The 144,179-nt window shown below is 31.6% G+C and overlaps 2 protein-coding genes across 2 annotated transcripts; one reads left to right on the top strand and one right to left on the bottom strand.

The window, feature by feature from the left end:
* Positions 1-35,490: 35,490 nt before the first annotated feature.
* LOC134718007 (uncharacterized) lies at positions 35,491-62,946 on the bottom strand. Its single transcript, XM_063580506.1, has 12 exons — positions 62,926-62,946; positions 62,689-62,709; positions 55,186-55,284; positions 53,790-53,888; positions 52,280-52,348; positions 50,641-50,691; positions 49,217-49,276; positions 47,975-48,043; positions 47,017-47,085; positions 36,718-37,196; positions 35,955-36,011; positions 35,491-35,554 (listed from the first exon to the last, which is right to left on the bottom strand). The coding sequence occupies exons 1-12, from the start codon at positions 62,944-62,946 to the stop codon at positions 35,491-35,493; spliced, it is 1,158 nt and encodes a 385-aa protein (XP_063436576.1).
* Positions 62,947-78,789: 15,843 nt separating this feature from the next.
* LOC134718006 (microfibril-associated glycoprotein 4-like) lies at positions 78,790-99,817 on the top strand. The gene is made up of 5 exons (XM_063580505.1): positions 78,790-78,904; positions 84,239-84,360; positions 85,707-85,803; positions 98,629-98,793; positions 99,564-99,817. The coding sequence occupies exons 1-5, from the start codon at positions 78,790-78,792 to the stop codon at positions 99,815-99,817; spliced, it is 753 nt and encodes a 250-aa protein (XP_063436575.1).
* The last annotated feature ends 44,362 nt before the right edge of the window (positions 99,818-144,179 follow it).

Genomic DNA, 144,179 nt, shown 5'->3' with positions numbered 1-144,179 from the left:
CTATGCTGTGTCAACTATTTAATCACAATCCAAATTTAGAGCTGAATTCAGCTTGAATGTTGTGTCCATACTTGCCCCAACCGTTCAGGGTTCAACCTCTGCGGTCGTATAAAGCTACGCCCTGCGGAACATCTGGTTCACAGATGAAAAGTATCACAAAATATATATCAAGTTCATACAACTTAATGAAACACTGACATTTATTACAGTTCGACTAAGACTGTGCTCCTCTAAATATTCCTTTGCATGATTTGCAAAGCATCTTGAGCACCTGGCAACTCCTGTTTTAATTGTGACTCCTAAGAAGGACTTCTTGCAAATAATATTGACTAGGGTGATGCCCAATCCTTTTACAAATTTCTCGTGATGTTTTTCATGATACACTGTAACAGATATGGAGCCACTTCCATCAGCTATAATGGCATAACACCTGCCTTTACCATTTATTCCTTGCCTTTCAATTTTGCTCACATCAACAATTGTCCCTTTAACAGTTGGGCACACTGGAATATCGTCAAGAGATTTTACCTCTTCAATTGAGAGTATCATCTACAAATAACCAAATTTCTACATTAAATCTATATTGATATATATACATAAACTATATACCAGTAAGGTATTTACACAAATTTAGTGGCAAATCGCATATTCCATACAACATATATACATGATATAGTACATGTGAATTAGTTAAATGTTCATTAATTTATATATATATATATACAGATATATATATTTTTTACAAATACTTGATAAAACTCACAAATTTTTATCCTTTTAACATGTTGACTATACACATGAAATAAACATGTCCCGATTGTATTACAAATTTCCAAAGCATTATATTATACATTATTTCAACATTTCACTGGAATGTCAATTTATCGTTTTTGAATATATATAATAATATTATTGAGGACTTCATTTACAAGATGTAAAATTAACAGAAAATCAATTTCTCATAAATAACTCAATATATTGAAAAGTATACATGCAAAAAAGATTTGTTGAAAACTGCTTTGAAAGCTGGATTGAATTGAACACAGTAAATACAATACAAGTAATATCATTAACTTCATGCCAAATATCAAATCATCTTTTAAATAGCCATTAAACTAAAAAGGTCATGTTAAAAATGACAAAATATATCAAACTTTTGACAAACAGGAAGTGGTTGCAGCACACATATTTAGACTTGTATTTGTTTCTTATGTATGTTTATTCGAGAATGATGAATAAATACATTTAGAGTTATGACAACCCTGTTTAGCTGTTTGGCCCAAAATATACACTACAGAACCTTTTGGTGCAGTTTAAACATTTGTATTCCATGCACTTGGGAATTATGACAAATACATACATAATACAAAATTAATATTCACCTTGTATGCTTTTTTCAAGCATGTTTTGCACTCTGTGAAATTTTCCAGCTACTGAAGTATCTTATTACCCTAAATAAAAGAAATTAAAGTCATAATTTATATTTTGGCTTCCTTCTAGTAAGAGATTATAAAGAAAGTGCTATCATGTTGTAGTCTCACTCAGCTAATTGTTGTGCACATAGTGAAATCATTTACCTGGTAACTTATACCTTGGCTAGTTTAAATTCCATTCTGTCGAAAAAATGTGTTTGAAATATCTGCTTATCATAATGCTCTTGGTCTTAGTTTCCACCTCAATTAATCAATACTGCAATAAATTTAAGACAAAGGATATAAAAACTTACCTTTCCCTCAAGTATCTTGTTGGACTCCTTGCATGAGCAGCTACAGCTGTCTGGCTCTATAATTTGTAAAGATGATTCCAAGTTAAGACTTTCTTAGTCCTTTTTAATAAGTCTTTTTCTCTTGTTTTCTTCAGCCTTAACTGTCTTTCCCTGTAGAGGAAAATTGCAGCTTGTACACAGACATTCAAATTCAGACATACAAATATTACCTAAAATCAAACCATAATTATATCTTGGTTGAGAAATTTTGATGTTTTGTAGTCATGCAATTACAAGACTATCCTATTTATTGTGAGGCTCAGATTCGCAAAGTTGTTTATATTTAAGAACAGAGCAGCACACACCAGTTTAATTCAGACAATGAACATAAAATGAATATCAGATAATTTTAAATCTATTTGTTTGTGTCATTTGTTGTAATCAAAATTAACAAGTGAAAGTGTGAGATACTGCTTACTGATAATACCCCAACTCAAATTTATCATTAAACAGGAAGCAGTTGAGTGATCAATCCGAAAATACATTTCACAGTATAACTGATAAAATTAAAAAAAAATATTAAACGGAAAACGTGGTACAGATACAATATAGTTAATCGTTTTAAATATAACACTTTTCAACCCGTCCCCTCCCCCCTAAACCATTGTATTCATATGTCACAATACTTCCCCTTACCGCAGTATCTTTTAAGAAGTGGCAAGCGATATTTCACAGTAGCTTTCGTTACTGCCATGGGTTATTTTCTGAACATGAATAGGCTGACGGAGTCCTTTCATATTAACGGCAGATGTATATAGCCCCTTTTGTTCATCGATGACCACTGTGTAATGATGCTTTGTTTTTGACTTTTCTCCCTCTTCTCGTGAATTTCCATGTGACTCATTATCCATCCTCTTGAGAAGAGTTTATTGCACACTACACCTTATAGTTGCTTCTGTGTGTATTGTTTTAGTCCTTTGACAGAGGAGAAGAGATCATATGGTCACCTAGGGCACTTAATTTTCTTATTCTGTGTGTGATGGCTGTCTGTATTTTGTCTACAAGAAGATGAGTCTACTGGATGAGGTTCGCTAACGTTTTAACTTGATCTTCCATTGCATTTGGCTACATGATGAATCAAATTGTCTTTTCTTGACTTGAACACTTTTAGACATACTGAACAGTGATAATGTCGGCAACTATCTTTAGATCCATGGGTTAAATGACAAGCCACCGAAAAAAGACCTAGAATATAAAAGAAATCATATACATATATATATATATATATATAAAACTCGTCTATACACCAGTCCTACAATATTAGATCTGTAAATTTGCTTTCGCACATTTTTTGTGCTTCCCTCGCCGGGATTCGAACCCATGCTACTGAGATATCGTGATATATAATATAGATAATTTAGCGGATCTGTAAAAATAATATCTTCATGCCTTATATATCATGTACTGTAGTACGACGCTAGATTAAAACTGACGTGGAAAGGTGACACACGGTCATCGAAAGCTTCATCTTTATGAATCCCAGGTGGTCGTGTGGTCTAGAAGGACGGCTACAGTGCGATTTGATGTCACGAATTATCGACTCAGATTTTAATACCTTTCATAAATAATTTCCTGTTCATTATAATGGTAAAGATATGATAAAAATCATAAAGAATAAGAATGGTAGTAATCATTATGTTCATACCAGATTGGAACGTTATGCGGACTGCACGTGATATATACTTCTAACGGTATATAAAGTAAACTATTGTCCAACCGCTGACCACTGGTCGACTCATTCATTGTATGCACACAGAAATAATGCAGGGTGGAGTTAAATATCGTAGCGGCTACGTAGTGCTATGTAGATTTGTATTTCAGAAGGAAATATATTCATAAAAAAGATGGATTAGCAATTTTATAATAAAATAAATTGGATTACCTAAACAAAAAGGGGGTGGGCTAGATTGGTAGTTGTACGCATTGGATGATTGACAAACTAAAGATAAATTGCATGTACCCATCTTAAAAACTTTAAAGTTTGAAGCTATAATTAGTCAATTTGTAGATTTTTGCCATTTCAGTGGCATTAACACCCCAAAAATACTACGCATATGTTTTCGACAAAATTCACAAGATATATTTTTTTCAGGCTGCACTCTCTTGCCTCCTGTCCTGCTGGTCGTTCTTCTTTTGTTCCCCACGGAATTTCTCGTTAGGCATCTTCTTTTTGGATAGTTTAACAAATTTTCGTAACACCTGCTTTCTTGTCGACAGCAAATAAACATGTGCCCGATACGGGAATTCCAAAATTCTATTCAAGCTGATTCGGGAAGTCCACAATTCTGACTCATGCTGCGAGCGCTGCTATGGCCATGCCAAATATGGCATTGAGCTACAGGCTGCAACCACACTATTACTTGATTGAATTAAACCAGATTATTGAAAATATAAAAATTTTATAATCTCAATTAATGTATAAATCCAAACACCAACTGACATCAACATATTTTTCCAATCTTATTGTGCCTACAAGTAGTAAACAATCGTACAATACTCGACTTTCATCATCGGATAATTTTATTGTCTCTTGTTGATGATATCTTTCACCATTGAATAAATAGTATCCTCCTAGTCTCCATATCTTCTATACCTTTTGGCAATTAATGCTATGCCAATTAGGTATTTAATGTCTTTTATTTAAAAAAAAATATAGTAAATGTAGCCCACTACTGATGTCTGTGTGTATCAGCGTATGATAGGTTGCTACTAATTCTTTCGCAAAACTGCTATTGTCACGTAAAACATTGTTCACGTGTGCCCTTTCAACACAGTATTTGCATGGCATTTGTCTTTGATCAAACATTGTTTATGCTGGTCATTTTGCTGATTTGATAGTTGATTTTTTTTTATTAAAAATCAATCTCCGTTATCTTTTCCTCAAAATCAGAAACGGTAGCACCCCAATTTTTTTTTCAAATGTGTTGTTTAAATGGCTTTAGTTTAGAATTTCCCAAACTAAGAACGTTATCTAATGATATGCTTGTTTGATTGCTGCGTAATTCGAGCTTTAGTTTTTGTCTAAGTGATGTCTTGGATTCGCTTATATGCTCTTTATCAACATGATCAACTGTGATGGACGTTTGCTCAATAACAGGAGTCGATGATGACAAAACTCTACGGTTAAAACTTTTGCGGTTTGTAGATTTTTCTTTTTGCTTTGGAGTTTGCATTCTTAGAATGGAGCCTTGGTTCACACTGAACAGCAAGGGCTCCACAATTACTATTGTAAAACAATTAAAAACGGGAAATAAACAGTATTATCTATATAAAATAAAAAAAAACACTTATGGACCACTTAAACATTCGACAACCACTGAACATCAGATTCTTTAAAAAGTACCAAACTTTCTCCTTTTTCTGACAAAATAGTATAACATCACAACATAAAACATATACGCGGGTAGGTTAATGCGGTTTCAAATCATTTTTTACGATTTTTGGTGATTGCATCGACATCTCATCTATTACGTCATTTTCGAAATTATGCGAATTTTGATTGGCTAAATCGGACGTTGTGAGAATTTGCTATGGAGTGGTGATTTTTTGGCTACACCGAGATCAAAGATTTATCAACTTGTTGTTTTTCGACAACATCATTGCGACATTAACAATATCTTCAAACATGACCGTTGTTCCCTTGAACACTTACAGTTTTGAGTAAGAAAATCGCCAAAAACTAAGATTCATCAACGTCCATGTTTAGCTTGTCACGTCACACTCATTATCATCAGCTGTTGAGCACCTTGTCAAAGAAGTCGGTACAAGGAAATCACAATGGGAAGGAGGATTTTGCATACATTTTGAGGTAAATACGTTGTAAATTGTAACTCTTTATCATCGGTACCCATTTCTTCTTATTGAATTTGTTGAAATGAATCAAAACATTCATAATTCGTCATTTATTTCGATAACAGACGACGAAAACCGTTGAGGTATGAATCAATCAATGAAGCAATAAAGTTAGCTAAATGGAAAAAATGCTCGGAGAAAGATTGTTTTAATATTAGTTATAGTATACTTGATTTTTCCCGATTTTTCCGATGCCAACTGTTACATAATAATTACCTCCCCCCTTTAATTCCCTCTTGGTTCAGTGTATGTCATAAATTAGAACTATTCATTCTTGTATACATAGCTCCTTAACTTTGGTAGTAAGGGGTGCACCCCCTATATTATCATATATACCCAGTTTTATATATACATATTTCGTTATAAATAATGGTTGCTAGTTCAAAGTCGGGTATCTGTATCATTCCGGAATCGGAAAGGGTTATTCCGTATCCGGACTGATATTAACTCTCTCTTTTTCTTGTTACTGCGGGTGGCAGACGTAATTTTATATTTAGAGTGAAATATAACAGCTAAATCCATTTCATACGTATTTGTTTGTGTCCTTTATATACAAATCCCCCAAGGATACAGAATGGTGGAGGTCCCTTAAAATAATGTAAAATTGAGACATTTACAGGGCTGTGATCGGTACAAATAATTTTACACGTGGTTGTGAAAATTGAAACTGAGACAAACATTTCAAGGTCGCCATTTTTTACATCGTTACCAAATAATATATTTGCCTGTTGAAAGTTGGTATGCCTCTAAGAAGATAAAGGGGTCAGATCGATTATCCTACAAACGCCTTGTACACTGAATTATTACATTTTTTTTTTTTGCGAGACTTAATATTGCTGTTGAGAATTTGGCGACGAGTGATGACCGACTGTGCATAATAAACAGTTTTTTGTTTATATATACTATGTGTTATTAATAAAACTGTAAATAAAGAGAATTTGAATGTATGGGTGTAGATTTTATATGCTTGGTGCGAACAGTCTTGCAATGTTCATCAAAATGTTTTTTTCGGTGAGAACTGTCTTGCCAAATTCTGACATTATAACTCGCTTTCCTACTATGAGTAAAGATACTAACTCGTCTTTATTTACAGCAGAATCAATTGAAAACGGACCAGACTCGACACAAAATGAATCGGTGTCACAACTTTTTTTAAACGACTCATTTTTGAAGGCACATGCTTTAACTAAACTGTTTTCTTTACAAACTCCATCACATGATTCATTACATGCGCCAATAACTCATTCAACAGCAGTTAGACCAACAGTTAAACTTCGGTGTTCTGAACCTTATTCTATTCAAGAAAAACTGCCCTCTACACAAATAGCATTTCAACCAGAACCTAGCGTCGGCGTGTCGCTTCCACACACATTTACTAATAAAATGGAAAATCTGGGTACGTGCTCTAAGTTTCACGGATATCCGCAAGATAATGGACATACGTTTTTGACTGAATTTGAATCTTCCCCACATTGCATGGTTTATCTGAATTTAACCTGACTGACAAGCGCATGCTAGCTGCTTTTCATTTACACCTCAAAGGTCCTGCTTTAACATGGTACAACTTATTAAGCGATGAAAGCAAATCCGACTGGAAAAGTGTCCGAATTCTTTTTAAGGAGAAATATGTAAATTTCTGTGGCCATGGGGCTAACGCACTTATGCATAGTGCAATTTTCCAGAACTTGTCTTTGTCGTCCGGTCAAAGCGTGGAGGATTTCTATTGTCTAATTCATGAAAAGGGTAAATAACTCGCCAAGCCGGAACACGAAATGCTCTCAAAATTCATCAGTGGCTTACCGGAGCAAATGTCATTTTTTGTCCGCGCAGGGATGCCTCAAGTCATGCAAAACGCCCTCGCTTCCGCAAAAATGGCAGAAGCCTATGGTTATAGGAAACATATACAGGAGTCTGTTAATGCCGTGGGATTGTTCAAAAACAAATCTAATGATTATAGAAGAACCACCGCTGGTCAAAATACTGAAGTGCGCGATTTGAAACAACAAATTCAGGAGTTAAGCGAGCTTGTAAAAACCCAAAAGGAAATGAAATCCGACAAAAATTTTCAGGAGGCTTCGACAGCGGCTTCATCTGAAATATCCGAAATGAAGGCTCAGATACAGACATTAACGTCTATGTTATCAAGCATGAATGTGCAGAATAAACCACAAGATACAAATAACCGACAAAATACACCTTACCGCAATTATAATTATTCAGCGAATGACCGTCAAGTCAACAATGACCGCAATAATTTTGCCGGACCATGTTTCAAATGTCAAGGTAGATAGAGGTCACCGACAGCGTGAATGTAATTGGAACGGTATGGGTCAAAGTTCATCGACTGCAAAATGTCAGTTATGCCAGCAGGAGGGGCATACAACGAATTTCTGTGCACAGTTTGATTCGGGAAACCGACAGAACCCGGGAGACAGGCACGATCGTCCGGGATAGATTATGAAAGTGCCTTCATAGACTTCAGTTCACAAAAGAAGCATAAATTTTTGTACATAAATGTTTTTTTCGATCAGTTGAAAGTGGCTGCATTAGTTGACTCTGGCAGTTCCATAAATATCATGTCAAAATCTTTATTTGATTCTGTTTCCGACAAGCAAAAATTATCATTTGAACAGTTGGATTGTTCCGAAATTAGGTTAGCCAATAATGCCACAATTAAAGTAACAGGAACGGCCAAAATTAAAGTGTACATAGAAACAAGAGGGGAAATTGATATTGATGTGTATATTCTCCCAGTAACTTCACATCCGTTTATTCTAGGGACGGATTATTTGATGAAAAACAATGTTGTGTTAGATTTGAGCAAAATGTCATGTCAGTTGAATACCGCAAATGTTCAAACTCATAAGCGACTTAACCTTGAACCAAATACAGAAACTATTGTTTGGGCTAGGGTTCCGAATAACATTACATTGGGACTACAAGGTGTGTGCTCAAAAAGCAAGTTTTCGTGTGGTAAAGGTTTACTTGTAGCTAAATATGTTGTTACCGTACCGTACAATAGGAAAGTTCCGGTTAAAATTTTAAATCCAACAAGTGAGAATGTCGTTATTCCAAAAGGCCGTACAATAGCAAAATTTAAATTTAGTGTACTAAATAACGAATATGAATGTGCATCATTTTAAGATACTATACCGGAAGTACAGCATGTAGACGTTTCCGAAACTATTGAATCACCTCATTCAGAATTGACTTGTTCGAAACCCGACTATTCAAAAGTGAAGTCCCTTTTTACTTTACCAGAAAATTTGCAAGACATTGGATCAGATAAACTAGCGTGTTTGTTGCATGACAATTTAGATCTTTTCGTTACGGAAGATAACCCGAATTTAGGCTTCAAGCGTGTGGTGGAACATAAGATTTTACTGAAACCGCACGCGCTTGGCAAACACCAAAAGCCATATCGCCTACCCCCTTATACGAGGGAAATTTTGAGAGAACATCTTGACAATTTATTAAAGCAAGGTATTATTGCTCCTGTGAGTGAAACAGAAGATTTGTTAATTACTAGCCCAATTGTACTTGTCACTAAGAGATCAAAGAACTCTGGTAAACCTTGCGCTCAAGACTTTCGATTTTGTTGCGATTTCCGTTTTTTAAATATACAAACTAGGGAATTCAAATATTCAATACCAGACTTACAAGAATTGACCGAATCGTTAAGCGAAGTAATACCGAATTTTATATCGTCAATAGATCTTTCTTCAGGATTTTTCCAAATGGGACTTTCAAACGACTCTCGCCAGTATACAGCTTTCAACACATGCTTTGGTACTTATAAATTCAGTCGCTTACCGATGGGTTTAAAAACTGCTCCAAATAAATTTCAAATGCTTATGGATAAAGTCTTACACGGATTGAAATTTAAATCTTGCCTTTGCTATTTGAACGACGTTTTGATTTTTTTCCGACACGTTAATTTCGAAAAACATTTATCCGAATTAAAGGAAGTATTTCAACGATTTCGTGCTGCAGGATTAAAATTAGGACCAAAAAAGTGTTCATTTGCAGCATCATCTTGTATTTTTCTTGGACATCTTATCTCGAAAGACGGAATCCGCCCGCCCCCTTACCGTGTAAAGGCGATTTCAGATTATCCCCAACCAAAGAATATCAAGGAATTACGACGATTATTGGGTTTATTTAACTGGTTCAGAAAATTCATACCGAACTATAGTGCACTTGTTTATCCGTTAACTCGACTTTTGAAAAAAGAACAGATATTCACATTGCGGAGTGAACAGAAAACCGCATTTAAAGATTTGAAACATAAATTGGTGAATTCCGACATACTTAGTTTTCCGAGGTTTGATCTAACTTTTCGTTTGAGTGTAGATACATCAGCACGAGGTATTGGATATATGTTATATCAGCTTGACCCAGATGACGAAACACAAAAACGACGTATTATTAGGTTTGGCTCTAAATCTTTGAGTCCGTGGCAACAATCTTATTGTCCAACAAAGTTAGAACTTCTAGGAATGGTCGTGAGCATACTTGATTGTGCGGATTATTTGCGTGGGAATTCTGTTATAGCCGAATGTGACCACCAAGCATTGAAACCTTTGTACCATAAACAAGTTAAAGGGGCAATTTACGAACGTTGGATGTCAATACTACAGCAATTTTCGTTTGAAATCATATACAAAAAGGCAGACGACATGCAAGTTCCCGATGCCTTATCTAGGTGCGAAAATAGCAAAGCGGAAGTTGTTGAGAGCCCTGTTGATGATGACCCGTTTTTTCCGTTTGTCGAAGACGTTTGCGGTAAAGTAAAATTACCAAACGGTCAAAACTTTTCCGATCTGATTGCTTCAAAAGTTGCCGATGTATAAGCAGTCCATTTAACTAACAATGTATATGACGCAGACCAATGTTTAATGACCCGTATGATGCCGATACAGATGAAAGTGTTAATAATGTTAGAAAAAAATCGGTGAGAAAAATTTCGAAACATCGTCGAACAATGAACAAGTCAGATACCGAAATCGTTGACAAAACTTTAACAAAATCTGTTTTTGAAAATTTATCACTTTCTACCGAAAAAATAAAACAATTGCAACGTCAGGATATCACTTTGACAAAAATTATAGACTATCTCGAAAATGACACTTTACCCGAATCTCAAAAGGAGGCTAGGCGAGTTCTTTTAAAATCATCTGACTACACATTGATTGACAAAGTCCTATTTCATTCTCGAGTTGCTAAGGCTAAAAGAAACAAAATGATGGATCATTATCAGATTGTTATACCCGAGGCGTTAATTAATACTGTGCTTAAAGTTGTACATGATTCACCCCTTGGCGGACATTGCGGGATTAACAATACTTTGGACAGGGCAAAAGAACACTTTTTCTTTCCCAGAATGGGAAAAATCATTCCAGACTATGTACAGTCATGTCACCTTTGCCAAATTCGCAAGGTCTCAAATAAGAAAACAAAGCAGGAAATAGTGTCTTTTCCAACGCCAGCCGAACCATTTCAAGTGTGGCAGATGGACCTCTGCGGCCCTTATCCAGTTTCTGCTAATGGAAATATATATGTGTTTACAGCGGTTGATATGTTCACCAAACTATTATTTGCGTACCCGTTGCGAAATAAAGATGCCATAACCGTATGTGAGGCAATTTACAGGATGTTTACAACTTATGGAGTGTGCCAAACTTTAATATCGGATCGCGGTAGTGAATTTACGGATAAGTGTACAGCCGAATTATGTAAATTGCTTGAAGTAACACAAGAGTTCACGCCAGCATTTGCCCATCATTGCTTAGGAGCGTGTGAACGCCAACATCGAACGTTAGCAGAACGTTTAACAACTCATGTTATAAAAGGAAAACGAACTTCATTCCGTTACATTTTCAATGAACTCGTCTGTAAACAACAGCATTGATTTTTCTCCATTTGAAATACTCTATGGGAAACGCCAAAATTTTCCGCTCATTCAATATAATAGCGAATCTTTCAAAGACATACCCGTAGATATGCGTACGTATTTTCAGGAACTCACTTGTAAATTAAATACAATACATGAAATAGTATCCAACAATGCTATCGCATCCGGCTTACAAATGGAGAAAAAGGAGGATTTGAAAACTAATAGCTTAAAATTATCAATTGGTGACTATGTTTATTTACAACGTGAACCTACTGGTATAGGACGAAAATTTCAACCTATTTTTGATGGTCCGTATGTAGTTATAAACATTCCGAGTTCACATCTTATCAAACTCCGCGACCCAACAAGGAAAAGAAAGCTGTCCGACCCCGTACATATAAACAGACTGAAAATAGCACCCGACCCTGGGCATTGTTTAGCGCCTGCACATATTGAGAATAACGAGTCCGATGAAAATGAAACTCTCAGTTCTGACAAGAATGACGATATTAAAAACCAACCGTCCGATAGTACCGACAGTGTTCAGCCTCCTGTTAGGAGGTCTACAAGAATAGTTAACAAACCATTGCGTTTCAGAGACGACAATTTCGTAAGTTCTAATGACATTGAAAGTTCAACAGATGCCAAATCCGAAAAGGTTAAACGAATTTTGGCAAAGAAAAAGAACGGAAAGCAATCATTCCTATATTTAGTGCAATTAGTCGGTGAACCATCACAAAATCCGCAATGGAGGACGTTATCTCAATAATCCAATGACCCCCAAGGGTGACTGGGGTATAGAAGTATGGTCACTTGGTCTGTCCCTATCCAATATACCCTCATTTTCCAGTGGCAGTTCAAATTTCCCCGACCATCATCCCAGATGGCCTCTATTATATCAACCTACCTATTGTATTTATTGTGAACTTGTTCTCGTCCTGAATATGCATGAAATATTTGCCACTGGACGTTAAGCAACCAACAATCAATTATCCAAAAAAGCGCAAGATTTGTTAATTTCACGGCCGCCGCCGCTAGTGAAATAATTTATTGTATCTACATTATGTATTATCTTGGTGATAACTGTATCGCCAATTACCTTAAATATTCCAAATTTTAAGTTGCAACAGTGTCGTTAGCGTTCAATGATAAGTGTGTATATATAGTCAATGTGCGTGGTATTTCTTTTGAATGGTTATGTTTCTTCAATTTGGATTTAAAGGGTTTGGTGATAACTGTATCGCTAATAACCAGTGATTTTTTTTTAAATGCGTATTCGAATTAGAATTAAAGTTCAACAAATTGCGATATATATTATCATACTAGAATGGCCCATGTGTGGTATTCTGCAAAGTTTGAAATGAAGTCAATGGTGTTTTATAAAACGGATTTGGTGAAAACTGTTTCGCCAAAGTGAATTACAGAATAGTGTTCTTGTGATTAGGATGGTACATTTACAGTTTTTGAGTTGAATAACATTTAATGAACATTTGTTTTTATACGTTGTGTACCTAATGATAAAGTTTTATGATTGTGTGTTTATACGATTGTGCGTCTGCTACCCATTTCATTTATGTACTTTTTATAAGTACAGGCAGTTGTGTATATTTATCTCTATGAGTAAGAACGAGTCAGAAAGTGGTGTAGGAGATGTAATGATTTGCTTAGAACGAAAACCTTTCATTTTTAATGCTATCGTATGTGTTTAGACAAGCGAACGAGGAGTTTATGGTCTCCACTGAGAAATCGTAAAATTTATTATTCAATCGATGGAATATTTAAATACTGTATCTCTTTTACACTATACTTTATATTTGGTGCATTATTTGCAATATTTTGAATGGACTCTATACGATAGTTACACATGAATGTTTGGGTGCAGTGGCGAATGTTTGAGAAGGTTTTAGGTTTGAATTGTTTAATTATTTGTTTTGATATTGTATAATTATATGAATATATATATGTTGAATATTACAATATTGTATTCCGTCTGTGAAACTAGCAACCATTTAGAAATTTCAAAAAATTTCTTTATTTCGGGGCGGGGATGTTATATATATACATATTTCGTTATAATTAATGGTTGCTAGTTCACAGTCTGGTATCTGTATCATTCCGGAATCGGAAAGGGTTATTCCGTATCCGGACTGATATTAACTCTCTCTTTTTCTTGTTATTGCGGGTGGCAGACGTAATTTTATATTGAGAGTGAAATATAACAGCTAAATCTATTTCATACGTATTTGTTTGTGTCCTTTATATACAAAAGTCCCCCAAGGATACAGAACCAGTCTACCTCTCCTTAATAGGCTTAGTCAAATTTTTTTATACTTTTATACACCACCCACACAAAGTCCACAAATGAACAGTGTTGGTGTTTTTACATGTTAAACAGAGAATGACATTGTTTCAATTCAGAATTATTTTTTTAATTGTGATCTTACTGAAGCATGAATGTATATAAATATAAAACTTGGATTTGTTTCACAAACAGTTTTTATATATTCATTGTCATTTCTAAGTTTATGAGAAAATACAAGGAATTTAAAAATGCATGTACAAACAAATAAAAGGTACTATTAAGTCATATTTCAGTTAACAGGCTACTGAGATTTTACAAAATGAGAGAATTGGCTCATCTCAGTTAATATATTATCTAATTTAATTTTTAATTAAAGATATGAAAATTTTAAAATGATCACCACTTTCAATCAATTGACATTTTAAAGACTATTTATTACTTGTAGGATTTGATTGATAACTATTAAAATGTTATAATCCAAATAAGTGACTTTAAAAGTTGTCAATCTACATTGATGTAAATATTTCAATATCATACAGATTAAATACCTAACAGGTTTTTTTTTGTTTTTTTTAAATATTTGCCACTGGACGTTAAGCAACCAACAATCAATCTTTTTTTTTAAATATCTCCTTTATTGCCTATTTCCTACATGTTTAAAAAAAATCTTTTGGTGTGTTTATTGCTGTTAAAGTTTTGGTTATGCAATTTTATATTTGTCTTTTGCAGAATTTGTATTAACTGGGTTTTTTTTACTGCTTCCAAGTGACTTGGTATGTAGGAAGTCTGCATTATCATGTAAGAATGCAGATGTTATATTATTGTTACTGACACTTATTTTATAGTCACATGAAGTGATATGAAAGCTGTTTAAAGATTAATTGCTTATGCGTTTAGATTAATCTGTCTATTATATTTATGTGTTAAGAAAGTAAACAAACATGGCAATTATTTAATTACAAACATGTAAGTTTACTATTGGTTTTACCAACCACTGCTGATACTAAGGGCTAAGGCTATTTAGCTTAATAAAATTTGATTGATAGCTAAGTTCTCTTTTTGTATCAGAATAAGAATAAGATAATTTTTATGTTCAAAATATTATTAACAGGGCACATTAAGAGCATATATAAATCAAGAACAATGATTGAAGTAATATATATTATGCATCTATATATAGTAATGGGGCTTATAAATTAATTATATTGTGTATAATAATTTCTTTTTTTGCAGGATTTCAAGAAGAATGAGAAACAATGGCTACTTCAAAAACTTGTCATTCTAAGGAAGATCAGCAAATGAAACCCAAACAAGGATATTATTTTCATATTAGATACCTGTACATGAGATATAAAGAGAAAATTAATTTTACTGAAAAGACAACACTTTACTTGTACATATGTGTGACAAAATGAATGGAATCAAGACTGTTTTAACTGTGATAAAAGGAATACAAATTAGAGGTTAATTGACTGTATTAAAAAAAAGTGAGAAAAAAAATGTACTGTAAGAAAAAGCAGGTTCAACAAAAGGAAATATGTATGTTGAAATAAATGAATAACTAACTGCAATGATTCTGGAACATGTGTTAGTTCATGATCAAACAAAGGAAAAATTTATAAGAAAGTGGAATACATATAGTATGTGACATTGTGTCCTAATTATGATCACTGAGTAGAGGATGTTTCACAGAACTTTTACTTCATAAATGTGTCACTGTGTATAAATTGTGATTTCATTCGACGGATAAAGTATATTTAGCTGTGCTCTATGGAATATTAAAATCAAAATTATTAATATTGTTTATTAATAATAATGTGAAACAAACGCAAAAGAGTTAGGAATGATGAAATGTTTTCACATACATATTAGCAAATAGATTCATCAATAGGATCACCCATTCCCTAATTTCAATGATTGTGAATCATGTTTTATAATAAAAACAATTTTTTTTATGTTATTTGGTTATGATGGTAAGTTGTGAAACATTGAAAAACATACCACATGAAGTAAAATAAGTTATGTTGGCTCCTTTTAATACACAATTTTAAATCTATCAATCAGTGAATTTGTATTTTAAATTACTTGGGTTAAATGATACAACTTTGAGATTGCCCTGTAGTGTTTTCTGTCAGACACTGATCATATATTCCCTTACAAAAACATTCACCCCCCCCCCCCCCCCCCCCCCCCCCCTTTTCATAAAGTATCAAATAATGCTTTAATTATTGAAGAGCAATTATCAATATTAATTCAATTATCTAATTACATAAAGCTTAAAAAGATGATAAATATTATAACTGTAACTTTTCAACATGGTTTAAACTGATTTCTGCTAGTTTTATGCTGTTTATCCTTAATAATAGCCACCTCATTGATGGTTAGCATTGCAATTATAAAAGATAATATATTATATTGATATAAATAAAATATAGAGAATTAAAACAGTTGTTCAAGTTCATAATTTTTTTAATTTATACAGATGTAGGCCACAGATACATAAATGGGGATCTGAACTGGGGGGGGGGGGGGGGGGGGTATCTTTTATTTTTATTCAAATAGCATCTTATCTTAACCCTGCAAAATTATTATTACTTATTCTTTAAAAAAAAACCTTTACACCCTATTTATACATATATTTCTGTTTCCTGTAACTAAAAACAGGGCGCAGATTACAGCTAATTTCCTAATGCATGTAGAGCAAGACTTTGGTTACCTTGCTTGCTTTGTTTGTATATTGTACAATAATTATTTAAATAACATCCAATTGAATTTAACTATAATATTTACACGTTTAAGTTTGCCTATATTTATTGTTTGAAGATGACAATTTTAAGTGCTTTAAGCTTGGGTAAATGTTTATACAAACAAAACAAGCAAGCCAATCAAAGGTTTACTCTACAAGCGTTAGGATATTAGCTGTAAAAGAAAATATTCTGCAGTTTTAGAAAATTTTATTCTCATAAACTAAATGCAAATTTAAGTTACAGAGATAATAGTACATATAAACATACATAGAATAAATACATATTCTTGAGTTTTGAGTATGCTTGAATGAGACACAGAATGTTCATTGAATGTGTATATGGTGTAAGGGTATGTGTGAAAAAAATGTAGCATGATTTGAAATATAATTATATTTCAATTATCTCTTGGACTATCATATTTGGTATATATTGATTTAATAGTCCCATACTTACCGACCATCATAAGTTAGTTTTTTTTTTATGAAATCAACATCTATTTTTTTTAAACTATGTTTTCTATCAGTATGTGGTAATTAAATTTATTGAGAGAGAAAATAAGCAGGAGATTGAATATATATTTCAAGCTGTTATAATATATTATTATATATATGGTGTGATTGCCACTGTGACCAACAACTGAATGATGTACAGTGTATGGGGCTGTATGATTTATGAAGAATGAGCAAGATTTTAGATTTTATTGTACACTCTGACAGTTAACACTGTTAGCCTACAAGAGGCAAAACCTAAACATGAGTCACTTCATCTGACAAAATAGAAAACACAATTCAAAGAACTATCTGATTGATTGAATGGTGTTTAACAACACTTCCCACACTGTTGTGCGAATACACGGAGGTCGTGTTTTATTGGTAGATAAAGCTACAGTGTCCGTAGATAAATTCAATACATATTTTTTTTGCCCAAAATACCAAACAGAAAGAAAAGGGGCTTCATACCTCAAGCCGACCCATTCTTATCTATTCTCCGAGTAAAATATATCTTTAAATAGTCTGTTTCTTTTATTAAATAAGTTGGTTATGGAGAAGCTGCAACAAAAGTACATTTAAATAAAGATCAGCGCTCAAATATTTCCCGATGACTGAAATTTTTATTACTTATTACAGAATTACTTCCCTTTGAAAGTCACTTGTGCGTTTGTATGCAATGACGGACCCGAAAACTTGTGAACCACGTTAATTTTGACTCGAAAGTGCTAGCGTGTAGAAATGATGAATTTTCGATTCTAGTTAACGTACAGAAAGCTGAAATTTAATATTTTACGAAAACTGCTACTCGGTTCATGTTGTTTATACCGTGAAAGTGTTAGACGTTGTAATATCTGAAGGTCATAGTATTTTTGGCGCAATTTAGTCGAAAATCTCCGTTTATTTAATAAATCTTTTTATTCAAAGAGGCGAGTAGCACTTTTCTAATACTTTGGTATATGAGCTATCCACAGATAACAATACTTAGAAAAACAAGAGAGTCTACACGCTAGCACTTTTGAGTTTACTGTTTTCACGTCTATAAATAGATTTTGAGTGTCACGTGATAACCACGTGATAATTTGAGAATGTAATTTTTGAAAACGAAAATTTATTTTGTCAACATACTAGCAAAAAATATGACAAATTACACTATAAATGAGTCAAAAAGTCTTTCTATTAAAAGTTGGAATGAAAGTAACATTTTTTCATTTTTTCGAAAATACAGCATTAACATACCCGCGTAGGAGGACACACTATAAAAAATCGGAAAGCTAAACTCAATCAAAAAGGTCACATTCTGATAATTCGTTTTAAACTTTAAAGAAATGCTTTATAAATTATTTACATTCTTTTCAAAAAGTAAAAACACAAAAATACCGAACTTCGAGGAAAATTCAAAAAGGAAAATCCAAAATCAAAAGGCAAAATCAAAAGTCCAAACACATCAAACGAATGGATAACAACTGTCATATTCCTGACTTGGTACAGGCATTTTCTAATGTAGAAAATGGTGGATTGAACCTGGTTTTATAGCTAGCTAAACCTCTCACTTGTATGACAGTCGCATCAATTCCATTACATTGTCAACGATGTATGAACAAAACAAACATACTCAAAGAGTAAAAATGTCAAAAATAGGGGTACAGCAGTCAATATTGTGTTATCATCTTAATATCACTATAAAAACAACAAATGTAACGAAGAATCACAAAAAGGCATACATCAAATTTAACATACTCATTTTGCTTTTCTTGTACCACTTAATTTATTAATTTAGTTCAACATTGTTTTTACATTTACTTTATTACAAGAGACTATAAATTTGGACTTCGACAATTTATGAACTAGTATATATTTGTTTAGGGGCAAGCTAAAGGACGCCTCCGGGTGCGGGAATTTCTCACTACATTGAAGACCTGTTTGTGACCTTCTGCTGTTGTGTTTTTTATTTATTTGGTCGGGTTGTTGTCTCTTTGACACATTCCCCATTTCCATTCTCAATTTCATATACTTAAAGGCTGATGGATCGTGTTGCTATTCAATAATTTTCAAATTAACTAATCTGTATAAGTTATAACCAGTTTGATTAGCTATCAAAAAGATCATCCTTGTGTTTAAAGTTCAATGATAAAGTTGAATGAGTAGAGATAAAAATCCAGATACATTTAACTAGTTAAGAGCCATTCTCTGTAATCGCCAAAATTATTTCTGCACGCACTAAAAATATTTGTTTAAAACTTTATTAGTTCAGTAGAACCACATGAGCTTAACAAAAATATAATTATACTTAGCCCCATATGTTGACTGTTTCCTTGGTTACATGACTTAAAGTGGCAAAAAGAGGGAAAATGCCGTGTTGATTGATTGATGGATTGCTTGTTGGTTGCTTAACGCCGCATTAGCACAAAAAGGCTATATCACGGCGAGAGCCAATTCGAATAATTTTTACAATTTAAAGCATATTTTAAAAATAAGACAAAAAGTCCTTCAATTTACTAAAATTGTTGAGTAAAGCAAATTGTTTATATACAAATAAAAATCAACAGTGAAATAACGTGATAAAAATTTAAATCGATTTAAATATAAAAACATTCTTATATTCTATGATAAATTCCAATTTCTTTTAAAAAAGCAACAATATTTGTAAATGGAACATTATTGAATAAATCATACATATTATTGACATTGAAATGCTTCTTACGAATATCAGCAACGTCAATACAATTAATTAAAACATGTTTAATAGTATACATGCAGTTGCATGGTACACATTGTGGTTCATCTTTATTTTTTAAGAGATATTCGTGTGTTATTCTAGTATGACCAATACGACATCTAGTAATAACACACTGATCTTTTCTGCAAATAATATTATTAAAAGGTTTGCCTAAATTAGGTTTAATTTCATGCAATTTATTATCATCTTTTTTACTCCATTTATTTTTCAATATATTAAAAACATATTCTCTAATATTAGATTTAAAATCAATATGTCGTATATCACAGTTAGATAGAGGGTCACCCAGGGCATTCTTTGCCTCAAGGTCTACAGCTGTGTTTCCAAGGATTCCAACATGACTCGGAACCCATAGAAATATTATTTCTTTCAGAAGAATTTTTAAATTCCTCATTACGTATAAAATTTTGAGAATTGTTTGTTTTTTTATTTTAGTATTTCGTATAGCTTGTAAGCATGAAAGTGAATCTGAACATATAATAAATTTGGATTCATCTGCAGAAGCAATAAATTTCAAAGCCAAAATTATTGCTTCTGCTTCAGCAGTAAAGATGGATGCATTAGGTGGCAAACGGAGGGTTGCAGCTCTGTCCCAGAAGACAGCAGCAGATGCAACTCTGTCACCATCTTTTGATCCATCAGTATAGACAGTCGAAAAATCTAGATAATCGGCTTTAATTTCAGCATAGTGTTGCTGAATTAAAGAGGAGTTGTTTTATTTTTATTATTTTTATTGTGTTCACGGAGATCAAATATCATTTTTGGTTTTGGAAGTTCCCATGGAGGGCATTTGCAAGTTTTAACATGAGCAACAGATTTTAAAAAAAGCTAAATGTGGTTTTAAACGTATACCTAACGGAGGAATTTTATTTTCATGTTTTGCAAAAATATCTTCATAAATAGGATTAAAAACACAGCTGTAAGCAGGATTATCTGAATGGGCTTTTAGTTTAACAGCATATTGAAGTCCAAGCTTCAAACGTCTGTCAGAGAGTGAGTGCTCATCAGCCTCTACATACAGACTCTCAACTGGTGAGGTTTTAAATGCCCCTAAACAGAGACGCAAACCTTTGTGATGCACAGCATCGAGAATCTGTATGTAGGACTTCCTTTCAGAGCCATACAGTATAGAGCCAAAATCTAGTTTAGATCTAACTAGAGATCTATATAAATTAAGTAAAATGTTGCGATCAGCACCCCAGTCAGTGCTGCCGACAATTTTTAAAATATCTAAAGCTTTTAAACATCTCGATTTTAACATTTGAATATGGTGTAGAAAGGTTAACTTTTTATCGAAAATTAAACCAAGAAATTTGGTTTCATCAACAATTTTAATTGGGTTGCCGTACAAAGTGAGTTCTGGATCAAGATGCAATTTCCTTTTGTTACAAAAATGCATCCCGACCTTTTGACGTGGAAAATTAAAAACCATTTTCCGAGGCCCATTTTTCAATTCTTCCAAGACATAATTGTAATTGTCTTTCTATGTTATTCATATTTTTGCCTCTGTAACATATTAAAAAATCATCAACGTACAATGAAACTTCAATATTTCTTTTTAAAACTTCAACAAGGCTGTTGATTTTAAGACTAAATAATGTAACAGATAAAATACTGCCCTGAGGGACACCCATCTCTTGATCATACAGATCAGACATGGTCGAATTAACTCTAACATTAAATGGTCTGTTTAGAGAGAAAACTAGAAATAAAATTAGGCATATTGCCTTTCAACCCCATATCAAATATATCTTTCAACATACCATATTTCCATGCAGTATCATAGGCTTTCTCAAAACCATTACGGACAAATGATTCGAATCGAACAAGATGATCAAGATTACTGCGGCCCTGTCGGAATCCACACTGGATATTGGCTAATAGCCCATTGGATTCCAGGAACCAAACAAGGCGATCATTGGCCATCCGTTCGAGTGATTTACAGACACAACTGGAAAGAGCAATTGGTCGATAATTAATAAGATCCGTATGATCTTTACTTGGTTTTGGAATAGGCACGACGGTTGCAAGCGTCAAGATTGATGGTAAATCACCAGATTCCCAGATGTTATTCATGAGCTGCCATAGAGCTTCTAGTGAGGAATCTGGCAAGTGTTTAAAGAGTTGGTAGTGAATATTATCAGGCCCACATATCATGGGCTTTTTACAGAGATGTTTTAAGTTCTTCAAGAGAAAATAGTTTATTATAATTTTCACCATTTTATGATTTAAAGTTTAATTTAATTTTTCTTTTTGTTTTTTAACTTTTTTAAAGTCTTCTCTGTAGTTGTTACAAGAAGATTTCGCAAAAGTTTCACCAAGCTTGTTGGCAATATCCTTTTCAGATGTTAATAAATTATTGGCGTCTTTCAAATGTTTTATAGTAAATGCCGTGTTGACACATTTTAATAAACAGAAAATAATTTTAATACGATTTTCATTTCAAGAAAGCTTGTGACTTCAAAATCAAAACAAAGAATTCTGTGCAGTTAAAAATACTCAATAATTGGGCAGAGATGTCTTTTAATGACCTCATTACTGTACTGAAGGTAATATTAAAATTATTTCATTTACCAGCTGTCATATACATGTACAAAGCTTTAGCACACTTATAAGACAATGATTATTATTATGATCTAAACTCGGTTACATGTAGTAAATATAAATTTTACTGATTTTTTAATGAAACAATTTTTATTTTATGTATCCTCTTTTTAGGAACAGAACAGGCTTCAAAACAACAGAAGCAGATATTCATTTGTTATATAGCTGCATTCCAGAGTTCAAGAAACATATCACTCTTGATCAACACCTCTTTTAAGGCAGTTGTAAATTTGAGCTAGAGAAAAACCCATTAAGAGATTATGCAAAAGTTATATATGCCAAAAAAACTGTCAAATAATGTACATCGTTGTCCTGGTATGGAAGCAGTCTTACTAGAACATTTATCTTCTTCAGACTTAGAGAGCGACAAAAATGGGATAAGCATTGAAAGTAAAAGAGACACAGATTTTCTTTAGTCTCAATCAGAAAGAATTCACAACAGATTTATTTTATGTATCTTGAAAGGATGAAAGAAGCAGCCATATTGAATTCAGCGACATTATATTTTCCAAAAAGTCGAAATAGAAAAAAACTTCTACCTTAGACTACTTTTTAATAGCGTATATCCAAGATTTGAAGTGTGAACAAAGCTCTAAAACATACTAGTATGTAAAAGTTTTACACTGGAAGTATATGACGTCATGATGTTGCTATGACGTTTTTGTGTCAAAGAAGTAAACAACACTTTGTGGAATTTTTATTTAATAAACTATTTGTCCAAATAAAAACAGAAACAATATCTGTATTGACTATTGCATGATAATGTATATAACTGTATTTTATTGTGAGGTTTGTGGACGTAAATCTAGATTTTACTGTTTACCTAGCTCTGCCACAGGTCGCTAGTTTTACTCGATATGCGACAGTAATATATACGTTTTATGTCCGAAAAGGTTAAAATACAATATGTATCTCCTAAATTTACTACACATGATTGCACTAATAGGAGTTTAATATAATGAAAATTTGCGTGTATTTAGAAGGTGTTTTACTTGATTTTAATATTAAAGTCGGACCAGCATTTTACCCACATGCACATCGCTTTATAAATAGCCAACTTTGTTGATCTGTATCAGTTAAACACTAATATTCACAATAAGTGCTTTCTTCCCTCTGTATTCAATTACAAAATTAAATATTTAAAAATATAAAGATACAAACTTATTTTGAGAAAGAAAAAAATGGGATTTTTTTTTAAATAAGGTTACCATAGCAACCATTTTTGGGATACGATTGCTGTCAAGCAATCTGTAGACTTTTACCGTTGACCCTATGATACACTCCCTCACGTCATTCGTTTTATTCTAAACATTCAGCAACATCTCAGATTCTTATGATTGTCTTGCTTTAAAAGGTAAAAACAAGCAAAACAATTGAACATAAACAACTTTCCTGTAATGTTTTACTCATAATCTTCATGTGTGATATTTTCCTTGACTTATATGCGTGTTTTTAACAATACGGAAAATCAGAATTAAACAGTATTTATATTTAGTGTTTTTATAAATTAAGAAACACGTCAGAGGGAATTCCCAAATTTTGATCACTTGCGAGAGTTCTCTGAAAGCCGATCGATAATTCTATTTCTGTCACAAGAACTGAAGTGGAGTATTTCTATATTTTACCGTTATGAAACTGATATTTGATACTGTACTCTCATAAAGAAATGGAGAACCATTCATCATATCATTTAATAAACGTTCTTGTTCCAAATCGCAAGTCGCGGTTTGTTTATGTATTAATGCCCATGCGAGGTCTCACTAATTAGAGACAAAAGGAATTGTAGAGACAAAAAGCGTCAAGAAGCGAAAAGAAGAATAATATAAGCAACAAGAAAACTATTTAGCGACAAGAAAACATTTTTTTATTTATATTACTTATTCGAAATAAATATTAAAAAAATATGCAAAAGAAAACAATTTCAACGACAGGAAAGTTAATTTTGATAGGGAAAAAAATGAAACTTGTAAATATAATTCAGTTGCTACATTTATTTACATGATATTTTTTAGATTTATGAGTTTGACTGTCCCTTTGGTATCTTTCGTCCCTCTTTTATAAGGTATCACAAGAAGTATTACCTTTACCCAGTCGTTTTATGGTATTACTTTTACTTGTGTTTTAGAACAATAATATATTTTGTCTTTTTATTTGTTTTTAAAACTATTTTTGTACAATATATAATTAACTTGCAAAATGCATTATTTGTGCATAATTGTCCAGAAAATACATACACAAATAGTGAAATACAAATTAAGAACTGAAATCAAACAAGAGGAAACATAATTATAATGTGAATATTTTTCATCATTTTATTTAGTGTATTGTCTCATTTAACGATATTTATCATGTTTATGCATATAGCTTGAAGATTAAAGGAAACTGATGACAATCTTGAGTTTTCAACAGGTGTTCACTATTCGGTACAATAATTGTATATTCTGGTGTGTGTAATTGATGAAGGTGTTAATTGTGTATTACCTTAGAGTGAAGCCACAGCTAATGTTGGTCCTATCAGGAAAAAATAATTGTTCAGTTATGAAGGAAATAATATTTCATGTTTTTGTTTTATTAAATCCTTCAAAGGGAAGGTGACAAATCTTTGTTTTTATTTTCATTTTATAGCGTTTACATTTCCTTTGCTCTTACACATGTTTAATTTCTTCATCTGTTAATATGATAATAAAAAGTACACAATCTCTTCCTCGATTTTTTTTTATTTCTTCATCTTTCAATATAATCCAAAAAAAATATTTTGATGTATGTGATAACAAAATGTATTCTTGTCGCTAAATAGCTTCTTGTTGCTTTTTGTCACTTATTATTTTTCTTCTTGTCGCTTCTTGACGCTTTTTGTCGCTAATTAGTGAGACCCCACATGCGTGTAGTTTTCCTGATTTCAAAGGGTATCATATTGAGTGATTCCCCGCTTCATTGATTAATTTGAAACTCATGCGACTCTTTCTATGTCTGTCTGCATATGGAGGGCTATTGTTGTTGCATAATTTTAAATCATATGCATAATTTAAATTAAAATAAATGTTTCATCGTAAAAATTACCTATAACACCCCTTCAGCAGAAATGGAATCTTCCATATTATCGTTTTGAGTTGTCTCCCTTTTCTAAGTATTCGTCAAGAAGAATTAACTCGTTAATGCCGATAAACGTCGTATTATATTAAGAACGATCTCAATGTCAACAGAGGAGTGTGTACGGAAAGGATTCATGCCCTCTGACCCAAAGGAACTTCAATAATTAAAGAGTAAGAAATGGGGTTCCTCCTAAACTGGTCCGCCGTTCTATATATAGCTTCGCACCGAAGGTCAGTGTAGCGATAAGTGAACACAACAGGCTTCCAGTTTAAGGTTCCTCCTAGAATTACGGTGATAAGATACGGAAGCAGGTTAACTCGTACCACGGCATTGGAACCAAAAAAGTTAACTTGTACTACTGGGAAGTCGTACCATTCAGAAAAATATATTAAAAAATATGATGTTTTATGGGTTTCTGTTTGTAAACTTAATAGAAATAAAGTTGAATTACTTGAATTTTACACAGGAGTTAAATGAAAACTTAGACAAAAATAAAGACTGTTTTAAAGCATTAATGTTTAACTGATCTTTCAAACTAGAACATAGGCGGATCCAGGCCCCCCCCCCCCCTTTTTCGTGGAAAAAATTTGGTTGATTATAAAGGGAATCATTGAAGCATGACTGGAGCGGGCCCCCTCTTAGGTCAGTCAGCGGGCTCCCCCTTAGGAAAAGTTCTGGATCCGCCACTAGAACTTAATCCAGAGGAAAGTTAAAACATTGCTTTAACTGTACCTTATTAAAATTGAACATGTTGAATATATATATATCCAATTTAAGTTAATTAAAGCTGTAATCCATGATCACAAATTGAATGCTATGTTTACAATTGTTAAAAGCCATGTGCTTTTTTTGCGGGGAAAATGCGGACCCCCTTAACAGGAATCAGTTACATTTCATCGTTACATTTATTTATAGACAGTAAAAATAATTTTGGCAATCATTTTGACTAACTGCTAAGATTTAATTATTCATGAAAAATTTTCTTCGGGTGAAACTGTTTATATACTTTAATTATCTACATCTGCCACAGTATTTTCTATCCAATATACAAGGAACATTAGCTACAAATTGGTCATTGTACTTTCAAATTATATACATTTTACAGACTTAAGAGGTATTGGGTGAAAGTAATGTATATCATGTATATTCATCATTTAACACCATTTGAATGCATTTAAATGAGTTGGTACGGGTTAGCAATGGTACGAGTTTGCATTGGTACAAGTTTTTTTTAGTGGTACGAGTTTACAATGGTACAGGATAACTATAATTCGATAAAACACAATAAGTGCATGGCTCATACACTTGTAACGGGGATTGGCTATTCTTTAAGTTGAGTGACTATTCAGATTGTTACATTTTGCATGTGCAGTTGAATTAGTTTAGAGAATAATACTATCCAGCTGTACCAGGGTTACCGGCCAAAAATGCTTGAGACTCACACATGTTCATGCTTTTTTGCGGCAGTATTCTTGGATCTATTTTTTTCCTCTTTGATCTTTTCAATTTTCGTCAAATCTCATGCATTTGTTTAATGAAAATTTGGCAGAACTGCTATACATGTGTCAATGAAAACTATGGAAATCGTATCCCTCAGAGCATTCTGCTCTTTGATTATTAAATTTCATTAAAACAAACCTATTTTTCTGGAGCGAAATAGAGCTTAAACATCTTGTTAATGTCTAGTACACTGACCAATTAAGAAACAATACCAAAACGTACTTTAGTATGGCGTTCATTATCACTGTACTAGTATATATTTGTTTAGGGGCCAGCTGAAGGACGCCTCCGGGTGCGGGAATTTCTCGCTACATTGAAGACCTGTTGGTGACCTTCTGCTGTTGTTTTTTTTTATTTGGTCGGGTTGTTGTCTCTTTGACACATTCCCCATTTCCATTCTCAATTTTAATTTAATTTAGGTTATCGAAGAATAAGTTGATGCACTTTTGTAAAATAACGGTGAACAAATGACCTCTTGAGATTTTATCTTATCTTTGTATAAGGTTTATAAACATCATGGTGAATAGGTCGACTGTGTGCTGTCTAGTTCTTTTAACCATTTTTGCTGGCGTTCATGGTATTTATTTTAATTTATTTTGATGTTTTATAATGTTTTACTCACGATTACCATGTTTTTTGAAGATATCAGATTTTCTTTTATATAAGACAATCATGGATTCTGCAAAAGTCGTCCTTGACCAGTCTTATTGATATTGTCATAAACGTGGTCGTCATAAATATGAAATCTGATGAAAAATGGTATTTCTTATTATAGAAAAACTGTTAAATATGAAGTTCTGAAACAAATTAAAGAAAACAGCAAAACTCTTATTTGTCTCGGAATATAATGTGTATTTCTACAAAGTTTAAAATGATGCCAATGATAGTGTATTTCGAGCATTTCTATTCTGTTTCGAGCCACGCACAAATATATGTTCAAATCATACTGGGAGATGATTCTATTCTATTGCTATTTCTGCCTATACAACTTTTTTAAATTGAAATTGTTTTATTTTAAACTACTATCAAACTGAATTTCGAGGTGGACGACGTAAAAATCTGTTAACCTGTGTTCTACTGATCTTACGAAGTAATATTACGGAAACACATTATTAACGTTATACATTGTAAGAAGGCGATATATGTCATTGACATTTGATTTCAACTTGTAATTTTAATCAATGTCCTTGAAATGCCTTTATATGTTCAAATGACTTTATATCTCACCCTCATTAATTACTGGGAACATATTTGAGAATTATTGATATTTTTTCGACAAAAAGTACCGGTAGGTTATTGTTATCTTGTTTAATTCACTGTTTCAAAATTTAAGCAACCTAGGACATATATTCAAAACGTACACCAATACGTTGTGATTGGTTTAAAACGTTCTCAACAATGAAAATTTAACAAATGACGTAATGTTCTTTTCATTTTGGTGTACCAACAGTAAGATAAGTCATAGTCCGCTTGATTCTGCAAAGGCGATTTATCGACAAATACTTTAGTTTTCAATTCATAGCTGAAATTGCCCGAGAACAGAGATTCTTGGATGCTTTTAAAGATGGTGTTGATGACTAAATAATCTTACATATTTTGAACTCCTTCGAGCTGAATAGTTGTTGTGTCACTATGGTGTCATACCATCATTGCAATTCACAGATTAAACATACAAGTTATACTTGGATTATGATAAAATTAAATATCATCCAAGGTCATACCGGTATCGAAGACACCTGATAAAAAAATATGTATTTTCAAATGTTTTAAACGAAGTTTCGAACATTTGTGAACGTTTTAGATGTGTAGAAGTTGTGATCAATATAAAAGTAAAACACAATCTGTAAAACAGTCAAAATTAATTCATAATGTGTTTTATGATGCAAAAATACCAATAAACTCAGATTGATTGGTTGCATAATTTAACAATTTGACTTCTTGTAGGGAAATGTCATGCTGGATGGGTGGTATGGAGGAATACTTGTTTTATGTTCTCTGACATAAAAGAAGATTGGACACAGGCAGAGGTGATTTTCCTCTTAATGTACTGTTGTTTTTTGCATTTTAAAAGTGTGAATAGGTATACAAAGATGTGTAAGAGTGCCATAGAGACCACTCTCATTCCACGTCACAATTTGTAGAAGAACGCAATTTTAAGTCAAATTACACAGAGCCTCAGCTCACACCGAACAGCAAATATTAAAGTGCAACATAAATTACTGGTGTAAAACCATTAAAAACCTTTTAAACACTTGTTATACTTCTGCTAGTTTGTTAGAACTTATATATAATATACGTAAAAGGGATTTATTAAGATCCTATACATCGGGTATTTAAAATGAGTAGTGACTATATGTCGTTACTCTCTAAATGTTGATTCGTGCATTCATATACGTTATACTAACTAAAGGCAACAGCAGTATACCGCTGTCCATTGTTTAGCCTTTTCCGAAGTTCCTGTCTGATTGTCCTTTGCGTTCTAAATAGTAACTTTCATCTTACACTGGCCGACATTTTTGTATCACATGTGATGCAGTGGTATAATCATAATATGCCCATGTTGTACAATTCGGCCCCCATTAAGTAAACAAGTTGTTGTAAAAATTATTTTACGTGATTTCCTAAAAATGTCCAGATATTAGTTGTTACTAACAAAGGTGTTCGATGCAAATGCTAGGAGCAACTATAAGGGTGCTTTGATCATTACATTTCCAATTGATCGATTGCAGAAATTACTATATTCGACCTGCAAACTATTAGTTATCCCCAAATAAAATCAAGTTAAGGTAAGCATCGCTTTGATTAACATGATACATTACGAAAGACCATTTCTTAAGTTTGATGAACACATTGAACCATTTCTAACATAAACAGTATACAAAATATTATATGAATAAAAATAAAATGGCAGATTATGTTAAAATATTGTTTATACAACTAAAAACTCCTTCCAATGTCATAACCCACTTAAAATAATATTATCTTCATTTATAACGTATTCTTCAGATCTTTATTTCTTTTTGTTACAACAAATAAAAAATACCAAACTAAAAACGGAAAGTTCATAATTAAATGGCAAAATCAGACACCAAAGCACAATAAATGAATTGATAACAATTGCCGTTTATTTGGTACAGTCATTCACTTTGATGTACAAAATAGATGATTACACCTGATTTTGTAGCTAGCTGAAATCTCATTCGTATGACAGTCGTATATAATTCCCAATTTGACATCAATGAGTGGACAAAACATACATCCGTGATAGGTTAAAACGTCAAAATTAGGACACAAGTTACAGGTAACATGTGCTCAATTTTGTATTATTAAATTTATAGTTACGATGCAGAGCTTTTCATGGAAGCCTGTTGGAAATACTGGACTCTGAAACAAACAGATTTGTAAAAGATCATTTAGTGTCACTTGGTTCAATTGGTAAGTAAGCTTATTCTTCTCCTTGGTCTATATTTACGTTATCGTTGTAATTGAGTAATGTTTACCCTAAGGTGTGGTTACGATTTCAAAATTCCCTCAAATAGTAAACACACCATTGTTTTTTTTAGAAAATACAGAATAAAAGTGTAAATTGTTACAAAAGGTACGAGGTTATAGTTTAATACACCAGACGCGCGTTTCGTCTAAATAAGACCTATCAGTGACGCTCAGATTAGAAATGTTAAAATATCGCACCACCTTTGAATAGAAAAGTACTCGTTTTAGACATATTTATGTTTTACCTACTTATTTATGGGATACTTTAGAGCGATAAAATTTGGCTAGATAACTCGGCAAAGTCTAATTTTATCATTTACCTTGCACCCATTTATGTTTGTTTGATATTCTCAATATAAACCTAAATCACACGCATGTGCGTTTTTTTTTCTTTGCAAAGCTGCGTGTTTACTTTGTCGGAGCCTCTGATGTTGCAAAAGAAGGAACATGGGAATGGAATACGAGCAGGGACAGATTTGACTTTACTGACTGGGGCACTAATCAACCGGGAGGCACTCATACAGAAAATTGTTTAGCTTTAGAAGGGAACGACGGATTTCTATGGAATGATTACCCTTGTCATGAACAGCATGAGTTCATATGTACTACTGAGAATACATAACACGTGTTGAATTAAAATACAATTGATGCTAAATTATATCTGATTTGAACCCCTTTCTGAATAAAAGAGATCTCATTACGATGTGGTTTTCAAATAAGTTGGAAAAAATCATAAGCAGGTGTACATTGAATTAACTTTACGTGGTTTTAACAAAACAATTCAGAAGTTTTCTTTTTTTCCGTTCGAATATGCGTTTGTAATAACAGAGCAAAAATTGAAAAATAACAAAGCAATAATTTATGTTCCATAAGTAGTGATTTCAATTTAATATTGACTGTAATTTGATGCTTGTTAATCCATGTTGTTGTTCTAGTTTGACTCAAGCGACATATATCTTTATGGTACCGTCCAGAATTTGCTATAGTTTAGTTTGGCTAGTCACAAAACCAGGATCACCCACCATTTGTTCATCAAATGTTCTGTACCATGTCAGAATGGTAGTTGTTATGTAATAGTTTGTTTCTATGTGCATTGCATTGTCGTTTGCTATTTGTTCACGTTCGTTTTTCTGTTGTTTTATGGTTGATATATTCCCCTCGGTTTCAGTTTGTATCCGGATCTCTTAGCTGTCAATCAATTGATGGCTTTACAACAGAGGTATACTACAACTGACTTTATTTAATCTTCAAAATGAAACACACACATGGGAAATGAAGGAAACAGTAGAATATCGCTGTTCAAGTATCAGAAATCAATAAAGAGAAAACAAGTCTTGGTAATAAACTAAAACCGAGGGAAATACATCAACTCAATGAGAAAGACTGAGACACAAATCGAAAAAGACTGGCAGATATGCATGATCCATGGAATGATTACCAAAACAAGTAGTGAAGTTGAATTATGGGTCAAATAAGATGTGATAATGCTCGAGTGGCGCTAAAAGCATATTGATTTTGCTGTTAGGTGTGATCATTGTTCTGTGCAAATGGCCCTATTGTGAACTTGACACGAACGTTTTTTGTTTTTTTTTTCAAATGAGAGATTTTTGTTTCAAGTATCAGTACACCATAACGGTGTTATTGGAATTTGATATATTTATAAACAATACCGGTCTATCAGTGCAATGTGTAGCGGAAGAGAGGATTTCAACTATTATATACAGATGGTTTTTTTTTCCATCTTTTAATAGCACCTGCGTATCTACGCTTCTTCTCAAAGTTGACATACTTTTTACTGCTGTATCCCATGATTGATTAGTTGATATATGACTTTAAATTAGAAAATGTCAAGGATATAGCTTTCACTTGAAAAAAGATGTAAAAAAATATGAACAATTATCATGTTATATTGACTCATACTGAAGGACAATATATCAAACACCTCAAATAACTATTTTAAATCAATTCAAAAAGAAAACCAACGGTTGGATGTATGTTAATAACGTTCATAATCCCTTATTGCGGCCGAAGTTAATTACACTGGTAAAAATTAGGAACAAAATGATAAAAACAAATTCAGCACATAATATAATATAATGACTTTGTTATTAATATTTAGAAGCGCTCAAAAGAAAAAAAACCCAAATGTAATCTTATAAGTATTGCAACAATCCGATAGCACAATTTGTAGTATGGTTGCCTTATAGAAAACCCATTCAAAGCATTATCCTATATAATGATTTTAAGCCTGTGGGGAAACTCGTGTATAGTTCTCCCTAGCATGTCAGTATTAAATTCAATATGCCACTGGATGATTATTTTTCGTATCACTACGGAGTCAGTATGATGATTAGTACATCTACAGATATATACAGAAATACTGTATAATTTGCAATCTACAACAAGAAGGAAAACTAATACAGCGTAGAGTTAAGGTATCCAATTTTGTACAAAACAATTAGCAACAATATATGATGATAATGAGAAGGAGGATAAGTGGAATTGCTCATTTGAATAACATCAGTGTTCTGAGTTCTGAGTTTTACAGTTGTTAATCTTGCATGTATCCTTCTAATAAATCACTTTATATTCTTATTCAAGGATTAGGATACTATTACAGTTTAGTCAACGGAAGCTTTTGTAACCCTTGATTATTATGTATTGCTTTTTTTCGTACAGGGAATGGAATGTCTACTGTTTTGGTTTTATTGTTGATTTGGTTTTGAAATAGCATGAGCAACACGACGGTTGCATGTGGAGCAGGGTTTGCTTACCCTTCAGGAACACCTGAGATTACTCCCAGTTTGTGGTGGGGTTCGTGTTGCTTATTCTCTAGTTTTCTATACTGTGTCATATGTACTTTTATTTGTCTGTTTGTCTTTTTCAATTTTAAGCAATGGCGTTGTCAATATAAAAAAGAAGATATGGTATGATTTCCAATGAGACAACTTTCCACAAGAGATCAAAATGACACAGACATTAACAACTATGAGTCACCGTACGGCCTTCAACAATGAGCAAAGCTCATATTGCATAGTAAGCTATAAAAGGCCCAGATATGACAAGGTAAAACAATTCAAACGAGAAAACCAACGGCCTTATTTATATAAAAAAAAATGAACGATAAACAAATATGTAACACATAAACAAACGACAACCACTGAATTTCAGGCTCCTGACTTGGAACAGGCTCATACATAAATAATGTGACGGGGTTAAACATGTTAGCGGGATCCAAACCCTTCCCTAACCTTGGACAGTGGTATACCAGTACAACATAAGAACGAACAATACAAATCAGTTTAAAAAGGCTGAACTCATCAGGTGGACAAAAATACAAGTGGACGTGGCCGGGTACTTGTACATCCAGACAAAAAGACACAAGGATTAGATCTGAGAGTGCTCAGGTTTCTTTTTCAATTTATGAGTTCGAATGTCCCTCTGGTATCTTAATCGCCTTTTTTAAATAACAAGCTGGGCATTATCTGAACTGTGTGTCAGTACCATTTACATTTATAATAGAGTTTAATTAGACATTTGAAAAAAGATAGAAATATCACGCAGTGTAACCTGAATAAGAAATAAGAAGGTCTCGAAATAAAATAAAACATTGCTTTGTTAACAATTAATTATATAAATATCAAATATAACTTTTAATTTTATTTATTGTCATTTAATATGTCCAATGTATTTGGAAATACAAGTACAATCAAATACGTTTTTCGTTATAATTTCCAGCTGACGTTACAATTCCAATTGTGACGTAGATTAGTCCATGTTTTATTGGCCTTATACAATGGGTTTGTTTCCAAAACGGAGGACGAACATCATTTTATAAATGCAATGGCTTTCAATCGTTTACCGCTTTTGTATTTAATGTGCAGCTCCAATCTAAATCGCCCACTAATTTATTCCTTTTGTGAAATCTTTATTCGATGTGATTTTGTATTTGAATGACATAAACATTTGCTTCTTTTCTGTTTCAAAATTGAAATGAAGCAACCACCACTGGAAATGTAGGTTAAGGTTGTGCTTATGGACATACAGTTATTTTGCCTAGCTACTCGTCACCATAGAAAATTACTTTCAAAAAACCTATAATTGATCATAAAGATCAATATATTGACTTTGTTAAAAAAAATCAACAGCCTATATAGAAGAGGAAAAAAAATATAAACGAAACACCAAATATCTGACATAAAAGAAGAAAGCATAATAACATAATGCCTTATACAGGTCAATAATGGTGAACAGACACCGGCAATTATAAAACATATTTGGCATTAATAATTGTGTTAAAACAATTCACCTTTTTCAAAACGTTACATGAAAAAGATTATTACATTAACAAATCAAAAGCTACAAAAAAATCATCGGAGATTTATTTAAATACACCAGGTAGTGCCTTTTTAAAGTTGTGTGAAGGAGATAGACAAAAGAATAGTGTTTTAATAGACTAAGTTTTGTTATACGGCAGTATACATCGATATTAAAATAGATCAAAGTATTAATAAAAAAACACACGAAGGTGTCTAATGATAATTCGCTAGGTCTGTTTGGTTCCATTTTATAGATTGATGAATATCGTCGTTTTATCTATAAAAGAATAACACTTTCTGTGGAAAGATAGTTCTAGAAGTTAGTTTCTACTGGTATGTCTGTTAATTAATTTTTCAATGTTTACATCCTTTTACTTTTAATAAATAAAGCTTGCATTTCTCATATCATCGCATGATAACAATGAAGTTACATGCATATGAATCAAAACATCATCGACGGATTTTTGCTATTCTGACGAAATTCAATCAGACCACATGTAGCACAGCATTGTTTTTATATTCATCTTTAACAATGTTTCAACTAAAACAATCATATGTTCATGCTTTGTCTTATTCGTAGCTGATTGTCTCCAACAATCTAGTATTTAGTCTTTAATATGCTCGTTAATACTAAAAAAAAAAGTACTCAAAATCATAGGATCGGTTACGTACACACAACAATGGCGAATATGTTACATTACTACACAAGATCTTTCTTTTGGTTTCATGGTTTCTAATACTTTACCGCCGAGACTGCTAGAAAATAAACAAAAAATAAAAAAAATAATAGGCAACAATTTAATAAACTAGAAAAATACATTAGGAATGTAAAAATTATCCCCCAAAAAATGCGACATGAGCTGACAGTGTACCTATTATCTCTGTTTTTGTGTTGTTCGAACATTATTGTCAATATAATTGACTAAATTAGAATATACCTGTACACAGTAAATATTATTACAGTTGTGATCCATTCATTCGAAATATTTGATTCTTGAATTTGCCATTAAATTTATGACTTTCCGTTTCGGATTTTCCTCGGAGTTCGATATTTTTGTTATTCTACCTATTTATTTGTGTTTTCTGTTGATTTTATTTGATGAAAGATATTGTAAATGATAAATATGAAATATCCTTTTCTGTAACTCATACTTACTGTTTCTGTGTGTTGTTGGAATACTTTTCTATTTGTATATCAATATACGTTCCAAGTCTGCAATAACGAACAAAAATAAATTTGAAATATATCCTTAAAAAAGAAATACATATTTGTGGTGTCCTGCTTATTTATATATTTTATGACCAAATTATGTTTATCAGAAGAATGAGTGTGTATTCATTGGTATTAATTTAATTGTCGTAAATAGTTTTGTTCTCTACACAAAGATGTTAAACTTAAACATAGACAAGTAGGCTGCTTCCTCGATTATCAGATTTGATAAATCTGTTCTGTATACAACAATGATTTCTTGTATACTAAAGATGATTATCAACCCTTGTAGTATATTGCACATGGTTTTGAAAAGAAAGACAAAGCAAAATGTCTTTTCCTTCAACCATTCCCAGCAATGCCAAAGAAATGTATTATATAAAATAAATTCACGGTCAATGTATGCATGCTATGTCAGAATGTCAAAAGAAGTACTTTTTATTACAGCGATTGCTCTTCAACTTTGTCACTTGTTTGGCTTTATAAATATTATGATATGAGCGTCACTGATGAGACTTATGAAGACGAAACGCGCATTTGGCGTACTGAATTATAATGCTGGTACCTTTGATAATTATGTACATCTATGATAAATTGAATAAATGTCAGTCGAAATCATCTTCATAATTAATTCAAAATCAAAATCAAATATAGCGTTATATGAAGTACTGGTACACTATAAGATAGAGTGTAATTATCAACAGCTTACGTTTTATTAAGTGATTCTGTTGCCTCAAGATTCTCATTTTCAGTCTGTCCACTGCATGCCAGTCCAGTTGCACAGTAACATGCAAAATGTTCACAATTAAATTTCGTCAAGTTATACTCTACACCAGACTTGTCAAAAATTAGGACCATCTTTTTAGCCCTCTTCTTAACAAGTTTTCTCGAAAAAGAATTTTTTTTGTAGTCATAGTAGTAAAGGTTATCATGAAATTTGAGTGTTTTTCTTTGAACACTAGGCCGACTATTTCTGCATAACACTGCTAAACATGTATTAAAAGCAGACTCGGTAGCTCTTAATTCAACAATTTCAAATCTATTGCAGGTTTCGCTAATTTTGATCACAATACCATGGTGCTTATAAATATAGCTCCCATCTGCAAATTTCATTCGTCCAAATGCAATTTCCATTCCAATCTGTAAATCATCAGCAACGAGTAGTTTTCTTCCTATTCTGTTATTGATCTACGATAAAATAAAAAAATGAACCAAAAAAAGTGTTAGGTTTGAATGCATTGCATTTTAGACCATTTGATGAAACAAAACATTTACCTAACATAATCGTAACTAGATAACTTGATTATGACTGCAAATAAACATCTGCAAAAAGATATTTATTTATTACATGTACTTGTTTCTAGAAAAAAAATAGCAAAACCAAAACACACATTCAATGTATGTATTATTTCTATCCAATTGGGCAATTCAAAGCACCAATTCATTTTGGAGAAATCATTTTGAAAATATTAGGCTCAATTTTTTATCGTTTTCATTATTACCTACTGACACTAATGTAACTAAGATTATATTTATATATTATACAGTCAGAAGCATGACACCAAATTCTGATTAAACTATGAATAAAATTAATATTTTCAATTGGTATATAGACCAGTAACCACACCTTACAGTTACCTTTTGTAACGAGGCTGAACGATCCTTAATGCTGTCCAACATTTTCTGTTTAAGGTTCATTAAATGGGGCAGGATCTGCTTACATGTTCGCAGCACTGGAGATCAAACCGGATTGCAAGTGTAGTTACGGTTGTTCCGTCTTTAGTGTTCTAAGTCATGTAGTGTATACTGTCGTTTTTTCTGGGTTTTTTTTGGTAATGACAGTGTTTTTGACCTATGACTTTGAATATGATTTCAGTATAATTTGCATATGTCTTATAAAAGGAAAACTATAAAACACGTACAGAAAAAAAACACATATACCTTTCTTTTGTTATTAGTAGGACACCAGATTTAGTTATTTTGATCTGAATAGAATATATAGTCGTGCTTTAAGTGCTTGAAACTTATCTAATGCAGTAAATGTAGTGCTGGTCAGAAAATTTGCTTGCAATCGACTGAGACCTTTTTAGTAAATGGTGAAATCGTTCTGTATTTGTACTTGTACATTCAATCAAACATCACATTTCATCATCCTGAAGCTATTAAACAATGCTGGAGTTTCTTAAATTCAACCTTCTGAACGGAACTAATTTGAAAGAAAACAACTAACTTAACCAATAGTTTAACTCTTCACACGATGTTTCTTGTTCAGACATTTCAGAAGTTGTTAAAGACAGATTGAGGATACCAAATGGAATTTCGAATTAGGAAACCTGATGAAACCTGACAATGGCAAAGCAAAACATTGTTATGAGGGCAGGTTTAAAGACATATGTCTTTGATGATGTTACTTATTGCATTTTATAACTATGGTGCCCAGTAATCATTTCATGAGTAAATAATCCGCGTTAAGTATTTGCCACTCAACAACAGAGAAACTATCAATCAATGCAATAATTAATATGAAATATTAAGTAGGCATCTCTTGACAATAAAAACCTTACAATCAATTAATCATTCTATCAAACACATCAATACAATCTACTAGTATCATGTAATGCATATATAATATGACAGAATGCAAATAGTAATCAATCTATAAACTTACCTGTACGGAATATTAAGTTACAGGAAACAAGTGATGATAGGGATGCATTCTATGTTTTCCCATTAATGTACTGTGGGGAAATTGTGGTAAATTTCTTATTCAAAAACTTACCCGAGCAAGTCTGTCAGCCCAGGTCATTTCAAATGTCAACTTATGAGGAGGTTGGGCTTGAAGGTGTACTTTTAAAATTTGATGTATAACTCATTATTTCCCTTGGCTTTAGAGGATCGACAATAAATCTTTCAAACACAATTCGGGTTTTCGCAAGTGATCGATTTATCGGTATAGACATTTTTTTTTAATTCTATTAATCTCTTTTTTTCATTTCTGTAGTTTTTTGGGGGGGTTATTTTCTAGTTTCTAGGCTGTGAGCAGTTGGCCGAACATCTTTTTAATAATATTACTAACCAATTTGAAAACGAAAACTTAAAGATTATAAGAAATATTTAAAAGATCAAGTAGTGCATAGTCGATTTGTTTATTGTTTTACTTAACATCAAGTTACTCACAATACAATGTAAGTTTAATGTTGATATGGTACTCACTAAATCATCCATTTCTGAAAATCAAAATTATAAAGAAATGACATTTCCCGAATGATTTTTTTGGCAATTTTTTCAAAATACAAATAGTTGAGACGAATATTTCATAGTGTTACAAAAGAGGGGCAAAAGACACAGAAGCGCTGTTCAAACTCAATGACCGAAAACAAACTGTAATCTTCTCGTTTGAATTGTTTTACATTGTCATTTCGGGACTTTTTATAGCTGACTATGCGATATGGGATTTGCTCAATGTTGAAGGCCGTAAGGTGACCTATAGTTGTTAATTTTGGTGTCATTTTGGTCTCTTGTGAAGAGTTGTTTCATTGGGATTTTAAACCAACAATGCATATAGGACACAATTTATAAACCTAAATTATAATAATGAAATATGGTTTAATTGCCCATGAGAAACCGTTCTTCAGCATTCTAATGGTGCATCAAATGTAGGCAACCGGAAATCCTCAAATATACCATGTAGTAGGACGTCTTCGAAGACTGTATGTACATGGTTTGTCTACACAGTCTAGAGAATGATATGGTATCCCCTGTCTGCCGTCTGACATATCATATTATTATCACTGTTTTTTTCCACTAGTTCAGTGTTCATTACTTATAGAGACCTTGGAATCTGGTCTACTATACAGCCTAAGCATACAATGGACTTTTTAATATTTCTCTTTTTAGGGCGTATGAGATTGTATTGCTAGGTTTGTATTTCTTTTTATTTAGGCTTGATTAAAACTAATACGATATCGGAAACGAATCAGATGATTTCTATTGAATAATTGGTTGTTCGTTGGTTGAAGTTTAATTGCAAATATTCCATGCTTGTTTAACGCGATAATAAATAATCAATAAGTACAATAGATCTATCTTTTGATAAAAGAAATCCGGGATATTGATCGTTGGACTGCTTCTCAAAAATGAGGGTATATTGTGTTGGGTGGAAAGGAATTAATATAAGTCGCGAACTTGTTTCCCAATCCACTGTGAATAAATATGTTTAAATAAAACTAAATTGTGTAGGGAAATATACTTGGCATAGTAACAGAGTTGTTGCGCGTGTTCTTAACGTGTTAAGAGAGTGGCTTTTATCACGAGATATTATATATAAAGTCCTCGTTGTGACCGGATTTGGTAGCTCACGTCTTTCATAGCCAAACCGGCGTCCCAATTAGTCGAGGGATGTACGGCCGTCGGAAGATGAAAATATTGGCCAACAGTCACCCTAGGGGTATAAATTATTGTGTTTTCTTTGGTTTAAGAATAACAATACTTTTCAAGTATTTCTAAGTATCGTACTTACTTGGCTTTTTTCCCGCAATACTCTCTTTAATATCTTGCAAATCTGAAAATACAATATATCTTCGGAATAGTACTTTAATAGATATAGAAAGATGTGGTGTGATAGTATAAGCCTACCATTTAACAAATATTTAATGAAAATGCTGATTGCATCTGTATATGAAAAATAGTATGTCGGGCAATTTTTCATAAGACATTGCATAGTGTAATAGTGTCAAAATAGACATGATTGCATAGTGAAATATTGTCATGGACAGAAATCCATAATGAGATACTGTTCAAGACAATCTCCATTATGAAAAAAGTGTCCTTGTTCATAAAAGTTGGCTACCTCCTTGGCTCAATATTTTACTATGCATTTCTGTCCATGACACTATTTCACTGTGAAATTCGTCCATGACAATATCTCACTATGTAGTACTGTCCATGAAATTATTAAGTAATCAGGTTATTACAAAATCAGAAATAATACAAAAGATATAGCATGCACATTTTTAGATTTATATATGAAATTACTTTACGAATTCAAATACGAAAGTTTTATTTCTTCGATTCACTTATTACATTTCAAACATAAACTAATATTTAATTTAACACAAACTTGTTTCAAACTTGCATGGATACTTTATAAATGATTAATCACCAATCAATATTGTCTAACTTATGTACTAGTGTACCTATATTTTAGGTGTAATACCACCACATCATGGTACGTCACATCCGGTTACATACGAAAATAGTAAGAAACAAATATTCCCTAGAATTTGACAGTTGTAGAAAGTTAATCCTACATTTTGATGCGGTAACATATTTCTTGGTCATCAACATATATCTAGGATATTTCAAAGCACCTTTTTGTTTTAATGTGGGTTTCTACAGAATATTTTGGAAACTTGAGGTTACATGGTTGTTGAAACTTGTACTTTTAAAACTTCCAGTGATGGTTATTTTCTTATATGCAATGAAATGTTTTTCTCTATAACATTGACAGGATAAAACTTTACTCATGCCAAGTATTTCTTGATCTGAAGCAAAGATAAATTCTTAACATTTTTTTAAAAATTGCAAATTTAACAAAGATAGGGGGAAAATCGATGGATGCTTTACATTTTTTCTGTATAACTATAAGATATATACTGACAATAACTTATTAATGTTTAAAATTGAATGTTCTAATAGTAAGTGTAATCACTATATTGACAAATATTTTTGCAAAGGTTTTTTTTTTAGGTACAAGAGTATTTTGTAACTGCACATCAATGAGTGTGGATGTTCCGGACCATATGAGTATTTGGACCATGCGCGTATGGTAATGACCAAATGCGTATACTTATATGGTTCGACCATACGCGTATGGTCCGACCGTCTGCGTTTATACTCGTTTGATTATTTTTAAATTTAGTTGATATTGTTATTATTATAATATAATAAAATAAAATATAATAAAATGACCTTTGATAGCGTATTTTGAAGGCTGTGACAACTAGAATCGAAATACATAATGAAGAACTGAGTAAAAGTAAACGTGTAATTACCACAACCATACGTGTACGGTCGGTCGGACCATTTGAGTATATACTCATATGGTCATGACCATACGCGTATGGTACACATACTAATATTGTCCGGAACATGTATTTGTTATAAGCAGTCAATTAACAAATACCAATGTCCTACATTGATATTTGCTGAAAAACTCCTCTTCATGAGAAAAAAAATTCACGACAATATGTCTATGAAATATTGTCTCTATACAAAAAAAGATTAAAGAAAATAACAGGACAAAATGCATAGCATTCATCGGAGAACTATTGTCTTTTACAGACAGCTTTTCCAAATGCATTTGTCATTTCAATCACTTTCTGTATGCTGACATCTTGATAATATGACTATACTTGTTAATATTGTTTGATTAAATTTATCTATGCTTTAGGATTTTTTTCTCCCTTTTAACAGTGTAAACAACTGAGTGTATGCAGTCTGATATATTTCCCGTTTCTTGGATGATCTGTATCAAACAATGCAGAATATTAACGTCGACAACACAAACCAACTGTAGAAACCTTTTGTACCTCGATAGATCAAATAAAAGCACAGGATAAAGTCAATTGTCATTAAAAAAAACAAGAATGCCGCAAAACCTGTCCAATTTAGTGGTAAAAATCAAAACGTCCTGTAATCCATGTTCGACTGTTTCAGAATGTCATGCATCTGGTTAAGTATATTTTAAACCTTAGAATGTTTAAATGATTAAAACTTAAACACGAAATACTGGAATATTTTTTATAAAACTTGGAAAGTAAAACTAGCAACAACGTTTTACAATGACATAAGTTATATTTCAAACTTTCCAACTATTATTAGATTTTAAGTGTTCCAGAATAAATAAATAAATAAATATAAGGCTTACTTACCCTCCATTTTTTTGTCATCACTTGTCATACTGCTTAATGTATCTTTTAAACCTAGAAACAAAATATCTCTTTGCAGATTACCTTTTGACTACAGTTTCTATTTGAGGAACTACTAATTTGACATTACTATATGACATTATGCATGCTAACAAAGAATTATTTTATTTGTTTTAAAAGTTTATCTTTACATTTTATATCGTTGTGGAGTATGCATTTAATAATCTTTACATGCACTGGACAGTATTTCTCGTGTGACCATTATCGTAAATTATATAGATTATGCGATCTTGAACACCAATCGGGTTTTGACTTTCAAACGTAACTTGAAAATTATCAATCTCATTTTTCATAAAGCATCTAAGAACAATAACTATAAAGAATCGTTCATGCACAGAACGGAGTGATATCAGGACGTTAAAAGAGTAAGCACTTAGTAAACAAATGTCCTATGTTTAGATCAATCGCTCTTGTTATATTCAAATTTTATTCTTCTTTTAATAAGTTGCATGCGGTTTATTTCTTGAAAACTGTTATGAGAATGAACCAAAACATCCAAGTTCATCAAAATTGAGGTAACATTTGCTACAGTTTGAACGATACAAATAACTATGGAGTTAGCTGTCTTTCTTTCTGCTAGACAAGTATGCAATTGGTGATAGTCTCAGACAAACATATCATGTCAGAGCTACGCAATAGCCTATCAGTACATGTTTTTTAGAATCACAACTGTATTGTGGCTGCTTACTAAACACCGTATACAAATATCGATAGAAATAGTTCAAACATTTATATTTATCTAATACGAGTAGCAGTTTGCAAAACTATTCGAACACTAGTGATTTTCTTACTCAGAAATATATGTTGTCAAAAAAATTAGACATTTGGGGTCCTCAATGCACTGCAACTTATCCTTTTTTTTAGCCATTTAAAGACATTTTATATCGACCGTCGAGTGTTTACATAACGCAAGTCTGAACTACGCATCCCTTATCCTATGATGATTGTATTGACCAACCAACACCTAATCGATTCCACTGCTGTTTGAGGTTTATTCCTACTTTTGGTGACCAATGTTAAAAAAATGAAGGCGATAATTACACAATTCGCCTCAATGTTAAAAATAGTTATTCTCCTTTCGCGTTTATCGTTAAAGTTATATATTAAAACATTTTTGAATTAAAGTAAATGATTTAATAAGATGTTTTGTAGTTTATTTTGTCACATAGTAAATATCACGTCTTACATACTGTTTGTGTTAATCAATAGATATATTTATATGTCAACAAGTTATATAGGTATCTCAATTTTTGAATAATTTTAAGCATTAAACACCTTTTTAAACATGTTAATGGAATATATTGATGTTTGAACTGGACCAATTAACGCACAAACATATCAATAAAGTCCCTCGATGTGAATGATTTGGACGAGTTTATAGACCAATACATTCCTTGAAACAGGCATTTATGGTGTACTCATGTATAAAACACAATATACTTACTAGGTGTGTTCCTATGCTCATTTATCTGAAATTGAATACAGTTAAAACGTACAAATAGTTAGTGGTTTCTATGTTAAGTAACAATATCTTAATATGCGATATGATGCTACTTTTCAAAGTATTATTGTCTATTGTGTGAAGAAATGTTGGTGTTTTTTGTATTCAATGTTTTAGATATTTGTGTTTCTTAAAATAAAATATATAGAATAAAACAAATGCTGATTTGATATCTTAAAAAATACTGCGGTAGTCTCAGTATTACGTTATATGTAAGCACATCTAATGAAGCAAATTAAATTAGTTGAATACTAAAAAAGCTGACTGTGTAATTGTATTAGATGGAATCCTCAAAAATATCAAATTGATCATTTGTTATGTCTGCATAAGAGTCATCAGGGGCCTTCAAATAAAACAAGTTTTAGAGGCTAGTCAATCAAAACAGAAGTTGAAGAGAATAAACAAGTAATCCGGAAGTTTTAGAAGAGGAACGAAAGATACCAAAGGGACAGTCACACTCATAAATCGAAAATAAACTGACAACGCCATGGCTAAAAATTCAAAGTCAAACAGACAAACAATAGTACACATGACACAACATAAAAAACTAAAGAATAAACAACACGAATACCACCAAAACCTAGGGTTACTCTCAGGTGTTCCGGAAGGGTAAGCAGATCCTGCTCCACATATGGCAACCGTCGTGTTGCTTATGTGAACGAATCCGGTAAATAGTCTAATTCGGTAGGTCACATTCATGAAAGGATTGGGAATTATAGTTACGACGTAAGGAACATATCCGCTCTCATTTATGAAACGGTTATTCCATAATGGTCAACCAACTCGTGATGGCGTCCGTAAAATTTACGAAAGGATGAGACTATGCATCACGGTCAAAATAAAAGGTGAACAAAGAAGACATTTTCAAATTTATAATGTCATTTTCAAATATATGATATAATTATGGTTTTGCAACACTTAAATACTCAAAACTCTTAAGTGACAACCAAATACAAGATTTAAAAGATCCAAGTATTTGCATTGAACACTATATGCCTTTGATACAAGCTATTCCTTAGTACAACACAACTGAATCAGCAGATGTTCCATATGTTCAGATAGTCTCATAACATATTTCTAGCTTACCGATGATGTTAGTGTCGAAATTCCAGAATCATCATGTAAGGAGTCTGCGAACTACAAAATATTAAGATAATGTAGATAAACGGGTGGTGTGTGTTTGTTTTTTATACATTGGCTAGAAGTATAGGGGGAGGGTTTAGATTTCAAATAACATTCTTTATCCCGCCGCATTTTTGTACCTGTCCAAAGCAAGAAGCCTCTGGCCTTTGTTGGTCTTGAATGATTTTAAATTTTAGTTTCTTACATATATTTCAGAGTTTAGTATGACGTCCATTGTCACTGTGCTAGTACACATTGTTTAAGGGGTTAGCGGAAACACGCCTCCGATTGCGCGATTGTCTTGCTGTTTTGAAGATTATTGGTGTCCATCGGCTGTTTCCCGCTTTGTGGTCGGGTTGTTGTCTCTTTGATATATTCCCCATCTCATTCTCAATTTTATTCGGAGGATGCATGCACGATTCCCGCACAGATGTTTGTAAATAGGTAAATGTAAGCAACGTATTAGGCGAACGTGCATTTTACACTATATTTCCTTATTTTCAGATATTAAATGAGCGTTCTATTCGCAATTTGTTTAACTGTTCAAAGATAGCTTTCATTTTGAAAAGAAAGTCGTTTTACAGGATAAAATACAAATACGTGTAATCGTGACAATTTAATACATGTGCCCTTTACGTTTGTTTGTACCTTTTGTAAACATGTCGAAAAGCTGTCACAGGAGCAGTAATTTACTGTTTACAAACGTTATTAGAACTAAAAAGATGTTATCATGTTTAATGTGTAGTTTGATGAAGTACATGTGCTATATAGAATTGCACAGAATATACCAATTTTGAAATAATTGGCATAATAAAATAATAAATATTTACAAACAGGCGAAAGTGTAACATATCGTACGGTACAAGGTGGTTGTTTGTTATTGTTAACACCATGATAAAACGAACACCACATATTATCGAGTGCACCTACCCTCACCAACATTCAAACAAATATGAACGACTTGTTATGATTTATAATAACCGTTTAGTCAATAAAATGAATATGGTAAATTTCAATACATACATGATATATGCTATCACCTTTTCCTTATCTTCAAAACCCGTTTGGAACTAATTTTTTTCAAAGATGAGTCTGGACTGCGTTTGTGTTGCTCAGTCTTAAGAGTTCTGTGTTATAGTGTGTGTACTGTTGCCTATATGTTGGTATTTTTCTTTTTATTAAAACACGGTGTGTTCAGTGAATGATCGAATATGAGTATACATTACCTTATGTGTCTTTCGCCTCAGATTCGTTGATTTTGTATATTTACTATACATACATTACGACAATGCTCTTACTTGAAAACCTGATTGTTCCAATTATCTTAGGAAATGTCGATATGACTTTTGTCACAAAGAAGTTACACATGAATATGTGATATCCGTGTTTGTCTTACCTCGGAGGTAACACCATGTCTGTGGAAATATCGCCTATGATCAAAATGTGCGGAAAACGGTCTCCAATCCTGTTATATAAACAATGAGCTATACTATTATGATATGTTCATGTCTGCTTGAGCAAATGTTTGAACTAACGGTTAGATCAAATACACAAATCAAATGAATTCCGTTACTATTGTGTACTTGTGTTAATATGTCTTTTGATTGAGTTAAGCCATTTCAATTGATATTTTATTGTGTGTCTTTTTATATTGTGATGTGTCACTATTGCTTAGGGTAAATGCGAAGGTTTGTACATATTTAAAAAAATGTTTAAACACGATCATTTCGTTTGCACCTGTCCAAAGTCATGAACTTGATGTTCAGTAGTTGACGTGGTTTAAAAAAGTGTTTTTCGTTTTGTCTGTTCAACTATTCAGAGGGGAAAACTATTACATTACACTCGATACCGAAGTGAACACAATCTGTTAGAATAGTTTTACTATGTAGGTATTCGATATCAATTTAAAAATATCAGAAGGCAAAAACTCCCTTCTGTTAATATAGTCAAATATAATTGAAGTTGTATTCACGTAATTGTTTTCAAAATAAAATAGAGTCAGATAACTTATAAGATAAGCACTTGATAAATGTTGTATCCCCGAAACATTTTGTTTGGGAGAATCCGTAGCCAGGAACACTTGACCAAACACATTAAAAACTTCAATTTTTTTGTAACGATTCATTAAATTAGAAAGTTTATAATACCGACTGCAACAGGATAATTGTTCTTACTTTATAACCAAACTGTTCAGCTATTTTCAGAAAATGTGAATATGTAGACTGTTTGTCAACTATCTGAAGGGATTGAGATTTTGAAAAACGTGTGTTATGAGCGATGTTCTGACTTTTGAACCAAATCAGTTACATTTAAGGTGATTTTACATGAACATGTATTTTCAATGTTTGCCTTACTTCTAAGTAAACTTTTTTTCTATGATTATGTGGTCTAGAATCGACAGCTACTTCAAATAGGCTCATGTCCTGAAAAAATAAACAAATAATAAAAAAATACATAGTATATTATTGTCCAATTGAAAACATGCTTAAAATAACGCTTACAACAGGATCGTTGATGTTTAATCAGAGACCTAATGGTCAATTGTCACCAACACAATGGTTAAATATTTATCTACTTATAAATATATTACCCGAAAGGTGACTGGTAAAACGAAATATGGTCACTTAGACTTCTACCGATCGGAAGTAAAACGCTTAACAAAGTGGCCGTCCATTTGGTTGTGCGGAATGTTTCAAATTTGCACACACGTCCGGTCAGAATGGGGACGTTAAATCCAATACCTCATTGCTCTTTGCACGTGAAAATCCTTGCAACAACTCTTTTAGGGATCCGTAAGTTGCCTGTTGCAACATTTTTATCCTATCCAATATACCCTCATTTTCCTGTGTCAGTCCAAATTTTTCCGACCATCATACCGGATGGCCTCTATAATTGTATTTATTGTTATCTAGTTCTCGTCCTGAACATGCATGAAATATTTGCCACTGGACGTTAAGCAACCAACAATCCATCAATATACTTTTATTACTTACATCTATTCGACTGACGATCTAAATCCTATTATGAAAGTTCTGAATGAAGTTCACGTGTTATCTATGTTAATATTTGTGTACAGAGAAACAGGTATAATGTACTATTACTTTAGCATGTTTAGGAAGTAACTGACGTTAGTGTGCATACATTTCTTTCTATCTTCCTCATCGAAGGAGATGGGTACCATTCTGGAGCATAAGAGTTCACCCAATTTTTTGGTAGGGTTCGTGTTTCGCAGTCTTTAGAGTTCTATGTTGTATTGTGTTTACTGTTGCTTATCTGTTGGTATTGTTCTTACTTTTTAAAACATGATGTGATCAGTGTATTTTCGACTTATGAGGTTGAATGACCTATTGTATTTTATACCTCATTTTTTGTTCAGATTCATTAAATGGTTTTAGTTTATTATACCAACTACATAATGTCAATTGTTCATACTTCAAAACCTATTTTCTTTCTATTTGTTTTAGGAAATGTGAATATACAGACTTTTTGTGTACTTAATCAACGTTTTTTTTTATGAGATTTGTGTGTCTAATGATTAGTTAACTTTTGCAACAAAACAGTTGAACATGCATATGGGATTTTCGTGTTTGCCTTACCTCGGAGTTAACACTAATTCTGTGCATATGATCACCAGTTGTGGCAAATGGTCTCCAATCCTGTTATATAAATAAGATTGATAATGGAAATCGGGAATGTGTCAAAAAGACAACAACCCTACCATAGAGGAGACAACGGCCGAAGGCCAGTAATGGTAACTGACCATTTTGGTCATGCTGACTTATTTGTAGATCTTACTTTGCTAAACATTACTGCTGTTTACTGCTTATCTCTATCTAAAATAGTATTCAAGATGATAACCAAAAATGGCAAAATTTTAAAAACAATTACCAGTTGTCAAATTCTGCTGAAAATTTCTGGGCAGATAGATATTAACTTGATAAACAATTTAACTGCTTGTCAGATTTGCTTTAAATGCTGTGGTTTCAAAGTTATAAGCCAAAATCTACATTTTACCCCTATGTTCTATTTTTAGCCATGGCGGTGGTTGGTTGTCAATGATAAGTATGTGGTACTTAAGGTTCTGCTTGACATCTTTGATGAGTTTGTTGACCATTTTCTGAATGCTTAACGTTTGTGTCTATACATACGTCTTAGCACTTCGGTGTTGACATGAATATCAATTATATGGTCATTTTTATAAATTTTCTGTTTACAAAACTTTGATTTTTCAAAAACTAAGGGTTTTCTTACGCCCAGGAGTAGATTACCTTAGCCGTATTTGGCACAACTTTTTGGAATTTTGGGTCTTCAATGCTCTTCAACTTTGTATTTGTTTGGCTTTTTAACTGTTTTGATCTGAGCGTCACTGATGAGTCTTATGTAGACGAAACGCGCGTCTGGCGTATTAAATTATAATCCTGGTACCTTTGATAACTGTTTACACCACTGGGTCGATGCCACTGCTGGTGGACGTTTCGTCCCCGAGGGTATCACCAGCCCAGTAGTCAGCACTTCGGTGTTGACATGAATATCAATTATATGGTCATTTTTATAAATTTTCTGTTTACAAAACTTTGATTTTTCAAAAACTAAGGGTTTTCTTACGCCCAGGAGTAGTTTACCTTAGCCGTTTTTGGCACAACTTTTTGGAATTTTGGGTCTTCAATGCTCTTCAACTTTGTATTTGTTTGGCTTTTTAACTGTTTTGATCTGAGCGTCACTGATGAGTCTTATGTAGACGAAACGCGCGTCTGGCGTATTAAATTATAATCCTGGTACCTTTGATAACTGGTTAGAGAAGTGAACTATAATAACTATTCATATTTATGATCAAATTTGTCCTCGTTTATTGCAACAGACAATTTTAAAATAGTTTGTGTTAAACCCAACAATGATGTTTCAATAACGGCTACGTTACTAATAAAGATATATCATCTTTACAAAAACTGTTGAATAATAACGATACAACAACTAAATCACGGATGTGCTAAAGTCTCCTACCATTACATGTTTTTCTCACCGTAACTGGCGATGTCAAAGTTCTAAAAATATCATCTAAGGAATCTATGCACTGAAAAATATTTTAAAATAATGGAAATTAAAGTGTTTTTTGTTATAAATTCACTGTAACAAAATTTAGAATTTTTCGAAAAACTAAGGATTTTCTGATCCCAGGAATAGATTACCTTAACCGTATTTGGCCCAACTTTTTTGAATTTTAGGTCCTCGATGCTCTTCAACTTTGTACTTGTATACTGACGAGTCTTATGTAGACGAAACGCGCGTCTTGTGTATCAAATTATAATCCTGGTCTAGAAATATTTGGATGATTTTAAAAAAGGCGACCATGGGTGGTGCCTTTACATAAAAAGTAGAGATTGGTGGTTTGTTAAATACTCCTTTATTAGTTATATCTTATTATTTGTAGGCATTCCTTATCTGAATATATAGCGGTTAATCATATAAATAGTTTTAAGAAGATGTGGTGTGTGTTTCAATGAGACAATGATTCATTGCAGCAAAGTTTTCCCGATCAAATAAGATAATGACAATTTTAGATTCTCTCATAAATGGTAATTTTCTTTGCAAACAATTTGGTCTACTTACTATTTAAATTCGACAGAACGCCTGCCTGAAGACTCCTTTTTTTCTTATTATCCGATTTACTCTTATAGATTATTCTTATTCAATCATATTGCGGTATGTTTACTCTCAAGTATTAGTTGGTTTACTATGAAATCATGAGGTCAACGTTTTCGATTTCCTTTAAGCGTTACCTATTGATTGTGAACTCACGAAAAAAGGCGGCCATTACATAAAATGTACAATTATCATATACTTGCAAAATACGGTTTAAGTTTGAATTCATATTGTCTAATTTTCTATAAAGAAACAAACAATTTAATGTCTTAAGTAAAAAAAAAATCACACTCGATACCGAGGTGAAAAAAATTCTGTCTAAATAGTTTTTGTATGTACAGTTATTCGTTATCAATTTCAAAATATCATTAGGCAACAACTTTTTACTGTTTATCAAGTCAAATAATCAAACCACTTGCATGACTTGCTATCACTTTAATTATTTGAAAGTATCTGTACCTTAGTTCATTTCATCTTTCTATTTCCTCAGTCTAGTAGTTATTATGTTCGTTGTTACCTTACGTGGGTTAATTCCTAGCAAACATATATTTATTTAAATTGAAATTGTAACTACCCTATCGATAATTTTAGTATTTTGGCTGTCTGCGTATTTATAGATTCAGAATTCATGTTCTATTAAAGTAATTTGTTTTACTACATTTGTATATTATACTAAAACATCATAACATCAGTTTAATGTCTTCAATACTTTCGTTGCAGATATAGTTAACCGTTGTATCAGCCTATTTTTTTTTCAAAATCAAATAAAGTAAGATAGTTTATTAAATGAACACTTGATATTTTTTTTCACATATGTTTGTAATGATTCATTAAATTTTGTGACTTTATAGTATCAACTTCAATATGAAATTATTTTTAAATCGAAACCTTATTCAACTTTTTTTCCGGAAATGTGAATATACAGACCGTTGGTGATCATGAAATTCATTTCGAACCAAATCAGTTTCACATTTTAAAAGAAGATTGTACATGAATATCTATTGTCCGTTTTGTCTAACCTCGAAGTTAACTCTTTTTCTATGATTCTGTGGTCTACCAATAACAGCTACTTCAAATGGTCTCCTACCCTGAAATATTAACAAAAAATAAAAAAATATATATTCCTCTTTTATTGAACACATGCTTAAAATAACGCTTACAAAAGAGCGTTCAACATTTCATCAGTTACCTGATGATCAATTTTCACCAAAAAACATGATAAAATGTATATATCTGATTTTAAATGTATGACTATCACTTATATTTATTCGACTGGCGATCTAAATCCTATCATCAAAATTATGAATGAGCAATATATGTTTATCACTTATATTCATTCGACTGGCTATCTAAATCCCATTACTAAAGTACTGAATGAAGTTGTTATTTATGTGAATACTTGTGTACAGAGAACTAGGTATTCTGTTCTATTACTTTAGGAAGTATTGGACAGTATTGGGCATATATATTTTTTTATCTTCCTCATCCCTCTAAATTATTATTTGTTTGCTTCTTGTCACATTGAAAACATTCAAGAGTGTTTATAAATTGTTAGCCCATTTTCAGTTGTTATCCTTAATAGAATCCATAACTTTTTTATTTCATATTTCCAATGCATGTGTTTGTGTTATTTGAACTGAGGACAATGTGATTTCAACTTTTGTAAATATTCAGGTAGATTCCCAGTAAACTTAATTCGAAATAGATTACATACATTTACACATATATATGTATATATACATATATTTATATAATAACATGACAAGAGGAACTGTAAATGGCCAAATGGAACACTCACGTGTCAGTAGCTATGTTAATCACACTTTCAAACATGTGATAGTGTCAGTATCGAAAAAAAGTTTTTTATCAGATTGTTTCCCGAACCAAATCAAATATATGTTTTAAGTGCTTCATTTTTTTACGAAGCAGCTTTGTTGTTATTTTTCATTCTGTTTAAGGATAACAAATTACGTTATGTAAAAGCTTCCTATCTATTGATTTACATGTATCAATATGTGATAACCAATTCCTCTGGATAAGTAGCTACACATTAGCTGGTATGCCATGTTTTGATACGTAGAAAATTAAGTTTGTAAAGCATTGTAAGACAAGAAAGCAAACATACTTTTTTCAATCTATCATCCTGGAAACAACCGTGACTTAAAACGTCTAAATAAAACGTTAACACATTAGATTGTGTTTGTAACATTCATTTATACCGAAGCTACGTCAGAAAACAAGATTCAAAAAATAAATCACTCGTTAAACTTCTTAATTTTCGAAATTTTTCGAATGAATGAACTATCAAATTACAATTGAGGTATACATGTTGTGATACAGTACAGATGGTGATAAATACAAGTAAAACATTAACTGCGTGAATGGGTTGTCAGACAAAAAATGTAACATGTGTAACTGAATATGGAATATTAAATTAGAAATGCACGAAAGAGAAAGATGTTTACTACAACGCATAAAAAATCTTTGAAAGTGTTCATGACCAAATAGAATAGCTCTTATAATTATTACCTCAATATTTTGCGATTGAAGACTTGATCCATGCTGAATCAAAAGTTCAGCTGCAGGTATATTATCATGAAAAAATGCTACATGCAGTGCTGTTTCGTCCTTAAAAAAATACCAATACAAGCCAATGAATATCATGTTGAAAATCTACTTTGTTTTGTTTTGTTTTATTTGGCAACAAATAGAATCGAAAAGAAAGTTGAGAATGACAATATCTACACTTTCTTTAAGTACTGGTTAAAAATGTATGAAATACATTTGCAAAATGATTTTTTTTCCTTTCACATGTTTTATCTATAGAGAGGTTCTATATTTGATCTGCTCACATGCGTAAAACGAAACGAATCAGGCAGTTCACAATGTAAACCGATTAAAATTTGAGTTTGTTCGGGCCCTCAGTTTGATTATGATAATTTCAAATGAGGGCTAATCATGAACCGGTTCCGGCGTATGAAATTGATATAAAGTGTTGTTTTGTATTTTTTTTCCAAAACATGTGCACCTACATATGACATATTTATAGAAACTATTCTGTTAAAACGACAATGCAATGTATTTTTTAATTGAACATATCAAATAGTAGCTTACAATGTTAATAGGACTCTACTGTTATACTGTAAAGATTATGCATAAAGATTGTGCATAAAGATTGTGGAGATGATCTTTCGGATTTGTAAGAATCCACATTTATTTAACACTCTTCAGCAAATGTTGGTATGATATTTATTATTTTTTATCCGCATACATATCGGTCTAAATAAGGGTTTCATGAAGTTTTGGTATCTTACCTACAGTTAAAAATATGGAAATCTTTGTTTTTTATAATACTAAAGGAAAGAACGAATGATTTTGTGATTGTTTAAAGTTCACTGTTTCGTGAATGTAATGGCGTTGTAGGGGTATTTTTCTGCCTTTATTGAGATCTTTTCAATATATTTAGAGGGGTTGGGTTGTTACAATAATGTTGTGAAAAACTTTGTCTACGAAGGACTAAACAGTGACGCTATAATCAACACATTTAAAAGTCAGAATCTTTGATATTATCAGGATAATTGTCCGCGCATAGTTTTGCCAATTGAATTGAAGTCCCAATTTTATGTTGATTTCAGATAATCAATAGACCATGTCATTTTTTGATAACCTAATTCCTAATGTGTTAGTTTCCTTTTGCTTAAGAAATTGTCAAACTAAGTTTACACTCAATTTCAGCATATTATTAAGTCTGTATTAATCTAAGAAATTTAATAGATGCCTTTTAAATATACCATTGTGCAGTATTACAGTGCAAAGATGTGAAAGAAAAAAGAGTATACACTCCTTACATTGGTAAAATGTCACTTTGTAAATATTAAATGAAATGCAATCTAATTAATTTCAAAACATTACAAATTATACTTACATTTTTATCAACAACATTCACATCTGCATTTCCTTTTATAAGTAATTGCATGACATCGGGGCGATTCAATAATGCTGCATAATGCAGTGGACTCCAGTTCTAGAAAGAAAAACAATCTGGTCACACACAGGTATATAACACCTGTCATATTTTTGGCAGCAAAATGCAAGCATTTGTTTTGCGTTTTTCTACATGTACATTGTAATAAAAACTGTTCTGAAAAATAACTGATAATTTTGAATTTATAAATCAAGACGCGGTCTGTAATTATAGCTGATTAAAAGTGTCCCCTAATGACAGGAAAAGTATTTAGATTTGCATATCACAATAAAATATCGTGATGTAAGTTACGAATTGATAACATTGTGTGTCTTAATTGTTTGTTTATTGACTCAGAAAAAGAGGACGGCTGTAATCGGCTTAACAAACATTACTAAAACCCCGCAAAACTCATATCATTTTTAAAAATATAATTAATATTAGTCTGAACTATGCAATATAGTTTGTATCTTTGTGTTTTAAACGAAGAAGACTCAATAGACCTATAGATTGCGTGCTTGTATGTTTAAATACCGTTTAAGTGTTTCGTCAGTTCAAAATTTTAAGATATCTTCCTTTTAATATCCATTATGGTTTAGTCTTTATTCTTGTTTTCTTTTACGTTTTGTTAATGTATCAATATGTTCAGAAGAGCGACTTTCAACAACAACAAATTCTAGGATAGACAATGTGTGTTGAATATTTTTAGATACGAAACATGAATTATAGGGACACAACAATATCACACAGAAGTAAATGAGACATCATCTTGTAAGATTATAAAAAACATACGTTTGAAAACAATTGATTACATAAGAAAGTTGATGATACACTTGACCATTCCCTCAGGTTTGTTTTTGTTCGTACTTCTTTCTTGTTTTCTTCTATATAGTGTTTTAAAAATCTTGCATCAAATTTGGTTAGTATGCATAATGCAACTCAAATTAAGGAGCACAACAATTGTGATTCAACAAAAGCTCTCTGTGTAGTGATATTGTAGATGTTCTATTGTTTACAAATGGCTAAGATCAACCTTTTATGCTAATTTGAAAAGCTGACAATCATAATTGTATAATTCTATAAAAAGTACGTGAAGTATGCAGTTATCTATCAGTTATTATGCAAACAACTGAGTTTGAAAAGAACGTGCTGTGTGAAAAGAGCAAACGTGGTTGTAGTGCTTGACATTTTGAAAAAATATCGAAGTACCATTAACTTACGTCAGGATATGATGTTGTGTTTACAGAGGCGCCTCTTTCTACTAACGTTTGAACTTCCGAGACATCTCCTTTTATAATTGCACAATGAAGGCTCTGAAACACAAATATAAACTAAAACTTGTTAAGGGACGACATCAAAAGTTCAATGAAGGATAAAAAACTTAATTCACATAGTTTTTTCACTGACCCCCTACCCCCCTCTTAACTTAATTTGGGAAAATTTGATCGACCCATATGGATATATGTAAAAATCAATTTCGGATACCAAAATCTTGCAGCATTTCAACCCCAATCCCCAAACTATTTCAATTAAGTTTTTTTTTATCTTACATTGATCTTTTGATGTCGTCCCTAACTCGTTGTAACAGCACAACAAAATAACATACGAATTTAAAATACTTATAGTTTAAACAAGTGTAACAAAGCAGAAAACAACTCACATAAAGGCGCGATCTAATAAAACTTATCGGAATCTTTCTATAGAATGTATCAATCGGTAAACTACTGTTGCCTTAATTCAAAAATCTAGTATAAATCATGCTGCATCGGAATAAAGTAGCAATCATTGTTTTTGCGAGGCTTTTAGCTTTCATTTCTGTTAACATTTTGCTTCGTACAGAACCATAGTTGTTATCCTCGGCATTTGGTCCCTGGTGAATAGCTTGTGTTATTGGAAATCATACATACAGTTGGGTGCAGACCAAGCATTACATGTAGACGGGCCGAAAAAGTTAACGCGGCGTTTACTCGCGTGCACTTCATGTAAACGCCGCGTTAACTGTGCGTTAACTCCGAAATTGCAGTGGACATTAAAAGTAAACGGGCGTTTACTTTCACGTTTACCTCCGCGTTAACGCAAAAACGGCGCGTCTTCTAATTTTGTAAAGAGTAAACGGGCGTTTACTTTCCCGTTTACCTCCGCGTTAACGTGGGAAAATGCGCGTCTTCTATTTTCGTAATAAGTCAACGCGCGTTTACTGTTTGTAGTAAACGCCCGTTAACGCAGTTTGTCATCGTAACCTGGATACACTGACCTAAAATATGAAATGATAAGGAACATCAAAATCAATTGACCAACTGTTCATTTCTGCTTGATATATTGACGATTAAAGTTATTTAAAAAATGTCACACATTTGTATTCAATTGAACAATATTTATAGTTAATTTCTTGTTCTTCGCAAATAATAGTGTAAGTATGTTTATTCAAATACATGTAATTTAATCCTCACCAAAAATAAACAGTTTTCTCATCTTAGACAGACTGACTCGTAAAACAAAATTATTTGATATCATTAACCAAACTGACAATATTTACCTCTTAACAAGTTATCTTATTCTATATAGAAGTAATTCAGTTATATTTTTATGCCATAATTGACCATATAATACCATTGACAGCAATTTTTGTACCAGCCTGACGGCCATGACCTCTTTTTATTTAAAATATTGAATAGTAAACAAAATTCAGTAGTTTTCATACATCAGACTAACTCGTAATATATAATTAATATATAATTATTTGTTCGAAACAACCAAAACTGACCATATAAGCAATTTATTAAGTAAATCTATATAGCCCGCATACAAAATGAGTTATATTTTGATATAAAGATTGATTGTATAATAAAAAAGGAAGCAATATTTGAATATTATGACATAAAAATTTTGTTTGCATCAATTTAGATTGACAGCATGTCCTTTTTTATTCAAAATATTGCATCGCAAACAAAATTCAATAGTTTTTTACCTTGGACCGACTCATATAATAAAATTATTTGTCCGCAACTCAAAACTGACCATTTTATAAGCATTTCATTATGTAAATCTATATAGCCGCATAGTAAATGAGTTATATTTTCATGTAAGAATTGATTATAAATGAAAAAGATAGCAGTATTTGAATATTATGATTAAAAAAATTTACTCGTATCGATTTAGAGTGTTAGCATGTCTTTTTTTTATTCAATATATTGAATCGTAAACAAATTTCAGTAGTTTTCATACCTCAGACTGACTCGTATTATAAAATTATTTGTCCGCAACACTCAAAACTGACCTTATAAGCATTTTATTATGTAAATCTATATAGCTGCATAGTAAATGAGTTATATTTTCATGTGAGGATTGATTGTATAATAAAATAGGTAGCAATATCTGAAAAGTATGACTAAAAAATTTTGTTTGTATCAATTTAGAGTGCCAGCATGTCCTTTTTGTATTCAAAATATTGATTCGTAAACAAAATTCAATAGTTTTTTTACCTTAGACTGACTCATATAATAAATTTGTTTGTCCGCAACACTCAAAACTGACCATATAAGCATTTCATTATGTAAATCTATATAGCCACATAGTAAATGAGTATATTTTCATGCCAGAATTTATTGTATAATGAAAAAGATAGCAGTATTTGAATATTATGACTAAAATTTTTTACTCGCATCCATTTAGAGTGTTAGCATGTGTTTTTTTTATTCAATATATTGAATCGTAAACAAATTTCAGTAGTTTTCATACCTCAGACTGACTCGTATAATAAAATTATTTGTCCGCAACACTCAAAACTGACCATACAAGCATTTTATTATGTAAATCTATATAGCTGCATAGTAAATGAGTTATATTTTCTTGTAAGGATTGATTGTATAATAATAAAGGTACTAATATTTGAATGGTATGACTAAAAAATTTTGTTTGCATCAATTTAGAGTGCCAGCATGTACTTTTTGTATTCAAAATATTGAATCGTAAACAAAATTCAATAGTTTTCATATCTCAGACTGACTCATATAAAAAAATTATTTGTCCGCAACAAACAAAACTGACCATATAAACATTCTATTATGTAAATCTATATAGCGACATAGTAAATGAGTTATATTTTCATGTAAGGATTGATTGTATAATAGAATAGGTAGCAATATTTGAATATTATGACTAAAAAATTTTACTCGCATCAATTTACAGTGCCAGCATGTCCTTTTTTTATTCAATATATTGAATCGTAAACAAATTTCAGTAGTTTTCATACCTCAGACTGACTGGTTTTATAAAATTATTTGTACGCAACAACCAAAACTGACAATATAAACATTCTATTATGTAAATCTATATAGCAGCATAGTAAATGAGTTATATATTCATGTAAGGATTGATTGTATACTAAAATAGTTAGCCATATTTGAATATTATGACTAAAAAATTTTGTTCGCATCAATTTAGAGTGCCAGCATGTGTTTTTTTTATTCAAAATATTGAATCGTAAACAAAATTCAGTAGTTTTCATACCTCAGACTGACTCATATAATAAAATTATTTGTCCGCAACAACCAAAACTGACCATATAAGCATTTTAGTAGTATGTAAATCTATATAGCGGCATAGTAAATGAGTTATATTTTCATATAAGGAGTGATTGTATAATAAAATATGTAGCAATATTTAAATATCATGACTAAAAAATTTTGTTCACATCAATTTAGAGTGACAGCATGTCCTTTTTTTATTCAAAATATTGAATTGTCAACAAAATTCAGTAGTTTTCATACCTCAGACTGACTCATATAATAAAATTATTTGTCCGCAACAACCAAAACTGACCATATAAGCATTTTAGTATGTAAATCTATATAGCGGCATAGTAAATGAGTTATATTTTCATATAAGGAGTGATTGTATAATAAAATATGTAGCAATATTTAAATATCATGACTAAAAAATTTTGTTCACATCAATTTAGAGTGACAGCATGTCGTTTTTTTATTCAAAATATTGAATCGTTAACAAAATTCAGTAGTTTTCATACCTCAGACTGACTCATATAATAAAATTATTTGTCTGCAACCACCAAAACTGATTATATTGGCATTTTATTATGTAAATATATATAGTCACATAGTAAATGAGTTATATTTTCATGTTAGAATTGATTGTACAATATAAAAGTTAGCAATATTTGAATATTATGACGAAAACAAATGGTTCACATTAATTTAGAGTGCCAGCATGTACTTTTTTATACCAATTATTGAATCCTTAACCAATTAAAGTAGTTTTCATACCTCAGACTTACTCGTATTATGAAATTATTTGTTTCGCAACAACCAAAACTGACCATATTAGCATTTTATCATGTAAATCTATATAGTCACATAGTAAATGAGTTATATTTTCATGTAAGAATTGATTGTATAATATAAAAGGTAGCAATATTTGAATATTATTACCAAAAAATTTTGTTCCCATCAATTTAGAGTGCCAGCATGTCCTTTTTTTTCTTCAAAATGTTGAATCGTAAACAAAATTCAGTAGTTTTCATACCTCAGACTGACTTGTATTATAAAATTATTTGTTTCGCAACAACCAAAACTGACCATATTAGCATTTTATTATGTAAATCTATATAGTCACAAAGTAAATGAGTTATATTTTCATGCAAGAATTGATTGTATAATATAAAAGGTAGCAATATTGGAACAGTATGAATAAAAAAATTGGTTCGCATCAATTAAGAGTGCCACAATGTCCTTTTTTTATTAAAAATATTGAATCGTAAACAAAATTCAGCAGTTTTCATACCTCAGACTGACTCATATAATAAAATTATTTGTCTGCAACAACCATAACTGACCATATTAGCACTTTTTTTTATGTAAATCTATATAGCTGCATAGTAAATGAGTTATATTTTCATTTAATGATTGATTGTATTATATAAAACTGGAAGGTAGCAATATTTGAATATTATGACTAAAAAAATGTGTTCCCATCAATCATGTCAATTTGGAGTTCCACCATGTTCTTTTGTATTCAAAAAAAAAATTGAAACAAGTTTCAATAGTTTTCATACGACTGACTCGTATTATAAAAATATTTGTCCAACAACCAACACAGACCATATTGGCACTCTTTATAGCTGAATAGTAAATGAGTTATATACCCATGTAAAGGATAGCAATATTTGAACATTTAAATTGACGGAAATGTACAAATGACGTACATACTTATGTTACACTTTATAAATATCCCCGTACAAATGACGTTTGATAATTTGTCAAAACAAAAGCTGAAATCCTGTTAATCCAAGACAAACGAAGGGAATTTCGCCTAAAAATTATATATTAAATGCACCGAGTTATAGACTTCAAAGAGACAATAAAATGGGGAAAGAAACAACGTAAACCTTGTTTATATCCCATCATATAAAAATATTTTCCCGATGTCTCGGATAACCTTTCTTTCCGTATAGATATTTGTACATGAAATTTTTTAAAAGAAAATATAGAAAATCTGCTAATCAGTAAAATAATGGACTTAATGGAACTGATTGTGTGTAATTGAATACAATTAATATTCGAATTAAAAGAGTTTATGAATTGTTCTGGTTTAAAACACATATACGTAAAATACAAAGATTAAAGGTCGTTTTTATAAAATAAATGTACAAATGAACTTGAAGTGTATTTATAAATTAATCCAATCAGTTAACGCGAAAAGTAAACGCGCGTTTACTTTCAAGTGCACGTAAAAATACACTTTTAAAATCTGTAGTAAACGCCCGTTTACTTTTAAGTGCACGTAAAAATAAAGTTAACGAATTTTGAAGTAAACGCCCGTTTACTACTGACTAAACGGAAACAAAGTAAACGCCCGTTTACTCGGGTAGACATTAGAAATTTCCATTTCGACCGCGTTAACGTAATTTTAGTAAACGGGCGTTTACTTGTAAACGGGAAATTTGAAGTTAACTAACGAAATATGTGCACGCGGCGTTAACTTGCGTTTACTTTATGTAATGCTTGGTCTGCACCCAACTGTAATGTTCTATATGTGTATGTATGCGTAATCATCAAAATTTAAAAGAAAGAATTTTGTTTCAAACTTCACGCTTTTAGTGTAAAACTGTACCAATAAACAGACATTTTCTCACATAAAATGTCGTGCTAATGCGGCGTAAAGCAAACAACAATCAATTAATCAATCTCACATATTCGTTGTTGTCATTAACAATTAAACATTAAAATATGACCAGAAGAGACATGTGTTATATAATGTATTTAATAAAAAAAAATGCATGTAATGTTTTCTGTATTTTGTTATAGTTCATTTCCATGAGTCTTTGGTAGTTTCGTTGGGTCTGCTTTTTGTGTTTGTGTTCGCTAAACGATATATAATTGTCCCTTTGATATCATTGGATATACAAACATCGAAACACAAGTGTCCCAACTAATGGTATGTACTCACCTGATTAAGATCCATGAAATCCTAAAATTAATAACAAATTAAATTTTAATCAATACCTAAAGATTTATTTTGAATAATGTATTTTTAAATTTAAAACTGCTTGTAGATGAATGCATTGTTCGAATATTTTTTTTCAATATTTTCTAGTTAAAGGTTCCTTGCCCTATGCAATTATATTTCTAAATTTGAACTGTTCTGTATCATCCTCCCTTAAACCAAGAGGGTTATAAAACCTACTTGCGCAACTGATTTAAACATAATATAACATGTACTATTTTCTTAGGCATACAACTTGTCAATGTATATTTGTTCAGCCTGACAGACATTCACCCGGAAACTATTTTAACAATTGTTGTGAACAAATATTTCGTAACCTTTATTCTGTTAGGAACAAATACTGTAACATTTGTTCCAGCTGAATTAATATTACAGAATGTTTATCTCGTTTCAAACTATAGTTATGACGAGACTTTTATATAGTGAACTCAATGTACCGTTATTTTGTTTTAATATGTATTCGCTATGTAATCAAGATTAATATCTAATTTATACAATATGACTGTAATCATTATTTATCGGTAATTCGTATATTTTTCCTTTGATTTTACTGCCTAATATTTCTGAGTATCAGCGTACTGGCTGTATCACTGAAAATATTAGGCAATACATTGTGTGACGTCATAATTAACGATAAACAGAATAATACGTAGTTTCGTTTTAGATACTCACTATATCATGTAGAATAGTTTAACTCATCCGTACGGGCTCGTCTAGATATTCCACATGATATAGTTAGTATCAAAAACGAAACTACCTATTATTCTTTAAGTATACGGTCGCTTTTTTTTTTTTAAATATTTGTATGTCAATAATTATAACTTTATAGTTTGTACAACACAATCTTGAATCTACAAAGTTAAACTTAGAAGACATGCATTGTTTTCAAGTTTACACCCTGATCTGCGAATAGACTATTCTACAAATAAATATGAATGACTTCAAAAACATAGAAACTGACAAAAACATACTTGCTATTAATGAAAGTACTAAACAATAGCCACGAATTGTACTGCCATGCATCAAGAAGAAGCGAACCAGCAATAGAATTATTGACGTGTAAACAGTTTTAAGTATTTATATTGGTAGCCTATTGAATCGTGACGAAGTTAATATTTTATCTTTAAAGAAATGTTTAAATATCTATTCGACTTAATTGTTACTGACATATTTACCTATCGGTTTATTTCAAAAATAAACTGAAAAATTAAAATTGATTTCACTACTGAATTGTGAAAACAAGTTTTTACTTAATATAATTTTCGATCGCCTTTTATTATTCAAAGTGATAATGTGCTGGAAATTACAGTATGCATACTGTAAAATTGAAAAGTATCATCGCAGATCTGAGATACAAATGTTCTTTCTTTATCGTCTGTTGTAATATTAAAATGTTTCGATTAATGATAAAAACGTTGTAGATGTAAGTGCCTGCTAAACTTTGCAGCAATGAAATAAATCACTTTTACAAATGACTAGACTAAGTGTAAACATAATTTTATTGTTCTTTTCTCAAAAATAATTTTGATTTAAATATATTTCTTGGTTTGCATGGATATCATTGCAGATGAACACTTAACACTACATAAAGGTTATTATTCATTACACCAAACGAGCGTTAAATTTACTGAGCTGTCAAAAATGGCGGTCATATAAAAGCTGTTAGAAGTTCAAACAAACCAAATATTGAAGTGCAAAAGCCAAAACATATTGCCATATATTCCATAAGTCCATCCTTTATTTTAAGGTATATTAATTTTTGGTGTTTCTAAAAATCCAAAAAAAAATATGAACAATACTATCAACGGTAAAGGATACAGTTACAGGGGAGGTAATACATGTAACGTTGCGTACGCTGATTTTAATTTATGCGACATCAAAATGTGACATATTTGCAAACTATGCATTTTCTACTTTTTTTAATTTTTCAACTTCGAAACGAGTACATCAACATTCTTTTTTTAAATGGCATTTGGTTTTATTGCGTATAGCAATTATTTTCAACAATTTCTATAGACCCTTGTATGTTTCGTAAATCCATTTACCAATCATTCACTGATTTCTAATAGCCTTTTAAATTGCGACATTGTGTTACACGTTACCTGTCTTAATACTACATCACGTGAATGTATTTTTATGATCACTTACCTGAAGTGAAATATTACACGTTGAACTTTAAATTCTTGTATAAAAAGGTTATGTATGCAATGTATATGTGTTGTTGAGAAACTATAGATAGTCTCAATCGGTAAATATTCTCGTTTAATATCAACATAATGTCTTAGGCACACATTCACGGATCACCTCGCCGAATCCACTACGGATTGAATCTCAAGATGATCCCAGAAATACATAATCCGTAGTCTTCTATGGATCTGATACGATCGTTCAACGATTTTAATACGGGTTTTGATGTAACTACCACTGATAATAAATTTATAGGGTCACTTGTCGGCATGAAAGACACGGGCTCTTACTGTGGGATATAGCTGGATATGGAACTGGCATGGTTAAGTTCGCAACGACACATGCCGGGTGTATGTGCAGCGGTTTGCTACGTCTGAAATGTAATAGTACGAACCGCCAAATTTTCTTAGATCTGTTAATCATTTCTATAATTGAGGTTCTGGTTTATCATTTTGTTATGGTAGTGAAGTATAGATTTATATTATGTTTTATTAGATAAATGATTCATCTGTTTCTCTGTAACGTGTTTTGTTTTTCGTAATCTTTGGACCATTTCTTGATTGATTGGAACTATTGTTAAAAAGTTCTTTAACGTAATCGTATGTTCCGCATCAACAAATAATTATGGGGGCCTCATACTGGCCATAGATATGTAGTAAGTCCCTAGTTCACAATCTACTCTGCCTCCATGCACCTCTACATCTGTAATCAAATAGTTCTACGCCTGCCCTGGCACTTTGTGCCATATCAATAACCTATTCCAGCCATCATTCATGTTTTATAATGTTATGTATACCTCTAAGGCATAAAACATAATACGCTGGAGCCTATAAGTATGTAGTATTTATACAGAATCCTTATGTTTGTTGTTTTGAGCAGTAATAACCCGTAGTTTCCTTGAGCAGGTATATTCTGAAAACGTTGTTCTCCGGAAATTACCGTACAAATCAGTCAGGTTTACGAATACGTATGGGTTAAGACGGTTGTGATATGTATTAAAACGGATGTGCACGTTCTTATACTATTTAGTAAGGTTTACTACGGTTGTGTAATCCGTGGTCAAATTATGATCATGTCCAAAAATTGTCAAGGATATGCAAGTACTACTACGTATAACTACTGCTACAATATGGAAATCTACGGACTAATTCAAATTATTTATTATTAATCTCGCTGAATATTTACTTACAATGTAAACTCAAAATGCTAACTGCATTAACAAAACACATTCATATTCTCTGCGCTCTTTCATTTCTGTATTATTTCTTAAAAGGTAGTGCAATTGATACTGAGTTACAGGTGAATAAAATACGTATTTTGACTAATAAAACATGATTTCCATTATATAAAAAATCTTTTTGTTCACTATCAACATGATCAATTAATACATATAAACTTTATCGATCGTCATGTAATTAGATATTATGAAAAACATCTACAGAATTTATCATAGTTAACTCCATATGAGAGGTTTTGTCACAAATAAACTATTGACGTACTAATTTTACTAATGGTTCTTTGTCTTAAATTAAATGTGCATGCAAATGATATAAGGATCATTAAAATCAATGCACCTACACACATTGCGTTGTTGGAAATTTCTGTTGAACACTAGGGTTTAAGATCAACCTTAATAAAACAAAAAGTCATAAAAAATATCGATTCATATTTAATAATAAATAATTTTCGTAGTTTACATTAGTTATGATTTCAAACAAGTGCGATAACTTGTTGTTTTGTAAATAAGCAATCTCAATTATCAAATTATTTCATCCATAAAATATAAAAAAAGAAGATGTGGTATGATTGCCAATAAGACAACTGTCCACTAGAGACCAAAATGACACAGATAAATGATTATTTAAAACGTTTATTCATTTTACTATCTTTGAATAATTGATTTAAATTTATCCCTTTTTAATGAAACACTTTTTTATGAAACAATATAGCAAGGTAAGTGCAATTACCGGCCGGTAGTGTTGCATATGTGCTTTCTTATTTGCTGATAACATTGTGTACATTACAAATCTTTTTACAAACTTATGGTTGTATATTCTTGAATCACATCACAAACGTAGTATAAAACTAAGGATTTTCTTACCCCAGGAGTAGATTACCTTAGCCGTATTTGGCACAACTTTTTGGAATTTTGGGTCCTCAATGCTCTTCAACTTTGTATTTGTTTGGCTTTTTAACTATTTTGATCTGAGCGTCACTGATGAGTCTTATGTAGACGAAACGCGCGTCTGGCGTATAAAATTATAATCCTGGTACTTTTGATAACTATATGCAGATAATTTCTATCGTATGATATGTTTCCGTTCTTGCTGTTTAACAAAGTACGAGTACAAAATTTAAAAAAAAGCGTTCTGTAACTTTGTTCTGACGTCTCCATCACTTCATATATGACGCACGTTTTTCGCCTAAAGTGTTAATTTCAGATTAATTTGTGCGGCAACAAGGTACAGTCCCTGAGTGGTGAAACTTCCCAGTAACACCATACACCTTTTCGAACTAGAGATAAAGGATACTACAGATACAGTTAGGTCGGCTTCATATCTTGAATTACATCTATAAATTGACAATGAGGGTTGGTTGAAAACAAAACTTTACGACAAAAGAAATGATTTCAGCTTTCCAATTGTGAACTTTCCATTTCTAAGGAGCAACATTGCAGCAGCACCTACATACGGGGTATATATCTCCAAATTGATACGATATTCCCGTGCTTGCATTTCCTACCATGATTTTCTTGATAGACGGTTGCTGCTTACAAGGAAGCTATTAAACCAAGAGTTCTAAATGGTGAAGTTGAAATCACCCCTTCGTAAATTTTACGGACGCCATCACAAGTTGGTTGACCGGTATGGAATAACCGTTTCACAAATGATATCGGATATGTTCCTTACGTCGAAACTACAATCCCCTTCCCTTTCATGATTGTGACCTACCGAATTAGACTATTTACCGGATTTGTAATCACATAAGCAACACAACGGGTGCCACATGTGGAGCAGGATCTGCTTACCCTTCCGGAGCACCTGAGAACACCCCTAGTTTTTGGTGGGGTTTGTGTTGTTTATTCTTAAGTTTTCTATGTTGTGTCATGTGTACTATTGTTTTTCTGTTTGTCTTTTTCATTTTTAGCCATGGTGTTGTCAGTTTGTTTTAAATTTATGAGTTTGACTGTCCCTTTGGTATCTTTCGTCCCTCTTTCGTCCCTCTTTTACACCAGATACCATTACACCATACAAAAAAGTTAATGTGTTATTGCGAATGAGACAACTCCTCATAAGAATCAAAATGACACAGAAATTAACAGCTTTGATCACCAAAGGCCTTCTACAACGAGCCGAGCATATACATACATAATGTGCCGTGGTTAAACATGTTAGACCTGGGATAGTCGGTACAATACGGATGTCTATTCGAAGACATTGTTAGTTATATTTCGTATTATTCAATTTCCAAAATTTAATCATACCCCAATATTTCCATTTATTTAGAAAAATCCATCTACAAAACATTCCAAGTAACTATCATCTGAAAGAATTGTCAAATCATATTGGAAATTATCCACTGCAGCTGGGAATATAACTAGGATTAAGCTTCACTGATGTACAGCAGAGTTTGGTCAAGTTTCTGAAAGATTTGCCTGGTTTGTTGAAAAACATTTTGTGGAAGTGGAAGGAACAATCTAAAATCTGATGATTGAACTAGATGGGTTTTTTTAATTTGTATAGTATTGTAAATTGGTCAAAGTAAATACTTTGTCAACATTTAATGAAAATAAAACAAGCGAAACTAATCTAGTGAAAGTGCTGGGTACCACCTTAACTCAAATACATATAAAGTTAGGAGATGAAGTATTCTTTCCAATGGGAAAAAATGCCGACTTTTAGCTGCAGAATCTTTTTTCTGTATCTGAAATTCTAACATGATTTTGTAATATCACTGTTCAGACTAAATGTGTTTTATTCTATTATTCCTTTAACAAGCCTATTCCAATTCAGAAGACATATAAATGCCTGTACAAATAAATAAATAAATCAGACATATAGTTGTAGTGTTGTTCAATTATTATATTGAGCTTAAAGCAAAACATTTATACGTCGAACATAAAAAAAATCATACATAGTTTATCAAAGGTACCAGGATTATATTTTAATACGCGAGACGTGCGTTTCGTCTACATCAGACTCACAAGTGAGGCTCATTTCAAAATAATTTAAAAAAAAACAACAGGTACCAGTCTATGATTAACTAGAAGAGAAACTTTTTTAAGCGACACAAGAAGTATAATAAAAGATAACAACACTGCTTATCAAAATATAAGTTATACAATTAGAATCAATTTCCAAATATGTCTAATTTCTCTCTGGTTGGCGAAAAGTCACCGATAAAATCATCGTATGATGTCTGTATTCTCCAACATACATGATCATTAAAGCCCGTGTATCCAGACAACAAAATCGACAAATAAAGGCAACAGTAGTATACCAGTTTTCAGAAGTCTTAAAGTGATTGAGAGAAACAAACAAATCCGTGTTACAAACCAAAACTATATGACAGTTTGAAATGTCACAGCTTTTGCAAAAATGCACCAAAAGAAAACTGCAAAATGTCCTTCAAACTACCAATTCAGGGGCAGCAACCCAACAACGGGTTGTCCGATTCATCTGAAAATTTCAGGGCAGATAGGTCTAAACGCTTTGTTTTTTTAGTTATAAGCCAAAAACTGCATTTTACCCCTATGTTCTATTTTAAGACGTGGCTGCCATCTTGGTTGGTTGACCGGGTCATCGGACACATTTTTCAAACTAGATACCCCAATGATGATTGTGGCCAAGTTTGGCTAAATTTGGCCCAGTAGTTTCAGAGGAGAAGATGTTCGTAAAAGTTAACGACGACGGACGACGACGGACGACGACGGACGCAAAGTGATGACAAAAGCTCATTTGACCTTTTAGGCCATGTGAGCTAAAAATCAATTATCATGAAACCTAGAGACACATTTTTCTAAGTTGAAACTGAATATCATGAACCATAATCTCCTGAATATTTCATATCCAATTTCTGCTCATTTCTTCAGTTTCTTTCATGGTCAGTCATGGCTACTGAAAAACAAGATTCTTCACGAAAACGTCCACCCAATTTAAGAGTAGAAATTTCTGGTGACGAAACTGTCAAAAGTAGAATTTTGGAAAAACTTCAAAAAGTAAAGTTCTTTTTTACTTCAACTTTGAATAAGCCAGTTAACAGTTTATTTATAAAGGAACTTTTAGACTTTTGGATTAAACAACAACTTGGTAGTGACAATTCGAAAGAACTTCATCCTTTCCATCCACCTATTCCCAAACAAGATGCCAGGATGTAGACCAAGGACTATTTGTTACTGCAGAAAATCTTTGAACACATATGGAGAACTCTTTGAGGCACAATCCAGTATTTGTAATGGGAAGCTAAAAGTATTGAAAAGAACTACGAAAAAACATGTAGCATCTGTAAGACTGATTTGTACAAAGGAGAAATCACATTCCTATTTATGGTCATCATCTTACCTTCCGAATGATGAGTTCTTGGTCAATCACAGGATTTGTCATGCATTTTATAGCAGTGGAATTTTGCCAGTACATTACACTAGATTTGTTAATGGGACCGGAATTGGCTGCATCACTAAAGAGAGAAGATCGAAATTCTTTAGAAAATATAAAGAACATGCTGAAAATTAAAGCGTTCAATCAGTTGACAATGCCATAAATGATGAAATTTCTTCATATGACGACCAAGATGGCATCAACATCATGACAGATGCTAGGCACGGTTGGAGGACAAATGTAAAGGATACTACAGTTGTATCATTAGGAGAAAAAACTCACAAAGTTATGGACTGTCAGCATATTACAAAGTCACAGGATAAAGTTGCCCAACGACATGAAAGACTTTGAACACAAATAATAAATGAAAATTTGGAGAGCAAAAATGTGTTAATAAAAATGCTTGCACATGATAGAAATTTGGTTGTAAATAAATTTGTGAGAGACACTCAATTTACCGTTAATCAGAATGACTTTTGGCATGCTGTCAAGGCTGTAAAAAAGCAGTCACCAAGATTTCCAAAGGTACCAAACGTTCAGAGGGTATAAGTTGAAGTGAACATCTAGGAGATAAAGTTGAACCCATAGCAACACACATTAACGGGGCTGTCCGTAACTGTGAGCAAAATTCCATAAAACTGAAAGAAAGTTTGGATAACATTGTTAAACATTAGTGTGATAAGCATGAACATTGTTATCATTCACCAAGGTGCAGATTTGATTCAAACTATGAGCCATCTAGGACTGTACTTACAAATTTAAAAGTCAGAAAAATGTTAGAGATTGCTATAAAAAGTTCAACTATTTATAAATATCCTCAAGATTATATTCTTGCTAAAGACACATTTTATGTTGAAAGTTTCAATAATGTTGAGAACATATTTCAAGACAAAAGAATTTGCTTTGGTGATGATCAATGTAAATTGAGATCAAATTTGGCAGTATGCCATTGGAATTGGAATGTGGACAGGGGGTTTACATCAGTGTGGAAATCACGGAATCCTAATGCACCAACTTCACAGAAAGGAAAGAAAATTTACAAAAAAACAAACATATAATTACAGGATAAACATTTGGAACCGCTTCATTTATAGTTTCTATTAAAAACAGAACAATTACACTAATGCATTGAATTTACAAGTGTTAACTATTATCATGCAAATTTGTTTATCATCAAAATCTTGTTATTTGTTAGTCATTAGTTTTAGTCTGGATAATAAATTGTTACACAAAGGTAAATTCCACATGTGTTTGTTTTCTTTTACCATGCTGACTTCTATAAATAATTGATAAGATAGTTAGGCCCCTCTCATTTCCTTATTGGCTTAATTGCTCTCCAACCGGATTTCTATCTAGGTAAGCCCTGGCTTCACGGTCATAAAACTTTCGAGCATGATTTTTGTACTCAGACTCGAAAATCAACCAATCAAATTGCTGGATTTCATGTTTCGAGCATGATTTTTGTGCTCAGAGCACTGAGCAAAGTTTTATGCCTTCAAGGCCAGGCCTTTAACTTTCCTCTGTGTATGTCATATCCTTTAAGGTGGTACCTAACACTACAGTGAGATAACTCTGTAAAGTCAGCTTAATGTTTTAATTACGTTGTGTTGTCAAGGGAATATTAAGCTCCTAAATGAATAAAATTGAGGAGAGGAGAAAATATGTAAATACACACCAGGAATGAAATTTTAAAATTAATGCACTTCAAAAATCAAAAAGCTGAATCGTGAAAAATTTACAGAAATTTGCCTCTAAATTACAAAAGGAACAAATATATGACCCAGTGGATACCCTTTTCCCTATAGAAGGAAGGGGTACAGTTATCGAAACCTATGGCTATTGAGATGTGATGAAACGTTTCTCTGAAGGCCTCCCAATCGCAGATGAACCACCTTACAGCCATACGAGGAAGCTGCCCACAATGCATGAGGTTACACCAGAACAGGCAGTCATTTGCTGACACCAGAGAAGGATACGTTCAACTTTGCGGCATAAATTTGACAATAGAGCACAAGGCAATGCTTGCGCAAATGCAGATATATTTTACACCACCAGATGTGAATGTGTAAGTAGTAATAATCCACATTGAACGTTATCAATATAAATATTATAAGGATGGAAACTGGTAATGTGTCAAAGAGATACCCTCCGTTCTAAACAACAAAAAGCCATCACAGTATGATTGTTCCTTTACACAATTTCCATTTCAAGGTTACATGAAATGAATGCTTCACATTAACATCTACTCAAAGTCAAAGTATGTTCGAAGGTAACGTTTCCAAACCATCGACAAATTGCTAGACAAAATCAATGCGTTGAACCATAACTGATATATGTGAAAATTGAGAGCGGAGACATAAAAACTATATTTGTATAAGACCTACTGCTACAAATATGAAAAAATAATCACTCTCTTTAATGGTGAACCAAAAACAATTTCGAAGATAAGTGTGAAGAATAGAGACAAAGAAGACATGAACCAGGAGTTATGACAAACGTGTATGACAAATAAATTTGGAAAAGGCTTAGGGAAGACAAAAGAAAACGCCTTTGGGAAGCCGAGAGGAATTATGGTATGATATTAAATCTTAATTCCTGTTAAACCAGTCGAGCATGTTTAATATTCTGTTAGTATCGTATTCTGTTGTGTTGAATCTGTGACGAAAAGAACGATTCAAACTGAAAAATGTGTTTCTAGTTGGCCTTATTCCCGACATGTCTGGCGAACCATCAGTTCAAACATTTATTAACCCATTTGTTAAAGAAATGAAAAGTGTTTGTAGTACCGGGTTTTCAATGCGATCACACAACAATCCAAAGAACGATGTAACTTCTAAATTAGCATGCCTTTAATTTGATGTGATATACCTGCTACGAGAAAGTTATGTGGTAAATTTGGCACGATGCAATACTTGGGTGCTCCAAATGCACAACGAGTTCCCTGTAGAAGTCGGGAAAATAATTATTGAGGCATAGGTTTTTCAAATTGACATCGTGCTCTTTACCTCATCATATTCATAACATTGAGATAATTAAAGAAGCTACACGAAAAATAGACTACTTGATTACTTTGATCCAATTTGTATGTCTGTCAGTGATCCAATGCTCAATTTATACCAAATAATCGCAAAAAATGATTAAACTTTGGTCAGTAATTAGAAAGTGACGCATTGTGATCGGAATTACCCAAAATAATTAACGTTTAAGCGGCTCGGGAAACATAGAAAGTTTCGATTTGAAAAAGGGTGTACCTTTTGATATCCCTTTCCCGAGCTTTGAACATTCGAATGCTTAATCCGACCAGTTGAGAAATCGGTCCGATCCAAATGTTCCGAACACTAGAAATGATGAGTCTGATCTGGGGATATGAACTGTTGCATTACCAATCATCACTCAAACTAGTTACAATCCTCATAAGCACTTATACAAGGCAAGGATGCAATATAACCAGATATAACTTTAATACAAGCACACCAGACGCAAAGTGTTAAATCCATTTGACCACCGATGCTATTAAAAAAATAACTCAGTTTTGAACAATAGAGATAAGTGATTTACGGGAGTTAATACAAGAGTTACAGATAGAAGATCCTTTGTAAGCAGACACCAACATAGAAGGAAGGTGACTGTTGACATTAGAGGACCTATAGAGGTTTGTCTATTTGAGGAAAATTTACAAGACGACTCAAGACGATTTTCTGCGTCATTGAATGTGTAGGATTACATCATATAGAGTTATATCACCTGATGTAGAAGAGAATTATTATGCCATTCCTAGACATATTGGACAACATTACAAATATTATGATGGCGATAAAACTGTTAATTCTAGTAATAACAGTTTGGATAAAGAAAGTATTTCGACCATTGGTCCTGTAACTTTAAATCTAATTGTGTCCTTTCTGGTTGATATAAAGATAATTGGCTCATGGCAAAATGTGCTCTTTGATGATATGGGAACTTTTAAACAACAGGTGTGGCAAATAATGTCTATAAATGGGACGGAAATGATAACCTTTTATCAAGTTTTACCAGTAGACAACCAAAAATCCGTCTTTTTGAGATTTTTCATTATAATTTCTTTCTTATATGATTGTTTATATATAGGATCACTGAATACTATGTATGTATTGTGTGCTCGTATGCATACTTTGTAAAATGCAACTAACAAAAGATATAGATATAATGTATATTTTGCTAATCAAATCCCCTGGTTTTATTAGCAATTAACAACACAGGGAGGAACCTTAGCGTCATTGTTGTAGCGCTAAGGGACATTGTTCACAACCAGGAATGAAATAAAATATTTAAAGTTGAAAAAAAAACATGATCAACTGTGATGGACGTTTGCTCAATAACAGAAGTCGATGATGACAAAACTCCACGGTTAAAACTTTTGCGGTTTGTAGATTTTACTTTTTGCTTTGAAGTTTGCACTCTTAGAATGGATTTTTCATGGTCGATGTCAGTGTAAGATTTTAGAAAGCCAAACAAGTACAAAGTTGAAGAGCATTGAGGATCCAAAATTCAAAAAAAGTTGTGCCAAATACGGCTTAGGTATTCTATGCCTGGAATAGGAAAATCCTTATTTTTTCGAAAAATTCAAAGTTTTGTAATAGGAAATTTATTAAAATGACCACATTATTGATATTCATGTCAACACCGAAATGTTGACTACTAGGCTTGTGATACCCTCGGGGACGAAACGTCCACCAGCAGTGGCATCGACCCAGTGGTGTAAATAGTAGTTAAAGGTACCAGGATTATAATTTAGTACGCCAGACGAGCGTCTCTGAATGGGACATCAGTATACCAAAATTCTGCCACAAAATCCATTCTACAATAAATATGTTTTGTCCTAAAACGATAACGCTTTATGTATATCTTTATTACCAAAGTCTATATATATTTAAAATACACATCTGAATTACATCAACATCAAAAACACATCCGATACATGCATACACACATAGAGTTGTCTCATCAAGTTGTTGTTGTAAAACATAAACATTATTGTTTGATTTGATGTATCCAATCTACATAAAAAGTTGATGGTGTACAATGAAAGATTTCAATACTATACGTAATGACATCTAAATTAAAGTTTTTCGTCCTTGTAGTTTTGGGGGAAGTTGAAGTTCAATCAACTTGAAACTTAGTACACATGTTTCCTATTATATGATCGTCCCTATTGTACTGTCAAATTAAAGATTCAACCCATATTTCACCGTCTACTTAGCATATAAATTGAAAGTGCGAAAGGAGCATCCATGTGACATGTCCACAGTTTTGTTTGTAGTATGTCATTGAGTTTGTGTACATGTATGCACAATATACAAATAAACCTTGCACAAAATTACATTGTTCTTACTACTTCGATCGTCAATGATCAAATATAGTAGCTCAGTTGATGGCATTAATTTTAATTTCGTTTAGCCATTAACTCCTATAAGAAGTGTTTGACAAATGGGGTTGATGTCTTTGTTCACTAGCTCACACTTAAAGGTACTTCGTTATATAACTAATTGTTCATATGATACAGGTTTACAATAATAAGTGTTCTCGTCCTGAACATGCATGAACTAATTGCCACTGAACGTTAAGCAATCAAAAATCAATCAATCTGTATATAACTAAAATAACTGACCCTCTTGCTTTCACCTAAAATTCTTATGATATTTCAACGACACGTAAGTTATCACAATAAAAAAATATACGGTTCAATGCCAATTATGCCCCCTAAGTACACAAGCCATAACGATTGAATATAGTGCGAAAAATGCAATAAATATACGTACTATTTGGATATATTATAATTTAAAATTATATACTTTAGAAATACGTAAACACATACCAAGAATTACTCCTTGTTAATACGTACTAACCAAACTTTTATAAACTGCTTTTGGTTAAAAAGGCCGGGATACGTACAGTATTTTACTTACAAATGTCATAATTATTATTGAAAAATAATACTTATAAACAATTATAATATTTAAACGACAAAACATTCGATATTGATTTACTGCTTAATCCATTCATATCTACTACTAATCTGACTTTTTTCTTTTGTGTTTCCACATCTTCAGATCAAACGACCTCCGAAAACAATTGAAAATGTCATAATTTTATATTCACTCCGTTACACTTACCTGATAGGTTTACATAATTGGATATTCTCTCCGGTATTTCGTCTCATATCGCTCAAGCGCTTGGCTGATCTTTTAAAAATCATCTACATCTATATCAGTTAAGCGCTTAGGACCTCAGTCTTCTTTCCGGCGAAAATCCAGCCGGTCGTGTTTTCGCTCTGAGAAAATACATTGAAGTAATTAGTTTATGAGTTAAGAATGTAAACTTTGTTGTACGAACTTTTAGAACGCACCTACGCATGTGAGATTTCCGCGGGTTTTTGGTGAATGTAAACAGAAAGATACTACTTATACAAGTACTTATACTTATACTACCAATAGTTTCTAGCTTTGTTAACCATGCATTAAGTTTAATGTAAACAGTAGTAAATGTATATTTCTTTCTTGTTATTTGCACTGGATTTTTTGACAAATTAAATCTTTAGGTGTCATCACAATATTCTTATATATAATTGCCTTAATATAACCAGACTTAGTAAAGAATTTCTTGTAGTTACATTCAAATGGAGATTTTATTAAAGAGATCCTGCATCATTAAATCATTGTGCTTCTAAAGGTTATCGAAATGATAGTTTTAAACATATTCTCAAATTTAAATACGTCGGATATCTTTTTAAAGATAGTTCTTGTTTTATATAAGAAACTTTAAGCTATTTTAACTGACCTATCAAAAAAGTGAAGAAAAAAAATACCCTTGAAATTGCAGTAATATATTTAACTTGAAAAGCATCTAACATGCATTACCAACATTTATCACTGATAAATAAAATGTATACTGTTACCAGGAACATATATATAGTTAGATAAACTGTTCCAAGCTGTCACGCTGTAATGGATTTTGACAGTAAAGTTGATGTACAAAATATTTTCTGCTTTTTCTTTCTTTAACATTTATCTTTTGGTTTTCAATTCTTGTGTTAACATTTATTTACCAGGCATAGATTTATTTTTTCACCTGTCTGGATTTTTTAGATGATATCCAAAACCCGGGATTACCCTTATCCGCTTCCGGAATCGGATCCGATATTGTAATTGTCTTCTCGCGGCCGTCATTTTGTTTTCAGTGTTGTTTTTTGACAGATAGTGAAATACGATTTTACTCGGATTTACACATTATTTGTCGGAGATTTTCTGTATAAAGCTAGCGGTTGAACAAATTGATCATCGCTGTCATGAATAGTAATGATGAAAATAAATTTGAGATCGTTCATTAGGAAACTTTGGTAAACTTGTTAGCAAAGTTATTTTTTTCAAGAGCCTGTGTCGCTCACCTTAGTCTATGTGCATATTAAACACTGGACACAGATAAATTCATAACACAATTGTGTGTTGATGATGGTGATGTGTTTGTAGATCTTACTTTACTGAACATTCATGTTGCTACAATTATCTCTATATATAATGAACTTGGCCCAGTAATTACAGTGGAAAATATTTTCTAAAAATTTACAACAAAATATAAAAATGTAAAAAATTACTGTAAAGGGCAATAACTCCTTAGGGGTCAATTGACAATTTTGGTCATGTTGACTTACTTGCAGATCTTTTTTTGCCGAACATTATTGCTGTTTACAGTATATCTCTATCTATAATAATATTCAAGATAATAACCAAAAACAGCAAAATTTCCTTAGAATTACCAATTCAGGGGCGGCAACCCAACAACGGGTTGTCCTACTCATCTGAAAATATCAGGGCAGATAGATCAACTGAACAACTTTCCCATATTAGATTTGCTCTAAATGCTTTGTTTTTTTAGGTATAAGCCAAAAACTGCATTTTACCGCTATGTTCTATTTTTAGACTTGTCGACCATCTTGGTTGGTTGACCGGATCATCGGACACAATTTTTAAACTAGATACCCCAATTATGATTGTGGCCAAGTTTGGTTAAATTTGGCCCAGTAGTTTCAGGGGAGAAGATGTTCGTAAAAGACGTCGGACGCAAAGTGATGACAAAAGCTCATTTGACCAGGTGAGCTAAAAATCAATTATCATGAAACCATGAGACACATTTTCAAGTTGAAACTGAATATCATGAACCATACTCTCCTGAATATTTCATATCCAAATTCTGCTCATTTCTTCAGTTTCTTTCATGGTCAGTCATGGCTACTGAGAAACAAGATTCTTCACGAAAACGTCCACCCAATTTTAGAATAGAAATTCCTGGTGCCGAAACTGTCAAGAGTAGAATTTTGGAAAAACTTCAAAAAGTAAAAGGTTATTTGACTTTAACTTTGAATAAGCCAGTTAACAAGTTTAATTATAAGGGAACTTTTAGACTTTTGGATTAAACAACGATCGATAATCCTTGATTGAGAGGCGGACGATACCAAATGGATATTCAAACGAATTAACATTCTTCTATAGAGAGGCTGAAGATACCAGATGAATATTCAAACGATTACAAATGACTATTCAAACGATTTCAAATGAATATTCAAACGGTATCAAAAAAATATTCTAACGCTATCAAATGAATTTTCAAACGCTATCAAATGAATTTTCAAACGATATAAAAAAAATTTCAAACGATGTTAAATGAATGTTCAACGATATCGAATGAAAATTCAAACAATATCAAGAAAATATTCCAACTCATTAGGCGATATATACAAACGTCCGATAATCTTTAATAGAGAGGCTTAAGATACCAAATTGATATTTAAACATTGAATAATCAAACAATTCTAAATAATATTCGAGACTACCAAATGAATATTCATATTCAAACGATACCATATAATATTCGATAATTCAAAATGAATATTCAAACGATATCAAATGAATACTCAAACGCTATCAAAAAAATATTCAAACGCTATCACATTAATTTTCAAACGTTTTCAAAAAAATATTCAAACGATGTCAAATTAATATTCAAACGATATCGAATGAATATTTAAACGATATCAAATGAATATTAAGACTCATTAATCAATATATACAAACGATAGACAATCTTCTATAGAGAGGCTGAGGATACCAAATGATTATTAAAATAATTAAAAATGAACATTGAAACGGTTACAAATGAATATTCAAACGATATCTTATGAATTCTCGATTAATACCAAATGAATATTCGAACGATATCGAATGAATATTCAAAGGATATCAAATAAATACTCAAACGATATCGTTGAATATTAAAATGATATCAAATGAATATTTAAACAATATCAAATGAGAATATTTAAACATTATCAAATGAGAATATTTAAACAATATCAAATGAATATTGGAACGATTACAAATGAAAATTCAAGCGAAATCAATTAATATTCGAACAATAACAAATGAATATTCAAACAATATCAAATGAATACTCAAACGATATCTAATGAATATTCAAACTCATTAGTCGATATATACAAACCATTGATAATGCTCTAAAGAGAGGCAGACGATACCAAATGGATTTTCAAACTCATAAGTCGATTTATACAAACGATCGATAATCCTTGATAGAGAGGCGGACAATACCACATTGATATTCAAACGAAAAAAATATTCAAAGGCTATCAAATGTATTTTCAAACGATATCTAAAAAAATTCAAACGGAGTAAAATTAATATTCAAATGATATTAAATGAATACTCAAACGATATAAAAAAAAATATCCAACGCTATCAAATGAATTTTCAAACGATATCAAAAATATATTCAAACGCTATCAAATGAAACTTCAAACGATATAACAAAATATTCAAACGATGTCAAATGAATGTTAAAACAATATCGAATGAACATTCAAACCATATCAAATGAATATTCAAACTCATAAATCGATATATACATACTTTCGACAATCTTCTACAGAGAGGCTGGAGATACCAAATGATTATTCAAACAGTTACAAATGAATATTCAAACGATATCAAATGAATATTCAAGCGATATCAAATGAATATTCAAGAAATATCAAATGAATATTCGAACAATAATAAATGAGTATTTAAACGGTATCGAATGAATTATTAAACGATATCAAATGAATATTTAAACTCATTAGTCGATATATACAAACGATCGATAATCATTGATAGAGAGGCGGACGATATCAAATGGACATTCAAACACATTAGTCAATATATACAAACGATCGATATTCTTCTATTTAGAGGCTGAAGATACCAGATAAATATACAAACGATATCAAATGAATAGTTATACAATATAAACAATATCAAATCCTGGCCGTATTTTCTTTTTCTTGGACTGATGACCTCAAATCAAAAGACACTATGTATCTATCACATCTGGTTTACCAGTTCTACATGCATATTTTTTAATCAAATACAATCGGTGAGATAACTTTTTCAAAATAAAGTGTTTGGTTAAACAGGGTCAGTTACAAAATCGCAATAACAGTTTGATATAATATTAAGCCACATCTTTTGAAAAGTAAGTGACAATGAGAAAACCGGAAGTAGCCAGTTTGGCATTTTTTTTTAATGACAAAGTAATTGGAATCCATATATGAGGTAATTAAAATACATTAACTTATAGCTTTTCAACTTCGTACTTTATTTTGCCTTTTTAACTTTTTTGGATTCGAGTCTTTTGTAGACGAATCGCGCGTCTGACGAATATACAAAATTAAGTCCTGGTATTTATGATGAGTTCATTTGTCACTATCTACTAGAAGTGACTTTCGACAAATCTCCGAACAATTGGTTTTTTTATTATTAGGAATTTCAACTTTTCCGTGGAGAGACCCTATAGCTTTTGTCTCACCATGTTCTACTTTTGAAAATGCCCGTACCAAGTCAAAAATATGACAGTTGTTGTCCATTCGTTTGATGTGTTTTGGCATTTGATTAGGGACTTTCCGTTTTGAATTTTTCTTGGAGTTCAGTATTTTTGTGATTTTATTTTTTACAAGGCGGATGTTTAGCTTGATATAACACCAGATTTAACTAACCAAGTACAAACTATTCTTCATTCGTTCCGTTGCTATATAGTCAAAGATTTTGTGAATTGTTTTATATTTACTTCTTTTTTAATTTACCTTCGAATTTAGTATTTTTGTAAATACTTCGGTTTTTTTATGAAAAGGAGAAAAATAAATCAGTGTGTCATTACAAGATACATAATTGCTACAGAAGAACGAACGGATATATCATGGGAAATACATTGATCAATTTTATCTACTTTTATTATTAATATTCTAAATTAACAGTGATCACAGAGATTTGTCTCGCCTTTTTGTAATTTTGATGATGCACATGTTAAAATTAAAAAGCAATACTGTAACATCTTACATAAGTTATTCAAATATTCAAAGCAAATGAACCATGACTGAGGTACATGGCTAAAACATCTCCATGTAAATGAGCTGTGCTAATGCTAATACAACTGTATGGCAAATAACATAAACTTATCTGATATTACAATACGCTAAGTTGTTTGGTAGTTTGGTTTACTGCTGTCAAGTTTAAATTTAATTATTGGGTATTTTGACTGAATCATGATAGTCAATCTCAGTTGTATATTGATCTTACTGAATCACATCTTGTTTTGTTGTTAGATTTATTGCTGTCAAATTTAAGAATAAAATTCATCAAGGTAACAAAAGCTTTAATTTTCAGTTCGGACTAAACTCAGATAGCCATATTTAAAAAAAAATTATAAGTATTTCAAAGCATCTAGAATTTTCATTAAAATATACAGATATCTGCATTTTAGCTTACAAAATATCAGGTTATTTGTTGATTTGGTTTATTGCTGTCAAATTTAAATATTTAAAGTATAGGTATCTGTCTGAGTTCCACTTGAACTGACCTTATCATTAATACATGTTTATAACTTAGCAAACTGTTCAATGTTAATAGACCATGACTTAAGGGCGGAGCCAAATAGTCTCCAGGGACATGAGATATGCCAATGATTATACAACTGCATACCAAATATCATTGACCTACCACTAGTGGTTCATCATAAGCTTTACCGAATCATAACTAATACATTGTTGACGACGCTGGTGCCGACACCTGCATACATATGTCAGGTTTACTCCTGTAAAAAAATAGTATGTTAATAATAATAAGATATTTTTTTTGTAAAACGTTTTTCCTGACCATAAAGTTGTCTCTTTTTAAGGAAATTGGTAGTATTCTTAAATATGGATTCTTACTCTTGACGTGATATCAATCGATATTATATTTATTTTAAGAACATTACCGTCTTTAATTTTCGTTTCAAGTTTTTTTTTTAATTCTAATTAATTTTTTTAATTAAACGCACCTCCTGGCCATCAAATTGTCCCCTTTTTTTTTTTATTGAAAATGATATTGTTCTTAAATATGAAATCTAACTATTAATGTATTATCAATTGATTTACATTTTTCAAACATTTGTATCTTAAATATCACTCATATGTAAGTGAATTGGTTTTAAAGGATAGTTTAATATTGATAAAAATCCTATTGTTTTTACAGAATAAGTTTCGATCTTATAAATACATATCAGTTTGTTTAAGCGATATACAAATGTAGCGAATCGCGTCAAATCGATGTAAAACAAAAAAAACTTCAAAGGACAAACTTATCTGATGCCCCTTCAACACACCACTAAAAGATAAGTAAACAATTACATGGATGTGATCAAGCGTCCCTGTAAATAAATTGAATTTGAAAATACATTACCACTTAATATTAATGGAATTAGTTACTATGTATAAGGGGTTGATATTTGTTAACAAACAGTTGAAACAAGTAGTTTTAATTGCAAAACATATACAATTAAATAAACAGTGTCTAAACAAACGGTGGGGTTATCAACAGTTTATCAACGATTTGTGAGCTGTAAAATACAAAAAAGATGTCCCTGCTTACCAAGACTTTCGGTTTACTTATCACTTTAGTTCTTTGTGCTTTTGTGTTGACAACTGATACTTTTAGAGAGTATTTTGGGATGATAATTAAGGAAAACGTACATGTAAAACTGTTCACGGGTGTGTCGGATGTTCAGTGCGCGTATTCATGCTTCGCCAACGAAGGCTGTTGTGCTTCGGGTTATAACAAAGTTTTGATGGAGTGCAAAATGGACCTTTCTTATAACTGTTGTCCTCCAAATGAAACACACATATACTGGAATACTCTGTACAGAGATAATTTTCGTATGTATATATGCAAATGAATTAATCATACATAGTGTTTTTCGTTTCTTTTTGTTCATAAAGATTATACCGGTTTTTTTTCTTTTCAAATTGTTTACACTAGTCTTGTTATTTTGAGGACCTTTAATACATTGGGAATAATAAATCGGATGCGTCATGTAGCGAAAGTACTATAGTCTCTTGACATGAGGACACTTCAAATAACAATGAACATATACCCTGTATACATAATATTTCAGTGGCATTCAAGTTTTTTTAACCTTTATCACAGTCGATGTGTTACAGGACCTACCTCTTGTATTACTTTTTTTATTCGTTCTAGTACAAAAATTGCCACTGTATTTTAAGCAAGCAACAATCAATCACCTATTGTGGATAATTTTCTCATTGCAACCGTACCCCTATCTCCTTATCTTAATATATGTTTCAGCTCCACCAAAAGATTGCGGTGATATAAAAGGCTTAAGTGGAGTGTACACCATCAACCCTAATAGAGATAGTTGTGGTTTTAGTGTCTACTGTGACATGACTACATATGGCGGAGGTTGGACAGTAAGTACATTGACCCTTTCAGAATGTGAAAAATCATGGGTTATTTCATTTGAAATCAAAATAACGTCACGTCATTGGTAACATTTCAATTGTTTATGACATTTTTAACTGATCAAGACGTTTCGGTTTACACTTTTGAAAATATTACCCAAAATGCATTATATTTTAAAACGTCTAATTTGTACATAATCGTACATATTTTCTACCGACCGTCAGTAAAATTATTACTGAAGTGATAGCTTCCATTTGGCTTTGCAGTCAAATCCGATGACATCTGAAGAGAGCATCGTGCTATGTTTGTTTGGAAACCTTATCTACACCACATCAAGAATATGACAGTTGTTTTCTTTTTGATTGCCATGTTTCAGCTGTTGATTTTTTCATTTGATTTTGTTGTTTGTTTTTGGAGCTTTCCGTAATGAATTTTCCTTAGATTGCATTTGATGGAAACAGTTCATATATTACGTATTAGGAACAATTTATATGGTTGTAGTCATATTGGCATTTTTACAAATATTGCAAAACAGATCGGATGATCTTTTAATATTTAGTTTTCTATAGTTATTTATAGTATTTTATATCATAGTTAATAATCATCTATATAGGACAACAAAACATTTGACAATCTGTAACGTTTCTTTCAATAATAATAAGTTCATTCAATTGAAAAACCGAATATGACTTCAGAATTTATTGTTGAGTCTGTCTTCCGCTGTTCCGATAAAGATAAATTACTTGATTTATTAATTGCTGGTTGCGAAAAGTTCCAAATATTTATTGCATGTTCAGAACTAAATCAAATGAATAAACATAATAGGTATGTCCTGTAATGTAAGCTGTTTGGGATGATGGCAGAGTATGGAGTAAGTCTTGGAAGAGCAGATTTTTGCCTAAAATTTTCAGGTTCATCTGATTAAAGATTTTCAACACTTTTTAAATCTTCTTCAAAGTGTCTACTTTAGTCGATTCAATTAGTATGTGTGAAAGATTAGAACTGATAATAAAGACGCTCAAATGTAAGCTTGAATGTGAAAAATCCACCAAAAATGCCATAATATGTAACTTTCAGATGGTCTTCGTCAAAATGAAAGAAACTAACATTTAAATATTTAGACTGAAAACAAATCCGTCCACTTACATTTAAAACAAAATGTGTTTAACTCAAATGCTAAAATTGTGAAGATTTCAGAACTTTAGCATGACTTAATGAGGATTGTACCCGATATATGTTCATTATATTATTAAAATAACAGCCCATATTAATGTATCCTGTGGAATGGTAAATTATTCCATATTCAGTCACTCAACCAGACCCTCATTTGCATGTATCCTTGTTGTCACTTCAGGTATTCCAGAATAGAATAAATGGTAACGTAGACTTTTATAGAAATTGGGAGGAGTTTGAATTAGGATTTGGTGACATTGAGACTGAATTCTGGCTAGGTAAATGTTTTACAATTATCTGAAAAATGATCTACACACTTTGTCGTACAAATAAATTTTCATTTTGTAATTAAAGACATGATATAACATGAAAATATAACGATCAATAATCAACTGAAAAGAGAGGCAGAAGCTTACAAATGAATATCTGCAGTCAGAAAATTGCAAACATATTAAAACAAAACAACAGGGATATTGCCATAGATAAAATCAACAGTAAAAAAATGTAATAAATTCAATAGACAAATACATGAATACCATAACACGTTATAAAGATATGTATAGGATAGACAACATCAGTACCTATCATTTGTTATCTCCCGTTGAATTGTTTCAGAAAACGTAATAGGTTCTTTGAATACCCTCGATTTATCAACTGCATACTCAAACACTGGTACATGTAACGCTTTGCAAATTCTGAGCAGCAGTGTCTAGCCATGGATACCGAATTAGTGTGGAAATATGTTTACGAAATGCAGAAACTAATATACTGCTACCAAGGTGGAGGAAATTGAAAATGTTAAGATTGTCGCGTTTGTCATATATACTGGTACTGACATGACCGCTTATGTCAAATTTGATGTAACTGTACGTTTACGCGTTCAATAAAGTTGGTGACATTTAATAAAAGATATTCTAGAAAATCGAACATATTTTTGACTGAACATGCCATAAATTGCCCTAAATAATATTTACGTCCAGAATAAAAGTGTGTCCCTATGCTCGAGTTTGCCATGAATGAAGTTGTAAATAAATCCAACAGATTGAGAAAACGATGCATCGTCCATTCGGTCGTAAAATGATTATCTAAATAATTTCTAAGTTGAACGTCTGGTATATACAAACGATCGATAATCCTCTATAGAGAGGCGGACGATAATAAATGGATATTCAAACGCATTAGTCTAAATATACAAACGATCGAAAATTTTCTATAGAGAGACTTAAGTTACCAAATAAATAGTCAAACGATTACAAATGAATAGTCAAACAATATCAAATAGAATACTTAAACGATCTCAAATAAATATGCAAACGATGTCAAAAGAATATTTAAACAATATCAAATGAATATTCAACATATCAAATATTGGAACGGTATCAACTGAATATTCAAACAATATCAACTGAATACTCAAAAGATACGAAACGAATACTCAAACGATATTAAATAAATATTCAAACGAAATTAAAAGAAAATTCAAACGATATCAAAGGAATATTGAAACTCATAAGTCGATTTACACAAACGATATCAAATCAATACTCAAAGGATGGCATATGAATAATCATATGGTATCAAATGAATACTCAATCGATATATAATGAATATTTAAATGATATCCAATGAATTTTCAAAAGAAATCAAATGAATATTCAAACGATATCAAATTTATATCCAAACGCATTAGTCGATATATATATATAAACGATCGATATTTTTTTATGGAGAGGCGGACAATAACAAATGGATATTCAGATTAGTTAGTATATCGAACAAAAAACGATTGATTATCTTCAAAACAGAGGCTGAAGATACCTAATGAATATTCAAACGATATCAAATGAATATTCGAAAAATACCAAATGAATATACAAATGATATCGAATGATTATTCCAACGATGTCAAATGAATATTTAAACAATGTCAAATGAATTTTTAAACGATACTAAATGAATATTGAAACACCTTAGTCGATACATACACACAATCAATAATCTTCTATAGACAGACTGATGATACCAAATGATTTTTAAAACGATTACAAATGAATATTCAAACGGTACCAAATGAATATATGAACAATACAAAATGAACATTCAAACGATATAAAAGGAATATTCAAACGATAGCAAATGGATACTCAATCGATATTAAATGGATATTCAAACAATATTTGATGAATATTCAAACGATATTAAATGACTATTCAAACTTATTAGTCGATATATAAAAACGAACGATAATTTGTAATTGAGTCGGACGATATCAAATTGATTTTCATACGCATAAGTCGATATATACAAACAATCGATAATCTTCTATAAAGAGGCTGAAGATACCAGATGAATGTTCAAACGATTACAAATGAATAGTAAACGATATCAAAAGAATACTCAAACGATATCAGATGAATATTCAAATGATGTCAAATGAATATTCAAACGATATTAAATGAATATTTAAACGATACTTTATGAATATCCAAACTTATTTTAATTAATTGTATTGACTTTGCTGATATTCGTAAGAAGCATTTCAATGTCAATAATATGTATGATTTATTTAATGGTGTTCCATTTACAAATATTGTTGCTTTTTAAAAGAAATTGAAATTTATTATAAAATATAAAAATGTTATTATATTTAAATCGATTTTAATTTTTATCACGTTATTTTACTGTTGATTTTTTTTTGTATATACTCAATTTGCTTTAGGCAAGAATTTTAGTATATTGAAGGACTTTTTGTCTTATTTTAAAAATATGCTTTAAATTGTAAAAATATTCTCGCCGCGATATAGCCTTTTTGTGCTAATGCGGCATAAAGCAACCAACAATCAATCAATCAATCAATCCAAACTTATTGGTCGATATTTACAAACGATCGATAATCTTTTAAAAAGAGGCTGAAGATACCAAATGATTATCCAAAAGATTTCAAATGAATATTCAAACCATATCAAATGAATAGTGAAATGATATGAAATGAATACTGAAATGATATCAAATGAATATTCAAACGATATCAAATGAATAGTGAAATGATATGAAATGAATACTGAAATGATATCAAATGAATATTCAAATGAATACTCAACCGATATCAAATGAATTTTTAAATGAAGTCAAATGAATACTCAAATGAATACTTAACCGATATAAAATGAATATTTAAATGATATCAAATGAATATTTAAATGATGTCAAATGAATATTCAAATGAATACTCAACCGATATCAAATGAATATTTAAATGATGTCAAATGAATATTCAAATGATATAAAATGAATATTCAAAAGACATCAAATGAATATGCATCGATATCAAATGAATATTCAAACGATGTAAAATGAATATTCAAATGATGTCAAATGAATATTCAAATGATATTAAATGAATACTCAACTGATATGAAATGAATATTTAAACTCATAAGTCAATATATACAAACAATAGATAATCTTCTATAGAGAGGCTGAAGATACAAAATGATTATCCAAAAGATTTCAAATGAATATTCAAACGATATCAAATGAATAGTGAAATGATATGAAATGTATACTGAAATGATATCAAATGAATACTTAACCGATATCAAATGAATATTCAAATGAATACTCAACCGATATCAAATGAATATTTAAATGATAGCAAATGAATATTTAAATGATAGCAAATGAATATTTAAATGATAGCAAATGAATATTTAAATGATAGCAAATGAGTATTTAAATGAATACTCAACCGATATTAAATGAATATTTTAATGATGTCAAATGAATATTTAAACGATATCAAATGAATATTCAAACGATGTCAAATGAATATTCAAATGATGTCAAATGAATATTCAAATGATATTAAATGAATATTCAAAAAATATCAAATGAATATTGAAACGACATCAAATGAATACTCAACTGATATGAAATAAATACAAACAATAGATTATCTTCTATAGAGAGGCTGAAGATACCAATTGATTATTCAAACGATTACAAATGAAAATTCAAACGATACCAAATGAATATTCTAACGATATCAATTGAATACTCAAACGATATCAAATGAATATTGAAACTCATTCGTCGATATATACAAACGATCGATAATATTCTATAGAGAGGCTGAAGAAACAAAATGAATACTCAAACGATATCAAATGAATATTGAAACTCATTCGTCGATATATACAAGCGATCGATGATATTCTATAGAGAGGCTGAAGAAACAAAATGAATAGTCAAACGATAACAAATGAATATTCAAATGATAACAAATAATTATTCCAACATCATCAAATGAATATTAGAAAGAAATCACATTAAAAATTTAACGAAATCAAATAAATGTTCAAACTATATCAAATGCATATTCAACCAATATCTAATGAATACTCAAACACTATATGATAAAAGTTCAAACGATACTCAATGAATATTCAAAATTATTAGTCGATATATAAAAACGAACGATTATTTTTTTTATAGAGTTGGACGATATCAAATGGATATTCAAACGTATTAATCGATATATTCAAACAATCTATAATTTTCTATAGAGAAGCTGAAGATACCAGATAAATATTCAAACGACTACAAATGAAAAGTAAACGATATCAAATGAATACTCAAACGATATCAAATGAATATACAAACGATGGCAAATGAATATTCAAACCATATCAAATGAATATTTATACGATACTTAATAAATATTCAAACTTATTGGTCGGTATATACAAACGATCGATAAACTTTTATAGATAGGCGGACGGTATCAAATTTATATTCAAACGCATTAGTCGATATATATAAACGATCAATATTTTTTTATAGAAAGGCAGACGATAACAATGGATATTCAAATTGATTAGTCGATATATACAAACGATCGATAATCTTCTAAAGAGAGGCTGGAAACACCAAATGAATATTGAAACGATTACAAATTAAAATTCAAACGATACCAAATGAATATTCGAACAATACCAAATGAATATTCAAACGATATCAAATTAATATTTAAACGATATGAAATGAATACTCAAACGATATCAAACGAAAATTCAAAGGATACTAAAGGAATCTTTATATTCATTAGTCGATACATACAAACAATCTATAACATTCTATAGAGAGGCTGAAGATACCAAATGATTATTCAAACGATTACAAATGAATTCTTAAACAGTACCAAATAAATGAAAATCGACTTGAGAGAGGCGAACGATAGCAAATGTATATTAAAATTCATAAGTCGATGTAAACAAACGATCGATAATCTTCCTAAGAGAGGCTGAAAATACTAAATAATTATTCTAACATTTACAATTAATATTCAAACGATACCAAATGTGATATCACATTTATACTCAAACGATATCAAATGAATATTCAAACTGATTGGTCTATATATACAAACGATCGATAATCCTCTATAGAGAGGTTGACGATAATAAATGGATATTCAAATACATTAGTCTAAATATACAAACGATCGATAATCTTCTATAGAGAGACTTAAGATATCATATGAATAGTAAAAAGATTACAAATGAACAGTAAAACGATATGAACTGAATATTCACACTATTCTAAATGTATATTCAAACGATATCAAATGAATATTCAAACGATATCAAATGAATATTCAAACAATATTAAATATTGGAACGATATCAACGAATATTCAAACGATATCAACTGAATATTCACACTTAATCAAATGTATATTCAAGCGATACTAAATGAATATTCAAACTAATTTTGCGATACATACAAACGATCAATAATCTTCTATAGAAAGGCTGAAAATAATAACAAATAAATATTCAAAAGATATCAAATGAATACTAAAATGATATGAAATGAATACTCAACAGATGTCAATTGAATACTCAACCGATAGCAAATGGATAGTCATATAATATTTTAAAAGAATATTCATATGATGTTTTAAATGAATATTCAAACGATATCAAATAAATATTCAAACACATTAGTCGATTTATAAAAACGATCGATAATCGTCTCCAGAGAGGCTGAATAGTCAAAAGATTTTAAATGAATAGTCAAACGTTTTATAATGAATACTCAAACGATATCAACGGAATATTCCAACGATATCAAATGAGTATTCAGACTCATCAGTCGATTCACACAAACGATATCCAATGAATACTTAAAAAATATCAAATGAATACTCACATCATATCAAATAAATTTTCAAACGAAATCAAATAAATATTCAAACGATATCACATCAATATTCAAACTCATTAGTCGATATGTACAAACGATCGATTATATCTTATAAAGAGTCGAATGATAACAAATGGGTATTCAAATTTATATGTCGATATATACAAACGATCGATAATCTTCTAAAGAGAGGCTGAATATACCAAATGAATATTGCAATGGCTGAAATTAATATTCAAACGATACCAAATGAATATTCAAACGATATCAAATAAATATTCAAACGATAACAAATGAATATTCACTCTATATCAAATGAATATTCAAACGATTTCAAAGGAATATCCGCTCAATATCAAATGAATATCGGAACGATATCAACTAAATATTCGAACGATATCAAAAGAATATTCAAACGATATCAAATAAATCTTAAAAAAATATCAAATGAAACTCATTATTCGATACATACAAACTATCAACAGTCTTCTCCAGAGAGGCAGAAGATACCGTAGATTATTCAAACGATACCGAATAAATATTCAAACGATATCTAAATAATATTTAAAGGATATGAAATGAATATTCAAACAATGTCAAATGAATATTTGAACGATACTAAAGGAATCTCTAAACTCATTAGTCGATACATACAAACAATCAATAATCTTCTGAAAAGAGGTTGAAGTTCCCAAATGAATACTCAACCGATATAAAATGAATATTTAAATGATGTCAAATGAATATTCAAATGATATAAAATGAATATTCAAAAGACATCAAATGAATATGCAAACGATATCAAATGAATATTCAAACTATGTAAAATGAATATTCAAATGATGTCAAATGAATATTCAAATGATGTCAAATGCATATTCAAATGATATTAAATGAATATTCAAAAGATATCAAATGAATATTGAAACGACATCAAATGAATACTCAATTGATATGAAATGAATATTGAAACTCATAAGTCAATATATACATACAATAGTTAATCTTCCATAGAGAAGCTGAAGATACAAAATGATTATCCAAAAGATTTCAAATGAATATTCAAACGATATCAAATGAATAGTGAAATGATATGAAATGCATACTGAAATGATATCAAATGAATACTTAACCGATATCAAGTGAATATTCAAATGAATACTCAACCGATATCAAATGAATATTTAAATGATGTCAAATGAATACTCAACCGATATCAAATGAATATTTAAATGATGTCAAATGAATATTTAAATGATGGCAAATGAATATTGAAATGATGTCAAATGAATATTCAAATGAATACTCAACCGATATCAAATGAATATTTAAACGATATCAAATGAATATTCAAACGATGTCAAATGAATATTCAAATGATGTCAAATGAATATTCAAATGATGTCAAATGAATATTCAAATGATATTAAATGAATATTCAAAAGATATCAAATGAATATTGAAACGACATCAAATGAATACTCAACTGATATGAAATAAATATTGAAACTCATAAGTCAATATATACAAACAATAGATAATCTTCTATAGAGAGGCTGAAGATACCAATTGATTATTCAAACGATTACAAATTAATATTCAAACGATACTAAATGAATATTCTAACGATATCAATTGAATACTCAAACGATATCAAATGAATATTGAAACTCATTCGTCGATATATATAAACGATCGATGATATTCTATAGAGAGGCTGAAGAAACAAAATGAATAGTCAAACGATAACAAATGAATATTCAAATGATAACAAATAATTATTCAAACATCATCAAATGAATATTGGAAAGAAATCAAATTAAAAATTTAACGAAATCAAAGAAATGTTCAAACGATATCAAATGCATATTCATACAATATCTAATGAATACTCAAACACTATATGATAAATGTTCAAACGATACTCAATGAATATTCAAAATTATTAGTCGATATATAAAAACGAACGATTATTTTTTTTAAGAGTTGGACGATATCAAATGGATATGCAAACGCATTAGTCGATATATTCAAACAATCTATAATTTTCTATAGAGAAGCTAAAGATACCAGATAAATATTCAAACGACTACAAATGAAAAGTAAACGATATCAAATGAATACTCAAACGATATCAAATGAATATACAAACGATGGCAAATGAATATTCAAACATATCAAATGAATATTTATACGATACTTAATAAATATTCAAACTTATTGGTCGGTATATACAAACGATCGATAAACTTTTATAGATAGGCGGACGGTATCAAATTTATATTCAAACGCATTAGTCGATATATATAAACGATCAATATTTTTTTATAGAAAGGCAGACGATAACAATGGATATTCAAATTGATTAGTCGATATATACAAACGATCGATAATCTTCTAAAGAGAGGCTGGAAACACCAAATGAATATTGAAACGATTACAAATTAAAATTCAAACGATACCAAATGAATATTCGAACAATACCAAATGAATATTCAAACGATATCAAATTAATATTTAAACGATATGAAATGAATACTCAAACGATATCAAACGAAAATTCAAAGGATACTAAAGGAATCTTTATATTCATTAGTCGATACATACAAACAATCTATAACATTCTATAGAGAGGCTGAAGATACCAAATGATTATTCAAACGATTACAAATGAATTCTTAAACAGTACCAAATAAATGAAAATCGACTTGAGAGAGGCGAACGATAGCAAATGTATATTAAAATTCATAAGTCGATGTAAACAAACGATCGATAATCTTCTTAAGAGAGGCTGAAAATACTAAATAATTATTCTAACATTTACAATTAATATTCAAACGATACCAAATGTGATATCACATTAATACTCAAACGATATCAAATGAATATTCAAACTGATTGGTCTATATATACAAACGATCGATAATCCTCTATAGAGAGGTTGACGATAATAAATGGATATTCAAATACATTAGTCTAAATATACAAACGATCGATAATCTTCTATAGAGAGACTTAAGATATCATATGAATAGTAAAAAGATTACAAATGAACAGTAAAACGATATGAACTGAATATTCACACTATTCTAAATGTATATTCAAACGATATCAAATGAATATTCAAACGATATCAAATGAATATTCAAACAATATTAAATATTGGAACGATATCAACGAATATTCAAACGATATCAACTGAATATTCACACTTAATCAAATGTATATTCAAGCGATACTAAATGAATATTCAAACTAATTTTGCGATACATACAAACGATCAATAATCTTCTATAGAAAGGCTGAAAATACCATAAATTATAAAAAATTGACAAATAAATATTCAAAAGATATCAAATGAATACTCAAATGATATGAAGTGAATACTCAACAGATATCAATTGAATACTCAACCGATAGCAAATGGATAGTCATATAATATTTTAAAAGAATATTCATATGATGTTTTAAATGAATATTCAAACGATATCAAATAAATATTCAAACATATTAGTCGATTTATAAAAACGATCGATAATCTTCTTTAGATAGGCTAAATAGTCAAAAGATTTTAAATGAATAGTCAAACGTTTATAATGAATACTCAAACGATATCAAATGAATATTCAAACGATATCAACGGAATATTCCAACGATATCAAATGAATATTCAGACTCATCAGTCGATTCACACAAACGATATCCAATGAATACTCACATCATATCAAATAAATTTTCAAAACGAAATCAAATAAATATTCAAACGATATCACATCAATATTCAAACTCATTAGTCGATATGTACAATCGATAATATCTTATAAAGAGTCGAACGATAACAAATGGGTTTTAAAATTGACAAGTCGATATATACAAACGATCGATAATCTTCTAAAGAGAGGCTGAATATACCAAATGAATATTGCAATGGCTGAAATTAATATTCAAACGATACCAAATGAATATTCAAACGATATCGAATAAATATTCAAACGATAACAAATGAATATTCACTCTATATCAAATGAATATTCAAACGATTTCAAAGGAATATCCGCTCAATATCAAATGAATATCGGAACGATATCAACTAAATATTCGAACGATATCAAAATAATATTCAAACGATATCAAAATAATATTCAAACGATATCAAATAAATTTTTAAAAAATATCAAATGAAACTCATTATTCGATACATACAAAATATCAACAGTCTTCTCCAGAGAGGCAGAAGATACCATAGATTATTCAAACGATACCGAATAAATATTCAAACGATATCAAAATAATATTCAAAGGATATGAAATGATTATTCAAACAATGTCAAATGAATATTCGAACGATACTAAAGGAATCTCTAAACTCATTAGTCGATACATACAAACAATCAATAATCTTCTAAAGAGAGGTTGAAGTTACCAAATGAATATTCAAATGATTACAAATGAATATTCAAACGATACCAAACGAATATTCGAACAATGCTTAATGAATATTTAAACGATATCAAATGAATATTCAATCGATATCAAATAAATACTCAAACGATATCAAATGATTATTCAAAAAATGACAAAGGAATATTCAAACGATTTCAAAGGAATATTCAAGCAATATCAAAATGAATATTGGAACGATATCAATCGAATATTCAAATGATATTTAATGAATACGAAAAAGATATCAAATGAATATTCAAACGAATCTAAATGAATATTCAAACTCATTAGTCGATATATACAAACGATCGATAATCCTATATAGAGAGGCAGACAATATCAAATCAATATTCAAACTCATAAGTCAATATATACAAACAATCGATAATCTTCTGTAGCGAGGCTGAAGATACCAAATGGATATTTAAACAATAACAAATGAATATTCAAACAATATCAAATACATTTTGACGAAGTCAAAAGAATTTTCATACGATATCAAATGAATATTCAAACTCATTAGTCGATATATAACAAACGATCGAAAATCTTCTATATAGAGGATTAAGATCAAAATGAAAAGTCAAACGATATAAAATGAATACTCAAACGATATCAAATGAAGATAAAAATATGTCAAAAGAATATTCAAACAATATCAAATATTGGAACGATATCAACTAAATATTCAAACGATATCAACTGAATATTCAAATGATAATAACTGAATATTCAAACGATATTAAATGAATAATAAAACGATATTAAATGAATATTCAAACTCATTAGTCGATATATACAAACAATCGATAATCATCTATGGAGAGACTTTAGATACCAAATAAATAGTCAAACAATATCAAATGAATACCCAAACGATCTCAAATGAATATTCAAAAGATGTCAAAAGACTAAAAAAACGATATCAAATGAATTTTCAAACAATATCAAATATTGGAACGATATCAACTAAATATTCAAACGATATCAACTGAATATTCACTCTATATCAAATGAATATTCAAACGATTTCAAAGGATTATCCGATCAATATCAAATGAAAATCGGAACGATATCAACTAAATATTCGAACGATATCAAAAGAATATTCAAACGATATCAAATAAATCTTAAAAAAATATCAAATGAAACTCATTATTCGATACATACAAACTATTCAGGAGTTTTGAATATTCAGTTGATATCGTTCCAATATCAAATATTGGAACGATATCAACTAAATATTCAAACGATATCAACTGAATATTCAAATGCTAATAAGTGAATATTCAAACGATAGTAAATGAATATTCAAACGATATCAAATGAATATTCAAACTCATTAGTCGATATTTACAAACGAGCGATAATTCCTTAAAGAGAGGCGGACGATACCAAACAGATATTCAAACGCATTAGTCGATATATACAAACGATCGATAATCTGCTATGGAGAGACTTAAGATACCAAATGAATAGTCAACCGATATCAAATGAATACCCAAACGATATTAAATGAATATTCAAAAGATGTCAAAAGAATATTCAAACGATATCAAATGAATTTTCAAACAATATCAAATATTGGAACGATATCAACTGAATATTCTAACGATAATAACTGAATATTCAAACGATATTAAATGAATATTGAAACGATATCAAATGAATAGTCAAACGAATTAGTCGATTTATACAAACGATATCAAATGAATACACAAAGGATATCAGATATCAACTGAATATTCAAACGATAATAACTGAATATTCAAACGATATTAAATGAATATTCAAACGATATCAAATGAATAGTCAAACGAATTAGTCGATTTATACAAACGATATCAAATGAATACACAAAGGATATCAAGTGAATACTAAAACGATATCAAATGAATATTCAAATAATATCAAATAAATATTGGAACGATATCAACTGAATATTTGAACGATACTAAATAATTATTAAAACGATTACAAATGAATATTCAAGCGATACCAAATGAATATTCAAACGATATCAAATGAATATTTAAATTTGTACTTTCTTAAAATTGGTGGAACAACTCTATCAAGTATAGCGTTCTCAGGTAGTTGTTTGACAGGCGAATTTATTGTTCATAATTTACATAATAGCTCTGTTTGTCACGTTTATTCCTCCCGTCGGTCACACAGGCCGTCGTTTGCTTGATTTATTTTATAGGATAGATGTAATGTGGATTCAGTATTATTCGCTGAATACCAATTTTCGTGGGTTTCGTAGAGATAGGTGAACCACGAGTTCTTAAGCAAAACAAATTACCAATTATCTATCTGTATGCTTTGTATGCAGAGATTTTCAAAACCACGAAAAACAAATATCTTCGAAAATTTACGTTTTTCTGAATTCACGAAAATTCATACCAACGAAAATAAATCAATCCACAATATTTTGAATATTTTTTCTGTTTAAGGAAATGAAAAACTTCACCAACTTACTTCCAGCAACGCATACACTCTTATGGTTGTTTTAGAAGATTTTGATAACGAGACACGTTATGCAGAATATCAATCATTTGCCATAGGTGATGCGCCTTCAAAATATGCATTATATGTCAGTGGGTATAGTGGCGACGCAGGTAAATATCATTTGGCAAATTTGAATTGACTTTCAGCCAAAAAATACAAAACTACATAAACATTGAGTGTCTTCTTAGAACTCTGCAGATGGTAAATTGGTATGACGATATTAGATTCAAACTCATCAATCGGAAATAAACTGGCAACGCCATGGCTACAAAAGAAAAAGACAGTTACACCAAACACACAGCATACAAAAGAAAGACTAAGCAACACGAACTCAATTAAAAGCTTAGAGTGATCGCGGTTGCTCCTGCAGAATAAGTTAATCCTGCTCCACATGTGCAACCGCATATGTTAGGTACTGTTCGATTATCACAACAGACAGTAAAACTAGTCTAATAGAATAAGGATAGTAAATCCGATCAAACGTGTAAAGAGCGTCACGCACATTGTAGTTAAAAAACCATGTAACAACGTCTTAAGATGTCTGCATGTGACCTGTTACAAGTCTTAATTTCTCTGAATTTAAGCCCAAACGACTCTTGCATAAAACCTCCTTATTGTTTTATATGTCAATTTGTGCTTGTCCTGAATATGCCTGAGATGTTTCCATTGAACGTTAAGCAACCAACACTCAATCACATACAAAGTCATTGCATGTTTTTCGATCTTATTGTAATCATATATTATGCATGCCTATAATAAGACAAAAAGACGACAGTTTTCTTTTTGTTTGAGGTCCAGATTTTGTCATTTCATAAAGAAATTTCCGATTTTAATTTTCTTTTGTGTCCTGTACTAGTACGCTTTTTTTTTTGTGTTATAGGAGACAGTCTTTCTTACTCAAATGGTATGAAGTTTACGACTTTTGATCAGAACAACAACCCTCCTTCGATGTATGGTAACTGTGCTGTGTCTTTCCATGGAGCTTGGTGGCATAAGGCCTGTCATCATAGCTGTCTGAATGGTGGATATTTGGCGGGAGATCTATCAACGTTTGGAAGTGGAATTAATTGGTACACTTGGCGGGGTTTAGAATACTCTTACAAGTCGGCCAGAATGATGATACGAAGACAGTAGAACATACGTTTGAAGTATTTCACACGAGTTGTCTAGGGAACAACACTTATTAATTTTGATCTTTATTTTTCAGATACTAGTTATACTGAATCAATGTGAAGAAGTTATCATGGACATTTAGATGAGCAGTAGAATTTTACATTAATTATTGTCAAGTATTATACATTGTGTGTTGTTCTTAGTTCGCTTTATCAACAAAGTCGTTTTCTTTTTGGCACAACATATTCATATTTGCTGTTTATGTTATCTTAATTTTCATTTTATTTCCCGTTAATTATAAATATGTAAATTGCCTTAATAAAATCTTTACACATTGTGTTCTTCAATCAACATATATTTACTTTGATATAAAACTTATCAATAATGAAAATATAGTATACTTATTGACTGGGTTTTGAGTGGAATAGTAAGTTCATTGTCCTCGAAGAGTAACCATTGCCCTGAGGCGTAACCAAGGTCAATAGTTGTATCCAGAGGACAATAAACTTTTCCCCCACGAATACCCAGTTAGTAAGTGTTTTGTTATAACGAAAAAGACAACAAACAATATTTTTATTGATTTCCAATACTAGTAGTTCAAAACTTGAATTTGAACAATACTAGTATCGAAAGTATTTTGAACTTATTTTATATAGAAAATGATAAATGAGGTATAATGCAATGGACATACTTCACGAGAAAGAAACAGCGAATCATTTTTGTACGAATTCTTTCAGGGGTCCGTTGGTGGCTGGTTTCCTCTATCAAGCACACTCTCATTTTCCAGTAGTAACCGTCTAAAATTTCACGACATAAGGGCCTCCAAACAGAACCTTCCTACTTTAGTTATTATTTATGTGTTCTCGTCTGTGAGTGTTGTTTGAAACCTTTTTTTGTATGAATGCGTTCTGCATATTTTGTTAAACGATATTGGCACTTAGAATTGTTCAATTGGCGACCAAAATAAATAAAGTTGGTCCGAGATTTCCGAGAAAACGCAAATTTTTAAACAATGTCGTACTCTAAGTCCTCTGAAAGTTAACACGATTCAGATGAACAACTATAAAAGATATACTACTAGTAGTATGTTATCCTATCGGTTAAATATAGTTACATCTGTGTGTCATATCAACCTTTGATACAGTGTGGCGTGACCGTTCTGTGCTGGATACACAATAACGTCAAATTGAAAATGATAACGGCCGATGTTGTTTGTAGTGTAAGTGAATCCGCAGTTGGCATATTGCATGATTTATTATATTCCACTTAACATCATACTCTTACTTGTCAGTGGTTACGTTCCTAATATATCGAAAGTGGCAGCGAACTTACACAACAAAATCTGCCAAGGCAACTGGTGGATATAAACTATGAAATACTCAATTGGGATATGGTACACACATATTTATATTAGTACCTAACAAAAACTAAATCAGGTTCATCAAAAGACGTTCGACTGAATAGATTTGTTTTTAGTTAAAATTAATTTCCCGATTTAAAATAATATCACGTCTACTTGCATGTAAAACAATATATCAACAATATGATTGGTGTTTGACATTGACACACACTACGAATATTTCCAAGCTGCCGTTCTCACCGACAGAATATCATTCTCTCAGAGCGGAAACAAGTCAGAACTCATCATGAAGAAAACAGCGCTGAATAAAATAATAAAATGTTCTGTTTCTATCAAATTTCCAGTAGCAGAGCAAGCGTTGAAAATAACGCCCCAAAATTTTCATGGTTAATACTTTGTTTATGTCTGTGCGTAAATAAGAGTCGCATTTTTATAAGTTGTCGTGTGTATTGAATATATATAAAAATCAGTCAGATTACTCTAACTTTCAAATTACAGAATTATTTCCTGTATACAAAAAAAATAATTGAATATAATGAAATAAAATGGGTTGAATAATTACATTAAATTTATATGCAATGATAACAATGCTTTTTAAAGCAACTGAATAGATATCACGTGAATAACTAAAAGGCAATTAACGGTTCTGGAGGACATTTATTGAAGCCCAAGGGTACAAAAAATAAAGCAAAAATGTAACCATATTTGTTTTTCATTACAAATTTTATTTACTACACTATAAGTTGTTACTTTATCATATGGTACAAAAATCAACCAAAAAATTCAATTCGTTTTGGTCCCAGATGATTTTTAGAATGTTTATATCATTTAAATAGCTGAAATTTATCTCCCTTTGACGACAAAATAACATTATTTTGTATGAAATTTTAAATATCATAATTTTATATCATTGATGACATATATTTTTATTACTTTTTTTAAAATCATGGATGACCTTTATTTTTATTCCTAATTTTAAATCATGGATGACCTTTATTTTATTACTTTTTTTTAAATAGGTGCACTAACACTTCGTTATTGTAAAATTTCTGTAATTTAGTTGTTTTTTTTTATTTTGATATTACAAGTAAAAATGGGCGTCGTACTAAATTCTGATTAAAATAAAAGAAACTAAAATTAAAAATCAAACAAAACTAACAATGGCCAGAGGCTCCTGACTTGGGACAGGCACAAAACGCAGTCTTGTCACGGTTATTAACATTGATAAGTTATATGCACTCTCGCGTAATAATATTCTCCATTCATTTTGTCAAGTCTCTTCAGCAGATATTCTTACACATACACTCTGAGACGTATTATTCTCATCAACCTTTGATTGTTTTTCTATTAATTACATGTGACGTGAATAAAATGCATAAATAACGAGACAATCAACAGAGTTATGAGTACAATAAACGGATAGTTAAGGAAGTTCGCTACTCAGTTTCAGTATAAATAGCTTTTCATGACACTAGTTTAGTGGAAGGGGAATAATTAAGGACTAAAAAAAGTAATCAAAAATATAAAGGTCAATGTGTTTGTTTTCGAGGTACTGTACAAGCCAACGAAATTATGGCATAAAAATGTTCTTTCTTAATTTCTCCATTGTCTAATCATTAACAAGATAAAGTTTTGAAAAGCTATCAATATTAAATAAGATTTGTTAATAAAAGATCAAGTTCAGCTAAATGATGAAGGAAATATACATTAGAAGTGTTCGTGCCGCTGTTGGTAGCTGTTCATGTTCAATGTCGCGCGAACTTGCGTTGCAAACTAAAGTGCATGATTGTTATTACGTATTGTTTCTAATTGAAAGGACACACGAAGAAGAAAAGCATGCAATACAATTAATAAATTATCTAAGAATTACTTTCATATCATCACCATATCGATTTTATAATTAAAAACATCTCTGGGTAGTTGTGCTTATATGCATATGGTTGTAACACTTTGTGACATGAAAAATGTCTTATTCATATTTTATTATGGTTGGTTACATCCTTATATCAGAGTTATTTTATGTAATATGTTTCTTTTTATATCTAATTATTGATTGTTTATTTATAATCATGTATATTATTAGTTATTTTTTTAAACTGGTTTTGGAGTTTTAATTAGCATAGCATAGTCAAACTTAATTTTAACCAAGATGGTTATTATATAGGTTCACTTAAATAAATTGGTTTTATACACACAAAATTATGTTTCCACGTGCACCTTAGGTTGTATCGTGCATGAAGAGTAAAATCATATAACACTTGACCTATTCCATTATTAATTTACAATGGAGTAGTGTTGTCGATTATATATACTAAACTTCATATCATTTCATATTCATTCATGATTAACTTTATACGCAATTTTCATATTAACTGGATTGTCAATATCGTTCCACAATTAGTAGTCGAAAACGGCCGGCGGCATGATACAAATGATCCAATTCATTGGACCAAAAAACAATGTGTTACACATTTGAAAAGTAAGGGAATTACAGTAAAATCTACTTGGAGATTAGACGTGATTCGACAAATGTATTTTGTTTATCAAAAGGACGTTGCAAATTCAACAGAAAGTTGTCCGAATGGTTCTACATAATCAAATAGTAGGAATATTGAAAAAGTGGAAGTCGCTGCCAATGACCCACCTTCCGTGGACACTGACCAAGACGCAAATGAAAACAGTACAATGTCACGTTCAGCAGAATTACTAAAGGATTCGACCCCGCGCTTAAGTGGGCAAATGAAGCTTTGTCGGCGATGTTATCTATGGTTGAAGGAACTCTAGAAAACACATATGCGTCATCAATCAGTTGCAATAGTCTGTTGAATCCAAAGTCAAACTATGACTTTGCCTCAGCATATCAAGCCACATACGGACACATTACCCCAATATCTTCTGCCAATGCTGTCGACACATAAACACATCGAAAGGAATTGTATATGCGGAGGATTTGCCAAAAAATAAATAGACTACGTGTCTTCTTCTTTGCGCAAGCAAATTTTAGAAAGAAAGAGCATAAACCTTTCTTTATTACTTTATCCAAAGAACGAGATTCCCCAAACACGCGCTGTGAGGGCTAACTATTAGAGTTATCTGCTCTTAAGGATCCTCGTCTAGAGAAAATGTGTAACCTTGATGATTTCAACAAGGTCTCCAGGAAGTTACGGAATATCATTTGTAAAGCATATCCTCAACGGCGATATGAATTAGATCAATACGAGGCCGATACAAATGATATGACCTATACATAGAGATTTTATAAATATCACAAATTGTTTTGGTTAAGGCCACCAATGCTATCATAGAGTATAATTAATGTTCTTATTCAATATTTCTAACGAACATTATGCATTTATTAAGTAAAACCGTTTTCAGTTAGCAGCTCCCCCACCCCGACAGCACATAGACCTTATTTTATTACAAAAATAACAGAATGTCCAATTTGCTGTCATTGACCGCTGCCAGCACATATACAATACAATCTACAATAGAAAAGTGTTCTATCAGTTGAAAAAAAAACGAAAAAAATATTTTCACAGTACTACATACATGTATCATATAAACTATTTTCTACATAACATACTACGTACAATTTTATGAAGACGTTAACTGGTAATTTTGTCCATCTGATAGAGTTAAGCCTTTTTCGACTGATGTTGATAGTTTGTTCTTATATTGTACTGTTATACCGCTGCCCCAGATTAGGGGGATGGTTGGGATCACGCTTACATGTTTAACCCCGCCACATTCTGTATGTTTGTGTTTGACCTAAGTCAGGAGTCTGTAATTCAGTGGTTGTCGTTTTTTTATGTGTTGCATATTTGTTTTTTGTTCACTTTTTACATACAGATGGCCGTCAGTTTTCTTAACTGGTATGTTGTCATCATCTATACAACCAGACAATTCATCAATAGTTACTACTGACTCACAGAGACCAATGTTAGCTATTTTTCAACCACCAATTTCCTCTGTTTATGGAGAGCTGCTAACCTCAAGTAACTCAAGTGAAGAAAATATATATACATGTGACATTTTGAGACACACTATACCTTTAGATCACCATGTCAGCGATAACGTAAAATATTATGGTTGGTGTGATAATAAAGAAATGTTTGCTCTATTGTTACCTTTTGATGATACATGTAATATACACTTAAACTATAAGGAAAATAGATAACATCATATGAATGTTTTTATTTATTATCATATATATCAAATAGTTCAGTTTTATGTAATAAATAATATGATTAAGGAAATATTTCAAGGAATCAAACAACTCCCTGAAAACCCAACATAAAATAATTTTTAACTTGCAGACAACAATCAAAGATGTCTTATTTATCATGTACAAAATATTTATTTTACAACGGATGTAGAGATGTAGACTAAAATATTCTAACGTTTTCTATTAACATTAAAAAGTACAGATGTATGTTTCTGATGACATTACTTTTAGATTTAGGAAGATTAATGTTTTCATATTATTTGGTTTATTCATATTATTTGGTTCAAATCCTTTGGTAAGTACTAAGTATTTCCATCATTTTGAATATTTTGAACTGCTATTTCCTTCAAATAAAATGTAAAATATTTAAAGTATCTTCTTAACCATGTAGGATCAAGAAAATAACCACCAGAACATTCATTTGTTTGCATATAAATATTTACTGTGTACTACACAACACTTATATTTTTTAAGCAATCTCTTTTATAAAATATTATTCAATAGTTAAGTTTTGGTAAAATCAGAGATCTGGTGAAAAGAAGATTTAAAGAATGATGTATGCGCAGACTTTTCAGTTTACATATATCTTTTCAAAACGTTTTCTGATTGGACTAATGAATGGGCGCCCTATCAGTCTTTGAGTAAATTAAAGAACCTTAGTGAGCACGCTCACATGTGCATACCCAACGTCCCCAAATTGTCATTGGATAAATTAAATAAGTGTAAGGAAAAAAAATTGTATAAGTAAAAATATTGAATAATAATTTCATGTCAATATGCACATCTACATACATAGTATGTCCTTATTATCTACAAAATTTTATGAAATTCTGTTGTGAGGTTTCAAAGGGGTTGAGATGACAAACTGTTGCAGAAGTACATTGAAGCAAATAAGTTCAAAGGGGAGTAACTCCTAGAAAAAAATGAATCATAATTTCCTGTCGCTTTGCACATCTACGTAGTATGTCCTTATTATCTACATTTTTTCATGAAATTCTGTTGTGTGGTTTCAGAGAAGTTGAGATGACAAACTTTTGAAGTAGTCCTTATTATCTGAAAAGGTTTCGTGAAATTCTGTTGTGTGGTTTTAGAGGAATAAGAAATAGGACTGACGGACGGGTCAAAAACATTATACCCTCCGCAACTCGTTGCGTGGGGTATAATAATTTTATACGAAATAAATCTTTATTAATGCTTTTTAAGTAAAATCTGCAAATGTGCACACAAAATCCAAATTAGCAAATTGAAATTGGGGGTCACGGCCCACAGATCTGATTTTTCTCTAGGTGCTAGTAAATTAAATTCATTATAATTATCTGCCCTTGATTTCAATTACATTTTAAAACATGCTTAAAAACTTTTATTTTATAAAGTTAAATCTTATAATTTCAAGTTTTAGATGTTTCTGTTGTGTATTGAATGATATTGTTAAAATAGTAAATTCAAGTCAGTATCTCAAAATCGTGAGAAAAAAAATACTAAAAATATATAGGAATACACATGACCAAATAAAGGGGTGCTCAGAAAAGGACACCCGATCTACTTATGCAGCACACAATTTACCTGTTTAACATATAAAAAATTGGTAAATTTATTTTTATTTAACCAAAAATGCACGGTAATTTTAATTTATGTCCTCATTCTAATCCTCAGATAATGGTACTGTTTGGTGCACAAAACACAACAGATGCATGCAAATAGGTCAGGTTAATGATGCTGTTACAGAGAAAATCAATTGTGCACGAATGAAATGAAGGCAATTGTGATAATTCTGTATATTCGAAGAACACTGAAAAGACATTAGAATATGACTAATAATTGAAAATGAAAAAATTGTGTAGATTTAAAAATGTCATATAATTATGCATGTAGTAAATTGTAATAGCTTAAATACAAACGATCAAGTTTGATAACAATTGTAGCACTCTATCTGTATGAAGATCTAGTTTTTCTTTGTAAGAATACATAGAAAATCTTCAAAAGCATAATAAAAAGTATGGGTCACCGTACTATTTTGCAAGCCATGAGTCTTTGAAAATTTCCAAAATTTTGTGAAATTGTTTATGAAAACACATATTTGAGTGACTAAAAAAATTCTATGAGTTGGATTTTTTTTTTTAGTTATATAAGAAAATAAAAAATAAAAAATTGTGACACCGAACTTGTTTTGCTGCTTCAAGTAAACATTGAAAATGTCCCTATTAGTCAAGTATATGTTTTTACTAAAGGAGTTATCTCCCTTTAAATGGGTCATTTGAATAAAAATGATTCTATAACAAAACAAAAAAATGATATTTGTTTAAATATTTTGTATAATACAATGAATCACCAAGTTTACTTTATATAAATAAACAGTTTAACGTTTACAAATTTGCTGATTTTGGCAAACAAATAGACCAAATGTGTACTGTGATTGTACAATCCAAAATGGCGGTATACCATGAAGCTACATTAAGGCGGAATCTTTTTCATAATCTAAGGCAGATTTTTTTTCCAATTCTTCATTTGGATTGCTTTTCCACTTTTAAAGGTGGATATATTTTCCATCTCTTTCGGGGCATATATTTTCCGTCTCTTTAGACGGATATATTTTCCGTAACTTTAGACTGATATTTTTTTTAGTAAAACATTTTTCCTTTTAATCTCACGGATTTTTTTCTCCCTAAGACGGCCGGATAAATTTGCATTGTTCGGCCCTATTCCGTCATGAACCCGTCTGGAATCCATGTTGAAAGATTTTTCGAGCAAAGGATGACTTAAAGTGAATTTCCTCTAAAAATTCCGACTGGAATCCATGTAAAATACGTTGGATTTGTTCGTACATGAAGATAGTTGATAAATGAAATTAAAGATTTCAAACTTAGTTTTAAATGACAACCAAAAAAAATTTTAGGTAAAACTACTGATACATTTATCAAACCTAGTACATTTTGTATTACCAATGCATCATTATTTAATCATTTGCAATCATATCTCATCTTCTTGTTTTAAACTGACATTTACCTGTTTTGTCAATTCCAATTGATGACAAACTAATTTCATAGTAGAGCATACAGTCTGGGAAGAACACATACATAATTAAAAATAAACTATTAATGCCAAAAGTAAATAGGGTAATTCATCCAAACAATCTTGATCAATCAAATAAATGTTCTATACATTTTTTTATTTCAATGCTATCTTTTTGACACCTTTTTATGTATATATATTTTTTATTCATGTTATTATATGAAAGAGGGTAAAACTTTTTTTTAAACTATGCATACTTTGTACATGTAGAGCTAGTTAGCTAAATTGATATAATGTGCACACACTTATAAATAAATAGCCTGATACTGGATTAATATAGATAAATACATGACACATTTATGAAAAGTGAAATTATGTATCCCCACTTTCTTCTGATTGAAAGTTATAGTTATTTTGACAAAGATTTATAAACAGTTGAGTTTATCATACAGTATTTGAACTCTCAATATATTAAGAGTTATGTTTTTTTTTTTAACATCAATATTTTAAATTGATTATTCATAACTTTTTATTTGAAATGAACTTGAGTGTAAGAATACATGTGACTACAACCATTAGAAACGGTTACAATGACGGCACAACTATATTGCGATTGAATCTTTGAAAACGTAGGGAGAATTGTCTTGACATTACTGCGTAGCATTTAATTCACTCTTAAAAATACGTCATTGTATTCGTCCTATTGGTTATAAAACAATACATTATGAAGAAGTAGTATCCTCTAACTAAGAGTGACGTTAGCTATTCAGATTCAAGTTCCTGCATCAGTGTGTCTGAAGAATCTTCAAATGGGTTTGAAGTCGTCAAATCTAGAAAACACAGGAGATCTAAGAAAAAGCAAAATTTATATTCGAGAGTAAAACGTGTTAACCAATAAAACAAGTGATTAAATCAAAATTATTTGGACATAAGGAAGACATTTTTAGAGATGAAAGTTGCAGAACAAGAAAGTATTTCTGAATATAGAAAACTACATGATTTAAACAGAAAACACTCAAAAAAATTGGATGCTTTATTGACACGCAACGCATTATTTCGCCAGCATGTTCCCGCTGTAGGTAATTGTTTATTTGAAGCCGTGTCAAGAAAAACAGCAGAGATAATGGATACTACAACACTTACACAATTACTGTGTAATCATATGGAAGAACATGCTTTTTATTAGGGTATTTTTTTTAATTCTGCCGTTGACAACCAGCTGTGTAATGAGATAAAACTTTTGGGCCAAGAAAAGATAGTTAGCAAAATAATTTATCAGATACCATGCAATTGCCAATAGCTAACCTATTGGTAGCTAGAGTTAAGGGCATGCGATACAGTTACAGAGATATAATGACGTTGCTAACGTAAAATATTATTCCCGATATGTCAAACTATGACATATCGGGAAAAATGCATTTTTTGACTGATTTTGATTATTCAAACTGATTTATCTTGAAAACTAGTGCATGGACCCCTTTTTTAAACGAACTTTTGTTTCATTTTACCGGGAGATTATGTGGACCAAATTTTATAAACCTGTAAATAGTGCATTTTTTAAAAAATTTTATAAATATACAGCAAAAAAAACATCGTTTTTTTTCTCAATTCATGACCATTTGACAAATACGAGTAATTTTTGAAGAAAAAATGCATACAATTTTTAGGATACTTATAAAATAAAGAAATTACAAATTATTTAACAAAAATCAATTCGTGTTTATCTTTAAAAACAAAAAAGTTATGGCTGTCTGTTAAAAGGGAAAATACGGTCACAAATCCGAATTTTGAGCAAATATACATAATCTCGACCTCATTTCACTAAAAAGGTAGCACATGAAGGTATATTTTTTGTATTACATATTTGATATAATCAGGCAAAACATAGCCTATATGGAAATTTTCATCAAACTGTATCGTATGCCCTTAAACAAAGAAATGCCTTCTTACAAACATAACATTAAGATATACAGCAGCAACCCTGATCAACCGGTTGTTGTCATAACTACTTTTAGAGAAATTACTCTTGCATACATTTGTGTTCCGTGACATGAACACTATGACGAGGTAAAGAAACGTGTTATTAATTTACAATTAAAATCTGAAATGAACAGGTAATTTGCGGCGATCTTTACTGTCCACCAAGCACCGGAAACGTAACCATTGAATATTCGAATGAAAAAAATGATGCTTCCACCTCTAAATGATGCTGAAATTATAACATCAAGAAGGCAAGCAAAATATCTGTCTCCAAAGAAGAAGAGGCTAGCAAGAAAGAAAGCAACCTATCATGAAAGTTTGAAGAACAATAAAAGCAAGATTGAATGTCAGAGTGGTATGGGATATGTTAGTGATACCGCAAAAACTGTAAAGGCAAGATCAATTAAAATCATGCCTGCAGTAACTATAGATTTAAATGTGCCGATAAAAAAAGTGAAGATGAAATACTCGCATTATTCGATGACTATTAGAATCTGAATCTTATGAACAACATATTATATTCTCTTGTGTATTAGAGCGGAATTCAATCGGACCACCTAGCAAGAAACGAAAGCAGGAAGCTAGAACATTTAATTAAATGTTTAAGGACAAGGTGTTCGAGTCTGTAAAATATTGTTCACAGCTAAATAAGGAATAAGACGGAAAATCATAGAAACAGCTTTTAAAGAGAAGCAAACCAATTTTAGTCCTATTACTAAGAATTGTATGCGGAAACCTTCCGTTTAGAAGTTTCAAGGGAGTTCAGTTTTTTTGGTGATTTTACTTTTTATTGCATGCTACGCATGTGAGTGAATCACTAATATCTAGAAAACAAGAAGAGACACTTTTTTGAGTTGAAACCAAAACCAACTGTTTAAAAGCTGGTATGAGAAATAATGAATACGCGACCCATGCGATGTCCTTTTTCACCATGCGTAGATAAATAAAGGCAATAGTAGTATACCGTTGTTCAAAATTTATAAATCATTTGCACTCGTCCTGTGTGGAGAAACATAGTGATGATTTCGAGTAGAACGTTTATGTCATTGTGAGGTCAAATTCATGATATGCAATGAGAACTCAGACAATTGTAAAACGATTTTCCAAATTCTGGATGAAGGCAGTAGTTGAAGAAGTAAAGTAGAGGATGAAGTGAGACGATTTTTGTACAACCAGAACACTATATACATCAGAAATGCAGGAGAATTTACTGGAATCCAAATTACAAAATCCCCCAAAAAGAAGGAAAACTTAAAGCAGCGCTGACTAACCAAATTAAAAATTACAAACACTTGGTAGCTCACATGACTTCAAAGGTCAAGTCAGCTTTACTCGTCACTCTGCTTCCGAAGTCGTCGGCTGGTTAATTCTACATAAATCTTTTACTCTGAAATTACAGGCCTAAATTCAACTAAATTTGGCCAAAAATATCAATTGGGTATCTAGTTTAAAAATGTGTCCGCCGACCCCGCCTACATATTTTTACAGACACAACCTGACAAAAAATGCCAAGACAAAATACAACTTGCATAAACTGTGGAGATGAATTTCCGTATGCGAACAAGACCCCAGTATATAGACAAAAATGTAACTCATCGAGACTCAAACGTGATGGAAAAAAGACAGTAAAGATGATTATTATGAATAGATGATGCTCATTATAGCATTTATGATGATGAATACGTATTCGTCTTAAGATTGATTGATTGTTGGTTGCTTAACGTCCAGTGGCAAATATTTCATGCATATTCAGAACGAGAACAATAAATACAATAGGTAGGTTGATACAATAGAGGTCATCTGGGATGATGATCGGGGAAATTTGGACTGTCACCGGAAAAGGAGGGTATATTGGATAGAGACAGAAATTTTGCCTTGCAACAGGCCACCTACGGACCCCTCAACGAGTTGTTGCAAGCGTTCTTAACGTGCAAAGAGCGTGGCACTCTCCTTACACGAGACATCGGATTTAACGTCACCCTTCTGACCGGAAGTGACTGCGAACTTGATACATCCCGCACAGCCAAACGGACGCCCCACTTCGGCAAGCGTTTTACTGCCGGTCGGGAGAAGACCAGGTGACCATAATTCTGTACCCCAGTCGCCCTTGGGGGTTTCGTCTTAAGAAAAAAGACGATAGAAAATTATCGTTAATATTAATAATTCAAATATGAATATTTTAATCGACAGAGGATACAGTATTTACGTTATTGATGAATGAACCTTCGATGAAATCAATTGTATCCCAAAAACTATCTCACGGCGAAACAAGCGTGTTTGCATATGGATCAGATAAAACAGATAAAAAGTTGATCGGAAAATGTCATGCTACGATAGAAAGTGACCGTAAAATAACAGCACCGTTGTATGTGATAAAAGTAAAAATAAAATATATGTTGATTTGAACATAGTGCCGGTCCTTTCTTCATAAGTAAAAAAAAAAGAAATATCAGAAAAACAAATAGTGATGTATTCAAATGAATCGGTAAATTAAAAGGTGAAAAAGAGAAGTTATATTGATGAAAAAAAAGTACAATCACAAAAATACTAAACTCCGAGGAAAGTTCAATCGGAAAGTCCATAATCACATGGCAACATCAAATCACAAAACACATAAAAAACGAATGGACAACAATTGTCATATTCCTGACTTAATACAGGCATTTTCAAATGTAGAAAATGGCGGATTAACCCTGGTTTTGTAGCGCTAAGCCTCTCACTTGTATGACAGTCGCATTAAATTCCGTTATGTTTACAACGAAGCGTGAACAAAACAGACATACTAAATACAATAGTCAAAATACGGGTACAGCAGTCATCATTGTGTAACAATTTCAAAAGGAACAAACTTACAAAAAAGCACAAACTATTTATCAAATTAGAAACAAATCCATTGAAAGTGTAAAACCAATTATTCAAACGCATAAGCGTATCCCGCTTCACATACGTAATCAAGTGGGAGCAAAACTCAATAAACTTGATGAGCAATATTTACTTATAATAGAAAATGGATTGACCAACACTTTGGGTGTCCCCGATACTTGATACATAATGGTACGAAGCACATCGAATTTGATTATCTGAAGGGACACACCACCTGTAAATTGTTACAATTGTTTAGTATTGTTTAAAACTTTAACGTTCTACATTGTTGCATATTAACATTGTTAAACCAACCCTCAAAATAGGCTTGAAATTTACAGTCTAAGTATCCGCCAAATGAAAGTTAATTTTGAGGGAATACTTTTCTAATTTATAATTAATATAAAACGTATTTTTTCGCAAACCTCATGGTAGTGGTAATATAACGGTGATATAAAACGTATTTCTTTGCAAACCTCAAGGTAGTGGTAATATAACGGATGAGGTCAAAATTGACAGATGTATTGAAAATATCGACAATACGTTAACTAAAATGCACTCAATATTGACTCTATTAAGGGACATAAGATTTGATATGAGCACTCTATCGGTTTACGCTAATATACCCAATGCTACATTTTTGTCCACGATATGAATCGGATTACACTAGCACATTCTTTAAACTGAAGCTGCAATGAATCAACAACATAGTGAAACTTAATTCCCTGGAATATTTTGAACGGCAGCTGTGAAAGAGTGTCAGACAAACTGACAATAGAAGTAGAGCAATATCACTGGCACCAAACATCAGCTTCATTTCATAACATGTCAAACATTGTCCGTCTGAATGACAGAGTAAGGAGCCTAAAATAAAAATGGGACGATAAGTATAGACAGAGAGTGCTACAATGAATACCAAAGAGCTATCAGACCTAGACAGAATTAAACAAGAATGAGAGGTGTTGAGACAACATACCGATACAGGAAAACCGATAAGTGAAATGAACATAATGAAATAGGAAATATATGACCTTAAGAATGTTATGGGAAAAAGGTCGTAGGAACCGAGGAAGATGCCACAAACATTTCCAAAAATAACTATTACTGAGACATGAAACAAAAATGGATTTGATTCGTTCAGTTCTAATCCAAATTGAATCGGAAGTTAGTGCATATAAAATTGTCAGTGTTAAAGACAAATTAATCATTCATAAACTGGGCTATAAAAATGCAGCTGACCACAACTGAAATCTGCAATCCAAATATATCTTTTAACTTAATGTACTGGTAGTATTTGATATTTTAAATGTACCGGTATTACAATTTGAAGAACTAATTGTTATTATTTTTTTGTGCTGATAATGGATACAGAAACGATACCGGAGGGCTATGTTCCGCTCACGGAAGGGCCTTACATATATGTTCCAGTCAGGAGATTGACTGCAACACAAGGCAGCTTTAAGGGGAAAACAAAATCTTGTTGTTTCAAATTGATAGTGAATCGGTTGATCTAACCACGTGCAGTTGCTGGCATGACAGGTGGTCAGTTATCTGAAACACCCTTAGGACCGGTATTAAAAGTTATTTACCGAAACAGGAAAACCGATAAGTGAAATGAACATAATGAAATAGGAAATAGATGACCTTAAGAATGTTATGGGAAACATAAACGGTCGTAGGGACCGCGGCAGAGGCCGCACAAATTTCCAAAATAACTTAGTGCAACACAGGGCAGCTTTAAAGGAAAAACAAAATCTTAGTGTTTCAAATTGATGGTGAATGGGTTTTTTCAACCACGTGCAGTTATTGGTATGACAGGTGGTTAGTTATCTGAAACATCCTTAGGACAGACATCCATTGCGAAGTATTTTATTAAAAACAGGACAAGAACAAGTAAAAAAGTCTTTATCCAGGTCGAAATTATGAAAGAAAGCATGATATTTTGTCCAGGGTTGATGTCCATGGACTCTAATAGTCAGTTTCCACACCGTTTTTCATCATGCTTGACGATATTCATTATATAATTGTTCTACAGTTTAGACCATGACATGTTACAGATCCAATTAAATGAAATTTGAAACGAAAAGGGACAATGGTACCATGCATACTATCAGATTTCTTGTGCTGTTAGATGTAATTTCTTTTCATATTATGGTAGAAATTGATATTTAATGCATAAATTTCAAAATTTATAGAAAAATGATCATAAATAAACGAAATATTCAACATTATTTAGACACGTGCCTGTTTGTCTTTGATGTGCCGAAAATCAGTGAACCGTTTGACACGTGTTAAATTACATAACTGATTACACGGGAATCCTGCTATCTATATTTGAATTGTTGTTGAAATTTTATTATTTGTTTTTCAGAATGAAGAAGTATTTTCTCAAGTGTAAATTTCTGGTAAATAATAAATTTGTCACCAGAGCAACATATCTAATGTCGGACTTATATTTGATGTTTATATTAATAAGTGACTGAAATATAAATATTTTTTTAATATTTATTTCCCATTTATATATATGTTCCAGACCATATGAGTATTTGGACCGTACGCGTACGGTCCGGACCGTATACGTATACTCGTACGGTCCGACCATACGCGTACGGTCCAGCACGAGCTGAATCAATACCTGTTATTTGATCATATGGGTTAAATTGAAACAAGCATTTATCACAATCTTTATTTTTATATTGACAAATTGTTATTTATAATTCATTACTATGAGATAAATAAAATGAACAAACGAACAATTGAAATTAAGTATTTGTTTAATTGTATATATCTGAATACTATTTTGGTACTGTAATATATTTCGGGCCTTCAACAGTGAGTAAAGCACAGACGATAACACATGGTCATTATTTCATAAAATATTTCGTACAATATGTTAAACAGGCAATTTGTTAAAAAAATACAAATAGGATTTCCTTTTGACATAATTGTTCTTCTTTAAGAAAAATAGATTGAAAGAAATTATAGTTGAAAATATTTCTGTCGGCTTTTTCGTTTTTTCATGCACGTGATATATTTAGGCTTAAAAATTCAAATTATATTGTATCACAAAAAATATTTTTACACTTCATGTGGTAAAGGCATATTTTCGAGGCATTCATACGAATCATTCTCTTTCACTGTTAAAATTACATCTTTAGCTCTAAATTAACACATACTGAAATTTTTTCGTGAATACTGAACTAAAAACTGTGGAACATTTAAAAAACATTTTTCTCTTTTATATATTTGAAAATGAAACTTAATCTTACTTAAAATCGGGAAATTATTATTTATCCCCACCTACGATAGTAGAGGGGAATTATGTTTGCTGGTCTATGTTTCCGTTTGTTCGTTCGTTCGGTCGTTCCGCTTCAGGTTAAAGTTGATGGTCTAGGTAGTTTTTTATGATGTTCAAGTCCAATCCACTTGAAATTTAGTAAACATGTTTCCTTAGATGTGATCTTTCTAATTTTAAAGCCAAATTAGAGTTTTTACCCCAATGTCACGGTCCATTGAACATAGAAAATGATAATGCGAGTGGGGCATCCGAGTACTTGGGGACACATTCTTGTTTCAACTTCTTTTACTTTTAGAAAAAGAAAGTCGAACATATACAAACAAATAACTAAAGTTTGAAGCCTTTGTAAACAGATATCAAACTAGTTGAAAACTAGCGGTTTTCATAAACCCCGATGAAGCCACATATTTTTTTCTCTCAATTCCATCGTATGTTTTTAGTGAAACCATTTGTATATACACGCATCTTTGTCGAAATTAAAATTAAAAAAAAAACACTAATCAATATATGTCTTCGTATCTCTTGCATAACAAACTGACCACACTCTAACTTATTAGTCATATAGTTGGCGCAAATCAAAGTCGGGCAAATAACTTTGTCAGGAAAGAAGTAAAACAAAAACAAAATTATTTGGCCTTTTTATCATTTTTAATAAGAACAACACATTTAATTATAAATATTAAGCATAGATATTTTCGAAACAATTGTTTATTTCTTAAAATAAAAAGAGAATTAATCTACAATAGAGCGAGAGCACTTTCCATTTTCATCAGCTAAGAGTCGAATAGCCTTTTTAAAAGGCTAACGCTTGTAACTTAAATACACTTAATTCAGAGTTAGATAACAATGCAAAGCAAATTGCAATATTATCTATATAACAAATCAGAAATGATTCTGTTATAAATAAGAGACAGAAGACTCTTAAATAAATCAACTGTCTGGTGAGGATAATTAAGAAAATCAGACTAATGGGGAAATACAAAAATAAAATACTCATGACGTCACTTTTGAGCAAGGACAACTAGTTATAACTCCAGTTTCTCCCCAAACAAAGACTACAATCATCGAAATTTGGTCCAATGCCTTTCTAATTTTTATGAGAATATATTGTTCTGTGCATCCTCATAAATTCCAAGAACTTGTCAAGTCCATGTCTTCTGTTCGAAAAGGTGCCAAACGTTATGGGTTTGAAAGACTATGATGAATCCCACCACCAAGCACTATTTGTTTATAATACACATGGACAATTTGTGTTGTGTCTTGTTGTATTTTTTCAAAATGTTTCTGTTATAGTTAATGGTTCGAGACGTCAACTAAGCATTCAACTGTATATCAAGCGTATCATTCGAGTATCCTCTGTACTTATCTTTAGTCCGTATTTTGCTGGTTGAACTATACCATCTTAACATTATGTGCATGTTTTGTTTCAGACTAAGTTTTTTACAGACATTTCGTTGCGTTTACTTTATATATGCGTCATTGTGTCGCATATTTCATTTAGCATCTAAAACTTTTGATATTGAGGGTTTCTGTACTCAGGACCCACCACACAAAAAATAATGAATATCTGTATCCCAGTATTTATTTTATTTCATTTGATGCTTCATCTATTATAAACATTTAGTAAACTATCTAGTTAAGGGTCAATAAAGATGATGCTCATAAATAAACGACAATCACGAATAGAAGACAGTCATGAATAGATGACAATCATGAGAAGATGATGCTCGTGAATAGATGACTATCATGAATAGTTAATGCTCATGAATAGATGCCAATCTCGAATAGATGACAATCGTGAATAGATGACAATAATGAAAAGATGACAATCATGAATGGATGACAATCATGAAAAGATGATGTTTATGATAGCATGTTTTGATGATGGATAACTATTCGGATTAAGAAAAAAGACAACCCAAAACTACCGTTAATATTAATAATTCAAATATGAATGTTTTAATCGACAAAGGATATAGTATTTACGTTATTGATAAATGAACATTTGATGTAATCAAGTATAAACTAAAACTATCTCACGGCCAAACACGCGTATTCGCACATGGATCAGATAGCTCAAAAACAAGTAAAATCACAAAAAAATACTGAACTCCGCGGATATTTTTTAATCGGAGAGTCCCACAAAACACATAAAAACGAATGGACAACAACTGTCATATTCCCGACTTGGTAGAAGCATTTTCAAATGTGGAAATAGTGGATTGACCTTGGTTTCATATCGCTAAACCTCTCACTTGTATGACAGTTTTATCAAATGCCATTGTGTTTAAAAAGAAGCGTGGACAAAACAAACATAATAAATATTATAGTCAAAATATGGGTACCGCAGTCACCACTGTGTTTACAAAAAAAACCACAACAGTATCTATCAAACTATGGGATATGGACATTGTGGACGCAACTAGTGGAGGCAGTAAAGATTAACGTCGACATCGTACCAATTAACTTTGACTTTGATTACCTAGTTAATGAGAGCTTTGGTAGTGGTAATATAACGGATGAGGTCAATACTGACAGATGTATTGCCAATAATTTAGCTAAAAGGCACCCAATAGTGACTCTTTTAAAGGAAATTAGAAGATTCGATAGGAACACTCTACCGATTTACGCTAATATATCCAATACTACATTTTCACCACGATTTTTATCGTATGACGCTAACACATTCTGTAAACTGAAGCTGCAATAATTCAACAGCACAGTGGCACTAAATTTCTGGGAACTTTAAACGGTAGCTGTTAAAGAGTTTCAGACAAGCTTACAACAGAAGTAGAGCAATAATACTGGCACCAAACATCAGCTTCATTCAACATTATATGTCTGAATGACAAAGTGAGGAGCCCTAAAGAAAAATGGGCCGATACTTCACATTTTATTATTTCTAAAGTCTGAGATAGACCTTATGGGTTGATTATAAGAATGACTTGTTTGAAGGTGATCGGAGAAATATGCTTTTTCAAGCATCATTTTCGCAAAATTTCATTTTTCAAGGCAGAAGAGGAACTTATGAAAATACACCCCAAAAGATGCAATACTTGCAAGAACTAAAAGAAAACAAAATGATGAGACCAATGAGGCAATATCTGTAAATGCAAGAAAACGTCACTATACCGAACTTTTAGAAACTCTAATACCACACATTTTCCCTGATGATTCGAAGATTCATAAACTTATTTGTCTTGATTGTTCAAGGGTTTGTCAACATCCAAAGCTTATAAACATTTATATCGAAATTGAAGAGGATGTTATTTTTATGACAACATTCTTCTTTTATCTTCGTATTTGTTAAAAGATCATGAAGAAAATTGTGGTGAAATTGTTTTTCTTCAGCCAGGAACTTTAATACATACTACTATCCTGTTTTGATTCGCTTATCAACTGTCTTACTCAACTTTTTATAAGATTGATGAAGAAGAAGAAGAGACATTTGAACAGATTTTTGAGTCGCGAAATGTAAATGAGCAAGAATTAAACATCGATTTAAATTATTATAATATTTTTTAGATGATTCCTTCAATTTTACCAGGCTACATTTTGAAGAAGATGACGAAAGACACACTGAAGGAAAACATAAATAAAATACAAAAGTAAACTCTGTATACATAATTATAGGAAAGGCCATCTTAAACGCACTACCAACTTTAATGAAAATGTAATAAAATCTCACCAACCTGAAATACAAGTTCTTGCAACACAGACACATTCTGCCAAATCAGTGGTCTGAAGTGCGAGTATTCATTCCACTACATACTCAGGAGCAGTTAACTCAAGCATGCTAGAAACTATTCCTCCACAGGCACCAAATTTAATTTCTCCTGTTAATTCATTTAAACGCATGTGCTCATATTCCAGCACTGTTTTAACCTAGATATATACTCACCCGTGGACAGACCTTGCATCAGTATACATAGGCCTTCAAGCTCAGCACCCAACAGTTCTAGCATTTTAAGGGTTGTGGCCACCGAATGTGGAGTGTATTTTGAAAAATGCTCAATATACTGATCTTAAAGAATATTGCTCACAGTGGGAAAGATATGCACAATTTTGGAAAAATGAGTCTTCAAAACTCCAATCTGAGCTAGGTACATATTTATTGATTTTTATGGAGTCTATAGTAAAAGGAAGATTATTTTTTCTAACATGATGATGTTAATTATGATTTTCCTTCTTTTTTTTTCTCTCTTGTATCATAACAAAAAAGATTTTATAACTTGAAAATTGTTATCTAAATAGCCAATATATTGTTAATAATTCAGACAAGTGACCCAGGCCACAGATATGCTCACTCATTTTAAAATCTATTTAATTTTTTGTATATAATATTATGATTGAAAAATGTCACTATTCCACATGTTGTTACCCAACTGATCTTATTTCCCTCCATTATCAAGGAATTGTATTTCAATTATTTCTATTGTATTTTCTGTAAAGGAAAACGTTAGGTTTTCAGATTTATTAATGTGTGTAGATATTAAATAAAATAAGTTCAGTCTATTGGTTTAAAATTGTTCTGAAAAGTCTTTATTTGAATAGCATTAAACTTTTACTAGTATTAAACATTCTCGTGTATTTATTACAGAAAAGGGTAAAAAAAACAACATGATTCAGCAACAAAGCCCAGCTAATCTCGCTAAAATGTCTCTCAACAGAAATGAGGGACATTATGTTCTGAGGAGAGGAATTTGCATTAACAAGTGTGACTATGTAAGGAAAAAAGTTACAAATTTACTTTTTAAGGAGGGGACTATCACTCAGTTATTCATATTTGGATTGTTTTCAAGTCATATATAATAAATATGTGAAAAAATAATACTGCTGATGTCTAATTGAATTCATTTGTCAAATTGTGTGTTACAAATGTGTGGTGCAAAACCAACTTGTATAGCTGATTATGCGGTATGGTCTTAACTCATTGTTAAAAGCCGTAGGGTGATCTACAAATATTAATTTATGTGTCAATTTTGTCTCTTTTTGAACAGTTATCTCATTGCATAGGCAGTCATGCACACCTTTTTTTTTAACAATTAATACAAAACTATTGAAAAAAACTCGGAGTTATAAGTAGTGTATGCTAATGTTGAATGATATAGTTATAAACTAGTACTGTAAGTTTATATTAAATGATATATTTATGAACATAAGTAAAAGTATACATTCACATGAATATACACTGGATAATGTAACACAAGTAATTCACCTTATATGTAATCTTCATTGTAAGGTTGGAATGATACCACAACATTTTCAGAGTACTTTAAAATACACATAAATGGATTGGATTCGTTCAGGGTAGTATCATGTGCTTTAGAGAAAAAGAGAATCTAGGGGGAAAAGTATTGTATGGATTTGTGTTCCGTTAGAACCAACAAACAATATAAATGTCAGTTATAATCCAAATTGAATCAGAAGTAAGTGCATATAAAATTATCAGTGTTAAAGACATACATGATCAGTTATACACTGGGCTATAAAAATACAGCTGACCATAACTAACATCTGCAATCCAAATATATTTTTTAACTTCATGTACTGGCAGTATTTGATATTTTAAATGTAGTACAATTTGAAGAACAACATGCTATTATTTTGCTATGCAGAAAATGAATACAGAAACGACACCGGAGGGTTAGCAAGAGCATCAAATATGTGTTCTTGTCAGGTGGCTGACTGCAACAGAGGGCAGCTTCAAGGGAAAAATTGATGGTGAAACGATTTTTTCAACCACATAAAGTTGGTAGCATGACAGGTTGTCAGTTATCTGAAACATCATTAGGACAGGCATTAAAAGGTATTTAAAATTATAATTTGTATGTTTGCTTGACATCCATTGAGCAGCATTTTATTAGATACAGAACAAGAACAATTAAAAAAACAAGTCTTGATCCAGGCAGAAACTATGAAAGAAAGCATGATAGTTGTCCAGGGTTATTGTCCATGGACTCTACTAGTCAGTTTCCACACATTGTTTTCATCATGCTTGACGATATTCATTTGATATTTGTTCTATAGTTTACGCAATGACAGGTTACAGATTAAGAATAGCTTTTTGCTCCAATACTATGAAAATGTTAACCGGTAAGGGACAATGGTGTCATGCATACTATCATATTACTTGTGTAAAAGCGTTTTAAAGGTCATAAACTTTAAAACATAGTTTTGCAAAACAAAATTAATATATTAAGCTAGGGAAGGAAGGTAGCATTGATCTATAAATAATTGTCTGTATGTTATCTTTTACCTTCTCATGGAACCACTTGTATCTCGTATGATAATATCATTATATTATCAAAGTGCGCTAGTTGTAGTACTATACATAATTCTTTTGACGTAATGGTTGCTTTTGAACGTCAGAGTTTGACATAATTGATAATTGAGAAAGAGAAGAAGCTTATGCCATCTAAATAAAGGGAAACGCAGCACGGGTGCAGTTTAATTAATCAAATACTATATTAATGTGGGATTCAGTTGACATTTTAAGACTATTATAGTTTAATTAACATTGTAAGAACATTTCGTAGTGTTGTGGCTATTACGTATTTTGGAAAATGTTCGTTCCCTAGAGAAAGGTATGTTATATCCATTAAATGACAAGGTTATCAAAAATCTTGATGAAATTGTTTCGGTACTGATCACGTCAGACATATTTTACGATCTGAAGTTCTTCGTTTGAAGCAGCTAAATAATTAAATCAATCAATCTTGAAACAGTGTAACTTTTTGTTTCTGATTGTATTAAAAAATAACAAGAACAATTTAAACTGCATTCATTTTGTAATATTGTAACTTTCATTCATTCATAAATATCTATACAATTCCACGTGTTGTGTTGTGTTGATGGACGTAGCAGATTAGGTCGCGTCGTATTGCTTTATGTGTTGGTGTTGATTACTTAGCTCGAGCATTATATTAAAGTATGTTAATATGTACACATGGCTTGTCTCTTGGTTAATATATATAGGCTACCAACGTTACACATTTGACATTTGTTATCTTTCTTGAGAAGTGTAAGGCGGAAACGACTGTAATATGGATCAAAGGAATCATTTAATGAGTTATGTTCGTCATCGAAACGCCTTATATGGACGTTCGTTTTTGCTATTTTTTATATTAATGTTAGCTTCCATTGACTACCTCAATGTAGGGCTTAGTACGCACTTTAAGCCAATTTTACTGTAATTTACATTGTAATAAAATTTCGTAGTTTCTGGCAATTGTGTTATTTAGACATTGTCGTTCCCTAGAGAAAGGTATGTAATATACATTCAATGACTAAAATATTAAAGAACTGACGGACTTGTTACTGTACCGATTATGTCAGATATCTTTTACGACCAGAAGTTCTTTGTTTGAAGCAGGAGAAGAAATGGGTCCCGGAATAGTGTTTCTTTCTATGTATGCGTTCCTGATTGCATTTTAAAAGAACACGAACAATTTAAATGTCGTGAATTGGTTAATTGTAATTTATCTAGTGAACAATAAGTTGGAAACGACGTAAATATGAAATGAGTCATCGAATCGTTGATAGTTGTATATAGAACCATGTATGTGTGATACCAAAAATGACAAAAATATTGGTTGAATTGTTACTGTACCAATAGTGTCAAAGACATTTAACCATGAAAAGTTCTTTGATTGAAGCAGTAGTTTAAACTGATCGTTTAATACAGTGTCTTTCGATATATGTGTTCCTGATAGCATATTGATAGACCACGAACAATTTAAACTGAATGCAATAGTCAATTGTAATATATCAAGAGAAGAATAAGTTTGCAACGATGTAAATATGAAATGAATCAGTGATGTAGTTATGTTCGTTATCAGTTCGCCTTATATGGACGTATGATGTGCTAGTTGTGTATCAATTTGAGCCTTCCTTGAATTTCTTTGTTATTTCGAATGTGGCCGTTATCGGAGAGGAAAGAATGCAATATACATTGAATTACATAAATATTAAAAGCTGAATAAATTGTAGCTGTACTGATCACGGCAAACACATTTTACAAACTTAAATTCATTGTTTGAAGCAACAGAACACATGGATCGCGGAACAGGGGATCCATCAATGTGTTCCTGATTGCAAGTACCACGAAACCTGCATACTTTAGAGACAAGCCCGGATCTTCTCTGATATTCTGCATTGAAATCGTGAAATTTATTGTATATACAAGCAATTAAATGATTCGGTTAAGTGCTTCTCTCACAGATGGTTAGTTGGTCAAGATTATTTAATTTCCACATCATTTACACTAAATACATTAGATTTTTATCTACAAAATATTCTCATCAAGTGTTTTCAAGGGATTTTTCACAAATTTTGCAATGTTTTCATCCGAAATTCAATTAAAAATAAATATTTTTTTTTTTGCATATCAATAAAAATAAGATTTCTGAGATAATTAAAAAATGTAATAAATAAAAAATATATACTTGCTCATTTAGTTAATTTGATATGATTTAATAAAACATGTCAATGCAATTTGACCATAGACATAAAAAGCATCAATATTTATCACAAAAATATAGAAGTTCAATTTCTAAAGTTTTGTGGTTGATACATGTACATAGTAGACTTGACTAGTTTATTCCATTCTGTTTGTTCTTCATTTTGCTGCAATATAAAAAAAGTAATTCTAATCAGTAAATTTTGAGAAATGAAGACAAAGCTAACATTTTTTCACATATATTATGAAAAACATAATGCAATCATTTATTATTTTTTAAAGAAATAAATACTGCGTTTTTTTTTCATTCATATTTATAAAACGTCCCTCAAACTTTCACTTATAATATTGTTTAATTGTTTGTGACATTTTAGAACATATACATACATGTTTAACCTTTGATTGTATCATTAAACTTGTAAGTTTTATTTAAAATACTGTATTCAATATGTTTGGTATATCAATTTGCAAATTTTTAAACAGATGCGAACCTTAAGTTTTTGAGGAGATTACCAAAATACAAATATTAAACGTCCAGTGGCAAATATTTCATATTTAATACAGACAATATGTTATTGTTTTTTTATATTTGAATATGCGTGTTGATTTATTGAAAAGCTTACCAAAATGCAAATATTGAATGTCCAGTGGCAAATATTTCATACTCGATACAGACAATACACTATTATTTTTAAATTTGAATATGCTGTTGGTTTGTGTCCCATCTGAATTGTTACACAGTACCCATTGATATTCTATGTTGGAGTCAAGACTCAATGTTGAAGGCCGAAGTGTAACATATAATTGCTTTTTTTCTTCTGCTTTTATACTTGTATGGAGAGTTGTCGCAATGGCGATCATACTAGATAATTTTGTATTGAATATGAAAATATTTACAATTAATAAAAACAAAGAGGTTTGTACTTACATATGGGTAGACATCACAGCTTTTCTTTTTCCTTCCTTTTCTTTTGTTGGGGTGTTGTTAGCTGAGCGTTGCCGTTTTTTCTTCTTCCCTTTTTTGGAATACAATATCTTTATATCATCTTTGGGTAATGTTAGTGCGTCCTCTCTAGTTCCAATACGTATATCTGATCCAAAATTATACTGGATATTGCCTTCTGCATCTTTCTTTAAGCATCCTGATCCGATAAAATCAGGCAAAGGGGCATCATGCTTCCATGCTGTCAGTAAATACTGTATTTGGCAGTTGATTAAGAAGTGCACTTTTTGGCGGCATCCAAGAAACAAGTGGTCTTTCCAAATTGGTGTTCAGATGAAGATTATCTGCTATTCAAATATATGAAAGTAATCGTTATATGTATATGTTAAATACAGTTTATATTTGAGATTCGTCGACGTTTATCCACATGAAGTTTAAGGAAATGAAATAAAGCTACTAGGTAACTATACTTTACACTCTTTACAGTTGTTGAAATCCCATAAATCTGCAAATCAAAATAAAAAATGAATAAAATATGAAATCCCATTATCACTTATGGTTTCACTTTGTAAATGCAGCTGTTTCTTAAAAAAAGTTAAATCTCAAACAAATAGAGGAAAATCAATTCGGAAAGTCCATTATTACATGGCAAAATCAAATAACAAAACGCATCAGAAGCGAATGGACAAGAACTGCCATATTCCTGACTTGGTACAGGCAAATGTACACAATGGTGGATTAAACCTGGTTCTATAGTGCTAACCCTCTCACTTGAATGACAGTCTCATTAAATTCCGTTATATTTACATTGATGCATTATATAAACAGACACAATAAATAAAATAGTCAAAATATGGGTACATTAGTAATCATTGTATAACAATATTAGAAGGAACTATTTAACTGAACACACAAACATCTACTGTCTACTTGTACATGGTTGCACATGGCATTTAAACCGCAAGAAAAGGAAAAAAGATGACCTACTAAAACAGACATTTGTGTAAAGTAGACTAACCTGTAACCTACCTTTTATTTTTGGACAACCTGGGTGAAAAAGATAAATTAGACCACGAACACAATAAGTCATACACATTATCCATGGAGTCGAAAGGTGTATTTTAGGGTAAAATGGACACAACTGGTTTAAGAATAGAAGTGAAATGCCTCTCCCCGAGAGAAATGAATACGATGTACACAAAATAACAAAAGTATTAAATAGTGCTGGAATTGTTAATCGACAGATCACATCAAAAATCTTTTATGATAATAATCTCTTTGTTTGCGGGTTGAAATGAAAGCAGAAGAAATTTATCAATCATTGGATTCAAGAAGTTCAAGATCAACTTAAAATGCAAGCAAATATCATTTATTCCGCATCAAAATAAGAACAAGCAGGTTATCACCTTCAAATGAAAAGCATCAATGAAATAGTTATGTTCGTCATCGAATCTCCTTATAAGGACATACACTATGCTAGATGTTGTATTTATTTGTTTCAGTTTCCTTTACAATCTGATTGTAGTTTTAAGTTAACATTAAAGTCAATGTTATTCAATTCAACATAGTTCTTACATTTTATAATGTCTTGGCAATTTCGATTCACTTTCATAGTAAACTTACTATAGCAACCACTTTCTCAGTAAAACACCTCTGAAACTATGGGCATCATATATAAGCATCGTTTTACAATGTTCTACGTCTAAATCATTATGATGATTTGTGTTTACGGCCCCTTATGGTTTTCAGTTTTGTCCCATATCAGTATGTGTGCCTTGGGTTCTGTTAACAAAACTTCTGTTTTGGCTTTAGTTTCCAAAAGTTCCAAAGTCGTATTTTGTACAATGCCAAGTTTGAAGTTGTTGCGGCTGTTTTAATATGGGGAGTATTAAATAAGCACGTTATTTCCATCTCTGAAAATAGATGATACAGTATTCATTTTTTGTGGTGAAGTCGAAATTTATTTGATGAACTGTATATTAATGCAAATTAAGAAATAATAAAAATATTTATTTTAGAGTAAAATAGAATTATTTTTTTTATTTGATTTAGAAAATTGAAACGGACGTGCTTCAGACATTTGCATATAATGCATCGACACATTAGTTTTCTAGTTCTGTGGTTAAATTTATAGGCATATAAAGTATGTACCTTTCTACTCATTGTAAAAATAATTTTGGAATCGGAGAGTGAAAACTTAAGTTATTCTTGCATTAGTGGTATCGAATAAAATATAATTACTTGTGTCTATGTAACCACCTCATTTTAGGTGTACAATTGTACCTATATAATAAAAAGTGTTTTCATAATTAATGTTACATCTGTGTGCAAGATGTCGTTACAAACCTTATTCTTTTTCCAGAAGTACATGTATTTTTATTTCTAAAAATACATGACGTTCATAAAAATTTGATATATCTTTAAAGAAATTAAAAAGGAAAATTGCTTTGTGAAGATTTAAATTTATTAAAACAACCCTTCAGACTGTCATTGACAAATACCACTAATGCTGCAGCATACTTTTTGATGTTCTGGGGAAAAGCTTGGTAGTGCTAGGTTGGGATCTGCCTAATGACCCTTTGTAAAAGGATAAACAACGAGAGCTCAGTTTTGCTGGTAGGCAACTGATGTTTTTAATTACACTTTCTTTTTGGGGAAAAGCTAGGTAGTGCTAGGTTGGGATCTGCCTAACGACCCTTTGTAAAAGGATAAATAACGAGAACTCAGTTTTGCTGGTGGGCAAATGATGTTTTTAATTGCACTTTCTTTTCTTCTCTTTTTGATCAAAATAATTTACAATACATTAATTATACACAATAAAAATAAGTAATACGATCTCTGGACAAAGTACAAGTATTCCTGTTTCGTAAATTGCAGAAATTAATTCGTCAATTCTATGTCAACCAACTATGCCATTTATATGCTTGCATGGTAAGTAATTCTTCTGAAAGTTCATACAAGAACATTATGGGTTTTTTTTGCCAGATAGATTGTATAAAAATTATCGGAATCTACACTCTGAACAGTAAATCCCCGATCTCCAACAGCCGTAAAGTTTTCCAATTGAATTTCTGAAATTGACGATGGCAGGTTTTTTTTATCAAGATTCAGAGGCAGCCACATTTTTGCATTTTGAAGTAAGCTTGTGTCTTACTTCTTCAAGCGAAACTTGAATGTTAGTCATAGAAGAAAACAAGGTGTTGATAAAAGCTATGTACATTCTTGTATTAAGTTGATGGATATTTTCTGAGATTTCTAGAACAAGTTTAGACAGAAATGACATTTGACATAAATAAACTAGGCATCTTCTATGAAATGTTATAAAACTTGGGGATATAATCATTGTCTCTGGATGGTGTCGATTCTGTCTGGTTAATATTACATGACTTCTCATGTTTCAAATCAACACGGTTCCTGAATACTTCTTTTGCAAAAGACTTCAAAGGGATCTGCAATTTGTCTGTTGATGCTCTAATCAGAACACAAACAGAAAATTAAACAGCATTCTGAAAAAAAACTTTTGCAACATAATTGAATTGTTCCAGGAACTAGCTCTAGCTATGTTTAAGACATGCAATTAGTATGTTGCATGCATGTCAACATGTTAAAGACACAAGGCTGCAATTATCAAATACCAATCAGGTTAATTCTGAGGAAAATATGAACATGTCAAAAAATAACTTGGACTCGCTGATATTTTCTTCATCAGTCTGACATGACTACTCTTTGACTGATTTTGCAGAATTTATAACACAAATTAATGAACATGTTCACGGAAAAGTTATCCACTCTATATTTTCCTTTTGTTCCTGCTATTTGTATATTTTTCTCGTTTTCAATTACGTCTATATTTCCCCTTTTTCTTCAGAGAAGACTATACGTTCCCAATATCTTAAATAAAAGTGAATGGTTAACATTTGTCTTTTACAACTCTACAGTAGAGAGAATAAAACTGACATCTTTAGTAACAATGATATATCGACACCTAACATACTGGAATTCGCGATATTTGTACAACCCATTTCAAATTCATATAGATGGTTATTTGTAGTTAGGAAAACTATTTATGTATGTCTTATCAATGTTGTGTCTTATTAATGTTGTGTCTTCTTTTGTTTGCATTTCAATGGTTTCTAATGTTTGTCATTTGATTCTGTGCGGTTTAATGTATATACTTGCATAATTTCTCTTGGCTTCTGTGACCCGGATTTAAAATTTTCAATACCACATGAACTTCCTAATATTGTGAGAAAAAAAATATTTTGATCTCTTGTTCATTTTAAATTCGCGAATTGTATTTTTAACAGTTTTCTCTGACAACTGTAATAGTAAGTAAGTCTCTCAGCGTATGGTACAATTGATTAGTTTAAATAATACAAACTCTTCTGTTATGTAATAATAAGTCTATGTTGACGCTTAGTAAATGTATGACCAAACAATAAAGTGTCAACATCTAATGATGCTATAAAATTGACCACACATTGTAAATCTCTGTTGTATTCTTGTCAAACAGGCAGTCTGGTTGTGACATTTCTGCTTCCCCCTTTCGTTGCTTAATACTATTCATTAGTTTTTTTTCTCTCATATCTTATTGTTATTATAAAGATAAAATCTGATTGGTGGAGCGTACGACTACTGTCGATGTCTACTATAAGGTTGGTCATCAGATCTACATATTTGAATTGTTAAGTTAGAAACTTGCTAATGATTTTTTGTGTACCTGGCATAGAAGCTGCTTTGTGCTGAAGTTTTCTTGGGTAACTATTCAATTTTCTTCTTTCAAATGGGCAATGGTTATTTTTCAAGGGTAAAACAGTTAGATTACCTTAATTTTTTTGATTCGTTAATTTCGCCGGCGTATAAAACATTTTAAAGTTGGAATGATATTGCTGATAATCTTTATCGTCAAGTATGAATGTTTCCTCCAAATTGTTAGGTATCCGAGTGCATGGCTGTTCCATATGTGCGACAGCGAATTATTTATTATAATATTTCTGTTCTAGAGATGCAGCGCCTAATTGTGTTCAACGGCATTCCGTACACCTTCCTGTATCTCCGCGTATTTCTTGTTCTGCGGAGAACCGTCGTTATGGTGAACCAGATTGCTAGGGCGAGCAAAACACCACCAAGCGGTGAGCCTGTTTGGCGGCTGATACTGTTACGGGTGTTATACCGTGGCACCCGTTGTTTTGCTAAGAAGATAACAAATCCGGTAAATAATCTAATTCGGTAAGTCACATTTTTGAAAGGGAAGAGGACAGTAGTTAAGACGTAAGAAACATATCCGATATCATTTGTGAAACGGTTATTCCATATCGGTCAACCAACTCGTTTTGGCGTCCGTAAAAGGAAGGTATAACTTCTTTTCTACTAGTAATATGGACCATTGGTAGGAGCAAGTTTGAAGTTAAGTTATTATATTTGTTTTTTTTTTGTTTATAAAGTTGATAAACACACATTGTTTGTAAATTTCTCAGAATAAACGAAGTATTCAATTGTTAAATGCATGCTATTTTATACATCAAAGGTTATAAACTGTCAAAAGCCTTGACTCCATATCTTCACATTAGTGTTACCTTTACCACTTGAATGCCACAGCACAGTACACAGGATGGTGTGAAAGTCAATCAGCTTAACACCAAAATCCAAACGGATGTGCATACATCTTACATTTTTGGGGGAACCGTAAGTTTACTCTAATACTATAGAAAACATGTCCATATACAAAGACTCAGTTATACTTTTGCAACAGCAGCTAATGGAAAATTACATTACTAGCAATGTGCGACCAAGTGCAATTTGCTCTAAAATTTATATAAATATGCATCTCTTAGTAAATAGTGTTTAGTACACAATGATGTAATATAATTATTTAGATCAATTTTTTTTGTAACTAGAATTTAAATTTAAAGAATATTTTAAAATTAAACAATAACAAATATTTCTATGTTATCAGTTTTGGCAACAGTGAGGTCACGTGTTTCTTCACGACAAAGGCCGATCAATTTTACAATTGAACCGATCCAAGTAGAAGATTGTGTACTATGTAATATATTTGAAAACCAAACAATTGTTGTGAATAATTATTATTCTCTACGGGTTGGATATGCATTATATATTATCCATTTGAATTTCTTAAATTTTGGATGAAATATTAGGTGGAAAGGTGCCTATTTAATCTAGGATCGGGTTTGTTGGCCATGTTAAACGGCAACCCATCGGCTAGTATTGAATAGGTCAGAGGAGCTTCAAAATTTGGAAAGAAGAAAGCGCCTAAATTAGCGTCATTACCCTCAATTATATTCCTCTGTCACGATGGTGCCACAATATCTACGTTGGCTATTGATCTATTTATGTATAAAAGTTAGGTTGGTGTGATTCAACTTGAGTGAGGACTTCAATTAGTCACATGTACTACATGTATATAAAAATCGGTACTAATGATCTGTTTACATACATCTTATTAATACTTACATGTTGCTACTTCTCAATCTTGCGTTTTTCTTTTCGATGGTTATCCTTGTCAATGCCCTGATGATATTCGAACAGCTTCATTCCTACCACTACAAAAAGGTGCTGCTGGTGCCTGCATATTACCAAGTGTCCGACTCGGGATGACATGTACAGCTGTATTTAATTTTGCTCATTTGTCGCCTGATCCTTTTCCTTTTCTGATACTCCTCTTACAGCTTCTGCATAGCTTTTTCGTAGAAAGAATTTCGACATGTTGTTTTGGATTAGAATCTAGCAATGGCTAATGGTCTAGCAAGCGTTTCCATAAAGGTTCACATTCTCAGTTGATCACTTTTTAGATTTATTGTGACACTCTGTCGCTACCTAAACGTTTTATAGACTTTCAGTTAGCATTTAAGATTTGTATGTACATTTTGTACATTTTGCCCACTCTGTCCTCCATTGAAAAGTCCCATTCAAGAATGCCATTATAATGTGGGGATACATTATAATGCTCTCTAAATACCTCATTCCACATTTCTGTGTTTTTGTTGATTGTTGATTTGTTACTGTTCTGTTGGTGTATTTTCAGATTTGTAGGTAAAATAAAAATGAAAGTCTTTAAAAAATTATCTAACATCAATCTGTAACAAATATTGTATAGTTTTTGTTTTAATTATATAGTATCATGTGCATATTTGGAATAATCTCCGTTTGAGACTGTATTTTTCTGCGTCCACCATATTCTTGTGACGGGGATTTTATGTTTTTTGTTGTTTACAGGGAGGGTGTGTATTTCCCTTCTCTCATTTGCTCAGTTCTCCTACGGTTTTTGTAGGTAGATTTATGTCTATACATCTGGGGACTACATATCGTTGTTATGAACTGGCTTGACAGCGAGAGTGGAAATCGCGCCTTCTTACCCTTTTAAATGAAATAAATAAGACAACTCAATTTGCTGGTAGGAACAAGGATTGAAATGTTATTCTTTTCCTTTCGTATCATAAAATATCACAGTGCATGAATCATACAGATTAATAATATATAACACCATCAATTGACTTTAACACATGCATTTATATTTCAAATATTGCTTATGCTAACTTATGAATTACTTTCATCCTATTTGTTATACATGCCTGGGTCCTCCACAATATTGTTGTGACGGAACTTTTGTGTCCCTCGTCGCAACATTTGACCGTCTTTCGATAGTTTGGATGATGACTTCTCCGCTATAAAATCCCTCTATGTCACGAAGTGCCGGTTTGAGGAAAGTTAGCGGAATTGAAGAATCTCCAGCCATAATCAACCACAGTTCATCTGCTATATGATCCATATCAGCTATCCATCCACACTAATTAGTATTTCCCTACCATTGTATGAAGAAACTAGCTACAAAAACTCTACCTTCTTCTGACAGTCTTCTCTCCGACGGACATTTAAAAAGAACGTTTGTAACATAGTCCATGTTCAGTGACACAGCACGTCTTTCTTTATCAGAGATATTGTCCCAGATGTTTGTGAGCTCTTTTATTTTCTCCTCAAAAGTTGACAGCATTACAGAGGAAAAGGTTGAATAATTCTCCCTGGCTGAAGAGTCTAGTGCGCTTTGTATTTTCGATAGCTCCTTAAAATGTACCTAAGTGTACTTTGTTTCTGGTCTGAAAGATCTTTTCCTTGGAAATACACTTGGGAAAACAGTTATTTGGAACAAAACCGTTGTTGTGCAATTCTGGATTAGATCCCCGTTCTGTTCGTAGAGAGACAGTGAATAGATAAACGATTCACTCGGACTGCCATACAGTTGACAGATTTTAGTTTGATGTTTCTGCTCACAGAAAAAGTAAGTTGATTATCCACTTATTTGTCCGGTTCAATCATGGATCAGAACATTTTGCCCCCCCCCCCCCAAAAAAAAAAAAAAAACACGTTTTATGCAGATGTCACCTTCCGAATATATGTTCTTAGTAAAAAATAAATTCACAACCAGATAAATCGACTCTTTCATTTGATGATAAATATAGTATACCATCTGATATGACCATGATCTTTAATCCATGTTGTTCATTTACTACATTCAGTTGTTTACCTAGCAAATAGACCGACAAAACAGTTCTTGCATCCTTAAAGTGCAACAGTGTGTGGTATACGGCCGCCAATTTTCTAACAACAAGGGAAGTATTGAAGAAGCTCCACTCATTGAGTGCCACTACCTCTTTTTACTGACTGAGTCCTGCTCGCACTTTTCAATTATAAAGAAACTGACACTTAATTCTGATCAGAACTTGACTATGTTACATTTATATCGTGTGCTGTTGAAATTATCAAATAAATGTTGCTTAACTTGAAACTGGCAGTTGTTTTGAATACGTGCCTAGTGGTGGTGCTTTAAAAGCAACATAACAAACCACTTAATACAATAAAAGTTTACAGTAGAGTATATATTGTTTTATATAAACAAATTTGTATATGAAATTATGAACATTACCACATTCATTATAAAAACTCCGCATTTACGTCACGCGTTTTCACACGCTTTTTGACATGTCATGTCATGACATGATTTTCCATTGTCAGAGGTTGGCAAATATGTGTATGATACTGTTTCATTAACAAATATTGTTTCATTCTTAAAAGAACATGTAGATGTCAAATTAATATATGTTTACTGTTGGGAAAACTAGCCTGAAATGCACTTGATAAATTTATATCTCCGTCAGTTCCACACTCTTTGTGGTTAATAGGTTCTACCACAGGACAATGAATTGACAATGGTTATTGTTGCACATTAAATATTTGTTTTATTGGGACCATTGTTTTTTTTTTTCATTTTTAGTTGAAAATACCGTATTTTTTGTTTTCTTCTATAAATGGTCTCTTTCTCCATGGCAGGTTTTGACTTTCATCACCATAGTCATACCGGATTTCATCTCCTAAATATATATATTTCTTCTGGCAAATAAAACTAAATGTGGGCTCCCATCCACAATCATTCTTTTCATTAAAGTATTCTCATCTGCTCCAACTCCATCATTGACAAACCTTCCCATTTGTTTAGAAAAAGTCTATGCTAAAATAATGATTGAGATACAATAATGACAATGCTTGTTTCAAGGTCAAATTCAAAATTTTCAGATGATTACTTGTATGTCAGTATGTGTGACATTGACCTTTGGCCTATATATAACTTCTGACACCAAAAATCAAGTCATCTTCCTTACCCAAAATGTCTTCACCTATCATGCCTATGCAAGTTTTCTTATTAGTCATGAGCATGATGAAGGCTGTTAGAACGGAAAATTGAACCATTCTACTTTTGTATCTAATATCATTTCTATTTAGATAAGCAAAAAAGTATGACTGCAAAACATTTTAATGAAGAGCATGAACTTGAATGACGAGTAAAACAATTACAAGAATTCAGAACAAAGCATACTATTTTACTTAAACTTTCCCAAAGTAATTTATAGTTTATTCAGTGATATGATAAGAGAACTATATAGAAAAAGAATGATAGTAAGTGGGATATTTTCTTTATGACATAATAGTCAAGAACAAATTTTCTGTGTAACAAAGGCTTAAAAAACTTATGCATCGGAAACCCATTTTAAAATTTGCATCTATGCTAAAATAATGATTGAGATACAACAATGACCATGTTTCAAGGTAAAGTTCAAAATTTTCAGATGACTACTTGTATGTCAGTATGTGTGACAATGACCTTTGGTCGTTATATAACTACTGACACCAAAAATCAACAGTCCTCTTCCTTACCCAAAAAGTCTTCACTTCTCATGCCTATGTGCGTTTCCTTATTAGCATAATTTCCCGCCGGTGCATAACAACCCATTCGCCACCACTAAGTCTTTTCTTTTTATCCAAATACTGTGGAAGTAACCATCCATATATATTGTTTATACATTTCCAAAATCTTCTGTATATCCCTTTTCGTATCTGAGGGTTTGCATTTGAGGGTGGATGGCCATTTCCTACCCATGGAGCAGTCATATTTGCCGTAGCAATACATGGGCGGGTGTTGTCCCTCTCGTAATTCGATGACCTAGATCTGGATGTCCATTGTCATCTCTGTCACCACTTTCATCCTGCATATTTCTTTGGCTTGAAGAAGTACTTCCTCTTTCATTCCTTAAGACCCTTTTCTCTTTATACATTTCGTTTCTAAAATAAAATTGCAGTCATAAATAATAATATCTATATATGAATATTATAAAATACATTCTTTACATTTATATTTGTCATATTATTATTATAATATTATATGATATCATAATTAGATTTAAAAGATTATTCACATTTACAGAATAATGTTTTATTGAAATATCTATAAAGTAAATGAGAAAAAAATACTTAGCTTCAATACATGATGTCATATTGTGCTCTTTCAAAAATGTCATCAATTTATCCCTTTCCTCTTCATGTACTTTCAAAACCATTTCACATTTGTTTTCCATCTTTGCTTTTGTACTTTCTTCTTTAACATTTGACCTGGTCTAAGTCATGTGATTATTTGTTTGATTTTGATTGGTCTAATTATCTTTTTTTAGCCCGAAGGGCCAAGTGAGCTTATGCCATCACTTGGCGTCCGTCGTCTGTTATTGTAAACTATTTCAATAATCTTCTCCTCTGAAACTACTAGGCCAAATTCTTCCAAACTTTAACTGAATGTTCCTTATGGTATCTAGTTTATAAATTGTATCCGAAGTTTTGATTTATCAACAAAAATGGTCGCAATTGCTAAACATAGAACATAGGCGTCAAATGCAGTTTTTGGCTTATATCTCAAAAACGAAAGCATTTATAGCAAGTCTGACATGGGATACAAATGTTCATTAGGTCAAGATCTACCAGCCCTGAAATTTTCAGATGAACCAAACAACCCATTGTTGGGTTGCTGCCACTTAATTGGTAATTTTAAGGAATTTTTGCAGTTTTTGGTTATTATCTTGAATATTATTATAGATAAAGATAAACTGTAAACAGCAAAAATGATCAGCAAAGTAAGATCTACAAATAAGTTAATATGACCAAAATTGTCAATTGACCCCTTAAGGGGTTATTGTCCTTTAATGACTATTTTTCACAATTTGTTCATCATATTTGCTTACTTTAAAAACATCTTCTCCTCTAAAACTACTCAACCAAGTTGAACCAAACTTTAACTGAATGATCAGTAGGGTGTATAAAATAAAGTTTGTGTTTTATTTTCTATTTCGTCAAAAGACATGGCCGTCATGGCTAAAAATAGAACACAGGGTAAAATGCAGTTTTTGGCATATTTATCAAAAACTCCAGCATTTAGAGCAAATTAGGCAAGAAGTTAAAGTATTTATTAGGTCAAGGTCTACCTGTCCTGAAATTTTCAGCCGAATTGGGTAACTGGTTTTTCAGGTATAATGCCCCTGAATTGATGATTTTAAAGAAATTTTGCAGTTGTTTGTTATTATCTTGAATATTATTTTAGATACAGATAAACTGTTAATAGCAAAAATGTTAAGTAAAGTAAGATCTACAACTAAGTCAATTCGACCAAAATTATCAATTGACCTCTTAAGGAGTTATTGCCCTTTATAGACATTTTACCAATTCCTTCATCATGTTGACTTACTTTAAAAAATCTTCTCCTTTGAAACTAACAATTCAGCCAAACTTAGGCTAAATGAGTTTCAGAGTATCTAGTATAAATTTTATATTTTATTTCCTTGTATGTCAAGAAACATAGATCCTGTGGCTAAAATAGAACATAGGAGAACATGTTTTTTTTTCCTTTTGAAGAAAATAGGACGATTCAAAGAACATTTAAATAAATTGAAAAGCCAAAATAATCATTGATGAGAGATTTAACCAAAAAGATCAAGGTGAGCGATTCAGGCTCTTGAGAGCCTCTTGTTCAATTTGAAATCAAATCTGATTGGACCAGATTATTTATCAAAGTCATGTGATGTATGTATGTATGCTCAGCAATCATCTTTGGATCTTCCTGAAGTCGGCCTGAGTCATTGTCTACAAATTATCTAAATAACGAACTATCTATACATCGTATAACTAGGATGGAAAAAATCAATTGACACAACTTTGACTTGTATATCTTAAAATATTGAAAACAAAATAATGTTGACACAGATACAAATACATTAGTTACCACAGGAAGTTTTCGTTGTCCGATTCTTCATTATTACTTTCGTCAGACTTGAAGGATATCATCATTAAGACCACCATCCTGACCACGATCATAGATAATGTCTCTACCTATCTCACCTGATAGAAAGTTACAATAAATATCACAGTTTAAAAACATAGAGTATGTTTTTGGGTTTTAGAAATATTTCGATTGCTCGATTGCGCGTTTGCATAAAACACCGGAAGACTTTCTTATAACATGAAGGTCAGCGTGTTCATTCCAGTCTAGAAGTCTAAGACCTGTTCTGATTTCACATGTTGTTTCACATAAGCGTTGACATTTAACAACAGTATTATGACTATAGAAGCTTTCATTGTAATGGGTGTACCAACAATGAACATGTGTTTATGTATTTTTGTACATATACAAAGATATAATCGGTTCTCTAGGATTACTGATGCCATATCATTTCGAAACATTGTTCATGATAAAGTATAGTACGGTTCAGTTTTGCACCATTATGTTGGATAGCATTTCTCATGGCTCCTTTCGTATTGATTTAATATATTTTCCAATAAGACAAGGAATCACTGAACAGATCCATTGCAGTTCTCCATTGCCAATAAGTATGGGTCTTCGCCCAGCAATTAGTGTAACCACAAAAGCTTCTCAGAATCCGTACACATAAGGCATAACACCCTTGACTAGAACTTTTGTGAATTGGACAGTTCAAGAATGCAAAATTTGAACTCATCTTTTTATCATGTCTTGTGAGGTTGACACCTTTTCAATTTCTCTGTTTGTACAACTATCTTTATCAATAAATATTTTTTTCATATATCAGTAAATCTCCGTTTTCAATTGTTTCTTTTTGTACATATTGGATCATTTTGAGGTTTTTATAGCATAACAAGGAGTTTGAAAGAGGAAAGATATCCTCTTGTATAAAAAATCTAAATAATTAAGTATGGTTGATGATGTATTTCTTTTTCAGATAATTTATTTAGAAATCAATTGCAAACTATTACTCACTTTTTTAAAAACTGTGTCTCTGTGTTTTGACGTTTTTCTCCAATAACGAATTTCCTCTATTTTTAAGTGACTGGAATCCGATTTCAAGATATATTTCCCCCTTACCAATCAGTACAAGTTTTATTTAATTTTCTTGCTGCATCACTTTTACTTTTAGAAAAGGTAAATTAAGATCATGGCCCTATTTAATAAAATTAAAAAAATAGGTTGTGTGTGTCCTGCAAATCTCATATTTTCTAAGGACTTATTTTCAGATTTTATAGACGAGAACTGGTGTGATATTGGTGTAGTGATATACCGACAATTGTAAATAGTGTACATCGTTATATATATATTCTGTTGGTGATTGGCTATTGTAATTTATAACATTCTATTGGTGAAAGGAAACAAACATGAAAAGCACATGTATGTTGGTTTTTGTTCGGTTGGAATGCCGCTATACTACTTATACTTTCTACATCAGGTAATAAACATTTCAAAAAATAAAATTAACATAGAGACCTAATGGGAAATTGTTTTAAGTATTGACCAAAAATTGTAAAATTAATAGTCAGAGTTCGTTTATATCGAATATTATCATACATCAAAACAAAATGTCATTCTGCAAAGATAAAGAAATCAAATGGACAATACACAAGCTTCCTTTAAAACAAGTTCTTCATAATCTTCCGAATCATAGTAGTAATTGCTCTTTCCAAATTGGTGTTCAGATGAAGATTATCTGCTATTCAAATATATGAAAGTAATCGTTATATATGTTAAATACAGTTTATATTTGAGATTCGTCGACGTTTATCTATATGAAGTTTAAGGAAATGAAATAAAGCTACTAGGTAACTATACTTTACAATCTTTACAGTTGGTGAAAGCCCATTAATCTGCAAATCAAAATATAAAATAAATCAAATATAAAATCCCATTATCACTTATGGTTTCACTTTGTAAATACAGCTGTTTCTTAAAAAAAGTAAAATCTCAAAAATACGGAACTCAGAAGAAAATCAATTCGGAAAGTCCATAATCACAGGGCAAAATCAAATAACAAAACGCATTAGAAGCGAATGGACAAGAACTGTCATACTTGGTACAGGCAAATGTACAAAATGGTGGATTAAACCTGGTTCTATAGCGCTAACCCTCTCACTTTAATGACAGTCTCATCAAATTCCGTCATATTTACATTGATGCGTTATATAAACAGACACAATAAATAAAATAGTCAAAATATGGGTACATCAGTCATCATCGTATAACAATATTAGAAGTAACAATTTAACAGAACACACAAACATCTACTGTCTACTTGTACATGGTTGCACATGGCATTTAAACCGCAAGAAAAGGAAACAAAATGACCTACAAAAACAGACATTTGTGTAAAGTAGACCTGTAACCTACCTTTTATTTTTGGAGAACCTGGATGAAAAAAGATAATATAGACCACGAACAAAATAGGTCATACACATTATCCATGGAGTCAAAAGGTGTATTTTAGGAAAAAATGGACACAACTGGTTAAAGAATAGAAGTGAAATGCCTCTCCTCGAGAGAAATGAATACGATGTACTTAAATTACAAAAATAATAAATAGTGCTGGAGTTGTAAATCAACAGATCACGTCAAAAATCTTTTATGATAATAATCTCTTTGTTTGCGGGTTGAAATGAAAGCAGAAGAAATTTATGAATCATTGGATTCAAGAAGTTCAAGATCAACTTAAAATGCAAGCAAAATTCATTTATTCCGCTTCAAAAAAAGAACAAGCAGGTAATCACCTTAAAATGAAGTGGGGCGTCCGTTTGGCTGTGCGGGATGTATCAAGCTCGCAGTCAGGTCCGGTCAGAAGGGGGACGTTAAATTCGATGCCTCGTGTAAAGAGAGTGCCACGCTCTTTGCACGTTAAGGACCCGTGCAACAACTCTTTGAGGGGTCCGTAGGTTGCCTGTTGCAAGGCAAAATTTCTGTCCCTATCCAATATACCCTCCTTTTCCGGTGGCAGTCCAAATTTCTCCGACCATCATCCCAGATGGCCTCTATTGTTTCAACCTACCTATTGTATTTATTGTGAACTTGTTCTCGTCCTGAATATGCATGAAATATTTGCCACTGGACGTTAAGCAACCAACAATCAATCAATCAATAAAATGAAAAGAATCAATGAAATAGTTATGTTCATCATCGAATCTCCTTATAAGGACATAAGCTATGCTAGTTGTTGTATTTATTTGTTTCAGCTTCCTTAAACTCTGAATGTGGTTTTATGTTAACATTTTAAGTCAATGTTATTCAATTCAACATTGTTCTTACATTTCATAATGTCTTGGCAATTTCGATTGACTTTCATAGTAAACTTACTATAGCAACCACTTTCTCAGTAAAACACCTCTGAAACTATGGGCATCATATATAAGCATCGTGTTACAATGTTCTACGTCTAAATCATTGTGATGATTTGTGTTTACGGCCCCTTATGGTTTACAGTTTTGTTCCATATCAGTCTGTGTGCCTTGGGTTCTGTTAACAAAACTTCAGTTTTGGCTTTAGTTTCCAAAAGTTCCAAAGTCGTATTTTGTACAATGCCAATATTTACAGTACAAAGCAAAGAGCTGGGCAATTCTTAATTGGTTGAAAAAATCCATGGGATCGAAGTTTTCTTCCCTTTTTGTTTTTGTTTGAAAAGCTGCTCCAAGCCTTCCTTCAGATTGGTCAACTTCAAAAACTCATCCAGCCAAGAAAACATCTTCCTGGATTTCTCGGATTATTATTGTACAAGTTTATATAGTGAAAGTCATTCACTTTTGTCAACACTACCGTCATGTGACGTCCAAAAGAGGTACGCATATCCATATTATCCCTCATACTTTGTTTTTTGGTAAAAACGTAACTTTCCATAATTGTAAAACGTTTATTTATCTCTGGTCTTGAATTGGCATCTGTACTGGGTGAATCATGTGATACATGCAGTTGACCTCCTTCATCAAATAATACTGCCTGTGACACTACTATGGTCGTGTTTGCCTTCTCTCTGTAATTTTATATAAACAAATAAATATCTTTTAATTACCTTGTATATTTCAGTAGGGATAGATACAAATGTATCCTCCATATTCCAAAAAAAAACTAAAACTAATGAAATCAAAGACAGTGAAATGCATGTATCTATAAGTACTTGTATGTTCAAGTTAAACAATACTCTTGATAACTTGATTGTAGTAAATAAATAACTCTGGATAAATGGATCAACACTGTTTACACTGGTTATACCATTGATCTAGACAATGTACTATTAAAAAAAAACTGTTCCTATATCAATTGAATAAATGAGATAACTAAATTCATAGAGAACTTGGAAAGTTTTCAAGTAAAGAAATTATTGAAAAACCTCCCCATATAAATAATAGCAGACAAGTATGTAAATATTTAGTTCCACAAACCTGTCAGACACATGGGATGTACCCATAATGCATAATTTAGTTGAAGTAAGTAAGTAAAATACAGAAATATCACTTTGTTTAAAAAATATCAGCGCGAGGTATCCGTTGACTTGTTAAAGTCTTCTTCGAATCCAACAGATTTTTTTGATATGTCTCTTTTTCTAGATTATTTATCGTAAAGTTCAAATCTTTCAAGATTCGAAACAGCTCGTTTATGATTAACAACAGGATATTTTTTTACGCAACTGGTATTCATAAATTTCGTCTTCCCTTTTCAGTTGATGAATCGGACGTGAATTTGGAGAAATTGGTACATCAAGAGCTTCACATTTTAAAACAGCTGATTCTCCAGTTCTATAACTAATTATATGTGCAGCGGAGTGAATTCTAGCAGGAAAATATCTCTTGTATGTCATATCCTGAGGATTTGACTAATTATATCCTCTGTTTGTAGCTTCACATTTTTGGGTACTTGTTCCGAATCGCGTTTTCTCCAAGTTTTTCCTCCCAAATCTTATGTTCTTACAGTCACATACTAGATTTTCATCATCCACTGTCATATATAGGCATCTGGCATGTTCATGCAAGAACTTTTTCCCCCCGAAATCACGTTCTGTCCCTTTACAAATATAGGAATAGGTGCGGCATGTATTTCCTGTGTAATAGTTAATAATGCAATCAGCTACATAACTAAGTCTATTTACCAGTTTATCCAATTTCCCAGCAGCCTCCTTGATTGCAAAGTTAAATTCTACAGTGCATCTGTTGGTTAAATCCAAGGGAAATCTCCTGTGAATCTTCTCACGGTTTGCTTTCGTCCTTCCGTCAAACATGAATTCACTATAAGCTACCTTATCAATGCTCCGCAATTGTGTTGTCATTTTTTTCTTAAGATTTTTTCCCCCCTTTTATATGATCTCTATTTATTTATATCATCTAAGATGCAACAGAGCCCCTTGCGTGTGTCGGAAGCTGGAATGGGATTTTTCCAATGCCAGAGTATATTGCATTGGTGTATGCACCGACAGCCTGTTAAACTTACAGAACCAGAATTTGTCTCTGAATGTATTAATTGCAATAAGCTGCTTGCGTCGCGTTTTCATGTCTTTCTTATTTTTATTAACTATTTCAGGTAGCACTTTATTTACCCTCATGTGTAGTTCTGAGGGGTGGTGTCGGCATGTTAC

Source organism: Mytilus trossulus, chromosome 5, assembly GCF_036588685.1.
Source record: "Mytilus trossulus isolate FHL-02 chromosome 5, PNRI_Mtr1.1.1.hap1, whole genome shotgun sequence".
Taxonomy (NCBI): Eukaryota; Metazoa; Mollusca; class Bivalvia; order Mytilida; family Mytilidae; genus Mytilus; species Mytilus trossulus.
This window is presented reverse-complemented; position numbering and strand designations above follow the sequence as displayed.

Coding starts and splice junctions, on each gene's coding strand:
- LOC134718006 (XM_063580505.1), top strand. CDS start 78,790: ATGGCTACTGAGAAACAAGATTCTTCACGAAAACGTCCACCCAATTTT. Junction 78,905..84,238: donor AAAACTTCAAAAAGTAAAAG/GTTATTTGACTT, acceptor TATATGTTTCAG/CTCCACCAAAAGATTGCGGT. Junction 98,794..99,563: donor TGGGTATAGTGGCGACGCAG/GTAAATATCATT, acceptor TTTGTGTTATAG/GAGACAGTCTTTCTTACTCA.
- LOC134718007 (XM_063580506.1), bottom strand. CDS start 62,946: ATGTTTAAATCAGTTGCGCAA. Junction 49,277..50,640: donor CTTTGACATCGCCAGTTACG/GTGAGAAAAACA, acceptor TTTATATAACAG/GATTGGAGACCATTTGCCAC. Junction 47,086..47,974: donor GAAAAAAAGTTTACTTAGAA/GTAAGGCAAACA, acceptor TTTATATAACAG/GATTGGAGACCGTTTTCCGC.